Source organism: Cygnus olor, chromosome 4 (assembly GCF_009769625.2).
Source record: "Cygnus olor isolate bCygOlo1 chromosome 4, bCygOlo1.pri.v2, whole genome shotgun sequence".
Lineage (NCBI taxonomy): Eukaryota > Metazoa > Chordata > Aves > Anseriformes > Anatidae > Cygnus > Cygnus olor.
Genome location: NC_049172.1, coordinates 14,241,361 through 14,385,539, shown reverse-complemented (window position 1 = coordinate 14,385,539; position 144,179 = coordinate 14,241,361). Strand labels below are relative to the sequence as shown.

General features: G+C 41.9%; 1 protein-coding gene across 1 annotated transcript; it reads left to right on the top strand.

The window, feature by feature from the left end:
* The first annotated feature begins 53,498 nt into the window (after window positions 1–53,498).
* TECRL (trans-2,3-enoyl-CoA reductase like) lies at window positions 53,499–113,776 on the top strand. The gene is made up of 12 exons (XM_040556066.1): window positions 53,499–54,418; window positions 68,163–68,214; window positions 87,483–87,527; window positions 88,873–88,976; window positions 100,109–100,224; window positions 102,509–102,614; window positions 104,337–104,409; window positions 105,804–105,847; window positions 109,507–109,564; window positions 110,857–110,942; window positions 111,344–111,389; window positions 112,983–113,776. The coding sequence occupies exons 1-12, from the start codon at window positions 54,185–54,187 to the stop codon at window positions 113,108–113,110; spliced, it is 1,092 nt and encodes a 363-aa protein (XP_040412000.1). The 5' UTR covers window positions 53,499–54,184; the 3' UTR covers window positions 113,111–113,776.
* Window positions 113,777–144,179: the final 30,403 nt, after the last annotated feature.

Genomic DNA, 144,179 nt, shown 5'->3' with positions numbered 1-144,179 from the left:
GCATGATATGTGCTATGTGGCATGAGTGTTTGTTTAGTTTTGGTTTAAGGATCTAACTACACAGCAAGCATCTGTGAAGTTCCTTGCTCTCTCTGATGCAAACACTGTGCTCGAGGGTTGCTCTGGAGAGTGGCCAGTAGTAGGTGTCTCTGTAAGAGGGTAAGACCAAAGCAAGCTCAGAGCAGCATTTCCCAGCTACGTGCTTCAGCAACCCAAGACATAAGGCCCTTTGAAGGAGATGTGTTGATGGGGACTAGCACTCTGGAGTGGCTTTCTGTTTTGCCTGAGTTTATTCAGTCACTTTTTTGAAGCCTTGCAAGTTCCTAGCATCCATACCGCCCTATGGTGACGAGTTCCACAGACGTACTGCATATTGTACAAGAAAGCATTTCCTTATGCTTGCTTTGAACCTGCTCATCTGCTAGGTTGCTGCTCCTACAGCATCTGTTCCACACCCCTGATCAGACTGTACACTTTTTCCTGCCTGCTGTATTTCAGAGGCTGGTATGTCAGCTGAGCTCTTGCTATGCCTGGGCTCATGATATTAATATTTATTAGTGGCATTTCTGGTTGGGCTTGGCAAATTTGCTCTGAAAAGACAATATGCCAACACATCTTCCTAAAACACAGAATATGTTTAAGTGCCTTGCCCTGATCTGACAGCGTCAGCAGCATAAAGCACAAGAAAAAATGACACTGTCGGCACGACAGCCAATTGCCAGCAGTTTTAAAAGATACTGTCTACATTCATATTCCTACTTTATTGCTTTACATGCATTCATAGCCCTCCAAACTGATAAAAGGAAATGTAAGCCCTCAATGTCACAATCTATAAGCTAATCTTACCAACAAAGAACAGAAAAGGACGAGTTCAAGAGGAGCAGAACTTTTCTTTCTATTCCTACGAAGCAGCCAAGCGGTATAGCTGTGACCTTTCCTTAGCCATTTGCTCCTCTCCGCTTCTCCCTTAGTTGTGTTTCTGTGTCACTTAGCAGTCGCATACATAATGTCAAGAGGCCTCAGCCATGGAAAGCTGCAGTGAGCCATGAGCCATTCCAGCTTTAATTAGGTACACAAACTAAAGCCAGCAGTAATGTGTCTGAGGTACCACTAATATCACAATCACAAGTGCTTGCACTTAGTGAGAGCAAAACATTTCAGGAGACATAAGGAAATCTACTATGTCATAAAGAAGTAGATTTGGCTTTCACTGGTGCTGTTTCAATCGGCAGATGCCCACTCTGTTCATCAAAGACCTCAGGGTTTTCCTTTCTCCACCCTGCCTTTGCCCACCTGGCAGTTCTTGAGGTTTTCAAAAAGGTGCTGAGATGCAAACGTGACATAACTATCTGAGCAGCTCCAGCAGCGCTCTCTGCATGGGAAATACATTGGAAGAGTTTCTGGCTTTCTGAATAATTCAAATATTCATAATTGAATAATTATTCCAACAATTCTTGGAACCCTGATAATATATCAGGCTAGGCAGTAAGGCACTCAGCTAGGCCTCACTCTGCTCATAGTGAAATAGTAAGCCAAATTCAACCCATGTTCAGTTATCACAGACGATAACTGTTTTTAAAACCATGGCTCTATAGCATATCTTTTAAAGGACATTTTTAAGAGTTGCGATTGGGGTTACAAAGGAGCTTTGGGCCAGCTGCGTTCCCTGTCACCTGTCTGGCAGGCTGCTGGCCAAATGCTTTTGGAGACGCGCTCTCAGATGGCAAAGAAGGTGGTAAAGGGGAAGTGGGTAACTGAATCCATTCCCCTCAGCCTCCAGCTTCAACTAGATTAAGGTGACAAAAGCAGAAAAGTCAAGACTTAGCTCCTGGCTAGTCTGTGGTTTGGCTGCACTTCCAATGAACTCATCAGAGATGTATTCATATGAAATAGGCTCTTTGGTTTGGAACGTCACTAGCAGTTTAATCAAATTAGTTTGGCATCTTGCTGATGATAAGCTAACTCCTCAAACCCTCAAGAGGGTGAGCAGATCAGGTTACCCTCATCTCATAGGTATGTACAGCCAAATTTGCTCCTGCTCAGCTTCATTTTTTCCCAATTCATCATTCATCCCTTGTGTTTTATCTTACTGAGGTCTCTTTATCTCATCTTTGGTACTGGGTCATAATCAGATGCACATTAGGGTCAAAAAATATAAATACTGAGAAACCATTTTCTGCAAAATAATTTGGGGCTTCTACAATACTTCATGTTAGTGGAGAAAAGTACAAGAAAATATATTTTTTTCAATGTTGCAGCTGTTTTTGCCCACGGAAAAACAGCCTGAACTTCCAAGAGATGATTTGAAGGTGGACTCACACTGTGGCAGGAGGGACTGAGAATATAAATGTGTATTCTTGTTTTCCAAAACAGTTTTTCATCTTAGAAGTTTTAGGATTGAATCAGTTCTCATACTTTTGCAGAATTTTATCTTATTTTTTTTTTCAAAATGAAGCATTAATGAGGTGTGGTTTTTCTCATTTTGCTTTTGTTTTCCTGAAGAATTTTGATGTCAAGAAATCTCTACTCTGTAAACAATGATGCAAGTGAGGACTTTTGTGATTTAACTCATAGCAAAATTAATTGACAGGTGTGGCCAATACTGACACAAACCTAATGGGTCCCAGCAAAAGCAGCTGAAAAAATATCCAGAATAATCTTCACTAGTCCTTTCATAATTTTTGGTAGCCCATAGAAAATTCTTAAGCCACAGTATTTTAGAGCTCATTAAATGACACAGGGTTTATAGTTTCTGTGAAAGCCATAGACCATTTTTTAAAATCAAAATCTGAAATACCAATGAAAAATCTTATTTCAGTGTTTGTTCCTGACAGGCCTAAGTGAAAAGAATTGAAATTTCATGACTCACCGCAGATGAACTGCACAATGTTTCTTATCCACCAGCTTCAGTTCAGATTTAGCTTCTATGGTTTGACCAGACCTCCATTCCTGCAGCTGAGAAACACAGGTAACATTACAATGTTTCCCCTTCATTTTCCTGGTCAGTTTTACCTGCGAGATTTGGTCTCAGTTGTGTGTGAAGGACTTGCTTGTGTACTAAACCGACTTTTCTGTCCAGGTCTGCCCCTCTGGAATTCATCATGAGTCTTTAGTGACACACAAAGAGGATATAAGAAGTGACACAAGGGGGCTAGGCGCACAAGGTAGGAAGGAGACTCTACTGTAACTTCCTCTATACTGTGATTCAGGACACAGGAGGCTAGGTTATATATTTTTTCTTTTTAACCTTTTTTTTTTTTTCTTCCAGAAGTGAAATTTAATCACATTTAAGCCATGGCATGCAGCACATGTTTAATAATACTCTCTTGTCCAAAAGAAAGGGTTTCACTGAAAAATTAGTTTTGCATAGGAAAAATATTCCTGGTGAAGCTGCTTGTAGAAGGGAAAGTGTTTAAATGTTTTTTGTTGTTTTGTTTTTAAGCAGAAAACAAAAAATTACATGAAATGATGATTCAGCATTTGGAAACACCAAAAAAAAAAAAAAAAAAGAAAAAAAGAAAAAGGTATGTTTAGAAGCAACTGTCTCTTTATTAAGATAACAGAATTTAAGCACTTTTTTTTCTCTTCCCTTGCAGAAAGGTCACAATTTAGTCTAATTTTGGAATTTCTTCTCAGTTCACTGAACAGATACACGATATACCACCTCAGCTTTCTATATTAAAGGATCGACATCACTTACCGTTCAATGCAATCTCCAAGGCTGACCATGTCTTACCTGATCTGGCAAATTACCTGCCACTTCCCACCAATTTTCTATTAAAGCAAATCCTGATTCAGCAAGGTAATTAAAGCTTGTACTACTAAGCATGTCCCAAACATTAAGCATTTGTCAAGTTCCACTATGACCAATACTAAACTAGGGTTTCAGAGTACAACAACATCCTCTGATTTCAATATAGAAACAACTAGTCTTTAACAGGACTTCTCTTTGGTATTAGTTCAGCTCAAAAACTGAATATGGATTGGCACAGAATCAAGTAACAGAGCTGGTCCTAATCTCAGTGAGAAACCCTGTGCTTGATAAAAGGCATCAGGAGAGAATTTGCCTCAGCATTGGCTATGTAAGAGGTGCACTCTAGCGGCACAGACACTGAAATACATGTTCTGGGCTACCTCCACACCTCAGCCCCGCTGCTTGCATGCAGATCTGCAGAGATGTTTTGGGTGCCTGGCGGATTTGACAGGCTGGAAGTCACTTAGCATGCCCTCCAGCCTGAGGTCATCCCAAATGACATTCCTGTGTGTGATTAAGGCAGAAGTCTGCCCGCAGTTTCTACTGCATTACTTTTATTTATTTTTATATTTATTACTGTATTATTTTACTTGCCTCGTTGGGTCAGAGAGCAAAGACATGCACAGGCTGCACTGCAGACTGTTAAACCACCATGAAGTCTGGGCTGTCGAGATTACAAACAGCTTATTTTCTCAAGACAACGCAGCTCTGCAGACCCCACTTTTTTTAGGTCACTAAAAAGTGACCACTAGTGACCCCTGTTATCTAAAATTTTCCTAGATATTAAGTGCCTAACAGGCCCTGAACCTCCTAACATCTGTCCCAAGAGCACCTGAAATTCAAGCTAGTTAAATCAGCATTGATGCAGAGAAGTCATCAGCAGAGCCACAGCTGGAATTACTGCCTGTAACAGAGTTAAAGTGAGGCTGAAGATCAGTCCCTGTATTTGAATAACCCAAAAAGTACCTTGGATAAAGTCCAAATATCCCCTGATAGAAGAATAAACGAGAAATGAAGGGCTTCTGGGTGCCACACATAACCAGTAGACACCAGAAGGAACTCATTCGCATTAGCTTAACCTGCTCACATCAACTGCATGTCCCGAACCAAAGCCAAAGGTGATCTGAGAACATTACAGAACAAGGTTTGTGGAGGTCATTGCCCGTGCCATGTTTTTGATGCTGGTAGGCCCTCACTGTGTAGAAATGATGCACCAGGCAAGTCATGGTTGCCTCTCAGACTTATCCTTGTCATCTGCTCTGCAGAGACCTTCTGAATCTTTCCAACTACCCGTGTGTGCAGCACCAAGCACAACTGGACCATGACCTTGGTTGAAAGATCTAGGATTCACATTAGACAGCTAATGTTTGTTTATTAGCAGTACTATAGCAAGACCACATCTTGTGAGTAACATTTTAACCTGCACACTGAAAGCAGATTTTATGATACAGGCAGCACTTCAAGATACTTGCTTCAAAAAACAGTTTGAAAGCTGTTCACAAATGATTTGGGGAAAAAAAATAATGCAAAGGACCACTTCTATGACAGTCACCTGCATCTCAACTGTCAATGTGATTCTGCCACTGCTTTCTTTGCAAAACATCAAAATATCTCTTTACGGGGGAAGCATTAGCCACCTTTTTGAAATGGCATCAAGGGAATGTGTTCTTCTAACTTCAGTTACCCCAGGGAAAAGCTAAGGTTGAACTCTTCTGCTGGCATTCAAGAACCAAAGTGACCTCTATCTTCTGCTTCAGAGAAGACTCTCCTTTTGTGCTTAGTATTCCATGGTCGTGATCATTACACTTTAAAAACAAACAAACAAACAACAAAACAGATTTTTTTCCTATTACCATACAGCTGTAGATCAAACATCATCAGTCAGGTGCACAAATAAAACATTCTGAAGCAATTCTTCGTGCACCTTGTGCTGTTTGTGACTATTCAAGCTGCTGGCTTCAGGCAATAATTTGCTTATGCAGGTGCATCATGTTTTCCTGGGACTGCACAGGCTGGAAAAGTGACTTTGAATAAAGGAGAGATGAAATCCTACAGCTGTCACAGAGCTGGGCCAAAAGGTAGGGCTCTGGACTGACAGGGACTATCACCTTCCAGCCATGCCTGTAGAAAGACCTACCTTCAAATATCAGAGGAGAGTTTTCATTTCAGTAATTGATTGATACGTAGCAATGCATTCAGTAAAGGCAAAGGTGATAAAAGGGCTGAGGATATAGTTTCATGGCTGTCTTACTAATCTAAACACAGGTATTTCTCCTTTGAAGGAAGAAAAGCTGTTGAAAGAAAACAGGAGGAGAAAGAAAGGGAGAATATCAAAGATATTCCCATTTAAATAAAGCCTATTCTGCAGATGCTAGGGTGAAGGTGCATAACAATCCGTACAGCTGACATGTTTTCCTCTAATTGTCATCCTTGTTGTTCTTTTATATCAAGCTCACATGCCATGAGAAGTAGTGAGGAGAATTTCATATCTGCTAATTATTACCATGATGTTATTAATTTAGACTAAGGATAATAAGATAGGGTGTGTGCAGGAAGAATTCATTATGAAATTAATTGCTCTGACTAGGGTCAACACATAAGATAAGGTTTATAAAGCATTTCAGAAACAATTAGTTTTGAGGGCTATTTGGCTTCCTACGACATGTAAATCTGCAGCATGTAGTTTACATTTCTCCCCCTCCCCATTCATATGCTAAGTCCTCTGATAAACGCCACTTGTTCAAAAGAAAATTGAAATCAGTGGATTGAAGCAAAGCTGGATAATGAGGTATTATTGATATATTCTGTAAATGCTTCAATTATTCCTGCCTTTGGTTTTGAAATTATTTCACAGAAGCAAAAAATAAAAAATGGCTTTTTACAAAGTCAATTTTAATCTCTCCATTGCATTTGTGGTTGTTGTCTTTTCCCCTTAATAGCCATGGAAAGGACTTGATTATAGTTATCTTTCTGAATATACTGTTGCTCTTTGTAATTTCTTTCTCTTGACTCTCAAGGGCTCTCTCAGAATGGTACCCCTCAGTTATGTGAAACACCTGTTTCCAATTCATCTCCATAAATGAAACTTAACATGGCTTTGTGTCCTTGCATCTCAAATACACTTTTCTTTCACTCCTCTCAAGTCTTTAAAAAAAAAAAAACTGACAGAAGGAGCTTGCAATAATGTGCTTTACACAAGACACTGTGCATTCAGGATGTTCTTTACCACGATGTCTGAAGAACTCTGACTTCATTCCCTCCCTGAAGCAGTCGAGGTGGGCCCTCGATTTCCATGTGATCCCATTCAGTCAATCCTGACAGTGTTCACAGAGCCTATCCCAAGGATGGGCTGCTTACAGCAGGCAGACAGTTTAGCTAAGTGGCTGGTTCTGGCCCAACAGCGCTCTGATCTGTCTGCCACGACACACAGGCACGACACAGAGCAGCAGCAGTGTAGCTGCCCATTTACCACACAGTTCCCAACCATCACCTTCACCCAGCGCTCTGCCCTCCAGCACTGTATTAACAGCCTCGAGGCACCAATGCTGTGCAAAGCATCCCTGACGCTTCATTTTATTATGCTATGCCACAGTTTCTCCCTTTGTTTTTTCCACCTGATGTCACCCCACGGAATCTGCAGTACCCATTCCAGCACTTGGCAACATAAACGGGGGCGGGGGGGTTGGGGGGGGGGGGGGATGAAGCCCCAGTGCCTTCACAGAATAAAGACAAAATCACCTTTTGTGATGGATCAGCATGGGAGTGACCGATGTATCCCCATGGCACAAGGAACACCCCCAAAACTTCCCATGTCAGTGCTCTGTCCTTTGGATGGGATGGGAATTTTGGAGTGCAACAGCAATGCAGTGCACTGCAGTAGGGGATATGCCACTAAAACAACGCCCCGTATCACACCAGTCTAGGCTCTTTCATGAGTCCAGTACAATGAAAAGAAAAGAAAACATGGCTCATACAAGAGCAGGCAGCCCTGCCGCTCAATACCAAGCAATAAAAATCAACTGAATGATCAATAGGCTTTTCTGTCCACCGGGGCTTTGAAGAGTCTGCTGTCGTGCTTTCTGCTATAAATAGCACTCGACTAACTTAAAATGGTTAATCGCTGTGAAATTGTCTCCTACAGAGACAATGCACATCTGGAATAACAGTATGCAATTCAGGGTCTGCGGAGTCCCATGCCATTAAACACAGAACTTCAAATTGAGTTTTCGCCGCAAAAATGTAGCTGTCTCTTTGACATGCTCACATCAGCTCTGGTCCACTTGCTTCCCACATTGCTGACAGCAGACAAACTCCAAAGAGCTCGGGGCATGCCTTAAATCAACCACAGCGTTTGCTTGTTTAGGGATGAACATACTCTCCTGGTGGTAGAGGAAGAGTGCTGGACCACCCTCACCTCAACTTCACCTTCATACTCAGAATGAAGGCAGGATGGCATACAGGAGAGAGGGAAGAGGAAAAAATGACCAATCGACCCATTCCAGGCTATGAGGGCTCCAGTGTAAAATAAGCTGCTTTGTGATATAGAGCAGAAAATAAAGTCTTCTGTGGGGGAAGAAAAAGGAAGAAATTCATTGCAAATGTGACCGACTCCAACTGACAGCTTTGCAAGGCTGAGGATGCAATGGAGATGTACAGGAAAGTAAATGCCTCCTTTGTTATCACGGCGTTGTTCACCGCACATATTTCATCCTCGCCTGCTAAATGAAAGCAGCACTCTTGCCTGAGCTGGGGACACATACCTGAAAAGGAAAAGCTGAAGCAATAAACCAGGACAAAGGGCAAGGAGAGGGTGATGTTTTCTCTACCATGTTCAGCAAAAGCTTGGCCATGATCTCAGTTTAGAACCGATACATTCACAGGGCTAGGATAACCTGGACTAATGCTTCTAGCTCAGCTATTTATGACTCATGCTGGCAATCACCAACCCCAGAAAAGAAGACCCCCTTGTATCAGACTGCTATTTCCAAAGAATATACGCAAAAGATGGATCAGATGGTGCCATCAACCTTGCTTGAAGGGCTAATGCCACAAAGATAACGTACTTTACTTTCACAAAACGTTCACCCTGAGGAGCTGGCCATCTCAAAAGGAGGACCCATGACACAGGAGCACTATGTGGCAGCTCTACCTGGCCTAAGTTGCCTTACACTCTGTGAAGAGTCTAACAAAGGAAAGCATGCAAATGGATTTTGTCCTTCGGGGGCCTTTCAGGGCCAGTCCTTAGGACCAAATCCCACCTTTTTTACGCTTTCTCTTCAATTTTTGAAAGACTGCTGTGGAAGTCTTGCCATGAACTTGTGAAGAAAGAACAGTAGATTTGTTAGCACTATGCTATCTTTCATTATGTGGACAAGAAGGTAAGATGTGAGGGCTGGAAAAGAATCTGTAGTGCGTGATCTCAGCATTCAACCTGGGTTGCTTAAAGCTAAGCCTGGGCTGACACTGCCAGAACATGCCAAATCACTCCTGTTTCCTATCTATAAGGCCTGGGAGCTAACAGTGCTCTGCAACACCCAAATACAGTAAGAACTGTCTGTTGCTGAAACAGAATAGTATCTCATATAAAAAAAAAGCACAACTATGCACAAATGCAGATTAAAAACAACAAAAATCTGAGAAGTACCAGTGGGCATTTTCAGTCTGCTTTTGTAAGGTGCATGTAGAACCTTTTAAAGCGAGGGGTTAAGCATTTGACCTTCACTTTGAGCTTTCCCACCTCTGAAGTGTTTCCACAGACATCTAATACATGAGACAACCTGACCTTTGAAGAGTGCCCTATTGAGTTTCCAAATATTATCTAACTGTAGCACTTTATCCCTAACCTGTTCTTGGCTTCTGTTTCCCATTAGTATGATGAATCCAGAGTTTTCTCCCTGTACAGGCAAGGTCTTTGCATTTTTCCTTAAAACTTCAGGAGATCAGCACTGGAGTCTGCCTTTGCTCTCACCAGTCATTTGGCACCTGAGCTCTGACAATAGAACCACAGCAAAAGCACAAGCACTACAACAGCTTTGTCAACGAATTCCCTACTGCCCTTAGCACCCCAATCTCCCGTATCTTTTTCTAGAAAAAATGAAAGTGTAATAAGCTTATCTTTAGCATTTTAGTGATGACATGCTGGAAGACAACCCGAACACATGGGAGAGCTTTGCTTAGCTACCTCTCAACATGCTACATGGGTAGCAAAGGCCATGCCAAATTGCTCCCCTGACCTACAAACATATCCCAGCACACTGCCAGGGATTTCAGCTCTACTGAGACATTAGATCTACTGCACCTGTGTTGTTATTCACATTGAAAATGCCTGGATTATGGTTTACAATTTAAGGGAAACACCCCAAGTTACAAGAGCTGGAAGTGCTGGGCCAATGACCCCAAATGAAGAGATGATAATTTACAGCAGCCAGAGCAGCAGCTTGGCAGAACATTACTGATTTAAACCGGTGGAGGATTTCACCCGTTATCCCTGGAAGTATTCCACAAAAATACAACATTCCCTTTGGTCATCATCATCTCAAGCAATTACTGCACTAAATCCCCAAGAAAGGGTTTAGCAATATATATTTTAATCTCAAGGTGACTTACTGCCTGTTTTTCCATAACTAGAGATGAGCGGTTTACTTCAACAGCTGTTATCAGTGGTGAAAAAGAATAGGCAGTGATCAGACTTTGTAATTGAACGGAGAAGGTAATTCACACTCCAGTCATCTTGGAAATGAGACTTTTCATTAGAAAAAGGAAGAGGTCTGGAAGGAATACCTAGCTTCTGTGCACAGTGATACATAAAGTAATCTGGAGAATAGTAGGGGCTGTCTCTTCTTCCTTTGTTTTTGTTTGTTTGGGGGGAAAACAGAGCTAAATCCCAGCCAGATCTCTCTGGCACTTCCCAGTTACTTGGCTTATTTTTCATGACATCTGATTTTAGCAGAAGCACTGTGTGCTCTAGCTATAGATCAGGTGACTGTCTGAAGAAGTAGAAAGCCTCAATTTTAAACAAAAGGCTTTGATTTCGATACAGAGTCAGGAATTTCAAGGATGAGACTGAAATCAGTGGCCCACAAAGCTAGGCTTCCAAATGAATAGATGGGAAGTTGGTTCAAAGCCCAAAGATTTGATTCACAATAAATAAATAAATAAATAAATAACAGTTTTGATACCCTTTGATAAAGTTCCTAAATAAATAAAAAAAAGACCACTTACAAGTACATTTTAAGCACCACTTCTGTATATACAAAATTTTACATTTTCAAGTCACTTGGAGGGGTGATCTTCAACGCAGGAAAGGAAACTGAACTGTGTTTTTAGAAACTGGTGTGGTTTAGTTTCTTCTTCTACCTTATCTGGTTGCCATGTTTATGGCAAGAATAAATGAAGATGGATAACCTAAGGGGAAAAAAACTGCATTTCAAAAACACTTGAGCCAAACGAAAAAATAAAGTTTGTCTGAATAAGAGGTTTCTAAACTTAATATGACCTAGAAACTGCACATTCCCCTGTAGTCCCAGCAGCTCTAATTAGTTGAAGAAACTGTGCATTATACCACATAACCTTCAAATCATCTCTTTGAATTCACTCTTTGCCTCTAAATCTCAATGGTTTCCCAAGTGTTTCCTTGTCTCATTTCATAGAACTAATGAAACAACTCAATCAAGCAGCAGGTTTTCATACGTGAGCAGGTTTTGCCTGGATTCTAGACTGAAATTAGAAATAAATTACAACTCATTGCTTTGTTCCTTGAAATAAAATAAGCGTCTGTGCCATGTCCTCTTTCCGACCCATAAATGTTTTGTCAGGTTCTCCTCTTTACTCAAAAGAACATTTTCACATCTCAGGAAAAGAGTTTTGGCACGGGAATCCAAAATACTTTGTTTCTGATGCACAGCTATTTGAAAGGTGTAGCCCCTCTCCAGCTTTACCTTTGGAGATGGGGTATTTTGCTTCGGAATTTGAGTGGCATTTTTACAGTTTCTTCTGCCTTTCTCCTTGTTTCCTTCCACTCATTTTAACTATAAGTAGTAAAGTACAGTTAAAAATCACTATTTATTGGAGTTATTACCATTGCCAAGTCTTCTTCCGGGAAAGAAGCTCTGGGAATTTAATATTTTTGAAATATCAATCAGTACGATTCAGATTGTTAAGGAGACATAAGGAACCTAATTTCCTTCTAAATTTGGGATCCAGGTGGCTCAGTTAGCTACCCAGAATTGTCAGCCTCATCACTGTTTACCTTTCTCCCTTACTCACCAAGAAGTGACCCTAGTTAACAACAGAAACTAGTCATAGAGATTTGTCAGCTTTACTAATCAGTGGCTTGAGAACAGATGTTAAGTGAAAGAAAATGAAGTCTATTTGTCTATAAAAAAATAATTTAACATTGCTTCTCTAAAAAATAGTCAATTAAATGCTTTAAAACTAAGGTTTTAAAACACCACTAGGTTTTCACTAAAAAAAAAAAATCCTGCAAAACTTGTGATTTTGTATTTAAACTAAAGAATACTGGGCAAAAGATTCACTGAAAGAATGTGGTCAGCCCTAGATGCCAAGAGAACTTCTACCTTTGTCTTACTGTTACAGATGTAGGGATAAATACATAATGGGGTAAAGGAATTATATATCAGCAAAGACTTGTCTGTCTGCTTTCTGAAACAAACAAACATCTTGTAATTGATGACAAGAACTACAAGAATGCAAGCTTACTGTCTGCAGCATTATAACCAATTAGTGCCACAGCAGAACAAAGAGAACAAAGGAAAACAGAAAAGGAAGAGATGAAAAGTGCACAGAAATCTGAACTAAAGGACCAGCTAGGAATTTTCCATCAGGAGAATTCCTCAATGGAAAGCAACTTCCACAAACATCCAAATTGCATTTTTAAAGTATTTCAGCTCCACAGTGGGGGAAATTTCAATGAAGTTACGTGATTTTGCCAATTGCAGGCACACAAAGGATCTTTGTTTTAACTTGTATACTGCAGTTATTTCATTTTAAATCTGGTTTTGTCAAAATCAATTCAGTAATACATCCAAACAGGCCAGAGAATTCATGCTGCAGCCCAGGAGATACAGCTCACTTGAATCCCGCAGCTGGTGGCGCTGGGCCTTAAGTTCCCAGAAGGCTGCACTCAGGTTGATTACAACTTCATGCTCCTTTAGTTCAAGAGTATACTCATCAATTATCTCCAAGAACACGTCAGGTTATTTTAGAGAGACCAAAGAGTATTTGGCAATTCATAACTGCAATACACCTGTTTTGGATTCAAAAGTTTTCAACATTTCAAATTCTACTTTAGGGCAAAGACAAATGCTCAAAGACTTGAACGTCCCTTAGGAGAAAAACAAAAGCAAGCAAACAACAACAAAACCAACAGATTTTGCTTAACCATACCCTTAATTTGACTTTCTTGGGTAAGCTTTCCTTTTGACAACCAAATACCCATCAAATGGAAGCAAACCCAATGGTTCAGAACCAACTGAAATGCCATTCAGCTCACAGCTTTGACAGCTTCTGCTTTCCTCAATGTTCTTGGAGAAGTGTTATTCAGAGAAAGTGCAGAGGGTAAATTTGCTCCAGGTTGCATTCATTTCCTTTTCAGATTAATCAGAAATAAAGTGAAACTGACACCACCATCAATAAACCATCTATCCCTGTTACTCTGTACCATGTTCTGACTCCTCACGATGGGGGTAACAGAGCAGGTGGTTTGCTGGGCCTGTTCAGTGTCACATATGGATTATATATACTATATATAATATTATATACTTATATATTATATACTATAATATTATATACTATATATATATTATATATATACTTGCCGAGGCGATCGGCTCCGGGGCAGACGCGTTCTGCAACGGAGCGGGGGATCGGGACAGGCAGGGCTTTTTTTCCGACATCGAGGCCGCTTGAGGGAGCCTCCAGGAGCCGGCAGCCCTCGTGAGGGAGGCTGACAAGGCGTAGGCGGAGCCAGCAGCGCCCCCTCCCCAGCCGTTCAAAAGGAGCCCCTAGGGAGCACGGCGACCAGGACTGGCAAACAGGGCGTGGCGCGTCAGAAGGGCGGAGCATGGCAGTTCGCGCAGGGAGGGCGGAGAGGGCAGAGTTTCCCCCCGCCCATAAGAACAACACCTTTAATGGCTGTCAACTGCTAATTAGGCTGCAATGGTCTACACCAGGCAGAGCGCTCTCTCTAGAAAGTCTGTAACCACCCAGACTGACCGCCTGCTCAACAATGCCGCAGTTCAGGTCTCTGGGTGCAGGGAGTGTCTGAGCCTGTTGCTGCCATCTGAGGGAGGCAGAGGCTCCGTGTGTGTGAGGTGCGAGCAGGTGGATGACCTGGTCCGCCTGGTGACAGAACTCAAAGAGGAGGTGGATAGGTTGAGGGCTATCAGGGAGTGTGAGCGGGAGATAGACTGGTGGAGCGACTCCCTGCAGGGCTTGAGGGAGAGGTACCGGGGCGAGACACCCCAAATGGGGGTGGACCCCCTACCCTGTCGCTGTCGGGCAGAGGGAGGGGACCTAGGAGTTGAGGAGGAATGGAGACAGGTCCCTGCTCGACCTTGCAGGCAACGCACCCCCCCACCAGCCCCTCCTTCCCAGGTGCCCTTACATAACAGATTTGAGGCCCTGGAGCTTGAGAGGCCGATGGGTGAGGACGAGGTAGAAAGTCTACCCAGGAGGATGCCTAGGGCGAGGAAGCTGACTCCACGCCTCAAGACAGCCTCCACCAAGAAAGACAGAAGGGTGATCGTTGTAGGTGACTCCCTTCTCAGGGGAACAGAGGGCCCTATTTGTTGACCTGACCCTACCCGTAGGGAAGTCTGCTGCCTCCCTGGGGCCAGGGTCAGGGATGTTGCCAGGAAGCTTCCCAACCTGGTTCGCCCCTCTGACTAGTACCCTCTTTTGATAGTCCAGGCTGGCAGTGATGATATTGAAGAGAGAAGCCTGAAGGCTATCAAAAGGGACTTTAGGGGACTGGGACGGTTAGTGGATGGAGCGGGAGTACAGGTGGTGTTTTCATCCATCCCTGCAGTGGCAGGGAGGGGTACCGAGAGGACACGGAAAGCCCACCTGATTAACACGTGGCTCAGAGGCTGGTGCCAATACAGAAATTTTGGGTTTTTTGACCATGGGGCGCTTTACTCAGCATCCGGCCTGGTGACCGCAGACGGGTCCCTATCTCCAAGGGGAAAACGGATCCTAGCCCAGGAGCTGGCAGGGCTCGTTGAGAGGGCTTTAAACTAGGAAAGAAGGGGGACGGGGCTGAAATAAGTCTTGTTGGAGCTGAACCGGAGGGAACAATGGCAAGGCCAGGGGAGAAGGCAATGGCCTGACTGAAGTGCATCTACACTAATGCACGCAGCATGGGTAACAAACAAGAGGAGCTGGAAGCCATTGTGCAGCAGGAAGGCTATGACTTGGTTGCCATCACGGAAACGTGGTGGGACCACTCTCATGACTGGAGTGCTGCAATGCCTGGCTATAGGCTCTTCAGAAGGGACAGGCAGCACAGAAGGGGTGGTGGTGTGGCTCTCAATATTAGATAGTGTTTTGATGTTGAGGAACTTGAGGCTGGGAATGATAAGGTTGAGTCTCTTTGGGTTAGGATCAGAGGGAAAGCCAACAAGGCAAGCATCCTGGTGGGGGCCTGTTATAGACTGCCGAACCAGGATGAGGAGACGGATGAGGAGTTCTACAGGCAGCTGGCAGAAGCCGCGAAATCGTCAGCGCTTGTTCTTGTGGGGGACTTCAACTTCCCAGACATATCCTGGAAGCACAACACAGCCCAGAGAAAGCAGTCTAAGAGGTTTCTGGAGAGCGTGGAAGATAGCTTCCTGACGCAGCTGGTTAGTGAGCCTACCAGGGGAGGTGCCCCGCTAGACCTTCTGTTCACAAACAGTGACGGACTGGTGGGAGATGTGGTGGTCGAGAGCTGTCTTGGGCAGAGTGACCACGAAATGGTTCAGTTCTCTATTCTTGGCGAAGTCAGGAAGGGGACCAGTAAAACCGCTGTCTTGGACTTCCGGAGGGCTGACTTTGAGCTGTTCAGGACACTGGTTGGCAGAGTCCCTTGGGAGGAGGTTCTGAAGGGCAGAGGAGTCCAGGAAGGCTGGGCACTCTTCAAGAAGGAAATCTTAATGGCTCAGGAGCGGTCTGTCCCCACGTGCCCAAAGACGAGCCGGCATGGAACTAGACCGGCCTGGCTGAACAGAGAGTCGTGGCTCGAGCTTAGGAGAAAAAGGAGGGTTTATAATCTTTGGAAAAGAGGGCGGGCTACTCAAGAGGACTATAAGGATGTTGCGAGGCTGTGCAGGGATAAAATTAGAAAGGCCAAAGCTCATCTTGAGCTCAATCTGGCTACTGCCGTTAAAGATAACAAAAAAAGTTTTTACAAATACATCAACACAAAAAGGAGGACTAAGGAGAATCTCCATCCTTTACTGGATGCGGGGGGAAACTTAGTTACAAAAGATGAGGAAAAGGCTGAGGTACTCAATGCCTTCTTTGCCTCAGTCTTTAGCGGCAAGACCAGTTGTTCTTTGGATACCTGGTACCCTGAGCTGGTGGAAGGGGATGGGGAGCAGGATGTGGCCCTCACTATCCACCAGGAAATGGTTGGCGACCTGCTACAGGACTTGGATGTACGCAAGTCGATGGGGCCAGATGGGATCCACCCGAGGGTACTGAGAGAACTGGCGGAGGAGCTGGCCAAGCCGCTTTCCATCATTTATTGGCAGTCCTGGCTATCAGGGGAGGTCCCAGTCGACTGGCGGCTAGCAAATGTGACGCCCATCTACAAGAAGGGCCGGAGGGTAGACCCGGGGAACTATAGGCCTGTTAGTTTGACCTCAGTGCCAGGGAAGCTCATGGAGCAGATTATCTTGAATGTCGTCACGAGGCACTTGAAGGGCAACCAGGCGATCAGGCCCAGTCAGCATGGGTTTATGAAAGGTAGGTCCTGCTTGACGAACCTGATCTCCTTCTATGACCAAGTGACGCGCCTGGTGGATGAGGGGAAGGCTGTGGATGTGATCTACCTTGACTTCAGTATGGCTTTTGACACTGTTTCCCACAACATTCTCCTCAAGAAACTGGCTGCTCGCGGCTTGGACTGGCGTACGCTTCGTTGGGTTAAAAACCGGCTGGATGGCCAGGCCCAAAGAGTTGTGGTGAATGGAGCCAAATCCAGTTGGAGGCCAGTTACTAGTGGAGTCCCCCAGGGCTCAGTGCTGGGGCCGGTCCTCTTTAATATCTTTATTGATGACCTGGACGAGGGGATCGAGTGCACCCTCAGTAAATTTGCAGATGACATCAAGTTAGGAGCGTGTGTCGATCTGCCTGAGGGAAGGAAGGCTCTGCAGGAGGATCTGGATAGGCTGGACTGATGGGCTGAGGTCAACTGTATGAAGTTCAACAAGGCCAAGTGCCGGGTCCTGCACCTGGGGCGCAACAACCCCAAGCAGCGCTACAGGCTGGGAGATGAGTGGTTGGAAAGCTGCCTGGCCGAGAAGGACCTGGGAATACTGGTTGATAGGCAGCTGAATATGAGCCAGCAGTGTGCTCAGGTGGCCAAGAAGGCCAACAGCATCCTGGCTTGTATAAGAAGCAGCGTGGCCAGCAGGTTTAGGGAGGTGATTGTCCCCCTGTACTCGGCTCTGGTGAGGCCGCACCTCGAGTACTGTGTTCAGTTTTGGGCCCCTCGCTACAAGAAGGACATGGAGGTGCTCGAGAGAGTCCAGAGAAGGGCGACAAGGCTGGTGTGGGGTCTGGAGAACAAGTCTTACGAGGAGCGGCTGAGGGGGCTGGGGTTGTTTATCCTGGAGAAGAGGAGGCTCAGGGGAGACCTCATCGCTCTCTATAGGTACCTTAAAGGAGGCTGTAGAGAGGTGGGGGTTGGTCTATTCTCCCACGTGCCTGGTGACAGGACGAGGGGGAATGGGCTCAAGTTGCGCCAGGGGAGGTTTAGGTTGGATATTAGGAAGAACTTCTTTACTGAAAGGGTTGTTAGGCATTGGAATGGGCTGCCCAGGGAAGTGGTTGAGTTGCCATCCCTGGAGGTCTTTAAAAGACGTTTAGATGTAGTCCTTAGTGATATGGTTTAGTGGAGGTTTTGTTAGTGTTAGGACAGAGGTTGGACTAGATGATCTTGGAGGTCTCTTCCAACCTAGATGATTCTGTGATTCTGTGATATACCTCTTTTGCTCCAGTTGTCATTCCCTTCGTAAGAGCTGCTATTTTTCCGTATGTGAAGTTTTGCAGCTGCTTGAAAATCCTAATGGAAAATGTGCTATGTTTCTGACACTGTTTGCCTAGCTCTATCCACTCATTAAAAATAGAGACCTGACTCAAGACTTAGCTCCTGGCTAGCCTGTGGTTTGGCCGTATTTCCAATGAACACATCAGAGATGCATTCATACAAAATAGACTCTTCATTTTGCAGTGTCACTAGCAGTTTAATCAAATTAGTTTGGCACCTCACTGATAACACAAGCTGCTCCTCAAACCCTCAAGAGGGTGAGCAGATCAGGTTACCTTTATCTCCTAGGTAGGTACAGCCAAGTGTGCTCTTGCTAGGCTTTGTTTTTCCCAACTCATCATTCATCCATTTGGTTTTGTCTTACTGAGGACTCTTGCTATCACACCTTTGGTAGTGGCTCATAAGCAGATGCACATTAGGGTCTAAAAATACAAATGCTTGAGTATAAGTATATTGCCTGCAAAAACAGTCTTGGGCTTGTACAAGACTTCATGTAACTACATATTTTTTTTCTTCCTAAGTTGTAGCCACTTTTCAGTCCCAGAAAAACACATGCATGAAGAAACAGCCTGAACTTCCAGTAGACGATTTCAAGCTGCACTCTGCCTGTGGCACAAGAGACTGAGAATACAAATGTGGATTTTTGTTTTCCAAAACAGATTTTCATTCCAGTGGTTTTAAGAATTAATTGGTTTTCACAGTCACAGCTTCTGCTTTCCTCAGTGTTCCTGGAGGAGTGTTTTTTCAGAGAAAGTACGAAGGGTAAATTTGCTCCAGATTGCATTCATTTCCTTTTTGGGTTAATTAGTGACAAACCAAAACTGACAGCATCAATAAACAACCTATCCCTGTTCTGTACCACGTTCTGACTCCTCATGATAGGGGTAACTGAGCAGGTTGCTTGCTAGGCCTGTTCAGCATCACATACACGTATCATATACCTCTTTTGCTGCAGTTAGTATTCCCTTCTTAAGAGTTGTTCTTTTTCATGCACACAATCTTGCAGCTGCTTGAAAATCCCAGTAGAAAATATGTGCTCCTATGTTTCTGACTGTTTGCCTAGCAAGATATGCACTGTCACCCAGCTAGCCAGAGACCTGTCTGAGAATTTTGCCAGAAATGCAACTGATTCAAGGCCATTACCTTAAAGAATTAAAAATAGCAGACGTTATCAGTCATTTCATGTGCATTTCTAAAAAATAACCTCTCCTGGAAAGTTAGCTGTATGATGCTGAGCTGATGTTGTACCAGATGGTTAATTGTTAGACCACAAGGCATTACTGTAGGGCAATAAACTGCTCATGCAATTCCAGAGCTCACCCTTCCTTTGCTTGACACTCACACCTTTCGAGCTAACCAGAATGTTTCTTACTGTTTCACCACAGGAAAACTTCTGCAGAAACTTTTTCTAACCCATTCCAAAATGGCTCTGTACTGTGAAGCATGACCAGTTCGAGGGTACACAACACCGCAGTTTCTCTCTCACTAACTCAAAGCACTTCAGCTTTGCCTACCTGGGCTGCTGCAGGCTGGCCCTGGTGTCTTCCCCCAAGCCAGCCCTGGGAGCTAGGAGCTGTGCACTCCCCCGGCTGGGAGAGCAGGGCTCAGGCTGGCGGGCGGCGTGCACCACCTAGGGATGGCTGCAGGCTGGCACAGCTCCTCTTTCCTTCCTGCAGTGCCCCGTGCTGGGGATCTCTGGAGGAAGGAAGGAAAAACAAAGAAACCGCTTATCACAAAAACAGTGACAAGGGCTAGTGTTCTCTCCTCAGCATCACAACGTTTTAACTGGCTTTTTCTCTGACACCCTATGTAACACCGGTTTAAGGGCATCTGCATCACATTTGTATGGATAACACATGGGATTTAGAGGGCACAAGGCACTGGTACTGGCCTCACCTGGAGGAAGCAGGATGCAATGGGGAGGGCCCTGAACATTTCCATATGCATTTTTTTTCTGTAAATCCAAAGTTTTCAGACAAAAAGAAAGTCCACGAGGGTCGTTTATATTCCCCAGGAAAACAAACAAGCAAACAAACAAAAACAAACAAACAAAAAAACCACCTTCTAGTTCCAGAGGCTGGTGACATTAGCTTCAGTGGTGAAAATCAAGTGCCTAAACAGGGCTTACAGGAAAGCTGGGAGAGATTCTGTACCAGGGAGTGTAGCGATAGGACAAGGAATAATGGCTTTAAACTGAAAGAGGGTAGATTTAGGTTAGGTATAAGGAAAAATATCTTTACCATGAGGGTGCTGAGGCCCTGGCACAGGCTGCCCAGAGAAGCTGTGGATGCCCCATCCCTGTAGGTGCCCAAGGCCAGGCTGGATGGGGCTTTGGGCAACCTGGTCTGGGGGGAGGTGTCCCTGCCCGTGGCAGGGCGGTGGAACTGGAGGAGCTTTAAGGTCCCTCCCAACCCAACCCTTTCTGTGATTGTATAAACAGAGCCCCCCTGCCCAGCAGGGCATGGCTCAGCAGGTCCCAGGCCACGTCTGCTGGAGCCTCAGTGAGCTCTCAGCCCACCAAGAGCTGAGCTCACGGCCCCGCTCCCCACGGAGCACCCCCAGCCCGTTCCCTCGGCACTTTTCTCCCTGGCATGAAGTCCCAGCCACACACACTTGTCCTGCGTGCTGCCATACGCTGTCAGAGGTCATCTTTGCATCTCCTAAATACCAGAACAGGTCCAGAGTAACTCTAAAGGCCGACTCCAGATTTCATGTGTGGAAACGACAGAGTTGGGCTAAACAGTTTAATTTCAGGTCCTCACTGAAAGCCGCTAAGGACTGACCAGCAAACCCCTTAACTGTAGGGAAGGCATTATCCTTTCTCTTCTCACTAGTAAGCCAGACCATTGAGCAATGCTTCAACGAGGCCATAGGAGGAAGAATTACATCTTTGGCAAGAGGGTGCAAGGGACACAGTTTGGAGGCCAGCTACACATCCAGCCATCAGGAAGAATCTTTGTTCCTAAACATCCCCGCAACTTTGTTTTCCGAACAGAAAATGTCCTGCCAAGCTCTCTAGACAGGATGATCGGTGTTTTAGCATCATTCACAGATAACTGCAGACCAAGTACTTCTAAAACCTTTGCCTCTCAAACAGCCATGAAATAAAGAGAGGCAATCACAAAAGCTGCCATAGAACTGAACAGTTCAGTCAAGTGTCTTCACTTTCCTCCAAGTGTCTGATGATGAAATAGCAGCAAAAAAGAATTGCAAAACCGACTGTAATGGATGTCACTAATGGCAAACAGAGAAGGAACTCTCAATGGAGACAAAAAGTGGCAAAAAGGGTCATTTAAGGTTCCTTGGTTCTCTGTATAAAATATCAGTGTACTCTAGATCAGTATGGAAATTGCAGAAGGAAGACAAAAGGATGAAGCCTGGAAACCCTTGAGCATTCAAAACAATAGAACTATCCAGGCTAAGCTCATTAAAAGTAAAATTGCTCCATGCCTTGCTCTTTCTGAACATTAGTTAGTGCCATTAACTCAGTCCATCAAAATGACATGGTGCTTCACATCAGTCTAATCACAGAGCAAAACAAGAGGAGCCCAAAACGCGACTGGCTCCCAGAGGTGCTCTAGGAATGCAGATGATGGAACAGGTACAGAAACACTGCATTCAAAGTGGACTTGGTCTATGAGAGGAAGAGCAGGAAGAATGGTTTAATAATACAGCTGATGAGCAGCAGGGTAGACTCTAGAACTGTTAGCTGATTTGGTATTGCTAAGCTGGTGAGGCTGTCTGATGAGAAGATGCTGCTTCTATTTTAACTTGATGACATTTTAGGATGGGTTTAGGATGTGCATTAATGTGAAGTCAGGAAAAAAAAAAAAAGGATGTAAGTTTTCTGAAGCTTGAAAGCTGACTGGGAGGGAAGGAGGGAATTAACAGAAAGAGCAGCTGGTTTATTTTTCAGTGCCTTTTCTTTGTCTTTTCTGCAATGCACTGTGATCTGGACTATTAGAGAAAAACCAGGAGTCACCATCTCAAGCTCTGAGATGCGTTGTCATGGTTTTAGAAGTGTAAAAGTTTGTATTTCTGTGGTGTTCCTTACAATTTCTTTACGTGATACCAAGGAGCTGTTGTATCAGCCTGGAAGTTCCACACAAATTTCAAAATAATTTTCACTCTTTAGAAGTCTTAAGGAGCTTTTCAGCCTCCAATCCAATGCAGTAATTTTATTCTACAATGCAATTCAGATGAAAAAAATGAGTTCTGTGAAATATAATCCCAGCCTGTGCCTTAAAAATATCTGCTGCAATGAAGAACAATTCTGTAACATCCAAGTAATGTCTTATTAAATTCATTGAATATGTATAAACTAGATCTGTAGATATTAGCATAAGTAGCATACTTGACAAATAATTACTTAGTATGCAGTTAATTGTTCAATTATTACAAAATCAATTTGGAAATTGGAGAAGCCTTGTGAGTTACAATAATAAGACTGAAGAGAAGATAAAAGGAAAAGAGTGTAACTTAGATGAAATTTTAATTGCATTGAACTCCATCCTTTTTAATATAGTGTAGAAAGGTGGGCAATTTCCATCCTACTGCTCAGAGATATCACTTCTCTGCCATTCAGATTTCTAACCCCATTAGCCCTGATTCTCTGAACCCTTGCTTGCACGGTGGCTTGACCTGTTGCATAGGGACTGTTAGTCTCACTGAACTGTGGGGCCACTCTCCTTCAGAGAAGCTTACTTATGTGTACAAACAGGGATGCTTGAAAGCTTCTCCCTTCAATACTACATTATTGGGAAGCAGCCTTCTAAGAACTGGAGTCTTCTCCATTTTTGCAGGCTCAACATAGGGCTTGCAGTGAATATAGCTGGACCATCAGCCAGTCTCTGATGCTGCCTGTAAGACCATGTTCAGCTTTAATGACTCTCCTTTCATGCAGATGTACCAGCAGCAAACTTTAGACTGACTTCTACAGAAAGCTAGAGCTTTCTAGGCCAGCTAGGGTGTGTAGGACAGTGCATCTCACTGGGCATTACGTATTTCACACTGAGGGAAAGGTGAAAACTTTTTTTTATTTATTTTTTAAAGAAGAAAGGGAAAAGGCAGGGTGTTAGAGTAGCAGAGCTGAAGACCAGAGGGTAAACAGCTCTTTAGGAAGCAGCACTGCAGTTACTCAAGCTTGGCAAGGCAGAACTGCCAGCAGTGATGAGAGGCAGCACCTTGGAAGAGGCCAGCAAGTTCTGGTGTTCACTTTCTCTGACCACCTTAAAGCACAGCCTCTCCTTCTCACATTCTGCTTTCCAATTCCCCTTTATGTTAGCTGTGCCTTCATCCACTAGCAAGTTTCCTTTTCAAACAGCATTTCAAGTGTGAGAGAGTAACTGCAATTTTAATAAGGAACACTTTCAGATGGGAATTTATTTTTAGTGAACAGTCTATTCCTCCCTCCTCTCCTTTCTTCCCCAGGTAATTGGGTATGCACCTACTAGATTACCTTTCATTCTTTGCCATTGGCTTATGATGATATTTTCCCCGTCACTCACTTTCTTGGTAGTTAAAAAATGTTTGCCAGGATGCAATGTGTTCTACTGTTTATGATGCTAATAGTGAAACTCCCTTCCTGCCTCCCTCCCCCCCGCCATTACACAGCATGCAAATATAGTCATTTACAACATTTGCAAAGCCTAATTTTTTTCCTTGTCCATTTAACTATTAGCAGCTGCATTCATCTCTTTCACATATATTGCCATTTCCTCCCTTCCTCTGCTTTTCTCCAGCTTCATTTAAACGCTGGTAAGGACAATACAACTCCTGGACATTTCAGAACATTTCAGCATTATGAACACTCCCCCCAAGTAAATGAGCCCCCTTTATGGTCCTGTGACCTTTTTTCAGGGGAGGTTAGCTGTGGGTGAGAAGACACAGCCAGATATCACAGCTCAGCTGGCCAGGGATAACTGTATGAAATGTAAGTCTTCACAATTAGTGAGATAAAGAAACCTTGATGTTTCCTAGTTCTTTTGACAGTGAGAACAAGCTGCTTGGGGAAGGAGCTTTGTTTTGTCAGCTTTTGGAGAATACATCGTTGTGGTCCTCATTCAAACACCTACATGTTGCTAACCACAAATGACTGATACTCTCCAAACAGTTACTGGTCATATTGTTCTTACTCATACTGCTCTCTTTCCTTGGCATTCCTCTATTCTGTCATTTCAGTTGTCTGCTTTAACATGGCTGTGGTTACCCAATAAGCACACACTATTTCTCTCTTGGAGTTGCACTACATAACACAGTTACATTACCTTTTCCCATTAAGGCAGCAGGCAGTGTTGATATGTGTTAGGCATCAGGCATAATGCAAAGAAAAACTTGTTTGGGAATAGAGTTGAAGGTAACCATAAGAAAAACTCTGTGTTTGAAAGGTAGCCTTGTCCCAGATGTTTCAAGGACTCTTAGTGTTAACAAAGAAGACTTGTTATTCTTGGTGCAAGGTTGTACTAAAATGCTGGATGCTTGCTCTTCCTCAGAGTTTTTCTGTTTCATTCAGCAAATACTGGAAAGTTTTAATTAAGATAGACCAAAAAGAAATCAATGAAAATTGTACTGCATTTATCTCAGCTGCATCATACAAATGCTGTAAAAATCTTGAACAAGTGCAATTGCCAGTAGTAGTTCTGCACAGGATAATATCTGCTACTCAGCTTACCAGAACAGAAAATGCAGTGGTAACTCATAAGCACTGAGTATAAGCATGTATGTGTGTGTGTATATGTATATATATATATATATACACACACACACACACACCAGCTAAAAACTTATGTATGCCAGGCTAGTCTAAGAAGTAGCAGGTCTGCTTTATGCTGCTATTGGTCTTACCGTCCTCCACTCACCTAGGGCTGGGGAAACAGTGATTTTGTGCACTGGTGCTGACTTACTGTATGCTCAGAGGCAAACTGCCTAGGATCATATCTGTAAAGATATTCAGGGGCAGAGAACTTCTAGAACATAAACAACAGTAAAACATTTCCTCATTGATATATTAAAGTTTGAGGTGATAAAGTAGTTTGGTGATAGAAGGAGTGTAGGTCCTTAATAAATGCCTGAAAATAACCCCTTTGCATCCCTCATCCTAACTGGACATTTCTAATTTATCAGCTCCAGCATGGCTGGAAGCAATGTATGGAGAATGAAGAATCTCATGTTATGCCCATGTAGGTGAACAGGTACGTTACTAACCAGGCAGACTCACAGCACCTGCACTACCTGCAGGTCCCAGATGACAGTGGCAGTTGCCCTTCCTGGCTGAATTGACCTGCAATGAAATCAACATCCTCTGTCTGAAGAAGTCATGCTGATTATCAGTTCCTTCCAAAGGTCATTCAAAACCTGTTTTCATTTTTATAATGTGGGATATAAACCATGCTTTATAATAATTTAGGACTTGGGCAGGCTTTGAAAAAGTTAAGGTTTTATATAAGCCAGTTATAAAATCATTAAAGCCTGCAGAATTAAAAAAATTTGCCCCTGTAGCTACGTGCCTGGTATCAACAGCCACAGAGGTCTTCCTTTGTAGTGTTACAGTGGCATGTGAGTATTTGTCCCTTGTTACTTACACTTAAAAAGTGACACTTAAGGAAACACTAAGTTTCCTGTATTTAATAGTCTTAAGCTAGAGGATCAGTTCTTTGTCAAGTTTTCTTGCTGTACCACTTGATGGCACACTTGCCTAAGCACACAGCAGCCTCAAGTCAGCAGAAATCAACAAGCAAATCCCGTCCAAAGTTGTTCTACTTAATTTGTTTTGCATGATGAATGTACCTGTTTAATTGATTAAACGAATCTAACGCTGTAGTATTGAGTGGAAATAAGTAGGGCAAACAAAATAATTATGCCAAGAAAGCCCTGTATTTTGCAAATTTAATCACAGATATTGCCTGGATAATTCATTACTTTTTCATTCTTTCAGCAAGTTTGGTAACAAGCTTGCCTTTACCTTACTGAGCCCTTTCCAAGGGTTGCAGATTTTCCTTTCCTCTTTATAAAAATGTTTATAGCAGCTTTGTTCAGTGCATATGTTCATGCACTGCTCAGGGATTTCTTTTGTCCTTTTGGTTCAAAAGCAGCAAAGCAGTAAATTCCTACTGAAACTATACAAGGATACCTTCTGTTTGGCTAGAGAGAAAGTGGAAATTAATTTATATCCTCTGACCAATAAAATTATGATCCAACTTCACATCAAAGAAATATTCTCCAGGGGTTATATGAGGTTAATAAATGAGTATGATGTGTTACTACATATGCCACTTAACTCTAGGTGGTTGTAAATACATGAGTGAATACTGCGGATGGTTACAAGCCACAGATAGAAACAACTTGCTGGTCCGTTGGATTTTATGACTGTATGGAGAATGTATTAAAACATGCATTAGCTCCTTATACACAGACTTTTAATGGAAAGTGTAACTGACTGGGCTCTTAAGTTAAAAGGTTTTAGGGAATGGGGTGAAATCTGCAGAGGGTGCTTGACTGTCTTAGGAGCATCTTCTATTCAAGGGCTTGGATCAGAGATCCAGATGAGAACATTACTGGAAGCGATATAAACAACTGGGTACCAAATGACCCCTAGATTTACCAAGGCCTAAGTCCCACAAGCATTTCTGTTTTAACTTTACCTGATCCAAAATGCAGTTACTAACATAATCTTACCTGCCTGTAACTGTCTGATCCCTTGTTACTTCAGTTCTCCAGAGGGCTGAATTAGCGAGGTTAGCAAGTGCTTACCTTTGTTCTGTAACTACCCTCGTTCAACTTTTGACTCTCTCTTCTCCCACACTCATTCACTGCTCTTTCAAATACACTGATGAAAGATGGGTTAGTGGTCTAAATCAGGGTGAACAGATGTTTTTTATCCCGACCGGAACATGATATGCCTGGAACAAAGGAGGAACAGAGTGGGATCATCATAAATAAATGTCATTATCAGGTAGCACCTGAGAGTTTTTGAAGCATGTACTTTCCTGACTTCCTGTGTTACCCAGTGAATTGCATTGGCAGTGATAATTACGGCTTCAGAAAAAATAACTGCTAAACAATGATAGCAGTAAAGCCCTACAGCCTTCCTCAATTATATGAAGTGGAAATTTAGTCCTTGAGTACTACTTCTCAAACTGGCTGAGCAGTGTAAGAGCATGTTCTGTGGTGGGTTGGAGGATAGCTTGTGACAGGAGAAGCAGATTGCTTGCTTTGCTCCGTGACCATCCTCCCCATACCACATCCGAAAACTCAGTAGCCACTTCTGCCCTGTGTCTAATACTGGCACAAGAACGAAAGCAACACATTGCAAGTTGAATCTACCCTAAGACACCGTGTAAGCTGATGAATTTAGGAGAAGGTCACTATCATCTCTGTAGCCATCATTTTGCATCAGCAGCTTGTACTTTCACTGTTATTCATCTGTCTCAGCCTCAACCTCTTGATCTTTGAAGGCTATTTTGGTATTGTTAGTCTGTCCTTTCTACCTCCTTTATTTCTGCCTTTTCTCCTTATCCTTGCATACTTATGTTTGTCAACACCATCTGCACGTATCTGACATTTACAAATGGGTCTTACAAGCTTTTAGTCTTACAAAGTAGAATTTTTTGTTGCTATACACTTCTGTGTGAAAGGAAACTAGGAACATTTCCAGTAATGAAGGAAATATCTTTACACTGATTTGATCTAAACTACTGTTGTGGTTTAAGCTGGCAGGCAGCTAAGTACCACACAGCTGTTTGCTCAATCCCCCTGACCCACAGTGGACTGGGGGAGAGAATTGGGGAAAAAAAGGTAAAACTCATGGTTTGAGATAAAGACATATGATATATATAATATTATATATATATATATATATATATATATATATATATATCATAATTTCATATTATAATTATATATATAATATAGGACATATAATAGGACAGAAAAGGAAGGGAAAATAATGATGATAATAAATACATAAAAACAAGTGATGCACAATGTGATTGCTCACCACCCACCACCCTATGCCCAGCCAAGCAGCAGTTGTCCCACCCTGGCCAACCCAAAAGTCCTTGACACTGTCCTGCAACAACTAAAACTTCAGTGTGTCATCAGTATTATTTTCCTCCTAAATTCAAAACGCAGCACATACCAGCCACTATGAAAAGAATTAACTCTGTCCCACCTGAAACCAGGACAACTACACAAAGTGGAAAAAATGAAGCAAATAAGAAGCTGTGAAGTCTTTGTCATAATACTTAGTCAAACTAGGAGATTTTCTTTAGATGTGTCTAAGGGAGCATTTCTTTAGCTTTCATAAAGGAAAGGGAACTTCTTTTTTTTTTGGAAGAGAACAGCCTGCAAATTGATACAGCCTTTTAACCTTTCTGCTCTACTAACAGTACCTTAAGTAAGTAGAATGGTGTTTAGCTGAGCTTTACATAATGTAACTCTTTAAGAGGTTCTGTCTCAAAGTGATGCTTTCACTGTAGAACCTATTAAATGAAGACAACACAAAGAATAAACAAAGAAGATGAAATGAATTTAATGCACTTTCCATAGCACGGAGGCTGTCCCTAGTGGTAAGTAAGGAGTTACTTACTCTAACAACATTTTGTCAACGGACAGTATTACTTCCTTATTGACATGCAGCAGGCCTTCCATGAAGCACAGAACTGTAGGGATGGATGCTTCTCTGCTGCTCAGTGCAAAATGCAGGGTTGGGGATAATGAAGACATGACCTTACACTTTCTTTTGGGTTAGGAAATCCTTACATACTACATTATGGTCCTCATGTGAAGTACTTGGGCACAGATTTGCATAACCAAATTGTTCACAGTGCTTGGAAAAGGTATGTAACTTTGGAAAACATATAGGCACAGCACATGACTGATCTAAGAAAAATGAGTGCATTTGTGCAGAGCTTGTCCATTGAACTGAATTTGTGCAGTTCTCCCCATAAGGTGACCAAACTCCTAGCAGCGCTTTCTCCCTTTCATCATAATTTCTTGTGCCGCTTCCCTGTTACTTTTAGTGTATTTTGAACAGCACTTAACCCCAGCACTCTGACAGGCACTTTATCAGTGTAACAAAGCATCCCAAGCCTTGTGGGAAACAGAAGTAGTCGTCTGTCTGGAAGTGGCTAAGACTTACTACAGGTTGTCATGCAGAGTCAAAGGCTGGGAAAAGAGAACTTGTCAGCTTTACCTTGATAAACCCATGAGTGTGAAAGACATGCCACATGCAATTTCCATTACAGAGACCACTAGGAATCCAAAAGAAGCATGAATGAGTGGAAAGAGTCAGGCATGCGGAAAGGTATTCCGACCAGAAACACCTTGGGCAGCTTCAAGTGCTCTTCCAGCTGTACTTGTGTTCCATAGGAAGAAAGGGGATTCTCAAACTTGTCTTTAAAGGTCAAGACAAAATAATCCATTACAAAGTACATCAAGATAGCAAGATAATGTTTTCAGATCACCCTATGTTCCCTCTCTCCTCAAGTCAAAAAGAAGTTCTCTCACAGTAGGAAAGCATTTTTAGTATCATCCAGAAATATTCCAGTGCTTTTCCATTTTGCTAGGACCATCTTCCTGGTTCACTTCAGAGCAGTGTACTGCATCCTCCTTTTCTTGTCCTGATACTGGCAACTTCACCCACAGATACAAACATCCTCTCCCTTTGTGCTGGAGGAACAATATGGACTGCCAGGAGAGCTAGCTTCCAGAGATTGTTTGAGAATCTTAGCTATCCTTCCTTATAAGAGAGATCCTACTCTTTAACAGCATCTCAAATTTTGAAGTTGAGTGAGCAACTCAGGAAAAATAAATTAGTATATTAGGCCAGCGAGGGGGCTAAAGCAGTTATTGCCCCCTACGTGCACAATATCCATGTCCCACTGCTGGCCATTGGACCCTTGCAATGCAGCAGCCTTCTTGCAGCTGACATGAGTCCATCTAGGAGATGAAGGCTCATCTTCCCGAAGCTGGCTGTTTTGTGTCATCTGGGAGTGTTAGAAGCAGCAAGAAGCCATGCAGCTTGAACACGTGTTTGTCACTGGCTGAGCTGACCTGGCTAAGGAAAGAGGCTTCCTTTGGCACACGCTAAGATGTAAGCCAGGCAAGCCCTGAGCTCAGGCTTGTCTCTCAGCAATGGGGCACGTATGGGTGCTACCACAAGTTTTGAGCAGTACCTAAAATCACCAATGTAAGCGTGCACAAACACATTTTTGAACAGCCAACTGTCTCCAGAGCATGAGTGCTTGGTTTCCAGTCAGCAGCTGTGTTTTTAAAAGTAACTGCAGTTAAGGAAGGAAGCAAGTCTTTGTTACTTGCATTCACCCCCTCACACAAAGTTTCCACACCTGAAAGCTGATAACAGCACAGCATAATTCTGTAGATGTTAAGAATACTCTTTTGCTTAGGAAAAATAAAGTCTAAACTCCAGTTAGTTGAAAAAGATGTGATATTCATGTAAGACCTTTCAGACAAAATGTTTGTTCAACCATACAGTGCTAAAATAGCATCATTCAGTAGTTCAGCAGCATAGTTTGAAGAACTAAAGTGAGAGAATGGTTACTTTGGCAAGACAAGTAGAAGCAAAACCAAAACAAAACAAAACACCTGAAAGACAGTACAGTCATGGTGAAGGTCCTGTTTAACAAACTTAATTTCCTTTCATAACAGAATCACAGGATGGCCAAGGTTGGAAGGGACCTCTGAAGATCATCTAGTCCAACCCCCCTGCCGAGCAGGATCACCTAGAGCACATTGTGTAGGATGGCATCCAGGCGGGTTTTGAATATCTCCAGAGAAGGAGACTCCACAACCTCTCTGGGCAGCCTGTCCCAGTGCTCTGTCACCCTCACAGTAAAGAAGTGCCCCTCATATTCAGCCGGAACCTCCTGTGCTTCAGTTTGTGCCCATTGCCTCTTGTCCTCTTGCTGGGCACAACTGAAAAGAGACCGGCTCCATCCTCTCAACACCCTCCCCTCAGAGATTTATAAATATTGGTGAGGTCTCCCCTCAGTCTTCTCTTCTCCAGGCTAAACAGGCCCAGCTGTCTCAGCCTGTCCTCATACAACAGGTATTCCAGTCCCCAAATCATCCTTATGGCCCTCCTCTGAACTCACTCCAGGAGCTCCATGTCCCTTTGTACTGGGGAGCCCAGAATTGGACATAGTGCTCCAGGTGTGGCCTCACCAGGGCTGAGCAGAGGAGGAGGATCACCTCCCTTGACCTGCTGGCAACACTACTCCGAACGCACCCCAGGATACCGTTGGCCTTCTTGGCCACAAGGGCACATCGCTGATGCGTGGTCAGCCTGCTGTTTATAACAAGGTTACCCACCTAGTTGATCAAGGGAAGCCAGTTGATGTAATCTTTCTGGATTTCAGCAAAGATTTTGCTACTGTTTCTCACAGCATCCTTCTGGATAAAGTGTCCAGCATATAGCTAAAGAAATACATGATATAGTGGGTGAACAATTGGTTGATGGGTTGGACTCAAAGGGTCATAGCAAATGGGGTTACATCAGGCTGGCAACCAGTCACTGTAGGTCTCCATTATAGGGCTTTTTTAATGCTTTCTTAAATGACTTGGATATAGGAATTGAAGGTATACTAAATAAGTTTCTGGGTGTCACTACATTTGGAGAAGCTATTCACTCCATCAAGGGTAGAGAGGCCTTGCACAGAGATCTTGACAAATTAAAGGGCTGCGCTATCACCAACAATATGAAGTTCAACAAGAACAAGTGCTGGATTCACCTCCTGGAACAGGCAAGCCTGGCTATACATACAGACTGGAGAACAAGAGGCTGGAGAGCAGCCCCACAGAAAGGGATCTGGGGGTTCTGTTTGATGGCAAGCTAGATATGAGCCAGCAGTGTGCCCCGGCAGCCTAAAGAGCCAACTGTACCCTGGGGCGCACCAAGCACGTCATTGCTAGTTGGTCGAGGGAAGGGATTGTCCCGGTCTGCTCTGCACTGATGTTTCCTCACCTCAAGTACTGTGTGCAGTTCTGGACACCACAATTTAAGGACATAAAACTATTGGAGAGTGTCCACACTCTCCAGATGCTGAGGAGGGCTACAAAGACAGTGAAGGGTCTAAAGGGGAAGATGTATGAGAAGCAGCTGAGGCCCATGGTTTGTTCAGCCCAGAGCAGAGCAGGCTGAGGGGAGGCCTCATGGCGGCCTGCAGCTCCCTCATGAGGGGAGCGGAGGGGCAGGCACTGAGCTCTGCTCTCTGGGGGCAGCAACAGGACCCAAGGGAACAGCATGGAGCTGTGACAGGGGAAGGTCAGGCTGGGTGTTAGGGAAAGGTTCTGCACTGAGAGAATGGTCGGGCACTGGAACAGATCCCAAGAAAAATAGTCATGGCAGCAAGCCTGCTGGAGTTCAAGAAGTGTTAGGACAACACTTTCAGATGTGTGGTTTGATTTCAGGTGGTCCTTTGTGGAGTCAGGACTTGGACTTAATGATTCTTGTAGGTCCTTTCCAACTCAGGTTATTTGGTGATTCAAAGTCTGCTTATGTCAATCAGTATGAAAATGTAATTCAATTCAGTGCAACAGAAATCACTTTTTCTCTTAGGATCCAAGATAACCAAATATCACACAGACAGCTTAATTAGTTTCTGATCTTTGTACAACTTCACCTTTAAACTCTGGAAAAAACACAGTCCATGTATTTGTTCTTTATAATTCCTTTTTCCTCTGCTTTCATGCTTATAAGGAGGAGGAGGCTTGGTGTGCTTCATGGTGACAATAAAATCTTAGTCAAATTCCAGCTTGCTTTCTGAGACCAGGAGGTGGAAGCAGTGTTCCATCAGATCCTACAGACCGTCTCAGTATCCCTAAAACAAGCTAAACACAAGGAAGAACACAAAAACAGAGGTCTTCAAACCTTCCAAAAACCATTCTCCCATCAGTAGCCTTCCCTAGAGAGGAATATCAGCACATAAACAGAACAAGACCTTCATTTAAACATCTTTCTGTTCTCCAAAAACATACAGCTATCCAAATCTTTTTCAGCATCAGTGGTTTCCCTTAAAGTCCCTGCTCTGCCATCTTGCAGTCCAGGGACTGCCAGGTCCTCACATTGGGGCTAGGAGCTCTCACAAAGCAACCCAACTCTAACAGACAACACAGAAGCCCTAAGTAGTATCCCATAGCTTTATGTTGCTCTGTCTAATGCACTTCCTAGGTACATTTGTTTTTGGACTTTCACACACACACACGACCCTGCAAGGGACATTACGCCACACACACTAGAACAGGTCTTTGGGCAGGCCCTTGCCCCAGGGATGCAGAGCTTTATCCAGCCATCAGAGCACCTGGTACTTTGGAGTCAGGAGGCCAGCGGCAGGGTGCAGGAAAACCAGGGCTGCTCCACCCAGGAGGACAAGCAGGGAACACAGAGATCCACAGCGCAGGCAAGGCAGCAGCTTCACCAGTGTGGTCACGCTGCCAAGCGGAGCAGGGCTGGTAGCAGTATGAAGTCCCAGCAGCAGTCCAGAGACCATCAGGCAGGCATGCACAAATGAAACAGCTCCCACAGCAAACTCAGAAACCCAGAGAGCAAAAGGGCTGGACCCAATTTACCTGCAACACAGCTCCCAGGAAGAAGGGAAGGGCCCAGACCTCTCCAGGCTTCCATTAGGCTATAGGTGGAGCCTGCAAGTCTGTAGACCCCAGGAAAAGTTGATGAGGGTAGTTAGGGTCTTTTATCACCCTCCTGCCTTGCCAGCTGGCTCTCCTTAGGCTAAATTTGTCAGAAGGATATTACCACTGGTCCTCCACATGCCTTGAGAGACAGTGGACACTTTGGTTGTTGAAGTATTTGCTCTGTGAAAAGAGTTTTACTTGTTCTAAAAGTTGTAATCACACAGCTGTGCTCATCCCTCATCCCAGATAAAGTCTGTAGTGGTTGAGCTAAGTTGGCTTTTGCACTTGGGTCTGTGCCTCTGAGTCTGAGGGAAGGGCTATTTCTGAAACTCCTGAGCGGTCTCTTTTGCAATTTGCCCTGAAATACTCAGCTCTGTTCCTTTCCCTTGTGCACCTTGCTGGCTCTGAAGTGCTTTTGCAGGCTCAGGCGTTTGCCGTCAGCGCTGTCCTCAAAAAACAAAGCCAGGCCTCTGGGATTCACTGGTCTTTGGAACAGGCACGGTCCTGCTGTGCCTGTAACCCAACCTGAGCAGCCCCAGGTCAGGCAGGCAGTGTGGGATGGAGCAGAGATTTATTAATGATTAATGTTATGTTCTCCAGACCATAATAAGCACTTTCATAAAACCATGTTCACTGAAGGGGGATTCAGTGAGAGGGGATGGTCGCTTTAGCAGAGCTCCTTTAAGTGCAAAGTCATGATGTGATAAAATGAAAGATGGAAAAAACGTGTGGCTGTGCAATGTGCAGTGATAAAGATGATTATAACCTCAAGTTCTCTTTAAACTTACCAAGGGCAATGGGGTGAGGGCTTAGTTAATCAATGCTGAGGAATCCTTTCCTGCTATCTTTTCCATCAGTGAAAGAATGAAATCACAAATGATGAAGATGATTCATACCCAGCAAACAAAGGCATAAGAAGCTCAAAGTGCAGTTGGTTCAACGCAGCTTAATTAAAACAGGCATTGCGGGATGCTGTTGATAATGCCTTCTCAAATCTTTTTGAAGTGACTACATCCCAATTAGATAAGGTCTTGAGGTAAAACTTCTCTAAAACTGAAGGCAAAGAGCTTATTTCCATGTCACTGGCCTACCATAACATTTATGTGTGCTGTCGAAGAAACTGGAAACCCCAGCTGAGAAAGCAGCACCAGTGTTTCAGGCACTGGACCATCGACCTTAAGTTCTGTTGGGATCCCTTTGCTTTTACCACACATGTAGCTGCCTGAGGCTTTCACAGGGGTTACCTGAGTGAGAAGCTGGCTGCTGACAGAAACTGAGGCACAGTATAAAACCACAATCCACCCCCCTCCCCCCCCCCCCCCCCCCCCCAAGAAGCGCACACTTTGGAGCTTCCTTATTGACTCTTGGGTTAGTTTTGGGTTAGTTATGGGATTGCAGAGGTAAAGATGTCAAGAAAGGAGTGTATGCATATGGATGTGTATGGATTGTGGAGGGAAAGAGAAAAGCATTAAAAATATTTGGACTGGCAGGGGAAGCAAGTTGGAGTGAGACCAATCCTTTGTGGCACATCTGATTGCCTGTCATGGCAAGAATTCTTTGCATGGGTGAAAGTTGTCATCTTTGCATTCCCATTGGAATGGGTCACATGTAAAATGAAGCATCTTTCCAGGATCTTGCAGCTCTTCTCTGCTAAGATAGACAGTGCCAGCCTTGCCAACACTGACATTAAGATCATCATGCTTTGGGCTTCAAAGAGGAGAAGCTTAAACTTTCTGGTAATGAAAACTGATACTCTCACATAACCTCTCTACTCCAAGAGGCTGATCTTTCCAGGAAACCTCAAAAACCTCCAGCATTGCAAGGTTCATGCTTAAAATCTCTGCAGGTCTGATTTACTGCACAGGATGGTTTAGGAGGCAATCAGTCCTGTGGCCATGTTGGTGCATGTTACTGTGAGCAGCGGAATTAAACCAAGCAAAGCTGGGGGAAAAGAAGGGAAGATCCTGCTCAGGAAGGAAGAGTTCTCTAACAGAAAATGTACTTCATTTTCCCTGTGTTTCATGAATTGAAAAATTTGCTGGGTAGTTTCAAGCTGCAGCCCAGACCGATGTGTAGTGCAAAACACCCAGACCAGGGTGCTCAAAGCCCCATCCAGACTGGCCTTGAACAATTCCAGGGAAGGGACATTCACAGCTTCTCTAGGCAGCCTGTGCCTCACCACCCTCTGAGTGAAGATTTTCCTCCTAACATCTAATCTAAATCTACCCTCTTTTAGTTTGAAGACATTACTCCTTGTCCTATCACTACGTTCTATGAGAAAGACAAATATATTTAATCAAGGAGAAATTACAAAACTGTATGTGTAAATAAGTTACCTTTTTTTCTTTTTTTTCCCCAGTGAATTTGTTGAAAACTTACATATATACAAGACAAGAAGAAAATCTTGAAGGAGACATAGAGCTGATAGCATCTAGGATTAGACATCATTGGTTTGCAACCCATTTAGAAAAGGCAGTGCCATTCAGAGCTGCCTGTACAGAAATTCTCTGGTGCAGTCATCTCTCGAATGTTGTGCTGAGTCTGGGCCGTGTGTTATCAGTAGGCAGAGGTCAGAGCTGACAGAGAAAGAAATTGATGAGCAGATCATTGACTTGGAATGAGCGACTTGTACAGTATGAGAAGATTAAAAGTACCAAAGTGATTTATGCCATCTGAGGATCTGAGCTAGCTAGTTTAGTTTTGGCCACTGGCCAACCTAAAGGGTGAGAATGGAGCTCAGCAGTCTGCAAATAACCAAAGGCTGTTAAATACCAAGGAGGAAATGAAATGATTTAATGAAGCACACAAAGGTGTAACCAGAAGTAGTTGGACTTAATTAAGGAAGGGAAAATTGTAAATGTATCCAGAAAGATTCTTGCTAATGAAATATAATAGTCTGCAAAATCATCTTTGCCTGAGACTTTTAAAATGGGGTGTGATGGAATACAAATATCCTGCAGGTTGAGAGAGGTTTGTGTGTTTGTGGCATATGAATTTACAGTTACCATGGGGCTGAGCCAGCTGAGGGTTAGCAGTCTTGGGCTCATCACATTTAATACTTCCCTATAGTTATAGCAAATAATATGTGCATCTTAGCCAAAGAATGGTTTTATGCCATGTATTTTTGAGAATCATAAGCAAGTATCCGTATGTTTTTGATACCTTTGCTCATGTGTAACTGCTCCTTTCACTTCTGAAAAAAAGATAATATAAAAATCCAACCCCCAAAAACCCAAATACAAAACAGATAGTAACCAGTTTTCTGGTTAAAAAGTGGCAATAAGTGCGTGAAAAAAATAGGCAGGATAGCCTTTACCAAAGTTCTCAGATCAAAAGATGTTTTCAGATCTGCCTCAAAGTTCTTAGAAAATGTCTACTTTGCAGTGAAGACACTGTGAAGTGTCTGTGCTGTCCTGTCAGGAAGGAAGGCTGAGCTTGGCTGAAGCGTTTAGGCATCCCTACAGTGCAAAGAAGAGCTACAGAATTGTTACTGCTCCCTTGACATTAAAACCAGTAGCAACAGACTAGGGGAGTGACATTTCCGTTTGTGAACAAACTGTGAATAATTAGCTCAGATATTTGAGAGATTGAGATTATTCTGAATTTACTAAAATGGCCAAATCTGAATTTATTTCACAGCTCATTAGGGAGCTGTGTGTAATAAATTACCCAGCATGTTACATTCAGCTAACCTGCCAACTCCCTGGTTTATTTTATGCTCTGTGTTGCTGTATGTGAATAAGGGCCTATTCGGCCACCAATGCTTCATTGTGAAAATGACAGAGACAGTGACTTGTTAGAACCTTTTAGAACCCTTTTTTTTTTAAAAAAAAAAAAAAAGTCTAGGTTGAATTATATTATTATATTATTATTTATTTTTACTTGGCTACTCAGTCTCCATGTGCTCTGTGGTCCCACCTCGTCATCTCTAGAAAAGGTACTGTTGCTGATGTAGGGGAGAGGGGCAGAGAAGGAGTTTCTGTGTGTATTCTTTTTTTAAAAATGTGATTTGGCTTTTCAAAGTTGTTTTTTTTTTTCCCAGAATTTAAACAGCCTGGGCAATATCTTTTACTTTTTTTTTTTTTTTTTTTTTTTTTTTTCAGTTTTCTGGTTATTACCCAAAATAGGTCTCTACAGAGTAAGAAAATGTTTCATTAACTTCTGTGGTGTTTCTAGTACAAAGAATAATTTGTTACTTGAACCAGTGAAGTATATATATATGTAGAATTGTAATGTATTTATGCTTTCTATTAGCAAAATCTTTTGAAGTTGAGTTTTTATGAGATGTTTTCCTGTGGAATACTTCCATTTTCTGCTAGTGCCCTTCATCAGTGGGATTGATTTTTTATGTCCGGCTGTGTGAGGCTGTGTGGGGCAATTCCTGTTTCCTCTGACATGTTTGCGTTAAATCTGGTCTAAACACAAAAACTGTACCGATTCTGCAGATTTCCCACTTCTGTCCTGATTTCTTTAAATCAGCAAAATCCATGACTTTAATATGTGTTCTAGAGCGGCCATTGATTTTTTTCAGTGTACCCTGAGTTGTTGAAAAAAACAACAAAAAAACACACATATATTGAGTACTCTTTTCTTGTATAAAGAGCGCCCTGTGAAAGAAACACAAATTTCAAACAAATGCAAGTAGATTGGTGCTCAGATTGGCTCGTGTTCTTCCATAAAGTAAGTCACAACGTAGACTTCAATTTACAGGCTGATATTAAAGGATCAGTGGTGTTCACAGGTACATGAAAACACTACAGAGGCGTTGAGCCACCTGAATCCAGTGGCCGCATTTTTAACATCAGCCACTTCCCTCTGCTGGGACGAAGCTGGGATTTTGTGAGCTGCCATTTGGGACCTGCAGGTGCCTTGCAGCAGGCAGGAGCCATGAGCTTAACTGGAGGCAGACCGTGCCATGCCAACCCTGTACCACTTCTGAAAAAACAATTCCCTTCACCTCCACCCCAAATACATCTGCAAACTTCTGACCAATATTTTCTGACACTGACCTGAGCAGGGAATGGAGACTACCTGCTATATGCGACAGAATAGAGGTATTTCCATTTTCTCCAAATCACACAGTCTACTTTAATTGCTTTCCTGTAATAATATAGCAAGATGATGTTGGATTTGTATGAATAATTCAGGGCAGTAAAATGATAAAGTTATCAACAAAAGATGGCTTACAGTGATTATTTAATGCATTTCATAGACGTTTCAAAGACAAAAAGATACATCTGCAGGTGGAATGTGAAATATTACATTGAGAATGCATACAAATGTATTAACTCTATTACTGGGGTAGAGGAAAAATAAGAGTCAGCTGAAGATAGTGAATAAAACATTTTTATATTCCCCAAATGTATGCTCTCTTGTTCTATTAAATAATGAACAGAAGATCTTTTGAAAAATTCAGATAATCTCTTGTGCAATAGGTGCACTTTATTTTATGAAAAGGCACGGGAAGATGTAAAGAAGATACTGGGAGTCTTTTCTACTAGGCTGGTTAGTAAACGTGGCACTGCGGATTTTATGTGTAGGTTACACATTACAGGGGTTGTTAGGGCTTTACCTTAGAAATCATTCTCTGAATGCTTCTTTCTTTGTCATCTTCACTCCCTGAGCCCCCACGCATTGCATGGTGTGGGAATGGTCACCTGAGGGCAGGTTAAAAACAAAACTCGAAATGTTGCAGCTCTCAGTTTTCAGGCTGGGGCAGCATTTTGTGCTGCCTCTCCTGCCAAAGTGAGTGCTAGAACCAAAGGAACTGAGGGAAACTCAGCTTTTCAGTGCAAAACCCAGTAGCTGCTAAAGCCTCCTGATGGTTTCAGCTGTGCTAACAAAATGTGAGTGGTGGGGTGAGGAGAACCCACCTTTTCGCTGGCCCTCACCTCCCGTAGTAAAGCTGGCTTGTATGCTTTTTCCCCAGCTTGCAGCACAGGGAAGGTTGGGTACCTCCTTGTAATACTAAGCAGGGTGGCTGTGGTCTGTGCTGCTCTTGTAAGCCAGCCACCAGGAAAACAGACAAAGCAAGCAAGGTGTTTTACCCAGCAAGGGATCCTCCTGCATGCTTAATCCCTGTTTCTGCACCTTCTCCTCAAGAAAGGTATTTTTCCTGTCCGGTGTGATATAAGCATTTGGGGAAGGGAAGAACATGTGGATGCACATTTGGAGAACTGCCTGAGGCTCCTGCCAGTTTGCATATTCAACTGCTTCTGCTGTGGAGACTCCAAGGACTAAGTTGGCTCCATCACTGCTCCGGTCAGCCCAGGCAGGTGGCAGTGTGTGCACAGCCAGCCTGCTCAAAGGGGCTTGAGAGTTTACAGCTTAGATCTTGAAGGCTGTCCAAAGACCACTGCTTGTCATCTGCCACAGAGAAAAAAGGCTGTAAAGGTGCAGGCTCTGAATTGTAGGGACAAGTCCTAAGTCACTCTGAAGATCAGATCACAGTTTGCTTTCTGCAAATCATTTGTCCATGCAGTGAAATCCTCTATGTCCACCTACACTTCTGCAGTGCAAGCACCTCTGGACATCTGCCCCTGAAATAACCTTGAAGATTCCTCCTGTGTCAAGTGAATCACCTTGTTAAATAAGACCCCCCCCCCTTTTTTTTTTTTTACATTTGTCCCCATTTAAAGACATGTTAAAGAGAAATCTTTAGTGTTAGAGAAAAAAAAAAAGATCTTGATTTAATTGTCTTGTCTCTTTTTTTCCCCCATTCTATTACCCTTTACACTATTCATTTACTCTTTTACTATTAAAATAGCTATCTGATGGTGGCATTACTGAGTGAAGTGATACAGATATGCTAAGTGGAGTGTGACAGATGAATTCCATAATTTGAAAACCTGCTAGCTATGAGGTAGCAAGCACTGGCTTTTTCTGGCTTTATTGACTATTAAAGCTCCATTTTGCAGTGCATACTGTTCCAGTGACATGATTTTCCATGCAAAAAGTCTTGATTTTTTTTTCTGAAACTAAAAGGCTTCCCTTCTGAGATCAGATGGACGATGTAATTTTGGGGTCATTTATTCAGCCCTGGGAAACTTTGTTTAGTTAATAAAATGGTTTTTCATCAGCTTTCTAGAGCATATTTTTTATAGGTAAATTAAAACCTTGCTTATTAATTGCAAGGCACACAAGTGCTGTTGGCTTTCTCTCAGTGCACCCATGCCAAGGCTGTTGATGGCCAGGATGTGGCAAGGCAAAGGGAGAGATCCTGGGCTTGTACAAATCCATCTGGTCTGAGCAATCCTAATGGGAGGTCTGACCACAAATCTCTCTTAGTTCCTTCCTGTGATTGCCTTCTGCTCTAATGGCTCTGTGGAAAGGTAGAGCAGTTGTCCTCTCAATAAGCTGACAAACTTTTTAGATTGGAACAGCAAAGCGTTTTCTGTCAGAGGAGGCTTCCACTTAACGGGCTAGGAGTGCTCACAAACTCAGCTCATCTCGATTTTGGCTCAGTTCAGTTCAGCAGCAAACAGCTGAGGAGTAACTTCATTAAACGTGTGCTGTGTGGCCGGGGACCATTGCTTTGCCTAAATCCATGCTTACTGTGGAGTGTGTTACTTTAAAGAGGGAAAGCTAGGATTTCATTATGCATTTATTCTTGTGGTAAAGATAATTGTATTTGTCTCTCATACAGCAACTCTCATGGCCTTCGATATAGATGAATTAAACCTAACCTGACCATTTGCTTTGCAAACAGAATTATACACATTCATCTTTAAAAATCATCTCTCAAAATAGGCTTTTATTTTATATATGAATTTATTGCTAATAGGACTATGTGCTGAAAATGAAAGACCAGATTTTTGATCCTGGTTACCCACTAAGCAATGGAAATAGATGTGCTGAGGCTAATAGATGCATGCAGATGTTTTCATGATAAAACAAACAAACAAACATAAACAAACCTTGTCTGACTGTTAACTTTGGAATGGTGGCCTTGTCCTTTGCTTTGTGGTGGCAGGTGTGGTAACTTGTCTTAAGTCTGGGGGGATTCCTCTCATACTGGAAAGTTTTTTAGGAGCTGAAACCTTAGGTACAGTTTCTGATTGCCTACAGTTTGGGATCCTTGCATCCTTTTTCTGAGAAGTTTGCAAATCCCCAAATTTAGGCCATGAATCAACTGAAGTGTATCAGAAAGCAGAGCTTTCATTCCTCATGGATTTCTGATGTTGTACATTTAAAGGGATATTCAGAGAGCTCAACCATAGGCATGCAAATCCACATTACAAGAAAAGAGTGTTTCTTTCCCAGGACAATTAAGAGAAGATGACCAGTTTAGAGGTTTTGATTTGCCTTCTATCCACCGACTATGTAGGAAGGGTGCAGCAAGCAGTACCCTGTGCTGGATGGTGTGAGCAGACGTGTTTTATTCATTCCTAGGCTAAAAACATCTGAATGAGGGCTTTAAAAATAACTGAATTAAAAACTCTTTATCCCATAAAATGTTACTATCTTTTTTAGGTTTTGAGAGATTTAATTTTTAACTGCTTTATCATGACACTTTTACTCAAGGGCACAAACATGCTGGTGTTATTCAATCCAAACCAAGTTCCTTCTGGCTGCTCCTGTTGCTCAGCCTCCAGGTCACCTGCCTTTGAGCCCCCTGAGGGTTTCAGTTTTTGGTAAGCTCCCTCTGGCCAAACGCCCAGTCCACATGAACGCACTCACTACGATTTTCAAAATTCTGCCCAGATGGTCTTTGCCTGTGGAATAGTTACGATGCTCGATCTCCCATTTTCCTCGGGGGAGAAATACATAATTTAATTTGTGGGTTTTAGTAGTCTTACTAATGACTTTCTGCTTGTTCTGTTGTTCTAAGTAGCTACAGATGCTTTACTGGCACTTTTATATTGTCCTGTATTGTTGCTATCCGTTGTTCGATTTCAGAAGGGAGAGATGTAAACTGTACTTCAGCTTCTCTGGGACCGAGCTGACAGAGCTATTGAAAATGAGGCACATGCTGCTTCTGAAGATTTTGCCTTCTTGCATTGCATTTCTCAACAGACAGCTATAAAAAGTAGTTCCACGTGAGAAACTATCAAACCTGAAAACTTTGTCTCATGAAGTCTAAAGATTATCAAGTAGGAACTGATCAACTTTTGGCTCAGAACTTGCCCTGTAGTGATACACAGCACATTATTAAAGCAACCGCTAAATATTTTGCTGGGGAAGATGCCTGACTCCTTCTTTATCAGCATCTCAGCAGTGCTGACTTCAGACTTGGGCCTGAGGAGCCCAGCTTGTCTCCTGACCCAAGGGGCTGGCAGGTCTGTGTGGCATCCCGCTGGCGATATTCCCCTACAACACGGGATGTGCTGGGTTTGTCTGTAGGATTCCGGGGGCCTCCTCTACTCTTCGTAAAAGAACCTCTCCCTTTGTTTAGGAGTGTTTTAAAAAGGTGTGGTGCACTAGTTATCGTGTAAGAACAAAAATGATAATGTCATCAGTGCGTACTGGTAGACTGTGCAAAAGGAAGATAGAAGAATGCTGCTATTTTCCTCTTTAGACACAGATTCTTTTTTACCCTTGAGCACATCTCATATTATTCCAGTGCTACAGCTAGCTGAAAACAGAAATGTTTTCTGGGAGAAACTTTGAGAGAACCAACTTTTTTTTTTTTTTTTTCCCTATTCATTAAATTTTTATTTTTATTCTGGCTGAAGAACTAAGTGTTTAATTTTAAATTGGTGTTAGTCTGCCAAGGAAGTCCTCTGAAAGAAATATTTTGAGGCTGAGCTTGTGGTTCCCTGTAGTTAGGTAGTCCCATGCTTAGCTTAACCAAATTCATACACCAGGGGTCAGTCTGCTTTGCTGTAAATGCTGTGAATTCAAATGCTTATTAGAAACCCGAGGCCATTTTTTATTACTAAAACTGTATACATCAACAGTTCACCTTGAAGCTGGGAGCTCTGTACCAGCTAAATCTGCAAAGAAAAAAAAACACAAAGTGGACTGTGATCATGTCCCTTTACTAGTTATTTTCAGTGTCTGTTCTTAGCTGTTGTGCGTTTGCATGCAAAATCAGCTTTTGGAGAACAGAATGAAACCCCCAATTCCTTTTTATTGACAGCAGCATCAGCAAAGCAGGTTCTTTATCTGTAAAGACACTTGCAGGCACAGCCAGTTCCTCTCGGGGCTGACAGAGTGCCAAGAGCTCTGGCACAAAGACTGGTAAACCAGGTGGGCTCTCACACAGCATCTGCGGCGCTCGTATGTGGTTTGCTCTCCGTGGAAAGTCACAGCGGAAAGCAAATTGGAGCACGGTCTTTTGTACGGCAGCGATGCCCGTGGTTGTCTGCAGCTCTGGAAAGAGAAAAAGGCAGAGGATGTGAGGGTGCAGCGTGGCTCTGTCATGCATGTACAGCGAGGAGCCCTCGTTGGCTCATCCCTGCCAGTCAGTGCCGTAGAGCATCACACCAGGATTATGCCTGGTACATCTGCAGCACTACATGGCTTGCCAACTGCCTGACAACTTGAGGTGCTGGGCGTACGGAAAAAGAGCTGATGGTCAGGAAAGAAAAAGCAAAGCTGTATTTCATTGCTTTTTAGACAGGGCAAAGGGTCCCTTATTTAATAAAGTTGTATAGGATACCTAGCAAGTGGGCTGAAGGGCGTACATCCTTCCAAATGTGGGCACTTTGGTCTCCCATTGTAAGATGGCAGAGGTGAGCCAGGGTGCTCGGAGAGCTTCCTTGTTGAAAACAAATTCTGTATCTCATCAGCTTGTAGAACTAACAGTAACTGCATCAGGCTCCGCTATGTGGCTGTTGATTTTCCCTTTCCACTGGCAGATTTCTAGTCCTAGAAGATTGCAAATGTGATGCTAAATCCTCCCTCATGTTCCCTTTACATACGGGCAGCATCTTCAGCCATTTAGAGTACTCCACACAGCGGGGTGTATTGTTTCTACCCAGGGGATGTATTTTAGAGCATTTTTGAAGGTGTTTGTTTGAACTGAGTTGCTTTCTGCAGCAGGAAGGCCTGGCAAAGCATGCTGACAGTTTACAGGTAATCTGCCCGTGTTGTTTCCCAGGCTGTTAAATGCCACAGCTCTCCTTGTCACATCTGTCTGTATGACCCTGTCCCCAGAACGGTTACGGAAATTGCAAGAGTGCCTTATAGAGACAGTTGTCAGCCTAACAGCAGATTCGACTATTTTTTTTTATTTTTTTTTTTAAGCAAAGATAATTCTGACAGATGGATGTAACCACACGGTAGCTGTCCTGAAACCGCTTGCAAGCTGGTCCCAGCCATTCCTGACTAGGAGCTGTTAAACTGAAACTCGGACTCCAGAGGTGCTGAGTGACACACTGCTGTCCTAACGTGTCAAGCAACAAGTGCTGTCTTCTGGCAGCCCAAGCTCACATATCGGCTCCTGTCAAGGTTTTAAAGTCTGCTGTGGCAACCGTCTGCTTTAGCTTTGCTTGTCCTCAGAGCCAAAGTACTTATTGCTGAGTTGTCACATGCTAACTAATACAAACAGCAAGCCTCTCTCCTTCCTGATTTGCAAAAGGATGAGGGAAGTCTGTGCATCGTTAGCTTCACACAAATTAGTGCATTCTTCCCTGCCAACTTTGCTGTACAGGCAGCAATTTTTGGGGCTTTAAAATGCTTCTGTGCAAACATCGTTTGTAATAAAGAAAAGCGTGAATAAACAGGTATGTGTCAGCAATAGAAAAACAGGTGGAAAATGCTTTCTCACTATGAACACAGGTGTTTCATGAGAAGCCACAGAAGCATTTCTGGAGCTAACAGTACCGTTTTCACATGGAGCTAAAGTTTAAAGCCCTGTTCTTCTCAACTTCCACGTTCAACTTCCAAGTTCCAGGATGCTGTGTGGCGTAAGACCGTAAGGCACACTTCTTTGTGTCTGCACTTCTGTCTGGTGATTAGCAGTGGCACTGAGGGAGGCTTGGAGCTCATACAGGCAGGTCGTGGAGGGGCATTCAGCGTTGTACCTTGCATAGGGGAGGCAGCTGTCTCAGCAGGCTTTATTTCAGGTTATGTGGTGGCCCCAGGTGCTGTGAAGATGGCAGGCTTGATAGGTGGTAATCTTTAAAGGGCAATGCTGCCAAACTGCAGGCAATACCCGGGCTGTTGTCACCTACTTCTACTGCCAGCAGAACAGTCTGAACACTGTTTCCCATGCTGGACCGGGCCCTAGCCCTGCCAAGAAAGCAGTCTGATCTCAGGAGAAACATCTTTCTACATCCGATATGTACGCAACAAAAAGAGCACTAAACTGGGGGGTGGATGCTGTAGCTGTGTAGGCAGAAGAGACTAAACAGGAGGAAGAAACAGAAAAAAAACACACAGAGTAATTCAATTTGATGAGCATGTTTGCCTTTGTTTTTTAATTTTGCTGCATTTTCCAAACATTTCAAGCTTGAGAAAAACTGGCACTGGCACTGCTTGAATTAAATAAATAAAATCCTCTTTTGTTTGCTTGTCTAATTCCAAGTTTTCAGGAATTCTGCTGTTTCTCAGAATCATCCTGCTTTGAGAGAAAAATGTCACAAGAATATATATATATATATATATTTTTAGTCAATAAATATAAAAGTAAAGGACTGATCATTTTTCTTTTAGCTCAAGATTAATTTTCAGGCTGAGACTGAATATTAAAAATGTCATACTAAATGGCAACTTTTCTGAAAACTTGAAAGTTTGTGAAAGAAGGAGGTTACGCTGACAGATGTTTCAGAAACCCAATTAATGAAGCCCTGAAATGAAAAATACTAAGAACGATTTGGCTTCTTGTGTAAGAAGAAATAACACATAACATTTCAAAAAGTAATAAAAGACCAATCACCCCAAGAACTTCAGATAAAAAGTAAGATTCTAAAACAGAAGCTAGGTTTCCTTTTGCCATTGTAAACCTTTTAACATATCTATGGATAGAAAAGTCTGAAAAAAAACAAAACGAAAACATGATTATATTTTGCGCCAATTATTGAGGTTTCAGGATTTTTTTATATTCTACATTAGCAAACAAAACCTTTTGAATATTTTTTATTGCTGAAATTTTTCGAATGCTGCAGGTGTTCTAGCCAAGGCTTTTCTTCTCTCTTACTGGTCAGAAATTATTAGAGAGACCAGATTGTTCGCACCATCAAAATCTTTCCATCCAAATGAATAAATCTTTGGAATTGCTTCAGCGTGAATGCAAACTGCATATTTGAAAAACATTTTGTTTTCTTGAAACTATTCCAAGTAACTCCAACTTCACGTTGCACATAATGGTTTTACACAAAAGAAAGATGCATTTAATCTCAGCCATAAGAGCCTGGATTTGCCAGTGCTGTACTGCTGCCATTTGTGGGAAATGGCTTTGCATTATTGTATTTCTTTTCATCATCCTTATTTAGTGGCTGATCAGCTTCTGATAATGTGGTTACTTGATCTTACCCTGTGAAATTACAATCCGTTATCCAGTCAGGATGTGTTCTCCAAGGGGGATTTAAAAAACGCTGTCAGTAATATACTCAGTTGAAATTAAGTGAGGACACGAAGTAAGCTTACACTGCTGCAAAGTACAGGGTATCAGCACCTGTCCTACATTAATCCACTCAGTCTTCTCTATTTAGTCCGTGCAGTGGCACGATAGCTTGAAACTGCAATGAAATGCAAGGAAACTTGCTGTCTGTCCATGCTCTGAGGACTCTCATCAACGTAGGTGCTGCTTTGTTTCTTGCTTTGCTGCTGGGGTGCAGAGACTGGCAGGGAGCTCATCACACCACTGAGTTACAGAAGTCAAGCCAGTGGCTTTCCTTAAGGGAGCAACTGCACATTACAGTGCCCAAAGCCTGCTGTGAGACCCTGAAATGAAGTCAAACAATTGGAAGTAAGTTTCTAACCTTTGATAACTGAGGTGCCTTTTTTTTTTTTAGGTAGGTTGACAGTGGAGTAGGGGAACATCACACCAGTATTAAGACCAATGTATAGAAACACTTGTTGCCATTGAAAGGGCAAAGGCTGCTTCAGGAGATGCTAAAGGCTGTGGTGTAATGCTGTAGGGAACATACTGCAGGTAAAGGTCAGTGCAATTTTACTCGTAAGTATTTATTGAGCAAGCTTGGGTGACATTTCTTTATCTCCCCAGACTGCTTTTTAATCTTTGTCTCGAAGAAACTATTAGGGCAAAGCATATTGTCAGCATAAAACTCAAAACATGAACAGTGCTGAGTCCCCCATCTCTGACTGTCTGCTAAGTGCCAAGACCATACTTTGTTTTAAAAAAGCATCATTGTTTTTAGACCATTAGAAGCCAAGTTCTCAAAACATTCCTGTTTGTTTCTAAGTGCTACGCACTGACCCAAGTGAAAAAGAATAACAGAATGGATAAGTAAAAAAAAAAAAACAATGGAGTATTTCACAGTCACATACTTCAAATACCTAGTATTTTGGGGAAAAGACCCTCTCATGCCTCAAATAATGAATGAGTAACATCAGGAATATCAATATTTGCACTGATTTACTTGAATTACAAAAGAACTGAAAATCCTAAACTGCACAACTGTAGATGTTGATGTAGATGAATAATTTCTTATTTATTGCAATAACATTAAGAGATTGATCTAGCAGGTCACCTACAATAATTCCTTTGGGCCTCTTCGTCAGTTGGAGCATCTCTTTAGGCTTCTCCATCGCTGCAGCCCAACAGCTGTCTTTTACAATTTATACTGACTGCCATCAGATTTGAGCTCTGCATCATGCTCTGCATATTTTGGTAGGGAAGTAGGTGTGTGTTTGTGTGCGAGGGGCTGGGGGCGGAGGTTTCACTTTGTACTTCTTGCAGATAGGATTACCGTACCCGTCTGTTGGCTGTGCTTATTTCTCTCAGGTCTGTTGCGGATGTCTGTGGGGGATAAAATGAGTGCCGGGTTTGGATTTGATTTATATTGCGGATTTGCTAGTAGCTGATACCACACACATCAAAGTTTAAAGTCAGTTTTCAAAGCCAGAGTGGTAAAGCCAAGCCACTAGAGTGAGATTTTAAACAGGGAGCAAAACTCCATTGCTGTGGTCGTGAGTCATAAAAAACTCCTCCTCCTGCTGGGCTGGGACAGCACTGGAGATCTCCAGGCCCTGCTGGCAAGCTGGTCCCCGGGCTCTCCCTTCCCACAGCCTCTGAAGGATGCACTGTGAGCCGTGTGGCTTTTGGTCGTGTGATGTTTATGTTGTGCTGCTCACAGGGTCAGAAAGGTTGGCATCATCTGCTGCAGAGCCCCGCCAGTTTAGCTGAAGGGGAGGAACGTGGGGGTGTATCACTTTTGCCCCTCCCTAGCAATAAATCTAAGGTCTGGTTCAGACTTTAGAATTATTTAAAATAGCCTTAGGATTATTTTGTGTTAAAGAGTCAGTGCTACTGTGCTTTTCTTTCCTGTCCATTTCTTATTTGCTACGAGATTTAGCTTCAAAATAGAAAATTTAAGTACCAAGTGGTTGTAGCAGTGCCACTGCAGAGCTTCTTCTACGTGTCTTTGCATGTGTGTGTGTAGAATATTTTAAATTCAGTTTGAGGCTGCAAACGTAGGCACGTACAAGCAAAGAAGTCCCAGAGCTTCTTCGTGCAGGTTTTTTTTTTTTCTTCCCCCCCCAAAGAATGTAGCCTTTAATTACATGAGAAAATGGCACTTGGGAATAATGGTATCAAATTTCCTCTACAATACACTGCAATCTTAGATCTTTGTTTCTAACAGCCAGGCTTAAATGTGTAAATTCCTACTCTGCTTCAGAGGTGCTTTCTAGTTGTTATTAATGTGATATGAGTAACAGAATCAAAGAGTTGTTTAAAAGCATTATCTCCCAAAATAATTCAGTAAACCTATTCCTAAACTCACAGCCAGATGAAGCCAGGAGCCAGACAAACAAATTATCATTACTGTTTTTACAAATGTTTTTTCAAATGTTTTTTCGCATCAGGTCCTTAAATCCCTCCTTGGACAGCTGAGCAAAAAAAGCCTGCACAACTACCTTCCTACCTGGCTCTGAGCACATCAAACTCGAGATGTGGAGCAGTTCTAATGAGATCAAGCACAGTACCAGGCCTATGGGCTGCGTGGCTGCCAGAGGAAGGTGGTGAGGCCATGGGGCACGATGCGGACCACCTGGACATAGCAGTTGGGATCTCCTTTAGAAGAGGTCTTGCTGCTTGTTTGCGACACAGTTGTTCTCAGCATCTCCTTTCCCAGCAAAAGGAGTGGCAGAATCTCTAAAAATGAGGAACTAAGGTGTGTATGTGCAACCCTGTGAATCTGCTTTAAGCGGCATGTACCTATAGTACCGAATACTTGGGTCTTTGGAGTCTGTGACTTGGGCGCATTGCTCATTTCTTTGGCATCATGAAGCCAGTGGGAAGTGAATAACCTTGCTTCCACCAAGCATGCAGAGTGCACAAGATAACAAAGTGATGTGTGAGGGGCTGCTGACAAGCGCCTGGAGTGACAGAGATGGTCCTGTGCTGCTGACTTAACAGGTGACATTTTGCAGACCGAAAGGAGGTGATCAGTTCTCTGGGGAAGAAGGCGTACAAAACATGACCAAAGGTGAAAAGGTACTTCAGAGGCACCTTCAGAACCCATCTGAGATCTCATGAGATCCCTTTGTGCCAGGCTGTCTACAAAGGCACAGCTCAAGGGAGCATCACAAGAGAAGGAATATGATCTGAGAAGGGGACAGCAGAGAAACAGCAGCTCCCTAACCACACAGGACAATCAGTGTCCTAAACAGAAACTAAATGCCAAGTCCTAGCCCCCGCCCAGCACTTTGTGACCCATTTTGTCATGGCCTGCACAGCCTGACGCTTGTTTAAGATGCTGTATGAGAAGTATTGCAAAAAGCCAACTGCAGCTGTTGCTTGTGTTGTGAAAACATCAGCAGGTCAGTAAACCAGAAATAACGGCCCTGCCGCATCTGGAAAAAAAAGTGCCTTTCAGAGGGATGGCTTAACAAAATGCCTGCCCATCTGCAAAATGGCTCATGTCAGGCAACTGCCAAGTGAGAAGAGGAGGTAGAGCCACAGTATGAGAGTTACGCCCATCTGCGTGGCCCCTTGAAAATATCGGCCCCTTATATGGCAGGAAATTGTGCGCGAGTTGAAGCTGTCAGAGATGATATAATTCTTGCTGAGTGCTCTTTGACTCCTCTCAGAGTCCCAGAATGAAGCTGAGGTCAAGGAGTCAGGGTCTGTTGGCTACTAGCCCTACCAGAGCTTTCAGAAGCTGCTGTGCTAACAGCTCATACCTATGTAATGCTGATCAATAAATCTCACCATCGGGCTGATTGCTGGCTCCTCTGCACTAGGACTCTCTGTCTCCAGCATTGGGGTCTGAGGCAAGGTACATCTACTGCACTGAAAGTGAAGATGTTCCTTTTGTCCAGTAATTAATGTTTCCCTTTTGTGTGCACTTATACATAGAACAGGCTGAGTTACTTCACATCAAGCCAGGAAAACCAAACCCATTGATGACATGCAAGCAAGTGCAGTACTTCGCACATCGATGGCAAAATATCCACTGCTTTTATGCACCTCTCTTTTAGAGCTTAAGTTAACGGTGGTAACTCTACCCCTGATTATTTTTGGTAGAGTAGCTCTCACACACCTTATATGCAAGTTTTATATTTGCCTTCAGTCAGTCCCCACTCACTGTGTACAGGAACGGTGCTACAGTCTAACCCTAGATCCATAATTTAAAACAATGAAGAAAGGGCCAGTTATCTTCAGGGAAACCCTACTAGTTACTGTTAGCTAAGGACTTGGCTCTCTAAAGATTCTTTTTAATCAAAATATTAAAATAGCATATCATTAGCGTAGATTGGAATTTATTTATTTATTTATTTTTAGCATTTTCCTGGAATTGATTCAGGTTCATGACATCTTCATTGGTCAGTAATAAAATTCTGACCATTTAAATGTCTGCAGGAAATCAAAAGGTTTTTTTTTTTTTTTTTTCCTCAGAGGAAGCAGCTCAGATTTTGTCATTTTAAATAACGTTATAAATATACCCACAGTAAGGACTGCAACACCAATTCCTTATATGCACAGAAATTAGTCTTAATTATCGATATTGTTCTTTTTTGCTTTTCAATTGAAATAATTTTAGAGATATACTAATATCACAGAATCATCTAGGTTGGAAGAGACCTCCAATATTACAACTGACTGATTCATAGATTTTAAGGCTAAAAGAGGGTATTATATCAGTTCGTGTCATCACTTGTTCAGCAATTTATACCGCTTCCTTATAGTAGTCTGTTGAAATAAGTGTATCTCACACTTCAGGACAATTTAGGACCCATGCGTTCTATGATCTTACCTGTCTGTTTTTATTAAGGCCCTTACAGTCAGCCAATAATTTGTCATTCTCCACGCTCTGACCAATTTGTACCAAAATTTCTGCAAATTTGCTCTGCTTGCTATATCGGATCTATCAGGGTTGTGGTTCCTTTCGCACCTTTCTTTTAGACTCAGAGACAGGCATACTTCTTTGATCACAATATAATCTTGTACAAGTCTAATGACAACGTTTTCTTTAGATGCTGATTTGTTTTCCATCAGTGGCAAAACACTAATTGATTTCAGTATAGCCAAAATTTCATCCTTATTGATACTGGGTAACTGGTATTATACTTCTGCATCGCCATAATCAGAGCTTTCCACTAACAGAGTCAACAAAGGCATTTCAAAGGCTGCACGGCTGCATCAACAAGTAATAGGGCTTTTCTCAGACCTTAGCTACCCAAAAGTTTGCCATGTCATATGGACATGTAGCATCTTAGTTATAAGTTGGGGCCAGCCTATTTAGTCAGAACAGCTGGCTAAAGAATCATAAATAAATTAGACTACTGCTTGGTGTTGCAATGCCCAGTCCTGTCACCACTGAACTCAAGCCTGCTGATGAGTTCAGCCCTTGCTAATTTGCTGTTTCTTTCTCATATGTCTTTTCCATATGTCTATATGTAGCACACAGATTTCATGTATGCAGGCGGATCCTCCAGCACTTAAGCACATTTATAAATTGCATGTAGTATGGATTATTCCTTGATGTAGTAACAACTACACTCATGCAAATGAAGGTAAGCATATGTGACAATTTTTCCAGGAGAGAAGCTTCAGCTGGGAAATGGCCTTCCCTGGGGAGGATCCCCTCACTCTCTTTTTTAATTTCTGCAAAAACTTACCAATTATTTTTTCAGTTATTTCAAAGGACTTCTTGTCATGTGCCGCTAGAAAAGACGTGGTGACCACTAAATTTTCTGCAATAGTAGAATCAAAGGTAAGAGACTAGTTCTGATTCTACCCCCATCTCCCAGAGGGGGTGTAGTTGTATAGTCCCCTTTATCTTGTTGAAGGTTTTTTCTCCACTTAATTAAAATTTCTTGGTGTCATGAACCTATATGATTTTTGTGATTGTAGTTTTCCTGAGGTTTTGCCATATAGAAATGTATTCATACCGTACTCTATGCTTGTCTGCAGAAATCTGTGGTGGCCTTCTAATACTGTAATCCTAGGCAGCTCAGGGAAATTTAGGGAGAATCTCAGGATGCAAAAATGCTGCTATTTATCATTAAATCATATAAAAACCCCTAAAAGGAAAAATAAAGTTTAAACAAGACTTGGGAAAGCCCTTTCAGAGAATACATGTTGTTTTAATGAAATCCTTATTTATAACAATTAAGGCTATTTTTTTTTTTTCCTGCAGACTTTCATTGTGAAAAGTAGTTGCAAGGAAAGAATAAAAAAATAGAAAAATGATCAAAGCCCTGAATTAGGGTCTTTATGGTTATCATTTCTGTTACTGCAGCTGAGTTTCCCTGGTGGAGCTACGAGGAAACCTCTACACTATTCAGTAACAGCCAGTTCATGTACTAAATACAAACAGGTACAAAATCCTCTCAATATTTGCAGGCAACCCCAACGTTTTGCTGATCAGATCCTTGCATTTTGTTATTTCAAGTGCTTGGGGCCTCCATGACAAAGAGGAAATATTTTCAGAATAGATGATTTCTGACATTGCTTTACAGCTACATATTATGGGTGTGCATACACACACAATATATACATATATATATACGTACACACATGCACATACCTATACATATGCCTATCTGTGGGCACTTTTGAACAGCCGTCTGAGTTGATAACAGTGCAATTTGCCGCATTCATTTCTGATTTCTCCAGGGCTCTGGAATTTCAGGGTCAGACTTCTCACATTAGGGAATAAATATAATGTGTTGTTTCAAATGATGGTTTAAATAAAAAGGAAAAAAAAAAAGCAGCAATACAGCACATCACAATAGTTGGTTAAATATAGACATGGATTACAGAGCCATTGTTTTCACTCCTGCTAAATAAGACAGTACTCTTAAAATGGAACGACACTTGACCTTTCATGTCTCATCAGTCTGTGATTGTATTTAACTGGCGCAGGGAGGAAACATTTTCCCCCTGGAACTGTCCCCTGTTGATATGACGGTCACTACTGCTGGGTCGCACAATGCTCAGAAGGCAGAAACTCGGTGCCCCCGAACACAAGAGGGATCCTGCAGCTCATGGAGGAACTTTGTCCATGTCCCACAATAACACACGCTCTTTTTTCAACTTTTCTCAGCTTGTGCTCTCTGCTGGCCATCTCAAATCACCATCAGTGCTCAAACATTCAAAAATTACTTACTTTGAAGTGGAAATCCTTGATGTGCAAAGCAAGAAGCAGATCTGCATTGTGGACAAGGTGAGTGTATTATTCCAGCATGCTGGGGATGTGCCTAGTACATGCAGTGCCACTTCAGGGATTCTGTTTTCTCTCTGCTGTGATCTTCTTCTGTAATGGAAACACTTTCATTCCTCCCTCTGGGAGATACTCAAAACTTCTGCTCAGTCACGATCCTTGTCTGTTTTCTTCTAGGATTTTTACAAATGAACCAACACTGATTTCTTTTAGACCAGACTGTGCTTTGGACTCAAAATATGTCCTTTGCATGTCTCTTAATGTCTTAATGCTTAGATTACACTGATGATTTCAGAGCATGATACTTAAATGTCTGCTTCAGAATAGATATTAAAATGTAATACATTTGCAAAGCTTAGCATTTCTGTAATGTTATGGGTTCTTGCTGTATTTTCTATTTTTAAACAAAGTGGCTTAGCTGAGTTTTTATTTTTTTTAATGATGTGAATCATTAAAGATATAAACTACATTCAAATTGTCTAAGCAGAATGAGATGACTGGGTAGGAAAGAACTTTACAGCACAGTAAACAGCAGTTGAAAACATACCTCGTATTTACATTACAGTTTTGATTCATTGTCCCTCAGCAGAAGAGCTGGCCTCTCACATACCATTGAAAATGGGAATCCTAAGCTGTTTACATTGTAGGAATTTTCTGTAACACAGTAGAATTTTGAGACTTACTGTTTTGCAAAAAGAAAAAATAAAAAAATCCCTTATTCTCACTGGCAACAGCTGGAACTGGTGGATAAGTTTTACTTTCAATATTTAATTCAATGACTTTGAAACATTCAGGGTGGAATACTACCAGATTTCTAGTGCTCCTGGTCACTTAAAGGGTGTTTTTGCAATGTGTGCCTAGTTAAAGGCAAATGTCTGATTTGTTCATTCTTAAAAGGCCAACAATTTTTTGAGTTTTTTGAATTTAGCTAAAGGGGCAACATGTACAAAATGATCAAACAACTCTGATGATTGTCAATACCAGTTCTAATGACAGCATCTGTATTATTTGATTTACTGAGTAATATTTATACAACTATTAAAAAGGGCTGTCTAAACACTGTACTGAATGAGGCTTCAATCCATGAAAAGAGTGAGCATTTTTCTTATCTTAAACTTTTGTATAGTCTCATTAAAAATATATATACTAACAGAAACAGAATTAGGCCAAGAGTGACATTTCAGGAATCCTTCCATTATGCATGGAAGATCGGCAGTCTGTTTTAATTTTTATTCAGAATTTTATGAGCCTGAGCATTTTCTGCACCTTTCCCAAACATAGACTCTGCCTCTGTAGTGGTGGCAAAAAGAGTTATGAGTGGTGATTGCAAATTACTCTCCAGATGGAGGTAAAATACACACAGAGGAGCAATAGCAACTGTAAGCTGAAAGTGTCTGCTCAGGAAGCTACGTTCAATTTACATGGCCACGGCCAGCCCTTCTGGGCATGGACCTAATTTATGGATGTATTTATTTATTTATTTAGGCACAGTACCCAAGGGATTGGTACAAATATAGTGTAAGGCAGAGATTTCCAAGACTGCCTAAAGAATTTGTATTTGGAATGCTGATTCACCTGGGTGTCTAAGTTCCTTAATTTGCTATAATAAACCCTTTCTAAGGCAACCCTGAAAGCAATGAAGTTGAGTTCCTTACTTCAGTGAATACTTGTTAGTACTGGTGAACCTCATTTCAGTTGATTATTAGAGCAATCAAGAGACCATTTCACTGGATTATGCATAATCTTCTGCTTAATTAAATACAACATTGATACAGACCCAACTTGACACTTCTAATGCCTCTTTTCTGTTTGTCAGATAATTATGATTAGCTTAATTTCTCAGGGTTGCATGTAATTAATTCTTCTCAGGATGTATAATAGGAGAGAATAGGAGCCATATATTTTAAAATGTGTACATTTATGCTCTTATTGAATATTGTTAGTAGTTTAGAATATTATGATTTAGGAAATGTATTTGTAATATTCTCAGATCTGTCAGTCTCAGTCTGAAAGAAACAACTAAGTTAAGAAGACCCCTTTCTTTCTCCACCTAATGGAAACTCAGGCAGTGATTAGATGATTAATGAACTGATTAAATACCAGCCAATGCTTCCAGAGGTTTAGTTGCTACAAGACACTTGCATATTCATATGAATCCAGTTCAGAGTAGTAGAAGCTCTGTAAAGTCTGCAAAGTGATGATACTTCTAACTGGTTTTGGTATTTAGAAAGAAAAGTTGTCTTGTGCTCAATGCAGTGTCAGGGATTTGGAAGAGGTGTGTTCAGCTGTGTGATCTCAAGCAATCAGTTGACATCAGAAGGCTTTGGATCAGGCATAAGTAACTGTGAATTAATTCTCCAGCTGAAAAATGAGAATCACATCATCTCCTTTGGCTTTCTTACCCACCTTACACTTTGGGGAAGGATCAGCCATGTAATATAATTGAGCTGAGTGGTTAGTCTAAGGTCCTGATTGTCTTGAAGACTGGCTTAAAGGCACAGAATAAATACATATTAGACTGGTTTTAAAGCGTGTAAGACACATTCACTTCATACTGCAGGCTTTTCCAGAGTCAGGAAAGCCAGAAAAAATATTGAAAGAAAGCAGTAGAAGAGGAAAGCCCACATATTTTATCACATAGTCATCCCCTCCAGGAGCTGGGTCTTGAATACCTAATCCTGCGAAACCTGAAGTATTCACTGTCAATTCTTTCTGCACTTGTGTGCTTGTACATAAAACTATTTTTAAAACTAGCATTACTTTAATATTGTCAACCTTGCTCTGCAATGGATGTAACATTATGCATTTAGTTTGGTGCAGATGAGCTTTTCTGATGAGTTACTTAAAGAATTTAAATGAGAAACAAAAATAACATTTTTCCCCAGATTTGCTCTTGGTACTGAAATGAATTCTGAGGTGAGATGTCATGGAGAAGAGGCTTCAGATTTTGGGGGCATGGAGAGACAGGAGGAAACACAAACCTGTTTCAAATTTTTTTTTTCCCCAGTTATTCTTCAAAATGTACCCAAACTACTTCTGGCAGAGAGCAGGCACCAGCAGTGTGTAGACAGAAAGGGCTGCCCTTGGGAGATGGAAAGAGGACTCATGAAGATGTAGGAAAAGCTAATTTAAACCTGAGCTAACAGCCCCATCCATCTGTCCTTAAAAGTTAAATGCTCAGAGCAGTTACCCTAGGACCAGACTCGTGAGCAAAAGGTATCTGCACACTTACGTGATCGCAGCAGTGGCACGCAAGGCACTGAGGTTTCAAGGGTGCACATGAGCAGCCTCCTGCACTGCACGCTGCCTGCGAAACAGCAGGAATCCAGGAGCATGGGTCCATTTCATTAACAATCACAACTCTTCCTTCTGTCCCGCTCCTCAGGCAGCAGGCTTTCTCTTGATGAAATTCCCATCTGTCTGTAAAGAACAAGAGGGCATGTATTTAGTGTTGATGAATATTTTTGTTTGAAATATTTTCAATGAAAACCAGTTTGTGTAAGGATTCTGGCTCCCATTTTTACTTCCAAAAAGTTAAGAAAACAACAGAGCATGAAAAATTCATGAAGTCCTAAAAATGAAAGAAAATAATTCTTTTTGCTGTATTTTTAAACAAATAATCCACATTTTTCATCGCCAGCCACAACTTATGAAAGATACATAGCTACTCAAAAACTGTTTTACTTGTACATTATTCCAAGAGCCTGAAGTAGGTTAGTTTTAAGGTTATCGATGTGCAGTGATTTGATTTATAAATTCTGTTAAGGCAACTTGTAACTGTTTCTGTTATAGCATTCATTGGATAATATTTTTTTCTTCAAATTAACTTGTAGTAAAATGTATTTTCCTTCAAATGTAGTGCAATGTAATTAATTTTGCATGAGTTGCTTTTAAGGCAGAAAGTGTTGCACAATATTGTTTTACAGAATAAATCACCTTTGGGGAAACCAGCAGAGAAAGCTTTTTTCCCATCAAAAGTCTTGGAGCTCAGTAGTTTTGTGCTTCCCAATTTTGCCAACTAAGCTATAAGCGGAGGTGCAAACTCAGGTTTTGTCAGCTGCATGGTGGCACTCCTTTCCAAAAAAAAAACTTCTTAAGGCCTACAGAAGAGAACTTGCTTCCTAAGATGTGCAGGAAGGAGTCTCTTGTCTTGGTGTACTGCAGAGATTATAGGGTAGATTCTTTCTCCACTGTTCCTTGCACTGGTCCTCCACGCATCCTGTGCTTTCTCCCACTGGAATCTCCTCTCCACCACCTCAGGTACTTCCATATTTGATTTCTTTATATATTTCAAGCACAACACTGTCACCTCTTGCAATTTTGCCACAACTCACTTTTCTTTATCTATTTTTTAAATCACCATCTCTTGCAATCATGGAAATCCCAAAATACTTTATTTAGATTTTTAGATACACTTTACCTCTCTATTCTGACTACTGGACACCCAGAAAACTGAAACTAAATAAAAAGAACTCATGATTTACTTCTATTTTTTTCCGTTTCATGATTCATAAATTCACAACTCAGATGGCAGACTTTGGAAAGCTGAGTTACTGGTAGGAAATGCTTGTGGTTAACAGTATATACTATAGGAGCAAACTGTCTGTTTGTGAGCATAGACTTGCCATGCAATGTCTGCAGTAAAAGTGATGTGAGCATTATCATTTTTCCTAAATTAAAGGATCTCTGTGTAGGGTCTGTCCCTTTTTTACACATTTTTGTTGCACCCAGCATAATACAAGCCTATGCATCAATCCATCCATATATATACACAACTTCTTGCTATTAAATATAACACAGTATATAGAATCACGGGATGGTTTGAGTTGGAAGGGACCTTAAAGATAATCTAGTACCAAACCCCCTGGCCTTGAACGCTTTCAGGGATGGGGCATCCACAGCTTCTCTGGGCAACCTGTTCCACTCTCACCACCTTAAGAGTAAATAATTTCTTCCTAATATCTAATCTAAACCTAGCCTGTTCTAGTTTAAAGCCATTACCCCTTGTCCTATCACTGCACCCCCTGATGAAGAGTCCCTCCCCAGCTTTCCTGTAGGCCTCCTTTAGGCACTGGAACGCCACTGTAAGGTCTCCCCGGAGCCTTCTCTTCTCCAGGCTGAACAACCCCAACTCCCTCAGGCTGTCTTCATAGGAGAGGTGCTCCAGCCCTCTGAGCATCCTCGTGGCTCTTCTCTGGACTCAACCCAACGGGTCCATGGCCTTGTGCTGAGTGCTGAACGTAGGACTCATTTTGATTTCTTTGAAAAGGTTGTCTGTTTGTGCCTGAAGATGTTCACAATTTTTGTTTGTAAAGCACCTAAAATAGTAGCACCCTTGTATCTGCACACTGCAGTTTAACAATAAAATGGAGTTTCTCTTGATTTGCACTGGCATGACAACAAAATCAGATGCATGCAGAAATAATACCTGCAGTATCAGAAATCTTTTTCTCACCTGCAGGCTGCATCTCTGTCACAGAAAGTGGGTAGCCAAAAGAGCAGTCATCACCAGCTCTCTTTTGCATAGTCATATCTAGTAAATAAAAATAACTTCTCACATCATAACTTGGAGGCTATTCTTTACATACCACATTCATATAAGGGGAGCAAATGCAATTATGGAAGTATGCAATGCAACTCAGCAAAGAAACTCACTGCAGTACCAGGGCATTGCCTTTTACATCAGACTTTTCTCATTTGCTTCTTACTAGGGAAGAATAGTATTGAAGTCCTTTTCCACAAGCTAGATATTTAATTGCCTTGTATACTTTTTTTTTTTTTTTAAATCTTGTAATTTTAATATTTATAAAATATCTCGTAAATGTAATATTTTTTCTTGTGGGGAATGAGCTGAGCCTATGCATTTCCACAGCTGCCTCTTTTCATGGGCAGGATTTTTGAGATTATCATCTTTCTCATTCAAGCAGTCTCTCTTTACAGATGCCCTGCTTCTGTCTGGGGCATTTTTGGTGCCAGTGCTGCCCAAAATAATTCAGTAACCAGCTGTGTCAAAGGAGAGGGGCTTCCTCGAGAAGATCACATGTTGATACCAAGTCCCACAAATTAGGAATTCCCACAGCAATGCAGGTGAAGGAGCAGAGATGACAAACTGGCCGAATGCAGACTCATTGCTGTGTAAATCCTCTTTTTTATTTTCTTTTGGAAGGAGGCTTTTGTGGTGTCAGTGTCTTTTGCTGTATGTTTTCACCACATCCAGCTCAACAGGGAGCTGGTCCCTGCTGGTAGGCACCGCAAATAAATACATTACATTTACAAACATGTTATAAAGTCTATGCATTTTCTTGCCCATAAGAATTGAATCTTATGCCTGCTCCTACTGTTGGAGGTGCTGGTAGTAGTATTTTCTTCCTCAGTTTTTAGTTAAACATATTCAAATTCTATTGAAGCAATGCATTACATTCATTTCTTCCCACTCTACTAGAAATTCACATTGTTTTTATGTCAATATAGCTACAGAGCTACAGAGAGCTTCACATGAAAAGAGGCAACTGGATATGTTAATTTCTGTTTGTAATTACCATTCTTATTTCAGTACAGCTTTTTAGATGCAATACCTGGAGAAACGGCCTTTGGTTTATCTAGAAGAGGGAGACTGAGGAAGGAAGAAGCTGTTAACTTCAGGGCATTTCACATTTGTAAAGGGATAGTTTAAAGAATTAGAGAAGCCACTAGAGAAGACTGATGCTTCAGATGATACTAATTTTCAAAGCTTAGAAGTGCCTTTAAATGACAGGTTTTATGCATCTCTTATTTTAGTTATAAAAGTCTAAGCCTGGGCGTGGGGGGGAGATAGAGTGAAATACAATAGATAATCCAACAAAAATAAAGCTATATTCAAAGCTCAGTGAAAACAAGAGAATGAATTCTTGAGGCACCAATGGTGCTCCAGCTCTTCATGAACATTAGCCATTCTGGCAATGGAAAAAGCCAGCTATTCTACAAGAGCAGTGAACATTGCCAAAAGTACATCTGTAGAGACAGATTCCTAACCAGTGTGAAAATGTCCTCTTTCCCCACAAAGTTATGACATTTTACCCCAGCTGCACATTTGCCTTATTGCGTCAAAGGTAATTCACAGATAATTGCAAATTATGAATGTACTGGAGCAATATAAGACCATAGGGAGCTGTAGGTGTTTTATTAGTCTAATAGTTAATCAGCACAGCCCATGATGGAAATTTAGGTGTATAATGGCATCTCATATAGGCATTATTGTAGCATTAAAATACTCCTGCCCATGATTTATCAGTCCATTAGAATATGCTTCAGGTTCTTTCTGAGATCTTAGTGCTGCGATTCTTCACAAAATACCCGAGCCATGCAGTAACAGATCTATAAATATCTAACAGTATATATTAATGTTATAACATACATGTCTACATTTGAACACTTCTGCGTTTTTAGAAGTCCTTAAAATGCAAACTCTCCTTTTTAAATACATACAGCTCCAGCACTACAGGAGAACAAACTTTGGCAGTCAGAGAACCTGTACTAGAGGTACAGCAAATATCTCTTCACAGCACTTGATACTGTGAAAAGTATTTCGATTTCTCATTGCCCTGATGATATCTAATTGTTCTTATAGATCACCTTCATTTCCCATTCTTTTCTGCTTCTCAGCTTCATACTTATCCTCATGGACCACGGGGAGCTGGCTGCCTCTCCATTTTTCTGTCTGATCTCACCAACACAACTTTGGACCTATTGGCCGAACATAAATACACCTGAAAGAGAAGAAAATAGTTCAAAAGATTACTTAGCTCCTTCTTGTCTAACAAAAGCTGCTGGCTGGGTAGCACAGTGTTTCAGAGTGGGGAGGACAGGCAGAACCCAACCATCACCAATCATCTTGCCCAGTGGGAACATTAGAGGAGACAGGGAATAGGTACGGGTCAGCTGGAGAAGACTGGAGAAGACTTTGGGATCCTCACTTAGGAGGATATAAAGCTTCATGAGCCTTGCTACTTCTGGAACCACTTACCTTGCCAATATGTGTTCTGTGAATTTTCCTTTGAGTTGGTTAATCTTGTTCCCGTTTTTGTTTTCATACAGTCCCCAGTATAGTTCATGACCATCCTGTGCTAAGTATTGGTTGAGTTTCTTAGGTGCATTGCTTGATTATATACAATAGCAGTCTGCATAGGTATAAAGAAGCAAGCACAAGCCTCTACAGCCATTTGATAGAAAAGAGAAGACAAATAGAGACAGATATCATATTATAGCTGAGCAGTATGCTTAATACTGCCAGTCAAAATCCAAACAAACCCTAAGCCCCACCTTTTTCCTGAGAAGAACAAGAACTGGTCAAAATTGGTGTTTTTTTTTTTTTTTTTTTTTAAAGTGCATATCACAAATGTTGTTTTCTTTGCAAATTACAGTGAAAACAAATGAACCTTCAATTTTCAATGAGAGAATTTGTGAGAGAAAGATGGCATTACAAATTAATTTTGGGATATTTCAATCTGTCATGACACAATAAATATTTCAAGTGCAATTTGTTTTACAATTTAATAGTGCATTCATTTATTTGAATGTTATTTCCTATCAGGTGATTTTCCATAGTTTTAGAGGGTGTTATATTATTTTACACTATTATGATTGATGTGTCATAAAATAATGCACAAGTAATGAAAGTTCTGTACAGATGAGAAATAAAAAGGATTGAAAATAACACAGTGAGATGAATTTTCAGCATATTCCTGAAACAGAATTTAAAAAGAAAAAAACAACAACACAAACATTTTCTTTTTCATTTTAAAAATTTGAAGCCAATATAAATTTACACATCCAAAGTTTTGCCAGAACAATTCAATTTTCCTAGTTGAAAACTGTTGTGACAGAACTTTTCTGACTAGTTCTGTTGTTGAGCTCTCAAGGTGAGTACAGGATCTTTACTCAATTCTTTTTAACAAAAGGTTAGAAGGCATGGAGGCATGCCAATGCTGGTCAGATTTGCTCAGAAACAGTTGGACGTGGTGAACTCTGTAAATTGAGGGATGGCCTGCAAGCCCTCTATCTGCTAATAGATTGCTTTTTCTTTACTTCCTCACTCATTTTAGTAGAGGAAGAAAAAGCTCTTACCTGTGTATTACACTTTTTTTTTTTTAAAGGGAGAGGATTTATTTATTTATTTTAAGAATCCAGCTAGCCCTATAAAAACAACATAACATGTTCAGAGACAAACGTGGCTAGTATAAAGTGACATGACTGCACCTAATAAGCATGCAGTTATGTGCATTCATAGATATTTTGACCTGTGGTCATTGGGAATGTTAGTTGGATTATCTCATATGCCAGAGTTCAGGTGACAACATAAATAATCTCCAGGAGACTGCTAAGCAATATAGCTGTAATAGGCTTGGGCTAAACCATGGTTCTGAATCTCTCCAGTTTGTGGAAACACAGGTTTGAGATCAGAGCTGGCTCTTTAGTATAGAGTTTTCACTCCAGTCTGTTGAATAAAATACTGCATTTCATATAACTCCTTTGTGTAGTTGCTCACAGCACTTGCTTATATGTAGTTACTTGTCTAAATGTGGTAGGTATTTATATCCCTCTGGACATGACCAGCACGCTGGTTCACCAGGCTAACAAAAGAGCCCATTGTGTGACACGCTGAGGGAGGTTTTCACACTACCCATTTTTAATACTGTCCTTGAAATTTAACAACAAGAAAAAGTAATCGAATTTAGAAGCCAAACTCACAAAACACGGAGATCAATTAGAAGGGGTGTTTTCCTGATTAACTTTCTGTGAATGGCTGCAGATTTATAATAATACAGCATGTTCCCCAAGCAAGGACAGGGTGTCAGAGCAGTAATGATGAAGTATTTGTTGACTGCTGAATTTGAAAATGACCTGGCTTTTCCACCAGCTCGATTATCTGTTTTGGAATCAAATCGTCAGCTACAATAAGCTGGTGTGACCCTTTTGAACAAATTTACCTGGCTGCAGAGGGGGCTGTCTGCTGTTAATGAGTAGCTAGAGTCGCAGAATTTCTGAATTTCTGCAGTCACAGAAGATGCCTGTTGGAAAGCAGGTGGCTCAGCAGTGCAGTCAGACTGGCATGTCACAAAGAGGAAGAAACATTCAAAAGGAAATGTTGAATGAAGGACCACTTGTTTGCTATAACTGTATTATTCAAATTCTTATTGATATTCTTCTAACCTGTAACTGCTGAAATAATTCCTTAGTATGAGAACTGTGATGCGATTACATACAGATAACCATATTAAGTAATTCCTTGACTTACAAATGTGAAAGAGGTATGAAAGTGGAAAGCTATCTGATTAGCCTGCACTCACAAAAGGCAGTTTCAAATTCCCATAATATCTTCCACTTGGAGCTCTTCCTTCAGTCATAGCTTAAGTTTCTAATGCAGTATTTTAAATCTTAAAAAGAAATGTGATGCTTTGTGCATTGCTGCATAGAGGAAGGACAGAAATGGAAAAGATGACCCAGAAGATCCTTTCATTCCTGAATTCCTAAAATACTAAAAGTTGCCTTGAGCGGAAAAGTTAAAATATTTTTGCTATGAAGATATAGAGAAAACAGGATATGCGGTTTTAAACTCATCCTTTTCTGAATGAAAATTGTAATGAATGCAATCCATACCCGTAAAATCTGCATTTTTATTTTCTTGGTGAAGAAAAAGTAGTCTTGAACCTTAATTACAATGACAACATGTTAGGAAGCTATACTTGAAACCTGGTGTTATACTACAAGTTAAAAAGTTGGGGGCAAAACTGGCTTGACCATCAAACATAGAAGATATATGCCGACTAAGAGGTGCTTTTACAATGAAATTCATCTTGTTTTAAATAAACCAAGGGTAGGCTTTCCCTCTGTTTTCCCTTTGCATATTTGAAAAGTGCTGAATTAGAGGAAAAGGAAGGTTATAGCACTTTCATAAATAATTTAAAAGAATAAAAGAAGAATAGGACTAATAATTACAGTGAAATGTTTCAGGGTGTTTTATTCAGAGAGCACAATGGGTAATAAGAGCAGATGCCGTTCCAGTCCGTGCAGTTCTTTAGTTTGTATTGATGTACAATGAAAAGAACAAAAGATAATTAATGGTCTACGAAGAGGACACTCTTAGTAGTGAGCTGATGTCTCAGCATCCATCTTCACGTTGATCAATATTAGAATCTATAGCTTCGCCCATTGTTTTATGAGGTCTTTAAGAAAAAGGACACAGAATTATCAAGATCATAAAAAAATGTATTTCATTCTTTTGTGGCTCTAGCCTCATTATTCTGCCTGAGAAAAGACGCTGCAATTCCTCTGTGTCACAGCCCATTCTGAAGAAGGAAGGTATTTGTGTTATTTTTCTACTTGTGGTCTGTGCAGCTTGCCTCGAGTGAAGAGAACAGCCCTTGTCCAAGCCAGCTGGCCGACAACACAGATGTCCTCCTGCCCTCTTGGCTGAACGCGTGCTCCAGGCCTTCCCCGGGCACACGCAGCCAGTACAGCGTGGTGCCACCCAGAGCCGCCAGGCCATGACTGCCCAACCAGCTAGCCGGAGCTGGCACCATTGAAGCCAGATCTCGCCTCCGGCAGCTTGGATGTACTTACACACAGCAGTGCTCTTGCTAATGAGCTCTACATTGCTCATAGATGTAGTAAGGGAGCGCCGTCCCCCTCAGCTGTAGTTGTTCCAGCACCAGCTCTGGATGTGGGGGGAAGTGGTGTCTGGTGCGCACACCATGCCCTGTGGGTATGCTCACTGCAGCAGGCCGCTGTAAGCACAGATGCTGGCAGGCACGGGCAACTTTTAAACACCCAAAGCTTTTAACTTTCCCTTGGGTTATCGAGATGATCAGCTCTCCAGAGCACTGGTTAGCCTTGACTGTTCTTTACCAGAACTCAATATGGCTGATTATCTGTGGAAGGCAGGCCCCGTGGTAATGCAGCTTACTCTGTTTAGGGAGCCACATGACCCTTTCTCACACTGGAGAAGACCAGTCCCTTCCTTGAGCTGTTAACGACAGCTCTGAAAACCTCCAAGCCTGTACCATGCTAGGACATCTGACAGGGTTTGGTCTGCAGCCTTGTGAACTCTGTAGTTGTTCCTAGCTAAGAGCACTTGAATCCCTATCTGACAGATTTAGGGCTCCAGACTTCGCAGGTGTGAAATTATGAGATGTAAGAAAGCAATTTCAGATATTTTTAGAGGTTTTGAAAACAGACGAATAAAAACAACAAAAAAAAACCTTCCTTTCCTATTCAAGTCCAAAGCAGTTGTACACCTCACAAAAAAGGCACATGCAGACTATGTGAAGATGTGCTGTTCTACTGCAAGTTGTGTGGCATGACTGCAAATATGGACTTCTCTAGTGCCTAGTAAATCCCTCCTTAAGTTTGGAAAAGAAAGCACTCTCATCTGAACTCAAAGAAAGAGCTAGCAAAAATCTGAACATTGCATACCACTTTAGCACAGGTATCAATATAGAGCTTTAGATCGCTGCAATTTGTAACGTGCTATCTGCCTGTTCATACTGTCAATGGAAAAATGTTGTCTTGCTCCTAAGCATTAATGGCATATATATTGTATATTTGCATTGGATGTCAAATTATATAAGTGCAAAACTTCTTATTTGGTGTTGATTTCTAGCTTTTTTAGCCAGCAGCTAGACTTGAGGCTACAGTGCCTAAAATCTCTGGGGAAGGCAGCTTTCTGCCATCTGCTGTCTGGCTGCAGCCATGAAGTCTCTCGTTAGAGCCAAAATGGATCCCCATGGTTAAGATGCAGTTCAATTTATATTCCCCAGAAAAGAAAAAAATCCCTTATAGTTCCAGAAGGTGGTGACATTTGCTACAGCAGTGAAAATCAAGTGCCTAAACGGGGCCTACAGGAAAACTGGAATGGACTCTGTACCAGGGAGTGTAGCGATAGGACAAGGAATAATGGCTTTAAACTGAAAGAGGGTAGATTTAGGTTAGGTATAAGGAAAAATGTCTTTACCATGAGGGTGCTGAGGCACTGGCAGGGGCTGCCCAGAGAAGCTGCGGCTGTCCTATCCCTGGAAGTGTTCAAAGCCAGGCTGGATGGGGCTTTGGGCAACCTGGTCTGGGGGGAGGTGTCCCTGCCCATGGCAGGGCAGTGGAACTGGAGGAGCTTTAAGGTCCCTCCCAACCCAAACCATTCTGTGATTCTATGATCCTCAGACACTTTGAACAAAGTGTGTTAAGAAACTAATAAGCATAACAAAATAGAGCCTAAAAGACCTCTAGACTGCCACCAAACACTGTGACACCTGAATTGCTTCAGTGCACAGGAATAACAGCGTGTGGAACCAGAACAATTTCAAGCAGAAAGAACAGAACCTGCCACCTTTGCTACTGGCCCCTGAAAAAAACTGCTAAGAGACAGGTCCTAGCATGCTTGAACCTAACCTTAAAGCTAATCCTTGAAGTTGTCCCATTGGTTTGATCTTGGGGGCAATCACTGTCTCAGCAGGGCCAGCAGCTTTCCCTCTTGCCCTTGGTATTTTACTCTTCTATTGAATAAACAAAGGTGGCCCAAGTAATACATAAATCAAATGTGAACAATCCTTAATACTAACATATCAACATGTGAGAGAGGAATTTATTAATTTTCTTTGTTATTGCCTAAAGAACTTGCAGACAAATTGAATCATGTCTTCACTAGAGGAGGGTAAAAGCGACCTCATTTTGAGAAGGTAGAGAAATTAATCTGCTTGCATTTTGTTTTCTCTTTCAGGTACCTCCATCATCCACTCTTCTTGATGTGAAACACAAATTTCACAAAGCATGTAAGTACTTTGGCTAGCAGGCTGGAGACATGGTTAGAAGCCTTTCAGCATGGAGAAGTAGTCAAATTTATTTTTCATGAAATCTCACACAAAAGCTGAGGCTGGCTTGACAGCTCCAGTGCTAAATTAGAGCAGTATTCAGAGTAAGGTTCTCCTGTAGCTATCGCAGACATGAGAGGCTGGAAGGAGAGGACTGCATAATTCATCACTGCTTGCCCATAAGGGGCAATACTTTTTTATCCCGTTTTTAACATTACAGTGTCAATTCAAGACCTCAGCTGCATTCGCTCTCTCAATGTTATATTAGATAAGCTTCGATAACATTAGATTGCTTCAAGCTGGCTATAAATAGACTGTGTGGACCAAATAGTTACTGTAGCAGGGAGCTCAAGCAGAGTGATTAAATGATTTATCTGGGATCATGGAGGCAATCTGGCAGAGTTCTCAACTGACTCAGCACTGTCCAGTTCCTTAATGGTCAGGGAAACCTCCCTTTCTTCTTGCTTTTTTTGTTTTTCACATCCATGAGGACAGGAGAAAATAGTATAGGGGAGGGTAATTTTTGGCACATATGCACAGCAGATGTGGACCTTGTACATGAGACGAGCAATCATACTTGAAGATCCCTCTTTTCTTGCTGTCAGAGAACAGAACAGTTTTGTTGGATGCTTCTCTTCTGTCACCTCCTAGTCACAGGTATCCTGCTCTCACTGGGGGTGTTGGATGGAAAGGAGAGAGAAAGAACAAGACAAACTGCTGTGTGCCAAGGTTTGATGGCATTTTCATTTATCCTTTATGAATTGCTGTATCAGTATTTTGAGGAGTGGGGCTAAACGTACCTGAAAGCTACCAGATATTGTATATGTATATATGGTATGCCTTGAGTTCTGAAATGCTGTAACCGATGTTTGTAGAGAGCCCAGTTTTACGACCTTGCTTCTAGACTGGGAAATGTTTCTTCTACTCCTGCCCATGGAAGGGAAGTTGCTATTTGTGACCATTACTTGTAGCCTTGAGTGTCACGCACATGGGACATGCAGGTCTATGCAAGGCCTCTTAAATTGAACTGGGGTATTTAGTTGAGTAGAAAAAAAGATGCAACAAGAACTGAGGGTTGGAAATGAAGACCACACAAACTCAAATTAGGAATGAGGCATTTGATTCCAAGATTCAGGATGGTTTACTGTTGGAGTAGGAGTTCTAGATGATGGACTTTTCATTATTTTTACCAAAAAAAAAAAGGTCTATGCCACTAACGACTAGATGCCTTTTGCAAAGAAATGCTTTAGTCAGATGCTAATATCAAGTTCAGAGTAGGATAAGTGGAAGAAGCATTATACTTCTCTGTCCTTAGAATTTTATAAAACACCGAAGCCTAAGGCTTCTGTGACTGCACAAAGGTTCAGTTAATGAAGCAAAAGGTTGTAGACATGACTGCTCCAAAACCACTTGTTTTCAACCCCTGTAAGAGCCTGCAATATGCAAAAATCTAGAAGTCTGAAAACTCAGCACCTAAATATGTGAAGACCGAGTGCCTAAGATTTAATATTTCAATAAGGATATGTCCTCCCACCTCTTTGTGAAATGCAGTGCTTTTCTGCTCAGGCTCTCTTAAATCATTTGAGACTGGATTTATATTGATGCAGCTTAAATCAGCTGAAGATCACTGGCACAGAGGCTTATGACAATTTAATTGTAATAAGGTTTTTAATTAATTTGGGATAAAATAGTGCAAATTTGTGTATCAGCCATTTTATTGGCACCTGTTTTCATATTTAGAGGTACCTTACTCCCCAAATACATCCAGGGATTAAGTGGCGCTGTGTATGAAGGAAGATGTTAAGTAATACAACAAAGCACGACACACACCATGAACTGAACCTCTGACAGTGTGGCCCTTTACAACACTTGGAAAGGCTGGCATGTGCCTTCAAAGTTTTTCCAGTCCCCAGTTTCTTAGTTCTCAGGAGTACACTGTGTCAATGTCCTGTGTCATTTCTTCCCATTCCAGCTCATTGCTTTGATCTCTCTTTTCCAGCTCAGCCTGGATGTTGCTGTCACTTGAGGTTCCCCCTTCCTCCTTCTCCTCTGGCAAAGAACAAACCTTCCTTTTTTTCTCTTTGTGTAGTTTGGAGGATGACAGCTTACAGAATTTATATTACAGTTCTTTTAGACAAGAGCTGAGAAGCAGCTGAAGCTGATCTGTGGATGCCTTTGGTTAGTGTGCTATTTGTGCTAGTTCATGCATTCATTTCTGTCATTTCATGTGTGCCAGACTCACATGTTCCCTATAATCTCTTGCTAAAACACTCCTACGCACACGCCCTTACAGTCTCCCTGTCCTCATGCATTCTCCTTTGATCACCCATGCAATTAAGCTTTCTCCTCAGCTGGTATCTTGTCAGCCCTTCAGTGAGTGAGAGGAACCCCTGTGCAGCAATTTCACAAGCATCAACTCTGTCACTGATCAGTTTTTGCTGCCTGATTCAAGAAAAGAGGAAAAAAGACTGAATTATGAATTGCAGCAGGAGACTGCTAATCATTAAAATAAAAGAAATGGGATGCAAGTGGCACATAACATGTTACCGTTCAGTAGTTTCTAAGTCAGTCAAACATTAGTTTGGATCTGTGTTTATATGAAAGAATCTGGTCTCAGAAATCCAGGAACAAATACTGAAATATTCTATGGCTCTCACTTCAGCAAAAGTCTCCTTGTGGAAACAACCCCAGCAAAGGCTAACACCGTGTTTTCTGCGGCACTGAGTTCAGTGGGGCGATCGCTGGGGATTCGGGGATCTATGAGCTTTTAGTGGAGGTACCACCTGAGATAAACTGCCATTTCATGGGAAACAAGAGTCTTTCTCCAGACGGAAGAGCACAGTTTTGGATCAGCCCCTGGCCGCTGTAGCCACCGTCTGTGGCAGGGACTGGCAGTGCTGGGATCAGCAGGGAACTGCAGTTTGCCTGTCGCAGAGCTCCAGCCCTGGCTCTGTAGGGGCTTTCTGTAGCAGATGTTAGATCCAGGCTGCCATGCTTAATAGGAAACATCACACCTGCCCACCATGAACCCGTCTAATCCTTTCTAAACCTACTTACAGTTCTGACCTTAGCAAAATCCTCTGGGAAGGAGTTCCGCAATACGTGCTTTGCAGACAAAACCACACTGTTCACGGTGGCATCATACAAATGCCTACACTTCTGTTGCTTGTTTTCTGCCTGAAATTGGGTGGCAGCTGAGTGCTTGGGTGTTACTGACCTTCACGCTGTACCATCTAAGGCACGGTCACAGAAGCCTCAATCAAATTGGTGCTGTGCTGTAGGTGAATTTACTGCTCTTTTCCTCGTTCCTTTGGCTGGCTGGCAGAGGTAAAACCACACAAGTAACTTAGTCTATCAGAAGGAATCCTCTTGTCCCATTTTTTCAGTTGCTTATAATGAGTCAGGTACCTGGCATTTCCCCTATCTATAAGGATGATGTTTTCAATGGGGAAAGAAATACCTTGTAGACTAAACTTTGCAAGCTCTTGTCCTTGGCAATAACTCTTCACCTTTAATTTATTTTTATCTTTGCAAGATGTATTGGGCTGGTGGAGGAGGAAATCTTACAGATAGAAAATGAAAAACTGTAATAATAATGCTAATCCAAGTATCACATAACTAAAATAAAATACGTCTAGAACAGGTAGTATAGTGGAGTCGGTGATCATTAAATATTTTCAAGGTTACTGAACACAAAAGTTTCTGGAAAAGCTCTTGAAAATGGAGGAAGAACAGAAAGGAAATGAGAGCTCAGCAATAATCTAAAAAACTCTTGGATACAGCATCCTGCACAGGGAGGTAGCACAACTGTACCTACTCTCTGAAGTCAGAAGAGCGAGTTTAGGGAGGCCAGAAACTGCCCCTAAGGCAGGACCAGCAGGCAGATAAGGAAGGGCAGATGGGAGGAAGCCTGGCAATAGATGGAAGGAAAAAGGGAAGCTGAATGGAATGAAAATAACACATGCAGAGCATCCCAGCCTGCAGAGGGGAATGAAGTACTCAAGGAAAAAGGAACATAGCTTCCAGCTTTCACAATAAGATATTAACTCGTAATCATTCAGCTCCAAAACTGCAGGCCTCCCTCTCCAAGTTAGCAAACGTTACATAGAGTATATAAAAAAAAGCAATGTTAATCAAAGTAAATCATTAAGAAAGAAATTGTCAGTAGGTGGCACTCAAGAATAAACATCATAATTTCTGGACACTTTGAAACTTCAGTGGTCTGTGGTACAGTCTTACAACCGCTTCTTGCAGGTATTTCTATAGAGATCCTGAAAGCTACATCCCCTGGAAAATGACTGAAATATTTTTGCTTTGCTTTCCTCTGGAGAGAGGGCAAGGAGAAAAACAGTGCAGTTCCTACCTCATGCTGATTGGTCTTTATAGCCCAATGCAAGGAGACACCTTACCATCCTAGAGGACAAATGTAAGCAGAAGGACCATAGCACATACTCCTTTTCCAGTGGTGTGGGAGGCTTGTGCATCGTCTCCCTCCTTCCCTTCTCGAAATGACCTGTGGCTGCTGCCAGCTCTGCTCCCCCTGCAGTTGCCTGCCAGTAGTGCTGAGCTCTGCCAGCGCTGGGCAGATGGAAGGAGAGCAGCATTTTAGAAACATCAGTTCCTTGCTTGCGCCCAAAGCCCTGAAGCAGATCGTCAAAACACAGAGCTGTGGAAGCCAAGCTGGCCTGGTGAAGAGGAAGGAGGAGGATTTCTCATCGCTTAGAAATGACACAGCTAGTCTTGTGAGAGTAGCTTAAGGCATGTGAGGTACTAAAACTAATCCTTTACTGGAGGACCAGGTCCTCTTTCTTTTCTACTTCCTAAGTAGTCTGAAAAGGGTTTTCAAGTTCTGCATCTGCACCTTTCCTGTTTTTAATGACATCTGAGAACTAACAGCATGATTGCAAGAGCAAGGGCTTACAGTAAAACTCCACATTTGCCAGCCTGGTGCTAAAATGCAAGAGCTGGATGCAGCACTGTCGTTGGAAAGGATGACTATTCTTACTGCATCATATAATTTCCATCTAGAGGCTGGCCGTGATATTAAACTGCAAGGCTCAGAGAGGTGAGAAAGGATGCTGTGGGGATTAGTCATTAAGAGCAGTACCAGTGAGAACGGTGACTGCTAAGCCAGTGCCTTGCCTACCGGCTCTATGTAATCAGGAGTGTCTGATAACACGGTCTTGCTGAGAACCTGCAGTTCCTCTGATTTTTCCACACTGCCTGTTACAGCTGGATTCTCAGGTTGAAGAAAGTTAATGAAATCTGTCAATTCAGATGCCTGGAGAGACTCATGTGCCCAATGAATACACCTGCTGGGGATGCAGAGAAGCTGAATTATGCTATTTATGGCTCTCCCAAGCTGATTTCATAGTCCTTGCCTGCCAATCAACCAGGAGCCCTTCATGTGTCTCACAAACTGAAGAGACCCAAATAAGTTATATCTAGGGCACAGAGCATTCCAGAGGGATCTTTCCTCTGCCCTCTATTTGGAGACCAGGCTTTGAAAAAGCCAGCCTTTTGGAAACAGAGCCATGACCTGATCCTGGCATGAGTTGTCTTGAGCTGGATGCACTCCCCAGGCAGAAAGGCAGCTGTACAGTTCTTACCGAATCTCCAAGTCCTTCCTTCCTGTTTTTATCCTAAGCAGTTCATGCTACCCCAGAGTCACAGCTCATATATGAATGAGTTTTCAAAGGGAGAAGTAATATCTTCCCGTGCAGAACTCTTGGGCCCAGCATTACGTCTGTGTCACAGATTCACAGGACGCATTGGGTTAGCAGTCACATCCAATGATTGTTTTCAGTAATTTTTCCCTTCTCTGCATTCATAACTCAACTGGAAATTAACAATGAAGGTGAGTCGCTAGGGACGGGCAGTTATTGCAAATGGGCGCTATGAACTACAGTGATTTCATCTGGGTAAATTGCTCATTCATCTGTGTTGACTTTCTAAATGAGAATGACTAGATTAGGAGGAAACATGATGAGATTTATTTCATTTTATAATTTACTTTTCTTTTGTCTTAGCCAGACAGCAGATAGTAATAGAAGACTAGGTTACAGTGAATATAAGTATCAATCAAATGACACAGTTCTAAGGTCTTTTTACTTCTCTGTGCCTGTTGACATAACTCACTTTACTAGGAACTCGAATTTCTTGTTACTGCCAGAGCAAGGCTTATATATATTTAAACTCTTTACTTTCTGTTTTGCAACGCTAAGCATAAAGTAAGCAACGAAAATCAAATGATTGCCACAACAATCAAATGATCACTACCATATTCCTTTCCAGCTCACGATCAGATCTAATCCATGAGTAAATTGCTTCCTGGCCCTGCTGAGTGCGCATGTCCTCCAGTGACCTGATTTCTTGCCTTGGCGTGCTGATTTAGCCAGGAGGCCAGTCTGTCTGGTAGGCTTCATTTCTGATCTACGCAGCAAGAAGTTTCAGGAGGGTGACTTTCTATCAGCTTATTTGTGGCACATCCGTGCAAATCTCTCTATTCAAAATAGAAGAGTCTGGCTGTTAGCACAGATTTGCATAGCTCGAATTTATGGCTTACCTGTGAAAATAATTGAAGCATACCTTTAAGAGCTGGGAATACTTTCACTTTTATAATAGCCAGCCAGGAAATGAGGGTGGCATCACTGACTTAACATGGTTAAAAGAAAGCAGAAGCCAAACCAAGCTAACCTTGTGATTTTCATTTTCAAAGTGACTAATAATTTAGAGTTTATACCCCACTTTCAGCCTTCATCCATGCATTCTGTGTTGGAGTTACAGAAAACCACTTCTGTCTTTTTTTCCAAAGGGAAAGGCAATGCAGGGAGTGTTGCAGCTGCAGTCACAATGTGGGTTCCCAGGTAGCCCTCCAGAAAGTGGTGTGTGCTTCGCTGACAACCCGTTTTGCATCCTGAGCTCTGGGTCCTAACCTTCCATTTGAGCCCTGACCCATGTGTGTCTTGCTGATGCTGCTGAAGCCCAGAACTTGCATTAGGACATTCCTAGCTGGGGTGCTAAGTAAGCCTGGCTCCTTGCTTCCAGCTGTCTGACTAATAAGGAGAGCAAACACCAGACTAGGCACCACATTTCACTTTTGCTGAGCGCTCAAATCTCATAACTGGAGGAAGAGATACTAAATAAGTCTGAGAAGCGTCTGATCGTGTGTCCCTGGAGATTTGCTTTCTGAAACGTACATGTGGTTATAAAGAATGATTTCAGCGTGTACTGCATTAGGAAACCATGGTTGAGTTTTGGCTTACCCACCTAGTGTAAAAGCAATGCATTTAGCCCTGTATGACCTTAAGTAGGACTTCTAGGGTCAGTTATTCAAGGCATTTTGGTCTTTGAAGATAACAGCAAGAGTCAAAGGGCTGGCTGAGATTTTTAAAATTGCCTGATTCACACTGAACTGAATGTGATATCTGGGACATAGTTCTTCAAGGCTTAATTCAAAACTAGTGGGAGTCATGCTATTGACTTGGGTGTGTTTTATGCCAGACGCTTTCTCCTTTTTGAGCTTCATTTTCTCATCCATTAAATAAGAATAATTAACCTGCCTTTCATCCACCTTGCACTCTTTTGTCTGTTTTGGCTGTGATCCCTAAGAAACATTTGGGACAATGAATGACTTAAATATATGCCTAATGACCTATTGAACTGAAGACAGTGAGGTGTCTAAAACACAAAAACTAGACTATCTATTAAATGCTTGTGAAAGTAAGCTGGCCTTCAGAAAAAAAAAAAAGGTGATATTCAAACCAGAAATAGAAAAAGTGAAGATCAACTCAAAAACTTTAATGGAAATTCACATTATTTCTCTTTTTGGCACATGCTGCATCTGATGTTATTGCATTTCATTAGCAGGATTACAGATATCCTTTCAGATGAATAATATAATAAAAGAAAAGGCAATGAATCTATAGAGATGTAGCTTGAAGCAGAACTGGTCCTCTCTGCTCTCTGGGATATTGTTCCCAGCTGAGATTTACAGGACTCTAACAATGCATCACAAATGACATCCTATGTAAACAATTGGAGAACAAATGTGAGATGCTACTTAAATGCCTCATTAAGAAAAGGAAATTTCATAGCTAGATTCTTTGCTTTTCTTTCCTTTGCAGTAGATTTAATTGACAGATCTAGATGAGAAACAACAAAATTTGTTTATCAGAATTGCCTGTTATTACTTACAATGTATCTTATTACAGTGCCTATGGCTCAACTGAGAAAAGGGCAGTACAAGGCACTATAGAAGTAATCCAGGCCCTAGAGAATGTGCGTTCTCTGATAAAATAAGAATTAAAGCCTACTGAACTGTTAATAGAAGATGTCAAAGTAGTTCTTGTTCTTAAAGAGTTCCTATATCAATTTAAACTCATGTATTACATTTTTGTCTGAGCAACAGACTTCCAACCTGAACCTGGTGTTCATCACCACATTCATGTGGGCTTAAGGTTCATTCAGCAGGTCTTCATGATTGTGAAGAGAATCTCATGTCCATTAATGAGAGATGCCTATTGATTACGGTAGGGTATAGATCACTTCAGGCCTTCAAATATGCCCTGAATCTACATCAAGGTTTTCACAGAGGTCCCCATGCCTTTGGGCACCAGCGTTGGGCAGATAGCTTTGCAAAAAGACCCAGTAGTTTCTTTTGGGAGGAGCTGCATGGAATGGGTCTGCACAAAACATGCCAGAGACTTCTTGTGAAAGAGAGCCAACAGGCCCTAGGATAGCAAAAGAGGAAGCAAATCTCCTGTGATAGAATGAGAGGAACCTACCTCGTTCTTGGACAGCTTCAGGAGAGTGATGAATATAAACCAACAAGATCCATGGTTTCTCATCTGCTCAAGAGGTCACAGCAGAGGCAGCAGCTCTTGCTGCTAGGTTCAGATTTTCCCCTGGGTTTGCTTTGTGACAGTGACTTGCTTTCCATTCATTTACTCTTTCTCTTTTGATCCCAGCTTGCCTATTTATTTATTTTCCTCTTTGGGCATAGAGGGAAAGAAAGTCTAAGAACAATCAAAATAAGAAATCTTTCAAATAAAACTTGATATTTACCATTATTTCAAGTTAATGAAAGCAATGCATCAAAGACAAGAAGCTGAACAAATGATTTACAATAAAAATAATGTGATAGAGGGGAGTTCTGCCTCTTTCTAAATTGTCCCCACATTACAATGATCTTGAATATATTTGCTGCTGAAAATAATTCACCATTGAAATAATCGACATGCGAGGTATTCTAGGTCTGCAGCTCACTCATAAGCTGTGCTCATATAAAACATGGACAGGCCTTGCTTGACTCACATTGTTACTAGTGTAAGATAGGTGCCTAATTCTAAATGCTCTTTGCACACCTACCTCTGTATCCCAGTCTTTAGTTCTTTCTTTCGTTTATCCCAGCATTTAGTTCTTTCCAGCATGCAAGGGAAAAGTATTTGTCCTCTGTCACAAAGCTGAAGGAGGAAGAGCAGTTTCACAAGCTTTATGGCAGTGCTTCAGAGGCACAGAAGCCTCTGCTTAACTTAATTAAGGTGCTGGGGTGGGAGAATTAAACCAGCCCAAATAAACTTCTCTCAGGAAGGACACAGGAGCATGACAGGGCCTGTGACTCGCCTGCTGGTGTCTGATCTGCTGCCAAAGCAGGGCAGCTCTGTGCTGCCTCTTCCTCATGGCCCATGGCGAAGCTACAATTTAGCCTTCATATTAGCAAGGATTAACTTTCAGTGTGGTGAATTTACCAATGTATTTATGAGGATTTAATTTGCACAAAGGAAGAAATCATGTCAGTTCAAATGTGTTCATTTAATTGGTGATAGCATTGGTGTGGTCGTTAGATAAAAATATAAAGCACTGCTATTAGGGGTTAGTGAAGGAACGCATCCTGATTAGATTAGGAGCTGGAGAAAGAGCTATCCCCTGGACAGTCAAATATTGAAATTATACCTCATTAGCATACTTTATTAGCTAATTGACTAAGGAACGCTTTTAAAGAAACACAGCTAGGGCCTGGGGTAGGACTCTCCTCTGCCCAGTACAGAGTGAGTACACCTCTGGGGTGGAGGGATAAATGAGCTTTTGAGCCATCTTTGCCCTGTCAGCTGTGCTCGTTGAACCACCAGGTGCTTTCTGATGCTGCAACATAACAGCACGGCCCCAAGGCTGCTCCATGGCCCCACACTGTGTTCAGGCAGCAGGCACATAGTATGGGGTAAAGCAGCAGTCCTTCTGAGGCCTGGTGGAGCTCAGCAAGAATGCAGGGCGCTCAGCAGCTCATACAGGTGCTCAGCACCCCTGAGAGAGTGAGAGGAAGAGGGAGAGGCTGAGGGATGCTGTGGCTCCCTTGTCCTCACTGAATTTGAGTTTCCCACCTGAGAGAGGCAAATGGCAGGGAAGGCCTTGGTGCCACTGCCCCGTCAGTTCTGTGCCCCGTGTGTAGCTCTGTGGAGAACTGCTGCCCAAATGTGCCTGACAGGATTGCTAATTGTGGCAGTACCCAAAATAGAGCTTTCTGAAGTGAGGAGGCAATGACCTGTGTTATCAGTGCCCTGAAGCACGGCCTATCACATAATATCTTCATCATAAGGCACAGTGCTGGTTGGTTCTCTCACAAACTCGCATAGGCTGAACACGAAAGGTTCTGAAAGAAAAGTCATTCTGAAACAGGCTTTTATATCTTATTGCTCTTTTTTCTGAGACTGCAAGGATGTTCAGATACCTGTGTTAAATGCTCTGCTTTACTGCCTATGAAACCCTTAGGTGGGTTGGCCAATGCCACACCTGTAAAGGTTTTTGAGCAGTTAAGGACACAGATGGATGATAAGCGGTTTCATAAACCACCAAACATAAAGCTGCCTTTTTGAAAATCCCACGCTATTATATGAACAGGCAGATAGAGAAGGAATGGTATCTTGTAGTTCCTGAAACACATACACAGTTTGCCAAATGCATGTTCCTTAATGTGCAGTGTCTCATGTTTGGGTCACCCTTTGCATTAAGGCTTCTCTGACAGCTTGTAACGAGGAAGAAAATCCTGCTCGAGTTCTCACATCCCCCTGATACCTCAGCAATTATCTTTGTTATCCTATTCAAACTTGTACAGAGAGAAGAATCAAAGGCAAAGATAACTGCCAGAATTAAAATACTCAATCGGCATAAATTACTAAATCACTCTTTTCATTGGCATTGGCACTTCAGAGCCAGGACCCAAATGTCTGCAAATAATATCAAGCAAGCTCCGTGCTATTTTAGTGCATGGATCACAGGGCGCAGTCCTCCCTGGGGGTCCCCTGCTCAAAAAACTCCCCAAACCCATTACGCAGAGCAGATTGCAGTGGGTCCAGCCTCACCAACTGATCCCCACCGCTGCCACAGGAGCTGCAGCACGATGCCCAGGAGAGGGGAGCTGCTCGGGGCCAGGCAGTGTGTGCTGTGCTGCTGCAGGTGGGTACTCTCAGCCTGAGTGCTGCTGCAGTGCCGCAGCACTGTGCATCCAGCAGCTCCTCACCTCCTCGCTCCGATTTAAGGGCATTCGTTCCCTTATGGGAACATTGCTTCGAGCTCCATCATTGTCAGAATATCTGTTTGCTTGTTTCTCTGTATTCTGCTCTGTGGTTGTTATTAATGAAATAAAAGGTGAGCCTCATTCCCTTCCCTTGCCCACACACATTAATTTAAATGCAAATCTACACAGAAAGATCAAAATTAATTATACTTTCTGCAGCAGGCTACATGGAAAATTGAAATGCACAGGGCTGCCTTTTCTTTTTCCTTTCTATTTTATTTTATTTTATTTTATTTAAGAAACAATGTAGCAAAACTATTCAAATACATATATAAATGTTGCTTGCATGCTTGCCGGCTTTTAGTTTCTGATGCTTTTTGCTTGTCTAAATTTCCAGTTGTTTTCAGCACCAAGCTGTTTGAGATGGAAAATTGAAAGCTTAATCTGCTAGTGACAGAAATCGACCTCTAAATGACAAATAATATTCTGTTTTCCACTAATAACAATTGATCTTCATTAAGACAAGCTTTGCTGACTCTTAAGAAATTTGTCCATTATTGCCTGATCAGAATATAGCTAAAGTTTAATTTTTTTTTAGGAAAAAAACTCGCTGAGTGAGTGGCGGCGGGGGGGAGTGCTCTGTTCCTCGGTAGGTTCAGGCATTTGTAAAAGTTAGAAGTTGATGAAAATGTAGTCAGGTGAATTTGTGCTCCAGGGTGCAGTGCAGAGCCATGCAGGCTGGTGTTGCACAGCTGGACAGAGTCACAGCTGCACAGCTGCTTCCAGCTGGATGGGGCTACCCAGGTTTGTCAGATCCTGGGCGAGAAAAGTATAATTTTGACACTGTTTTTAAGGGAGTGCCCCCAGGGACTGATGTAATGTAGTACTCTGCTGTTAGAGCTGGTAGGTGTGCTCTGAAACACCTTCGGGATCAGGCCTTGTGAGGTTTTGTGAGGTGGGTGCTGAGGTAACAGCAGCTCTGAGCACAAGCAAACAGTGCAGACACATGACTTCATGTAGGAAAAATGGACGATGGTGGATTTTAAGCATCTGTCAAACGGACAGCTAAAAAGGAAGCACATGACCAGACACTTTGTCAGGCTGGGATTTACTTGCTTTGTAGGCTTTGGGAAGTGTGTTTGTTGTGCCTCTTGGCCAGATCTGTCCATAACCTCTCTGTAGCACTGTTGGTTTAGCTAAGTACTGGAGGCGTCAGTTCGCCCTGCCCACAGCTTGCTCTCCATGTGCAAGCAGTATGTTTGTAGCTAGATGCATTCATGTATTATAAAAACAGAAGAAAGAAATGGATGCTAATGATCAAATGGATTCTTTTTCAAATTTCAGGTAATTAAGAAAGCAGGTTTTTGTGTAGGCATAGCAAGTAGAGATCAAGATGCCTTTGGAAAACACGTGGCCAAATATCATCCTCAGAAAGTTAACAGGTAACTCAGGTAAGAGGAAAGAGAAGCTGAGAAAGAAAAGGGATTTATTTTTTTAGCCGTTAAAACCAACATCCCTTTCTTTCAGTGCCCTGCTGAGATTTTACCCAACAGGGCCCACTGGGTCTGCTCTTTGTACTGGCTTCCCATAAAAACACAGATCTAAGTCAAGATCTTGCTCCCTCCTAAAATACTCTGATACAGCATATCAAAGGTCCTGCTACAACGAAAAACACAGGCTAGCCAAAAGATCCTGGACGCAGCAGGTACCTTCTCAAGGACCTAGCAAGAGGTGGAAGCAGCATTTTGTTGTTCACCTGGCCCCCATAAGCTCAGTACGGTGCCAGGCAAGGACAGCTGTGTTGTACCTGTCATTTATTACAGGGCAAGTAAACACAGTAATAACTTCAGGTACTTCCTGTCTGGGTCTTGTGGCCCAGCTTTGTTTTACTGTGGCTTCTTAGGTGTGCCTTGCTTACTGCCTTCATGCGCAGGACTCACTCAAGTGCACAATGAATCCCACACCCTTTTCTTCCAAACAAAAGCAGAAGGCCACAGTTCCAAGTCAGTTCAGCATCCTGCTTGCCTGTCAGCTCCGTGAAGCAAGGGTGTGCAAACTTCAGTCCAGCAAAGGCTGTGGCTATCAGCATGGTGATATCTCTGTACCTGCTTCCTCAGAAACGTCCCTGGGAGCGCTCACACATGCCTGCTGCAGCTGAGAGAAATGATGTTTATGACCATTGTTGCTTGAGGTCACGGACTCGGAATAACTATATTTGTTCAGCATTTACTTTTCAAGGAAAGAGTCCAGCAAGTTACTTTCAAGATAATCTGTGTGTCAGTATGTCTGTCTGTCTCTATTTATTATGTACAAAAACACCATCCCCCCAGCAATGCATGAGTCTTTTTTCGCAACCTTTTATTACTGCAACACAGATACCAGATCAACAGTCTGGTTAAGGTGGCAGAGTGCATTTCAGCTGTGCTCAGTTCATACAGGAAGGTGCTGTTACCTTGCTCAGCTACTGCATGACCCTTTGCGATCATATAAGGGACATCGGTACCGCAACGTTCCCCAGAATTTCCTATACTTCTGCAAATTTAAGCAGCATGCTGCTGCTGATTGATTATAGTAATTTTGTTGTTCATATCATCCTATTCATATCACAGCAGGTATTGCTGGTAATTATTAAGCCTATTTGTTATTAGAGATGCATGGGTGGTGAAAAACAATGAGAAGCAAACAATTTAACTGATAAAATTAGCTGTTCACGGAAAGTCAATCTGATAATTATCTCCAAACTATGTCTGTCAGCTCTGCTTGGCATTTCTTAGACTCCTTACCCCCCAAGAGGAACAGCTTTTGCATGGCTGAGTTCTAAGGAATGCACCTAATTTCCCAGCAGGAGAGATCTTCATGATTTATTTATTTATTTTTGTAACCTTTGCTCTCATATAGGTTCATGTAACTTCATAAATACTACGTGACAAATAGGCATTTGAGTGTGTAATTTACTAAAGAACAGGCAATGCACTAAAATTTTTTTATGAAAAATAATAAAAATTAGTGACCCCTTCAATTTCATAATTATTGGAAAATACCTAGCACTTAGATTTCTTGGTTGTTAATTTTTCGAAACCTCCTGTCATATTTAAGCAGTGGAGCACACATTAAGGTCAATTTAAATCATGTGGATAAAGAGTAACCTTGCACGCTTTTAAAACTGTATATGGGCTTTTAAAACTGTCCTCAGCTCTTGTGACTGTCTGCTGATTCATTTACTGAAATTCTAGTAAAAATGCAGTGAAAAAAAACCAAACAGTGGGACCAACAGAGCTTGGTTTCCTGTGCATCTTTGCATGTATGGTACTGAGGCTGCCATTTTATTAAGTGTACAAGCAGTACCTCTCCTTTTATCTCCAATATTATCAGGTGGCTATTAGCTGGAGATGGCCAAATTTCAAATGGCTGTTTTTATTTATTTATTCTTATATCCTTCCTTCTAACGTGTCGGCTTGCTTAGGTTTAAATTTTTGTTTTAAATACTGCCATGTACAACAAAAAACTTGGCTAAAATTAAATATTTTTCTTCACTTTCATATTTTAAATATAAAGAGTGAAGTCAATGTTTACTTTCTTTACTTTAGTGTCACTTTCCAAGAAAATATCAACTTCTTGTGTTGAAAAAATTAAAATGCTTTAAATATTTTTACTTTTTCATAATGGATATATGTCTTTTTCTGTTTTGGACTAAAATATTCCACCAAGTTGGAACAGATTCCTGACAGAGAAGAAGGAATATGGTAAATGGCTTAAGAAGCATCATGAATTGCTTACTTATCCATAATAAAGGAAGCTTGCACTCATAGAACAAACATTTTTTGAATCACAACAGTGAAAAAAATCAAGCAATTTGTGAATATCCTTTCAGCTGAGGAATGGGGCAAGTTTTCAAGTACCCATGTACATGCATTTGGGGGTGATGGTTTTAAAGACAGAGACAAACATTCTATATCCTCAAGGATAAGTCTAAAAAGTAGAGAGAATCAAATAGGAGATGAAAAACCAGGAAGCAATTTCAATGGCTGTTTAAGCACACTGCAAGATGGGTGAAAGAAGCCACAGCTACTCCACACAAATGCTAGAAATCTAGGAAATAGGATGGAGGAATCACAAGATTGGCTAAATGCTGGCAGATTTAATATCAGCTAAACAGACCCATGGTTTGAACCATGATGGCCATTCTTATGTTCTGGCCAGCCTATGTCTGTTTTTTTTTTTTTTTTTTTTTTTTTTTTTTTAAGTTAAAACCAGTCTGGGATGTAAGTGGGCTGAAAACTTAGTTATTTTTACAACTGTCTTCCAAGCGTGAAATTCTTAGCCAAAACCATAAACCCCAAATGGGGGAACTGAGCAGCTCTGCTGATCACAAGGAGCACACAGGGAATAAATATAACCTCCCCAGTACCATGTGGAGCTCACAACTGAACTCTGATGCACTCTCAAAATATTAGTGAGTAGATGATAATAATATGTGCTTGATCTTACACTCAGCAGGAGTTACAAGATAAGCTTCAGTCACCTATGCTCTTGGATCACCATTAATCTCTACAGAAGGCACCAAAGGAGAGTGTTAATAAGAATAAACTGGGAAGTAAACCCTACTAAAAATAAATCCCTGGAAAAAAGAAAGCCTCCAGCTCCAGCAGGAAGCAAGGGGAGCTTTGCCAGATGTGGGAGTGCAGAGAGGCCTTCGAGCACCACACACAGCTGCAGCTATGTCTCCGTCTTTAATGAGTGCTTGTTTGCTCTGCCTGGAGCATGCACTTTCCATGTGCACTTGTGAACTCCTGCTGACAGTAGGTGAAGCTCATCTGCCAGCTACTGCTGGCTTGAGGTGTCAGAGAGAGCCATCGACCCCCTGTTTGGCAGGCAGCAGCAAGATTTAACGGGGGTGATGATGAGACACTGTGGTTGGCTTCTTTGCACTCTCAAAAGAAAGCTCTTCTCCTACAGGGTTGACATGAATGTGTGCTTGCCAGAGCCAGGCTGGACTGGAATGGCTTCCCAAATTTCCAGACAGAAATCCAGAGTTGTCAGAGCCCTTTGGAAAATGCTCAGTCACTAGAAGAAGGCAGGTGGCAAGGGGAGCCAGGGTCCCCTTGGCTGACCGTCACGCAGTGATGAGCAGGCAAATTGCTGAGGCCTAGAAATGTGTGGGGTTTTCTCTTTGAAAGAAGTCTCTCATCAGGCTGGGAGAACAGACCAGCCAGAGCTCTGAGAGAGATCTCCCGAGCAAAGTGGAGTCGCACTTCCCTCCAGAAAGCAAGGCTGTTTTTTGCAGGATCCCAGGGCAGCCAAGACTCCAGAACAGCCTTGCTATACTCTGCGGCCAGTAAAGACTAAAAGCGAGAAACCTTTCTGTCCAGACTAAAACTGACATATGTACAAAAAGAGATGTGTTTGCACTTTGTCCCCCCATTCCATCTGTATAACATTTCCATTTGACTTTAGCTAGTGGGCCCCTGCCAATATACAGAGCTGGGAAGAGACATCCCGACAGCTAACTCCAGGTCCCCCCAGCAAAACACACACAGCACCCCACAGATGGCCTGGAAACCAGAGACACGCAGTGGGGTAATGACAAGGCCACCGCAGACGAGCAGAAGCAAAGGCACATTCCCATCTGTCTAAATCTTTGAGTATGTTCAAAAATAATGGCGTGCTGAGGCTAGAGGACTGGAAATGTGGGATGACGTGCTTAAAACGCACAACCTCTGCTTGCCCTTGTGCAGATGAAGAGCCATACCTATAAGCACTTTGCCACAGGATCAGGTAAATTGGCTTTTATTGAAACATACTGTAAGATGAGTTGGGGGGGCTGAGGGGAAGATTCCAATTTAAAGCAGGTACATTGCATTTCAGGCTCCCAAATAACTATTGATATCTGCTGTCCTGGAGCAAATCATATCTTCCTTGACAAGTCAGACAGCTGCTCTTTCTCTATCTTCCTTTTGTTATCTTTAATAGCCATGAATTGTTTTGGTACCTTGAAAAAAAATGTTTGCGCCTTACTTGATGGATGTGTTTCACCTCCTGCTATTAGCCCTGGTTCAAGGGGTTCATCAAATGCCTGTTCTTGCCTACAAAATTCACACTTAGCCCAAGTGCTTTTGAAATGGGAGTGTCTGGGTCGGTGCCGTGCACTCTGTGTGCAGCCCCCCTTCCCCTCCAGCTGGAGGGGTGAACAAGCTCTCCTGACCATCATGGCACGTAGCATCATGGAAGCAACCTCTTGGGCTCATCTGGTCCAGGCTCCTGCTGAGATCAGGGCCAACTTCAAAGTTATCTAAGATGACTCAGGGTCTTCCCCAGTTGAGTTTATACCACCTCCAAGGAAGCAGATCCCACAGCTTCTCTGGGCAACTGTTCCCATGTTTGGTTACACTTATTATGAAGATTTTGTTCCATTTGTTTAAGGTACATGAATACTGGTATCTTAAATACAGCAATACCAACAATTGTAAGGTGGGTCTAAAGAAAACCACAGCTGTATTTGACCGGTTTCACTCGGACTTTGAACTGAAGAGACAAAGCAAATTTTCTTCAGGCTATCTGCTGTCCTAAGGCACATCAAAAGAAACAAAGACAAGCACCGTGGAAATGGCTGGGGGATGCCATAGCACAGCTGTTCCTTCCCTTTCCTCTGTCACACTTTGCTGCCCCCAAAGCTCAGTCAACAATGTTGGCTGTGTAAGTTTTCCCAAGGATGCTCCAATGCCAAGCGTGTCAGATCAGCCCAAAAACCCTTCCGCAGCAAATCTGAAGCAGGAGGAGGAGACAGTTAAAACTATGTTATGTCTCTTTACAATGCAAAGGAGGTGTGCTTACCTTGTCCCTTCAGCCAGCACAGCTACTGGGTCAGAGCCTCCTGCATACAGGCACTACACAGAGCTGAGTAAGTTAACAATTTGGATGGCCACAATCTTTTCTGCAGTCCTTCTCTGGCACTTACCCACTCGCTCTGGCACTGAGAAGCACAAATGCAGCTGGAGATCTGTACCTATTTGAACAAACTGATGGTCTCCATCTAAAATCATCAAAGGGCACCTAATAACGACCTCCAACTGCTATTGTGCATTTATAGGAGCAGCCTTTAAACTAGACCATTTTAAAAGCTGCTTCTAGGAAACATCCATAAGGTGATGAGTATCATGGAAATCATATGTGACCTAGTATTAGCTACCCAGACGCCTCTGCTTTCTGTTCACTATTTGCCTAAAAGATTACTGACTGAGCATCTGTGATTAAGAAGTAGTGCTAGCTGTGTGTCCCTAGTCAGATTTTATATTCCTAAATGGGAAAAAAAACAACCCCCTATGGACCAGACTGTACAAAAAGCATCGTTCTGGGCGTAAAGGCTACACTGACAGATTTAATATGGTGTTTTGACAATTAATAAATAGGGTCCTATTTATACTCCCCAGTAGTGTATGCACATTGTATTTTCCATGTACTAATGGAGCATTCAGCAATGAGACTGGCCCATCCAACACTGGACCTAGGAAAAGGAGTTTCTGCTTTACCTGTATGTGTTGTGCTGTGCATCCCTCCTAGCTCTATTGTATTCTCCTTGTATAGCTGAGACCCAAAGAGAGGATTATTACTTTTTTTTTTACCTCGTATTTGTATCCGTCAGCTAAAAAGAATACTAGCAAGAAGATAAATTTAGATCATCCACCATGAAATTAACAGCTGTGCTTTGTGATTTGAACAGGTCCCCAGTGGTACCCTTCCCGTGTTGGTCTGCAACTGGAACGCAGTAAGTTTTCATATGGATGTTAAAAAGACCCCTAACGTATTACTAAACCTTTGGCAAGTTATCCTCCTAATAGTATTACTCTCATGATATGTGTTAGTAGGTGAACTTTTAGTACTTTTTCATTAATTGATATAAATCATGAAGTTATTAGCTTCTTCATCAGTACAGGAGTCTAATGGTTTTCATAACCATTGGGTAAAAATGTTTCAGAATACAGCATGTGCTCGGATAATGAAGACAAAGCAGTTCTAAAGCCATTCATGGCAAAATTCACCGATGTCAGTCCCTCACTGTGATTCCAGTTGCACTCCTTGTTCGCAGCCTCATCAGAAGATACAACTGGCCACAGGAGGCAGCCTCCTTTTTTGGGCCAGCACACCAGTTCTTGCTGGACATGGCCATGGGAGCTGTAGCTGCTGCTGACCAAGTGGCATTTGTCTGTGGACATGCAGTAGGACAGAGCCCCAGAAAGTGAGATCTGAGCAGCTGGCAGAATTTGGCACTCTCCCTGACCTAAACAGTGAACAAACATACATCGAAAGGGAGATGCAATATGTAAATTAGAAAAGAGAAAGAAGTGTTGCGGCCACGGCAAAACCCCATGCCCGTGGCTGTTGGGGTTTCCTAATATCCAGCTCACTGCCTCTCTGAAAAAGAACTGTATCTTCCTATTTGATGTCTTTTCTCATTCACTCCTGGTTCATTAGGACTGGGAACACATGCCTCAGAGTGCTGTGAAAAGGAACGTAATGCTCAGATACACATGGTCTGCCTAGGTCTGATAGTTCACAAAGAAATCCTGGACTGGGGGCTTTTGCCTAAGAAGTTGCATTCACCATGATGGTGCAACCTATTGTAAAATACTCTGAGAATGCAAATACTCAGGCAAAAACTATCAAAAGGCATCAGTGACCAAGAGGCTGTATAACATTGACTTTCCCATTAGTCTTGCAAGACAGAATGAAACGTGATCTATGAAACTGTGTGATTGCATGGCATGTCTCTAATGATCTAGATGAACAGAGATAGCATCATAACAATTGCTGTGCATTGCTGCCCAGTAGCATGTCAGCCTAACGCTTTTGTTAAAAGAAGAGAAGAATAATTCCCATAGAAATGCTCTAAGCTGCTAACCTGGAGAATAAGGACCAAGTCACCAAAATAAGTCACAATATAAGTTGTGCCTTTTACACGTAAGGCATAGGCACTAGAGTGCAATGCAAATTGAAGAAAATGGTTTAACTCCTTGACTATTAACAGGGCAGCCTACACGTTATGCTGAAAGGATCCACCGTGAGGATGTGTGCTGTTCATGTCATTTGTTCTTCCCTTTTTATCCTTACAGATGGGCCCTACCTGAAGGACTCCGTTAACATTCAAAGCCTTGCAGTTTCCTCCATCATTACACTGTATTTTACAGACCTGGGTCAGCAGGTTGGTTGGACTACAGTAAGTATGTTCTTGTAACAGTAAGCATGACACCTTAACGTACACTGTGTTTTAGCATCAAACTGCTCCAACTTCCTCAGCCTGCCCTTCCCTATGTCAAATAGTGTAATTACTATATTAGCAGTCAAAGCAAAATTAAATTGGTAGTAAAACAAGTTATCACCATGCTAACTCTAACATTCTATTAAAGATTAGAAGGTGAACGTAACAATATTGCCTGAGGAAAAAAAAGATCAATTTTTAAAAACATTTTTAACTTATCCAGGGTTTATATGCCCGTGTAGAACCTGTAGCCAAATATATTCATTTGCTGCAAGGCTCCTCAGCTTTGAAATGATATTAACAAATAAATAAAATATGGATTTCTGGTAAACCTGTTTCCTACTAAAGCAGGAAAATTACTGCATGGGACTGTCCTACAGCAATGTCCTACAGTGGGTCACTATGGGTTTTATTAACTTGTATTGCTACAAGTTGCTTAATAGAATGGACATGCTATTACACGGCTCCTTTTCAATTAACCAGTACAGTCAAGGTGGGTGTTTCTGCCAGAATTGCTTCTGACTTTGGGAAGAAACAGTTTCTGGATCAGCACTATGAAGTCACGTATCCATCTGTCCCGCTCAAGGTCACATTCATTTCTTACTAGCCAGGGTAGCACGTAGCCCCCAGCAGCACAGTCTCTGGGAGGCTTTAACCCCTAAGAGTAAGAATGTGACCTATATCTATCTTTCCCAGCTCCAGTACAGGACCCAAACCTCCAGGCTTTAACAAGCAGATTACATCAGTGGAGTTGGAGCAGCTCACGCTCCGTGACCTCTACCCGTTTAGAGATCTGTGTGTTTGCCAAGGCTGAGGCTTTGTCCCACTGATTTCCATGCTGCCACACTAATTAATGCTAGTTGAGGTCTTGTGTCCCCCACACCCATCCCATCTCTGCTCTAGCATTTTAAAATATCCCTGATGGAAAAGCAATTGTGGAATTTCCTTGAAGAGCAAAAAGTGTGAGTAGTGTGGCCTCTTGTTTGCTGCAACTAAGTAATCTGCACGAGCCTTATTTATTCTCTCCTTTCCCGGTGGTTTATGTAGCCTAAGACAGTAACATAACTAAAGCTTAATATCCCATTATAAATAGTGCATTTATGACTAGGCACTGATACTGCAGGCAGTGGCATTTTTTTTACGATTTGATCTGTGTGTGCAGAAAGTTGACTCCACAAGTTTCTGAATACTCACCTTACCCCATTCTGTTCCACATTCTAAATTGTCTCTATTCTCAGTGGGAGAAATCTTCCTGGCCACATCATTTAGTTTAAACAGAGGAGAGATTTTATAGCTAGTCTACAGCAATAGAGAAAAATCATAAAAGATTGTATTTTAACAATAGCAATTAAGAATGTATTTGCACACAGGATGTACAGTTTTACTGCTATTTTTGCTATGCATAGAGCTCCCATTCAAACCCCCTTGCTGTTCCATCAGATTTATGCACACAGGGAGGGACACTTATGATTTAAAGGGTTGACATTTAAATAAACAAGGCACAGAATAAAAATATTCTTATCTCATCAGCAAAATGATAGCTGAAGTACAAAGGGCCACATTCAGTTCTGCAATCTAAAAATAGGCATAGGAGCATATGGAGATGTGCTGTTGCTCCAAGGAATGATGCATTGGGCATGGATCTTGCTGGGGGAAAACTAAGCACAGAGGTCTGTCTGCTGGGGCTTTTCACCTCACTGGGATCATACCTGAGATGCCTACTTGAGGATCAAGGACACCAAGTCCTTCAGTCTTGGGGATTTAAGCACAGAAGAGGAGCTCATGTTTTTTAAAAGGTAGGGGCTAGGGGAAAGGACTACCCACTTGCACCTCCCGGGAGCAGTACCCTCTTGCAGGCATGTTGTAAAAGAAAAGGCAATGCTGTTGTCTGTTCCCAAGTGAACACAGTTTGGGTCCCTAAGTCTAGGAGCATACATCTCTGAGTCAGGAAGCCTCACTTTCTCTTGTGGGGCATGCATGGTCTCTGATTTACAGTCCTTGTCAGACATCACCTTGATGACTCAAGGGCCTGTTGTCTCCTGTTGCCTACTCTCTTAAGTGTTGCCACTTGGTAGGATGCTTCCTTCTCAGCCGCTGCCTTCTGAAAACATGGTTGCACAGTGGCTGTGCAAATAGGTTTGGTTTGTGCTGTGAAAGGCCAGACATCCCCTGGGCTCAGGTTGCACCCCAGCCCTGACGGGCTACCCAGATGCCAACAAGTTCCAGTGGCTGAGTTGCTCTGAGGAAGAGAGGAAAGACAAAGTGGTGTGAAGGATTTACGGTTGTCCTCCGCTGGAGCAACTAAGCTCTGACTCTCTCGATAATGAAGCCCTTTCCTGGGATAACGTGGGTATAAATCCAGCCTCACTTGGCTCTTTTAGAAGGATTCAGACCCTCAAGGTGCATCTCTAGAAAGCTATTTAGGGAGAAAACAAAAACTTTCCTTGCATCATAGATGTTGTTAGAACTGTCCCTTTCGTCTGTCTTCTTTTTAATAAAACAAATATTAGCAGAAACACCTAATTTGCTTCTGCACAAGCTTTATCAATTCCCTTACTCTGGGAATTGATACAGTATCAATGATATAGCTGGGTGGCATAATTGAGGTTTGCTGACTGATCTGCAGAGAGATGAATGAGAGCTGAGTGTACGGATCTCTTCTGTACGCTCCCTGCAAAGCCTGCACCCCCAGAGGTGTTTGAAATTCCCACCACTGTGGTGATGGCTTCTTATTTTAGATTTCTGTCCAATATGGGGCCTAAGCATGTTTGACAGAGACCTTTTTTTATATACTGTGGTGTAGCATGTGACTTTTGAAACATGGTTGGCATTTTACCGCTACAAACGCGTAGAGCTACTGTAGTCAAAAGGAAAAAGAAAGCCATTCTTCCTGCCGAAATTCAGACTGGTGTTAAAGCTTTCCCTGTTTGAACAGTGATTGCAGCTTCTGATTTATCAGCTTCTGTTGTCTAGTTGCTATCCAGGCAGGCTACCAGAAGGATCAAAATAGAACTGCGAAAACAACACGGAGCTGTGAAAAATATATTATGCCTCCAAGTCTGTGAATTTTTTAAGAAAGATTAATACTGAAACGCAGTGCTTCAGTAAATATTTTTTGTAACCGAGTTAAAATTAGGGATTGCTTAAATACTTTGACTCTTGGGAGCCTTAAAATACTGAGGCTGGCAGCAAAACTGCTCCATTTGCTTATCCTAGTTCCTTAGGTTGTACATTTTTTTGCTTTGTGTTTGCACAGCCCTCCCCCTCCTGCCCCCCACTTGCATGCACAGTTACCATTTCAGAAGACTTCTGCTACTATAAACCATACAGCTGGCTGAAAAAAAAAAAGAAAAGAAAAAAAAGGGAACCATATTTAGTAGGTTTAAGATTGTATTTCACATATTTTTAATGAGGTGTGCCTGTTTTCTTGGGGGTAAAGGCAGTGCTCCAGGCAGCGTGGTCCTCTACTTTTACTCACATAGTAAAAAAATTTTTTTTTTGCCCCGTCGGTGTGGATTGGTGATAAATAGGGGAGGAGTAGTTTGCTGTGACCATGGCTGAGAGCAAGGAGTTGGTCTTGTGAATGTGGAGTAATCTCATGAAGTCTGTGGGATGAAGGGATATGAAGCAATTTATGAGTATCAGTGGGTTTGAAAAAGAGGTTGCCAAACTACTGTAGACTCCTTTTCTTAGCCTCCTCTACACCAAAATCAGCTCTGAGCTTCTGGTGGGGAAGCTTAGGATGCTTTCCCTAACTCAGCAACAGGAGAAGAGAATTTGGTAAAAGTTTATATCCTCCTCATGGGATTTAATAAGCAGTACAGACAATTAAAATTTAAGAAAAAAGACAGGATCTGAGGAATTTGGAGGAGTGGGAGGGCTGGGAGTCCCAGCAAACTAGTGGGTCAGTGTGAAGAAGACAAATGTAAGAATACTCATATGATTATTGCTTTGGAAGGAATTTGGGATCAAGGTAGGAGAAAGAGCTGAGGATCTGCAGCGTGTATAGGTAGAGAACGTATTTCTCACTGGAAACATTAGAGCTTGTATATTTTGGGGCCAATTCACATACTGTTGTGGGACAGGACCCTTCCAACTGAGTAATACTTTCATAGAAGTGTGGGGTGCCTGAAAGACTTGGCAACAATGCCCAAGAAACAGAACATGTGACTCTGTGTAAATCCTTCAGCAGTTTAAGAATGACTGCAGCATAAACTGCCAAAGAAATTTCCCAAAACTTTTTTGATTGCTTAAACTCTTGGATCAATAGAGAATTTGATCACAGACGATCTCCAGGAAAAAAAAAAAAAAAAAAGTCATTATTTCCTCTACAGCCACTTTTCCAACTATAATTATTTGTAACACAAAGCACCTCCGGTTTACAGCTAACAGTTTGTACTTGGCAGAGATTTCTGCTTGAACACACAATATTGCACACGGTGAGAGTCGCTCTGCCTTGGTACAGCTGGCCAAGTCTTGAGCTGATCAGAGTCAGACGCTGCGAAACACTGTAACCTTTCACAAAGACAAACTACATACATAAGATCGGTCTTATTTTTCATTTAATTAAGTCTAATAGTTTGCAACCTCCAGGGTTATCAGGAGAGAACAGCTTGCATTTGGCTGATTTCTTGCCATAGTTTTATATTATTTATGCCTTTCCTTGGGCCACATACACTTTTGGCTCTTTGTTACTGCCCAGTGGCAGCGTGAAATGAGCTGATAAGGCAAGAGGAGACCTCTCTTTTGCTGAGGCTGCCCAACTGGCTGATTGGGATTGCTCAGCCTCTGTTTCTAGTAAGGCAAACAGCACTGCAATTTTATCTCCTGGTCTCGGCAACAAATGCCACCAGCTCACGATGAACCATGCCAGAATATCCATCCTTCAGGTGCCAAAGGGAGCTAGGAAGCTACTAGGAAAACTAAATCTAAGAGAAACGAATGTTTTAGCTGCTGTTGAGCAGAGCACTGGCTGCATAACCCATGTATCGCTGTTCACAGTAATACCCTGGAGTTTTTACTGCTTAAAGTCCAAAGTGAAGGTAGAGAGACTTCAATAAGCATAAACAGAGCAAGCTGGTTTATTTTTTTTTCAGTTATACACACCTTGAACCAATTCTGCTACTCAAGGAGCAAAGGGATACTCAGTGTATGGTGCTGATAAGTATAGACCCTGTCCTGGGTGCATGCAGAAAAACAAGGGACATTGACAATTTGTCAATCTTTACACATATTTGTGTGAAGCTTTAGGCCTTCTAAAATGTAGAAGTCTGGCAAAATTATTGTGGATGGAGAAGTTTGGTCCAACCTTACACTGTGGGTAAAGTGAACACAAAGAGGAGAGTGACCCAGACTTTTTAAAGTGAGGTTCTTTGCTCACCTTGTGTGGTGACCTTGACTGAATGTATCTCCTGTTCCAGTTCTGTGGCAAGAAAATGACAGTATTTCCCTCCTTTACAAAGTGCTTTGAGGCTTCGAGATGAAAAGCGCTGTGGAAGAGCTGGGTGAGGTTATTAGTAATAGCCAGGTGTTTAAAAGCACCATTTCATTTAGGTGTTTACATAGCAGATGATGGATACACATTTTCAGGCAGATTATAGAGCAGATCTCAAAACGCTGTTGAAGCCTTGTAAAGACTTGGCAGAAAGTTTGAATTCATACTGGTCTGTGGTTACAAACAGAACTTGAGTGCCTCACTGAGTATATATAGGTACAAATATACATAACATGCATGTATACATGTGTTTAAAAAGAGCATTTGTTAGCTTCCATTTTAAGGAAGAAACGTGCAAAGCCACATGCTCTCAGGGAAGAATTTTGTGCGGAGTATTAAGCAGTCTTGTGCCCTGCTGGATGTTTCAGACAGACTTAGGAGAAGACGTGATTTCCCCTGCCTCTTGCCCCAGAGGAAGCACAGGCCTGGCTCAGGAAGAAGCAGCATCTATCACTGTTCACTCCCCAGCTCCTAAGTCAGCTGCAATTTGCCTGTAAAACCCTACAACAAATCCATCCTGTATCTGATATTTGCAGTAAATACTGCAGTGCAGCCTTAAATACTCCTAAATACTGAGTCACTGTAAAATCTGCCTGGACAAGGAGAGTTTCAGGTGCCTCTGTTTGCACCATTCAGATCCTGTAGAATGGGTCGTCCAGTTCCATGAAAACTGGATGAAAAATCATTGAATTTTCAAGAAGCCCTTAAGAATTTTACTACCTGATGCAAAACTGCTGCTGTCGAGGATTTCTGCAGACAGGAAAATACAACACTTTTTAAAAGGTGAAGATTTAAAGATGCTGCTAAAACGATGTCATTATCATCCCCAGGTAACTATACGACCTTTAATGAGGTACCAGAGCACATGAAGTAGAAATTAGTCCAGAAATAATAAAGTTCTTTAATGATCATTAGCTCAAGCATACTTTGGGCTGGGATTGTAAAAAGAGTCTAAGAGAGTTTAGATGTTAAGTTTATTCAGCTGCCTGTTTCTTGTGGGTTTCTCAGAAATCCCAGCTGCTGTGTGTACACTCTCCTATGGTAATGGCCTGTCTGGTATCAGGAGATCCTCCTCCTAATGTGGCACGTACTGTCTCAGTCTGACCCTGGCTCAGACCTGCATCTAATGCCTTTGTCTCACATTTATCAGAGAAACTTGGCTCCGTCTGTTAGATAATTTATATCCTGCAGCTGTTTTTCCATCAAAGTTACCCAGGACACACGTGAACTCTTTTTTTGTATCTCCTGCTGTGCTCAGAGCTTCAGGCAGCGTCCCCAAGTCCTTGTCCTGGCTGCAGGTATTGCCCTTACATCACAGCCAACGCTTCCCCTGCTTGAACCCAGACATCCCATTGGCAGTGGGAGAGAAACCATTGCAACCAGCACTGATCAGCTGGGAAACTGCCCCTACATGGCATGGAAAGAGCTGCGGGAAGGGATCAGCGTGGACAAGGCTGTACGGCCTTTCCTCAGCTCCACTCTGCAGCTTGTCATAAATGAGATAATGCGAGACTATGCCAAAAGGGAACATGATACGAGCTTGGGTGCGTCGTATGGTATTACAAAAAGGGCATGTTGTAAACATTACAGAGAGGAATTAGCTGATGCCCTCATGTGAAGATTGCTAATCTGTGGGCTGTTCATTTATAAAGGTTCTCCTGGACTTTTTTCAGGCTCCTTCCAGTCCATCCCCTCTATTTATAGCTTCCTTTTGCCCTTTTCTGCCTTTTCCCAAGCAGTACCCACAGTCCTATGAACTCACATCAGAAATCCTTCCATCGCCTGCAGTGGTCCTGTTGGGATGGTGTCAGGCACTGTGCCAGCTGCCCCTACCAGCCAGGAAATTCACCTTGCATTCCCTCTGCGTTACAGAGAACAAAACACTTCAAACACCTCCTTTCACCTCTGCTGCATTCAGCTCTCCCTAAATAGATCCTTTGCCTCATCAGGTCTGGGATTATAATTCTTGACCTGGCTGTTACTTAGTTTAGCTAGGTGTTACTGGCATAATAACCTGAACAAAGGATTAAAAAAAAAATTAAATTAAATTAAAAAAAAAGAGGCCTTTGAAAACTCTAGGGAAGCAGGTACCATCCTGCTTATACAGGATGAGATACTTTGCTGTCTGGAAATGAGTTATTTTGTATTGCTTTCCCAGTTCTCTCATCAACTCTAGGAGACAAGCAGGCTGGAGGCTCCTGTTAGCTTTCTTTCACCATATTTCAATTGTTTATTAATAGATGCTTCCAGTTTAGGTATTACTGAATCAGGTTCCCAAGGTCCTGAAAACTAAGGTGGTTACGAAATTTGGGTTCAGCACCCTGTATGGAGCTCATGCCTGGGAGAGTCTTGATTCAAGAACAGCACTTTATCTGTGCCACTGAGAATAAGAGGCAACTAGAGTATGTAAAGCCAGACACTTGAAAAGAGAGAAGGAAGATAAGAGAAACGGACACTGTGCATGGTATGAAATATGAAATACAGAGTGTGCAGATGTGGGGAAAAAAAAGGCCAGTCTCCTGTTCTATTTCTTCAGGGGGTTAATGATGAATTAAATTCTGTTGAGCTATGTAATAGAGATGTAATGCTCCGCCAGGAAAAGATCTTTGTGTTTATTATGGACTACCATATCTGGCTGCACCAAATATATCAAAATAATCTAGGCAGGCCCATGAGATGATAAAGAAAAAGTAATTTTCTTCCGAATATTGGCTGTTTTGGCAATTTCTGCAGAGCATACTTGCTGTATGTCTTAAATCATCCTTTTTTTGTCTTTTTTTTTTTTTTTTTTTCCAGAAACCACAAGTTACAATGTTACCATTTTCTTCTTTTTATTGTTTAAAATTTAATATTTTTTTCAGGATTTGTCAGCAAAAACTAGTATCTTAGTAATTTTGCAGGGTTTTGAGCATCTCTGAGAATAATAGCTTGACTGATCCTTAATGTACAACTAACAACATGCAAGCCCAGTTATGAAAATACTAGGTAGGCTTAGTTTCATCTATTTATTGAAAATCAATAGAAAAAGAATAGAACTTGTCTTTGTTTGCCTTTGGTTAGAACTGATTGCAATTTTGTGTTAATTTAAGACCACTTTCCCTTCCACCTGTTTGAACTTGGGGGCTTTGTAGCAGAGTTTCTCTGGAACTCACTTCTCACTTCTGGTGAATTTACAATCACTAGGGCAGAGAAGGAGAGCAGAAGTTGCAGCATGGGAGATGGAACAGAGGGAAACAGACCAAAACTCACCCAAAGTGTCAAAAAGAAAATACTCCACTGCAGAAAACTGAAACTCATCTTCTAAAATTGAGCGCTACCAATCTTAGCTACACGCCAGCAACGTGATGCAGTCATGACAAAGGCAAATACAGTCCTGCCTACTAGACAATACCTACTTTGATTGCAAATCTCAGCGTGCATGCCTCTGCACGGGTGATTAGTGCTTTGTGTGAGATGTGACGGGCACACAGACGAGGCAGGATGCTGTCTCTGGCCTGCAAAGCACCTCGAGCATGCTGATGCTGCTCAGCTCCACAAAACTCCAGCCTGGGACCTGCTGTTGGTGCTGTCAGCATGGCAGCTGCTTCTCTGGGTTGCTTGAGGGGAGGCCCTACATCCCCCTTCCTATATCAAAATCACCTTATCCGGCCACCTGGATTCAGCTGCCTGTAGCTTTGGCTGGATTTATTTATTTATTTTTAATAAATGCTGAAGCTCTCCTCTTCCTTTCAGCACCTGAAATCAGACAGGGGGTGAGGAGGGGACACTTGGGGCAATGACAAGTAACCACAACCTGGTGCTAAGTCCTGCCAGTCTTTTCCTGGCAGCTTTGTTGTGTGCTCATGCTAAGCAGACAATGAAAGCTGGCAGCTATGGGCATATTTTGTGGTGCATCCCATGGCTGAGGGAAAAAGCTACACTGAAGCAAGCAGTTCACTGACCTGTCCAGAGCATATTATCTATACATCTCTTTCCTGTACTATCATTGCCTATATTTAATGCACTAGGTTCTAATGGCAGAGGCAGTTTCTTGGTGTTTGCAGAATGCCTAGCACAATAAGCTCACAAACTGTCAGGAATAGACCAGTACAACTGTTACTGACACAAAAATCTGATAATTCTGTGGCTGTGGTGTGTTCCACAGCAATGTGGGTTCTCAGACACTCCTTGCTCACATGTTTCCATGCACACAGACATGTTACTGCTCTTGGGCTCATGCAGAATCTAAATTCCATTTTTTCCACAAAAGTCGTGGTGTCATATGGAAAAAAGAATGTGACATTTCTCCTCTAAACAACACTCAAGTTTTTTACTTTTGGAGACAGTCTTGCTATTAAAGGCTGATATTTCTGAAGCTTCCCCCTGCAGTAGGGGAAAAGAAATGGTACTAGGGGTCTCAAAGCAAGGAAACCTACGTGTAGAGTATTTGTGCTGGAAAAACTTTCTGTTTCAAAGCTCTTCTGAAGAGAGGTAAGAGGAACAGCTGAGGGTCAGAGTGCGGGCCAAATACTGTTTTTGAGAAAGGTAGTCTAAATTCAGTGTTGCTTCCTTAAGCCATGGGTACTTACCTGTTACAATTAATTCTACAGCAGTGCAAATGGCCACCTTAAAGCCAAACAGCCCATTAGTTAAAAACCTTAAGCAATACTATGCACTTGAGTTGTGATTTACCAGTTACTGGCCCTCATAAACATGTAGGACTGTACTTTTTATACTGCTATTTCATTACAGCAGAGACGGATGATCAAATCCAGACCTCACGTCATCCTAATCATGCTTTACTTCCTCTAGCTTTTTTAGCTTAACGATGTGCCATGACAAAAGGCGATAGGACTGTAGCAAACCAAAGCCAAAACATAAACCTTAAAGTGGTCCCCCTTCCCTCCCCTGCTTCTTCTCTCCTCTCAGCTTTGGAGGCTACCTGAGGTTGCAGAGGAGAGATGAAATCATTGCTTTCTGTTCTACAGACTGACTTTACTTGTCCAGTTTGCCCACTATAGGATGCTTCTAGGGATGCCTGCATAGGGGAATCCCTTTTCAACAGCAAACAGAGGCTCAGAACACTGTATACCAGGCAGGCTGGCCCTGCTCTTCTACCCACTGCCAAATTTCAAGCCATGATCCCTCCCTTCCAGATGACTCTGTTAGCAACCAGGATTCGAAGCTATGTTTCCTTCTGTTGTGCTTGGTTGGCTTTAGACCAGTGCATTGCATAATTGCAAAAAACACTGGCACAATGCAAGCTGCCTTCAGCTTTTGGGCATTCGTTTTAAACGGTATTTAGATTCAAAATAGGGATCTTATGGCACAGTCAGAAGTATAAAGAGGAGATAACTGTGATTTTGACCATCTTTCACAAAACCTTCATGATTGGGTTAATGTTCTGCACAGAAACCTTTCTCATTTGCTAGATGGATTTTACTCCATTGCTAAAGAGACAGCAGAAAAACACCTATATGTCATTTAAGTTCTCAAAATGAAGCTAAAATGACATTTGAAGGATGAATGGGTGTTGTGGATGGGGTTATTCTTTTTCTCATGCCTTTATTGGCACCATTTCCCACTCTGATTCAGCTATTTTCTTTTTCATTTCTAGTTTTTTCTAACAGAGTACACCGGGCCTCTTCTAATATATCTGCTCTTTTACATTCGCCTCTCAACTATTTATGATCAAGTGGAAAGTACGAAGAACTTCCGCCACCCAGTGGTTCAGTAAGTGACACTTGTGTGAGCTGTGTCCTCGAGGACAGGGAGCCAGAGGGGTGGTGGCTGGCTTTCCAGGGCAGGGTCCTGGAAACTGGTCCCAAAGTCAGTGTTCAGAATTTCGGATGGTTCCCGTCGATAGCAAATTGGAGTTTTAGCAGAACTCGTAAGCCTGGCTGAAAATACAATTCCAGTTGCATCACTGCACCTGCTCACAATGCAGTATTTGCCCCAAATTGTTTGCATTCTAGACACGCAGCCTGAACAGAAGGTAAAATAATGAACGTGGGGTAGTAACCCAAAGTCAGGCTTGACAGAGAGGAGAGGACAAGACTTCAGGTGTCCCACTCTCTTCAGGTGTCTCTTCACAGTGCCTTCCCACTCACACGATGGGGAGCGTCAGCCCTCCTGCCAGCTCTCACCTAGGTACTCACCTTAGTTTTGAAACTAAGCTCTTCAAAGAGTAATCGTTCTCCAAGGCCATGTGCTACATATTTGAATTCTGAGAGTTTTAAGAAATGAAATTTAAGCAACAAACAAAAGTAAGAGCTTAGCCACTTCTATGGAAGAGTGAAAAGCACATGTTGTATCTAGCTCTACAGAAAAAAAAAGACAGAGGAGCTCACACAGAAGCACAAAGCTGACAATTTTGCTTCTCTCCATCACTTTAAGAGTACCACTAACAAGAAAAACAAAACACCTCAGCTATGATACAATAGTTGCTGACCACAAAGAAATGAAGCCTGGTTAGTCTGTTAGAACTGAAGAGCGTACCAAAAAGAAACGAAGAGATGACAGCTGACCAAGATAACTTTTTAGGACCTCTGACAGTCCGTGCCATTCCCGAGCCTTTTGCAAGACTCTTGAAGAAACAAAGCAGATCTGGTTATGTGAGTGATCAAGAACTGCTGCAGATGAGAAAGTGGCAAGCAGCAAAATGCTGTAACTGCCTCGGAGGCTCCTGGCTTTGCTGCCACCAGCCGTGACCCTTCCACAGGATGGTGGTTTGTGCACCAGGCTGGGAATTTTTCACATTTAAGGAACGTATCTTCAGTCTGATTGTCCCCATTCTGGGGGTGTTAGTGGAGAGACATTAAGGGAGTTAGTGGAGCTGGGAACGAGAACACAGAATAGATGAATTCAAATCCGGAGTTGCAAGACGCTTGCCTTCCTTCTTTTGCTCACACACTTAAAAGGAGAGAGTTTTTGGAGGCACAGAAAAGTCAGAAATACTTTTACCTTCTTTTAAATGGGTAAGGGGTGTGTGGACTCCTTCCAGTGACTGCTCCTTAATGGGTTCATCATCAGCCAAATCGGTTATAAAATTTCCAACAAAGCTGGAAGTTTGCTCTAGCCTTTGGTTAAGTTGTTAATCATTTGAAATTTTCTTAGTTCAAATCTCTCTGGTTTAATTACTTTGAAATTGTTTAATCTTTGACTCTGGCTACCATACAAGATGCATAAGAGAAGTATTTGAGATTTCACGTGCTGAAAGCCACTTTTCATTTATGCCTTGTAATTGGTTTGCAGTGAGGCAGGCTCTGGTAGCATGGTAAATGTAACCAAGATAAAATGCCACCAGGAATCACTCTTGACATTTGTTTTTGAAACTCAATCTCTATGAGCCGCAACTCATTTTCTGAAGCAAATCAGCAGTGCCTGTTATTGTTTCATAATCTTCCTCAAAAGAGAATCAGTATAATAATTCCTGCAACAATTACCTCATTTCTTTGTAACGGGGAACAAAAAAGCCATCAGAATGGATTAACTTTGCAACAAAATTTCATTTTGTGTCCACAAGGAAATGAAATACAAACTACCTCCATGTAGATACTGGAGTTGGCAAAGGACAAGGAAACCATTCAGAAGCAATTCAGAATGTTTTTAAATGTCAGCCACGTCCTACAGGAGCATTAAGGTAGCCTTAAAACATGGGAGACGTCTTTTGGAAAAGCACGGCAGACGTCTGCTTGTATACACAGCTGTCCTGTTTTAATGTCCTGTCAGGGCTGTGTATCACACTCAGAGCTTTAGGAGCTCTTTTTGATTCAAGGCTAGTAAAAATAAGCTGCTTCCCTACAACATGAAAGCAACTTTGTATAACACTGAAAATGATTCTATTAATCTTTGGTTCCAGATGCTTCAATTAAGACAAAATCTTAAATCCCACAGTTTCACTGTGACTCTGCAGTTTTGGAATATTAGTCCTTATTCTTTTTGTGACATTAAACTGTTAAGTAATAAAAATCAATCTTTTGCTTACCTTCATTTCCTTTTTTTTCCCCCCCTCCAGCTTGGCCTGCTTCTGCCATTGTTTACACTACATCAGACATCTTCTGGAGACGTTATTTGTTCACAAGTTTTCTGGAGGGCACACTCCTCTGAAAAATATGATAAAGGTGACTGTGCTTATTATTTTGGCAAGAGAGAATATCCTCATGTTGAAGCAGTCCTTGGAAGAAGATAGGAAAATAAAAAATAATTTATTTTCTAGCTCCAGCGATTACGATTAGTCAAAATATAAATATGAGAAAAATCTCAGGGTCATATCCCCAAGGACATGAATTGAAATCAATGTCCATTTTAGCTCCTGCATGTCAGTGTCCACTTTGACTCATCCACCCAAGGGGCTGATCGTCATGTCCAGGATATTTTTCAGACTGAATGCTATTTTATTATGAGATGTGCTGCTGCAATAACTAGCAATGCTGACAGAAATCACAGTCCACTTTCTTGGTGCAATATGAATGCAGTGCAAGAGACAGCTGTTGCATTAGGAAGTTAAAAACTAATTACAAGTACAAGTATAAATATATATATATATTTCTCATTCTGTAGATGGAAGCCTTGGTAAGGAAGATACATAAAGTCTTCTGTCTCCCAAAAGCCTTCCAAATTTCAGCCATGTGTTATTATAAGCTCTCCTTCCTTTCATTTCACTTACTGAAACTCAGTCATTTTGCATCGCCCCACTCCCCGTCCCTGAAGAGCCTCTCTTGCAAAGTTTTGCAAGACATTTAACATTTTTGTGAAGAAGATAAACATACATTCAGGATATCTCCATTCCAGAGTCAGAAAGGAGCTAAGAAGATATGCACAACTAGAGATGCTGTGTTACAATACACGTTTTTGAAAAATGAAGAGGAATATAAGCTACAGCACCTATATGGCTTAGGAGCCAGAGTGCCATTTCTAAAGTGATCCATGCATGTGGGAGTTAAAGACCCGCAGTTACTGTTGTCCCCTCACATCTGTGGCACATGCACCAGAATTTCATTGCATAGAAAGATTGAGAAGAGAAAGTCTGACTTGCTGCCCTACTTTGGGATGGGACTGTAGCCAGTGCCAGCACACTACCTGAGAAGGTATAAAGTGTGGGACCTTTAACTTTGACACATAGAAAGGCTTTATCCAGCCTCCATGGTCATTTCAGTTGGCTGGCTGGTGAGTTTGGGCTTTTTCCTTGTACGGAGGATGGGAGCAGTGACCCTTAAGAAGGGCAGGAACACAATGAAATTATCTCTGCTTGAGCTTTTCCAAGCCCATGGCTTTGGTCACCGAGCAAAGGTAGCTGGGGTGCTGGCTTTTCACAAATGGATGGAACCGGGCTGAATCTATGGTGGTAGCAGTACATAGCTCAAAGGCACCGAGGGCCTTTTTTCACCAAGTTTAAACCAGGCCTATTTGGATGTGTCCTTTATTATCTCAGCAGCTTTAGCGTTCTGTTTGGCTAGCTCTATCTTGCCTGGAAATACTGAATTTAAGGTATTGTCACAGCTCAACTGTTTTAACCAGCCCCAGGCTTTTAATAGTTCAACTCAGAGAAATGTGCCCTTCAGTGCTGGAATCAAATAATAAGAAGAAAACAAATGTCAGTCCCTACAACAGGAATGAAAAACATTCAACAATGAAAAATCTGCACTGTGCATCCTTTTTTACTTACTTATTTATTTTTAGTGGTTTCATAACATCTTAAAAGGTCTATATTCTGTAACTCACAAAGCCACTGCAAAGTCTTTGAGTAGTCATCTGGGTTTTGCACTTATGAGAATTTATAGTTGCAGTTCATACTTGCTTTGCATCCTTTCCAACAAAAAAAAAGTATCTTTTGTCCATACCAGGGCTGCGCCTTTTACTGGGGATTCACTTCTTGGATCGCATACTACATCAACCATCCGCGATATACGCCACCATGTATGTATAAGTAGAGTGCAAAATTAACCTTTGTTTTACGTAGTTTTTGGTGTGCAACCTTAAGTCCCCCAAAATCAGTAGATGTTTTGGCCCTCACATCAGATGATATGACTAACCTGGACAGAGACTGGCTTTTGCTCCCTGTCAGAAGGAAGGTTGGTGTGCAGGTGACACTCCTCTTGGGTCACGGATAGTTAATGTGCAATGCAGTAATGCTGCAAACAAGGTTGAAACCTTCTGAGACACCATTTTTATCAGTCTGGACCATTCCATCAATAGGCACAGCTTCTTTATTTATAGAGAAAACTCTTTGCTCAAGATGCAGCTTGAAGCCAGAAGCTGTGTTTATTCCTTTAACTTCTAATTGCCTGCCACTGCCTTAAAATGACAATTATATAATGGGTCAACGCTGGAGATCACCAGCCCTCTGGCACAGTTAGCTGGATAGAGTTATTTTGGATGTAGGAGAAGGTGACCTCCACAGCCACATCTGAAGATGGTTATTTTGGCGACAGGTAAGGAAAGGCGAGCAGATAGTTACAGAAGGGAATGCAGGAGTGGTAAATTAGACCAGGCTGACAAAGGGCCCATGAAGAACATCTGCTTAGCAGCTACATACTCAGCTGTTGACATGTGCTGCCCATTCTGGGCAGGAGCTTTAGCATATGCCCTTGGCAAACAGATCCATGCACCAGCCAGAGAAAAAAAACGTTCGCAAAAGTAAAGGCTGGATGAGGCTTGGTCAGTGAAGTGAGGGATGTACATATGGCTTATGGCCCTCAGCCATGACCATGGTTTACAGGAAAACTGTAACTTTGGAGATGAACATGGTACTGCCCTAGAGTGGTCTAGGGATGACAGCAAAAAGGAGATGGCAGGTGAAGGGCAGGTAAAAATTGCGAAGGATAAATACACCTCTTGCATGGTGAGACTGTGAAGCAGATACAGTAAAGCCTCACTACTCAAAAAAATAATGGTTAGCTTATGTCTTGGGTTCTCTGCTCAAGGAGATAGAAGGGCCTGTGGATAAAACAGAAGGATAAAGGTGTAACTGCCAGCCTGGTTCTCCCACTGATGTTCACTTCGTCCCTCCCCTTGCCTTTCCAAGGATTATAACCACCAACTGTTTTGACAAAGTACTTGGATGAGTGAAGCTGACAAATGATAGGAAAAGTTAGGTGAAAACCACCTTGAGATCAGTAGTGAAAAGACTGGCATTTCTAGAGTGCCTTTGCTATTTGCATTGTCTTCATATTGCGTGATAATATCCACTCCTTCTTGCAGAGCCTGTCAGGAAAGAAGTATTTCTGCTCCTCAGCACTAGATTAATTTCACCCATAGCAAACCATATGCATACTGTAAAATGCAATTTATCATTTCATTCTATTTTCTAGCATTTGGCCATAGACAAGTGTCTCTTGCTGCCCTTGGTTTTCTGGTAAGTACAAAAAAATATATATATATTAATGATTGTGCAATAGGAACAACTCATGATTTAGCAAAATGCAGTAATGCTGCTATGCGTGTGTGTATATATGTCCACTCTCCCAGTCCTGTGTCATTTGACTGGATTTAGTGATAATCTACCAAGGTTTCTGGGCCAGGAAGTCTCCTCGTATTACTTGCCTATACAGAGCTTAATGTAATGCACTGCATCTGAGAGCTGTGAGAACTACATCAGGATTATTACTACTCACAACTGTGCAAAACAATAATATTTACACAGACTGGAACTCAAAAGGTTCTAAGACAGAGGAACTTTACACTAAGTAGACTTTCCAACTCTGTACCCTGAATAATTTAGCCTCGGCAGATATTAAAAACAATTAAAAATCCCTGTCAAAATGGGTGAAGCCAAGGGAAGCACAGGTGATGAAGGATTTTTGGTGGCATTTGTTTTTCAGACTGCTTGACTTTGTCTTTGTGTAGATAGAGTGAGATATACCACTCTTGGTGTTTGGATAGCCTTCCATTGTGGGCTGCTATGGCAGGCAGAAATAATGGGTGAGAGCGTTTTGGTCTCATCTGAAAACAGAGCGATGCCATGGACAGTTGGGGTGGCTTTTAAAGGCGATGTCTTTTTGGGAAGTCTTTGTAAGAAACAATTCACCTGGATCATTCTAAGGATGTATTTCAAGCAGGCTATTCAACACAGGTAGAAAAAAAAAAGCCTCCTGAGAGATTTAAAACTTTGCAAACTAGATGGAGAGTCAAAATAGTCTTTGCTGGGAAGAGAGGAAAATGCATAGTTGTACCCACAGGTGACTGCTAAACTTGATGTTTCAATGAACATAACTATATACGAGGACAGAGGCTCAGTAAGATAAGAAATTCTGACATGAAAATGTGTATTCTCTTCCATCCTCTGTTGGCATTGCAGTTGGAAATGCTGAGTATTAACTTACCCAAGCAAGCATGGGTAACTGAAGCAGCCAGCCTCTTTGAAAATCAGTTGCAGATCAATTTCCAGAAATACAACAGTAAGAGAAGAAAGTAATATATCTTGTCCTTCAGACAAACACTATTCTGAAAAGCACTCAAACAGCTCCTGTGCGAAATTTAAATGCTTCCGTAAATCAGAACCCTTAAAGATCACAGTTTTGGCAGTGCTCATCTCTGGGGTTGGCCATGCAGTCCTCAGCTTTTCCTGCCCAAATAAGGCACAGCAAAGACATGCAAAATCCTCATACGAAGAGGCTTACTTCATGAGGCTGTGCAGCTGGAAGCAACAGTCCCATAGTGTGGTGCCAGGAGGCTGTGGTGGGCAGTGGTGCACCCAGAGCCTGACTGCGCCCTTTCGAAGCTCAGGGATTACTTGAAACCAAGCAAACTAGTTGCCAGCAAAACTAGCCCTTGACAAGATCTCTGCAAAGGAGCAGACACCCTTTTTAAATGAAACATCCTTGTGACATGCTCTGCTCTAACTTTTATGGCAAAGGATGCCATCAAGGCAAGCCAAGAGTCCTGTTGAGGATGTTTGCTGCACAATACAGCCGTCCTCTTGAGCTCCGCATCAGAAGATCTGCGGTCTGAATTCCTACAGCTCTTTAGAGGAATTCATACCCAAGGAAACTCAAAACTTTTCTCTTTCAGACCTCGTGCTGGCAGATTCTCTGACAACTTAAAACAGCAACATACAAAAGAAAATGATTTGAAGCTGTTTTCACAAGATTCTTAAACATATGAATAAAATATTTGTAAGACTTATTTTTTCTCTAAGACTTGTCTTTAGTACATATCCTGATTTAAGTGTATGCAACCATAGCTGCTGTAAACAACAGTACAGAGTAATTTGAAGAGTGTCACCAGGCCCTTCTGAAAGATTTTCCTATTTAGAGAAATTGCTCAAAGCTGTGCAGGGATGGTTATCTTACAGGGTACACGTGGAATGCAAAGAGGAGAAACAGGATGTAGGCTTCAACAGTTCAGCCTCATAAAGATGCTAAGGCTTCTGTCTGCACTTCTCCACTGCCCCACTTTTTATATTTCTGAGACACTAAAGACTGGCTTACGTTTAGCAGTACTTCTCAATTTAGAGCATTACCAGCCACATTTCTAAAGAGTGACATAAGAGCTACTTACTAGCTGAATGCAGCTGCAGAGCCAAAGGTAAGCCAAAGAGAATCCCAGCAGAAATGCCCTTTCCCTGCTTTAACTTACAATCGATTATGGAATTACTACGTGTTATCTATAGTGTATAAATCTGTTTTTCTCCACAGTGATATAGGTAGCACACCTTTCAATCTGTACAGTGTTTCACAAAAACACTTTAAACTTTTAACCTTTTTTTTTTTTTTTGAAGCAATTGTAAACAGAAACAATCATGTTCCTAGTTTGTAATCAGAAGTACCTAAATTAAATGTACTTCTAATGCTGTGGCTAAAATTACAGCTCCTGATATAATGTTTTATAGTAGAACTTCCTTTTCTGCCTATTTAATGTTTCACATCTGGTGTTTATGATAGATGACAGCTAGGTAGTTGTAATTTAAAAAATAAAAGGACTGCAGGATTTGACCCATGACTACCTATCCATGCAGAATAACAGCTTTGCTAGTAGGAAAACTGATTTCAACTTTCCTAACAAAAAACATAGATATCTCTCTGCCAAAAAGGGGAAAATTCTTCAGCAATGCTATCTGCAATGTTCTTTCAGATAATGGCACATTTCAATACAAAACGAACTTATGTATTTCTTTCAGTTAGCTTTCATTGAAGTTTGTTATGGCTGCCTTTTTCATAATTGGCTTAAAAAATCATATTTCACTTGTTTTCTGTATTAATTTTGTGACTTTACACTTTTAACGTCTCTAGGTTTTAGCAGTCTTCCTCATTATTCTAATTCCTTGATTTTTGCCAGCTTAAAAAAATTAAGTGATAAACAATACACGAAAACATTACTTTTTAACACTGCATTTTTTCAGTGTGAGAGAAGAAATCAGTCTTCAAACCCAGAACTGAATAAAAAAGTTCAGTCCAAGACTGAAATGTGTACTAGCATTTTGTTTTTCTTCATAAAACAAGGGAAAAATGAAAAATACAAAATGAGGTTGTTCTACTGATAGGTTTTCTTTTCCAGGCAAACCTGAAGCCACCTTGTTCTACATGCTATGTAATCAAACAGGGAGACCTGGTGCCTCTTCTAAAGATTTTAACCATCTAAATATTAAATATCAAGTGTGAGAATTTGGTTAGGCTGGAAATGGCATAAGCAGAGAGTAGCAGAACAAGGAATAATGTTGGCTCCCTTTACTTTTAAATTCCTGATTATTATCCATTAAATGAATTTTTTCAGAGTGGTTCAGAGAACCATTATGTGTTTATTCAGCCAGTTTTTTCTTCCTCCATGATTTACCTAACTACTGGTTTCCAGACTCTCACCCCAGGTTCTGCCCATGGCACTCCCTCACTGGGCACTTGTGTGTTGGACAAAGGGCACAGCATGCATTTCCCATAGTGTGGCTGTGGAAGTCCTTCCAGAGTATATTTTGGAGACAGAGACAAAGCTGTAGGGGAGAGGGGGGGACTCTGGTTATGCACTGTAATGCAGCTAGCATTTTAGGCATACAACTGAAAAGATGTTTTTAATGTCTTGCAGATGTGTGAAGCTGGAAATCACTTTATCAACGTAGCGTTAGCTCACCAAAATCACTCAGGTCTGTTTCATATTTGTCTATTTAAGACTGAAGTGTGCTTAACCTATCCATCTTCTGCTGGTATATAATAATTTATGTATCTATGAGCATGGAATAAAGAAAGATTAAGTAGGTACCTTGCCATCGGTATGATGTGCTCAAAATAAATGTGGTGACAAGGAAATATTAACAACACTTGTTGTTGTTCTAAAACTTGTAGCAAATTTATCTTAATTATACACACCTACAATTTAAGTGTGAATTTAAGCATGGAATTCCTCTAAAGCATCCTGTTGACAACAGAGAATTCAATTTTAAATCAGTTTCAAAATTTTAAAAGTGAAATTGCTGAGGTTTAGATATACCCATCTCACGCACAGATACACATCCACATATGTACAAACACACGATAAAATCATGAATACTTACACAGACATCTATCTAAGTGTGCATATGTATGCTTTTAAAGGCTGTTTCAGGCATGTTTTTTTTTCAGGATCTTTTATACCTTGCGAATAAAACCTATATATACTGGATATACTAGAAAATAAAATATATTTTCAGGTAATAATAGTGTAATTTCTCACAATAGCATCCTATTCAAGAAAATACTTCACCATGGTACAATCAACTTCATACACTGAAGTCAGTTTCTTCTGTTCCAGAAAGCTTTTGATGTACTGTGGTTAGGCAGGTGCTTATGTTGTTTATTGCAAGGAGTCTAAAGCAGTTTAAAAGCAGCAAAATCATTTTTTTAAGCATTCTCAGTGCCTACAAGTATTAAAGACAGAACCGTTGCCAGAACTCAAAAAGTGAAATGTTGCAATTTATATAAGCGTTATCAGTGGCTGTATTGAGTAGTGCTGTTAGCTCTGGAGTTGTTTTCCTGTTCTGCTCAGGAATGAAGGATGAGGATGCAAGAGGGGACAGGTTCATGGTCATGAGTCAGGCTGAATAAGATACATCTGCATCCTTTATATCCCAGAAGAGTGCCCTTAGCACTCTCCTGCTGGCTAGTCCACATTAAACTACTCATTTCTCTCTTCCTCTGAACAAAGGTCTTATGCTTTGGACATGCCAAACTTTTCCTGTACAAATGGATACATGGCTTGCTAAGCAGTGTTCTCACTGGGATAAATGCAGCTTTGCTGTCTCAAAGATTTCACAAAATTTCCAGACTATAACTATACTCTGGAAGCATTGACCAAAGTGACCCTTGTCACATAGTTAGCTTGTTATAGGGCCTTGTTCCCCTCCCTGTAATAAAACCACGGGCTTGTCTTTTTCTTTTTTCTTTTCCCTCTTTTATAAAGGAAGTAAAGCCTGTTTTCCAAGTCCAACCTACAACCCCTTCACATGGCTCTTCTTGCTGGTATCCTGTCCCAACTATACATACGAGGTACATGACTTTCTCCTGTTTCTTTGCTAAGGGCGGGTTGTTAGGTTGTGTAAAACTTTCAGCTGTGCCCACAGCAAATCTGCAGCTCCTCCACACATCTCCCTATACATCAAGCATTACATTTTTTGTTTCAGAGTCTCCTGCTCCCACAAATGTTTCTCCACCAGCCCTTCTCTTCCCTCACATCTATAGCATGACTTCTAAATATATTCTCCTCCATTACAGAGTCCCCAGCAACCAAATGATTTACCCCCCATCTCTTCACCCTCACACAGGATGCTGGGTGGCCCCTTTCTAGCTGTTTTTCTTCTCTCTCTAGTGCAAAGTGTTAGGCTCTTCTTGTGAAGATTTTCCCTTTTGTTTTGTGTATACAATTAACAATGCCTCTTCCTTTGCGACAGGTTGGCTCTTGGATCAGTTTCACGGTGATGACACAAACACTGCCAGGTAAGTTTGAAATAAAGCAGAGATAGCTCTGAAATTGTTGTTTGTGGAGGTGAATTCTGTAAAATTAAAATGTGCCCCAAATTTACAGCACATGAAATACTGTCATCAAATCTCCCCTGTGACATGACTGTACGAACCTTCAAAGTGCTACCCTCAGAAAGTTGTGGGGAGCATGAACACTACTGAAACACCCCCAGTCAGCTTCTTTGGATCTAAACCTGCTGGGTTTTTTTGTTTGTTTGTTTTGTTTTTTTTTGTGAAGTATTATTGTTTCTTCACTTTTCACAGTGAAAATTAACTTTGAAATTTAATTAAAAAATATATATTTTTCATTTATAGTCAAACATGATACAGGGAACTTTATTTTCACTGTAAACCTGGAATGATACTTCTAATAGGAAGAGCTAAAAAGACATACTGAGTAGTTCCAATGAGTAAAGACACACACAGGTGTCAGGATTTCACCATTTGCTTTTATCAGGCACCCAGTTCCTAACATCAACCTGCTTAGCAGTGTTTGCAGATCTTGCTCAGTGTTTTCCTGAATCCTTAGAGCCCTAAATACCCATACAAATATGGTCCCTGGGACTGAACTCCCCGGGACTGAGCTCCCCAGAACATTCACTTTTTAATTATCTCTCCATTCCAAAACAGAAAACAATAAAAACTACTTGCAAAAAGTAGCCCCACATGGTTTACAAATGAAAAAGAAAGGGATTTCAGAAGCGGCTTAAACTCCATCATGACAAAATAAAAATAAAACTTTTAATTTTGTTTGAAAGATAAAACATTTTTGTGCTACAGGTCCAGGTATGGAAATGATCTGAAAGTTCAGGGACATTGTAGGGCTGCATTCCTGGGGGCAGAGAACAGCAAAGGATGCTGTGTGCACATCCTTTCAGTGACTGTCCCAAACATAACTTGGCCAGATGCCAGATGAATCTGATCCCCCAGCTCATTTTAAGGGAGAAAAAGGGTACTGAATTTGAAAAAAAAAAAAAAAAAAAAAAAAAAAAAGGCAAAACATTGTATACCTCTCAGCCTGAAAGGAGGGGAACCTAAGAGACCTCTTACTGAGCCTTGATGACCACAGCAGGGGCCCATGCATCTACACTGAGGCTTTTGTGAGACCTCACTGCTGGGCAGCTTAATCTGCGGCTGTCTGCTTGCTCCAGGGTCCAGCTGTACAACAAAACATTACAGCACAGCTCCCTGTTGCAGTTGGAAGCTGAAGGTAAAAATGAAGAAGTGTTATAGGCCAGAAGCAAATCAGAGAAATAGTCGTGTGTGGTCATGGAGAATTCTGTGCCGCGACTGCACGAGGCCCAAGGAGGCCGTGATTTATGACGAGGCCAGAGGTGTTTCAGGGTGTCTCTAGAAGATGTGAACATCTTCTGCATGCATTCTGACATGGCAGCTGTGAGCCCCAGGACACGTTATCACAGCCACTGCAAGGCTGAGAACGAGGGCAGGGTTAACTTGTCTCTGCCCACAGAAGAGACTGCAGACTTTTCCCTAAACCCTCCTGTGTTCACAGAAACAAGCGCTGAAAGAAAACACGATCCTTTTTTTTTTTCCCTTTTTTCTTGATAGTCGGCATTTTTGCTTTCCTGATGGTCATCCAGATGTCTCTCTGGGCCCAAAAGAAACACAAGCTGTACCTGAAGAAATTTTATCCAGAGGTGCGGAGAAAAGCAGCTATGATTCCTATCATCTTCTGAGCCCTTCACAGGAGTTGAAGCCTAAGTGTACAGCTCAATAACTAATGCAGAGTAAATGAGCCATTGAATTCAGTAACCAAAGAGGACAAACTACTGGATATCTTTTTCAGAAAAATAACAGATCAAAAAGAAGAGGTTTTAATTAAGTGGAAAAAAAATAGTTCTTGAATTCTTCTTTCCCTCTAAAAGATTTTTAATTAATTTTCTGCAATGGAGCTAATTGGGAGATGATGAGAAAATTGTTTATGTTGAATATTAGGCTAGATATTTAGCAGGTGTAAATGGGCACAGATACTGCTGGAATACACCTCAACTGCATGCATTCAGATCTGGTGATTTTAAGGTTTGGTGTTAGATGTTGACCAGATGCATGGATTTTTGCATCTATTAAACTGCACAGAAACAGCATGTCCTGCCTCAACTCCTCTAAAGCATCACATCAAAGGATGACTTGCTAAGCTGCTAAAACAGTTTAGACTTCTTTTACAACTTTTTTTTTCTGTCTTTGTTTTTTATTTGATTCTGATAGCAAATTGTTCAATACAAATTGGCTTAAAATGATTCACTGCAGAGATGTCTGGTTTTCTTTTATTTTCAGGTAGGCAGATCAGCCCCGCAGTCCCAGGAGGGGACTGTTTGTGAGCTGCTTCCCAACTTGCTACTAATTTGCTGCATGACCTTGGGTACATCATTTAAGTCCATACCCTCTTTCTCACATTAAACAGTTCTGGAAATAGCAGAAGACTTTCTGGACTAACAAGCATGTTAAGATCTTCTTGTTCAGTGCCCGACTGCATCTGGACACTGTTCACTTTAACTTGTATCAAGCACTGCGAAACCCTTGGGCACAAGATGAACCAGATTACAGCTTGTTATCAAAAAGGAGAGGGATTCTGACAAAATTTCAGTCCCTATCTGAACTGTCATAGATGGACACTGCTGAATGGCTTCTGCTCCACTTCAATTTGGTCAGTAAGTTCTCACTGCTACTTTACTTTCCAGGACATTATTTTCTAGGGGATCCCCTGGATTTGTTATTCAAGTCCTGAAAACTGTTTAGCTCCATTTGCAAATCAGTGCATCCTTGCCATGCAGAAGCACAATTGTAGTTAGAAACAGCAAGAGAATGAGAACTGTTTAAGCATGCATTTATGGCCTAACTCTGTATATCTTAATTCTAGTTTCATTCTACTACCATTGCACATTTATCAAGGTCTTTTGGCTCCCTTAGGCCTGTGAAAAAGTTTGCCTGAAAACCTTTAATTGTTAGAGAAATACCAAAATACAGACGCAAAGTAGGCAGTCTGTCTCCTAGAGGCACTGTTATCTTAGCACCAGCCCAAGTGTTCTAACAAAGTTCATTTGCCCCCAAAACTGTGTTTATGTTCCTCTTCTAATGTCTAATCTAGAGTCTCACAACTTGCCTATTAGCAAGAATAACTCATTTTCATCTTGGTAAATAAATCACTTTCCATATTTTTTTAACTTTTAAGCTAATAACATCTAATTTTATTTTATTTTTATTCCTCTCAATGGAAAACCCAAGTTACAGTGAACACCCAGTTGTCTAACTCAGACTACTAATAAAGATCTGTTTCAGAAAAAGTATTTTCTGTACTCTTTAGTCACTTATACCTAACAGAAATATTTTGAAACTTTTTTTCCAACCAGTGTTAGACATGTGAGTCATGAGAATGTTGTCTCTTTTTGTTTTTAACTCCAGTTACTGGGATTCTTTTAATTTCAGGTTAATTAAATGTCTCATTTTAGCAGTCTTGAAGTTTGAATAGTTCATGAGGGAGGGTAACTTGATAAAATTACACATTTATCTAGTAGTCTCTTGGTTGAGATTATTGCAGCTTTAAGTCTGTTCAAGGCACGCTACCAGAGTGATTCCAATTGCTAGGAGCCCAGTTCCTCTTCAACAATTAGTTTAGGCCAAGTAAGTACTTCAGGAATTGTTTACCTCTCTGATTTTTAGTAGGTCATTCGGTATGTGAGGATAGGGGAAGAAGGGTGTTGGCTCCCTAACTGAATGACTGAAGTTTTAAAATCAGGGTAGGAGCAAATACTAGGTAAGAACAAACGAAGATATACTACAACAGGCTGTCTCAGAAAAAATAAATAAATATGGCAGATATTTTGGGATTCGCTGATGTGATCTTGACTAGCTAAAATTGCTCTAAATTGTGTTAAGTCACTTCACAAATAGCAATAAATCCAACTTCCTGCACATTCATGGATCTTTCTCTATTACTCTACCTTCTGTGATTTTCAGGGCAAGTTCTGTGTGATTAGAACAGATAACTTATCTCCCTGTATTTGCCAGTAATTTTAGCCACAAGCATCATGTATATTCTGAAACAAAACAATTATCTCCACACAAGCATTTTCTTGGGAAAGTTTGTCATGACTACTAATTACTTGGGAAAAAAAGAGTCCTTATCGAGCTCAAAATACTGATATTTTCTTGTATTAAGGGCTAATGAGTAAATAAATGGTTAACTGAAAGCACGTTTGGCAATATTCTCTCTTAAGCACAGACCTAACTTTTTCAGAGTCATCAGTAGGAGGAGGACATGGGCAGGGTCACCTGAGTGCCAGAATACCATCATGTTTCAAGGTCAAAGGGAATGAGCCAACATGCAATGTGACCCATTGCTCAGGTAGTTGCACCCTACTTTGGCCACTTAATACAGAGTTAGTTAGTCAACAGACATTGTGAAGGATGTCACCAACACAGCACTCTGCATGCACTGGCGTACATGGCAAAATAATCAGGAAAACGTGAACGAAATTTTTCAGTCCTGCTTCCCTGTGGGGGCCATGAAATCTACGACTTGCAACAAACAAAGCAATTCTTTCCCTTTGAGCTCACTCCCTTTTTTTTTTTTTCACCTGGAAAGGTGATGGACTGTAGGGCAGTGAACCCACAGCCCTGTGGTGCTCAGGATGTTCCTTACCCTTGCCTTTTGCTCCAGTGACCAGCCTGAGCTTCCTTGATGCTGCTGCCAGCCCCCATCTTAGACGCAACATAATGATGTTTGTCACAAGAAGCAGGAGGCTGAGCAATGTATAGCAGAAGAATCAAGTGGTCAAAGTTGGAGTGAGACAGATTCTGGTTAGATGCAGGGAGCCAGCACAACTACTGGCACAGGTAGGGCCTGTATCTGCTGGGGCAATTCCTGCTCAACACTCTTCAGAAGCTAGGCCATCCAAGCCAAAAGACCACAAATACGGCAAGGTACAGAGACATGAGCCTACTAGACAACAGTTCTGGTGGGGACAGTGTGAAAATAATCAGCTGAAGTCCCACGGAGTCCTTCCTGGCCTGCCCAGTAAGGCTGGTGTGAACACTACTGCTCAAAGTACTGCTTTCTCTCCCATCGGTGGAGACTCCTCACACCCAGCAGCTTGCTGCTGGTTTTCTGCTGTGATCCTCCAGATGGGTAAGTCTCATCTTTCTCAAAGTCTAATTTCAAGACTTTCAAATGGGGTAGCCTAAAGTTGGGCCTTTGGTTTCACAGATCTACATTTTTGTGGCCTGCTCTTGCCATGAAATGCCGACCTTGACAAGAGCAGGCACCAGCTCAGGCTCTCTGGTGGTGCAGTGAGGCATTGTGATGGGGAACCGAAGTGGCAGATGCTCCTGTACACAGCTTGGCAGCCTGCATTTGGATGCCCAGTTTGAAAAGGCCCTTAAGACCCAGCCATATGCTTGTCTTATAAGACAGTTAACACATCTTCCCAGTTGACAGGACTGAAGATTGTCTCACTGATTTCATCTTTCCATAGAACACTGAAAGCAGGAGAAGTGAATAGGCAGATGGTCATCCTTTTTTAAACATGCTATTATCATCAAAATATCTTGTACTTTCCATTGTTTTGTATAAAGACAGTGACTCTAAATTGGCTTTTATCACACTAGGAACTGAGATAAAGCAACCTGATAGCAAAGTAGTTCTCTGAAAGAGAGCCTGCAGTGATAGCTAAATATAATAAAATAAAAATCACTGGATGTGAAGACTTCTAAAGTACACTATAAGAGGGAGAAAGCTATAGGAAAGCAAGAGACTATTTATCTATTTATAGTTTTAACAAGTGCTGCTGAACTAAAAATTAATTCAAACCATAAAGAGTTTTTCAGCAAGCTAATATTTTCCACATGATGCTTTATTGGCTTCCCTTTTCTGTATTTTCCTAGGCACAAGTTTTGTCTCCAAGCTATATTCTCTGTCATTAACATTCATGAAAGCTTTTAGAGAAATGTACTGTATGCCAGTTCCAGCGTTCCACAGATAAACGTAAATGAAGTGTTGCATTGTCACTGCACAGTGACAAGTATCTACATGAATAATATTTTACTACGAAAAGCCTGGTTTATCACAGGTGAGTGTATAAAGGCTGCTGTATAGCTACAATTAAAGGCAGTTTTCATAACACACGGCCTTAGCATCATGGAATAAATTTTTTTTCTAACGTTCTCTGCAGACATAGTGTTCAGCTATGTATGCAACTTGTACATGTAACTCTTTCTGCAGGTATTGGAACCAAGAGTAGAGCTGCCCTGGGCCTTTATCATGGCACTGGTGGCTGGCTATTTATTTGCCTAGCCCACCAGAGACTGGCTTTTACTCTGGCGCTGCCCTGTGAGGATGGCTCTGAGAAAACATTTTCTTGTCCGTCTGGACAAGAAGTGACCCACATGCGGGGTCTCAGTCACTGTGCGACTGAAATACTCTGCACTGAATTGCCTTGCAACATAATGGTAAATCTAAAACCTCTTTTGTCAAGTGAAAAGACAAGCTAACGGTTCCTGAAGTATGTGCATTTGGATTAAAAAAACCTACCACATATTAACACCTTCACAATACCTAGAGTTCTAACATATATCTGCTTTTATCCAACTTCTGAAGCATTTGAAGGCTGAGTAACCAAGCAAGAGGAAATTATTTATAGATAAAAGAAATATGATAAGAGTATTCAGCAATGCTAATGAATTCCTTATTTAAAAAAGCAAACTTCACATCTTTTGTTGAAGAATTCTGATCATTAGCCAGCTTCCTCCTAATACATTACATTATTCCTGGGAAAAAGTAACATAGCTCTACCCGTGATCCCTTCTGCTGTTCCAAATACTCTGCCATTCTCAACAAGGAAGGCTTTTCTTTTAAAATTACAGCTCTCACCATCTGGGGGCTCTTTCTTTTAAAGCACTACAGGGCAGGCTCAGAAGAAAACAGACCCCATCAAGCATTCTTTTGCTCTTACTCATACTGAAAAGCCGATGAGTTTTCAGTTGACTGGTGGAGCACCATGACACTGAGTTACAAAATAAACAAATACTTAAAAAAGTGTCCCTCTCCTGAAGACGAGAAAAGAAAAAAAAATTTTTTTTTTTCTAGGACATAATATGAAGCCATTTCCGAGGTTCAAGGGCATCCTTGCAGAATGAAACATTGATTAGAGAGCTGGAAGGACTAGAATGTGGCTGCAGTGTGCTTTTAGGGATTAACAGATATGTCTTTTTGGAGAGAAATTTCACTCTTTCTGACAACAGAGCTTGACAGAAATGGATTAAAGATGACATCTCCAATATTGCATCTAATGAAAAACAAAGTACCTGTTCTGAAACCAACAGTGAATACTGTCACATAAGAACACTGTATTCTTCCACCCTCTGGTTTATGTCATCTCTTTGCAGAATGTGCTTTTTGTTTGGACTAGTATGGCTTTCATTCTAACTCTTACTATTTATCTATTAGAGCTTTGAGATATGCAGTAATGTCAAAGGAAAACCAGCTCCTGATTTCAAAAGGCTACAGATAAAATATCTATGTTACCTATTTCAGCCCTGCTGCCCCACACACCCTAACTTCCGAATGACTCTCCTACACATTTCCTTTGCTCCTAACCTCTGCAGCTGTTCATGGCCTTCTCCCTGCAAAACACAAGAATAATTCTTCCAGGTCTAACTAATCAAGTTTGTAACAGCATCTTACTATTAAACCATAAATCTGTGAAATAAAAGCTGCAACATAATCTCACATACGTTTGAAATGTTTTCTTATGTAGAGAGCCCTAGCAGGTAAAAGGAAAAGATATTGCAGTAGTACAGACACAAGGACAAAATGAATAGGACCGTAGTAATCTGAGAGCTGTAGTTTCCCCAAGGGCTAAGTGCCTTGGACATCTGTCCCAGGAGTGGGAAGCACAGATACAATAAAGATTTACTGCAATGTAATAAAGGCAGTGCTGATCTTGCTTACAGACCTGAAATTAACTTTAGAAGACATAGTACCCTGAGAACACTTAAACAAACAGGTAATCTATTTTGATAACATGCAAATATTTGTTGGAAACTGTACCTCAAATATTCTTGCACTTCGTTTGGAAACGCCAATTTTACAATAATTTTCACTCATGCACTATGAGCACACCATGGACTTGCACAGAGTACTGCAAGTTACACAGGGAATTACTGATAATGACTAAACAAAAGCATGCTGTTTTATTATGTGCAGTTATTCGTCTTCATTTTTGTCAGGGAAATAAAGTGCTATTCCTACCAGAGAAGCTGGTGAAATTTCTTGCACTTATGAACTGCGACACCAAACCCTCAGGGCAGCCACACGACTGTGCCAGAGAGCTTGAGCTTGTAGAGGGAATTCAGGAGTCATTCATAAGTAGGAGATGACAGCTCTCCACAACCACCCTGCTCCTGTGCTGATGGGTCTGAGTCCCTGATGAAGCAAAGCCCATTTCAGCCACTGCTGCTCCTTTTCAGAGCTGCTCTACCCAGGGGCTGTGGCCCCAGCCAGATATTTCAGCACCCAAGTTCTCTTTAAGCAGCTCAAGGGCTGGGATGCCACAAGCCTACCGCATCTCTGCTAGAAGATGTGCCGTGGACTCCAGGCCAAGGTGCTGAAGCCAGATGCAAGATGGGTTTAACTCTCTCGGTAAGCCTGCCAAACAGCTAATGCAGTTTGTCATCCTTGAAGAAGTCACCGATGTTAGTTTCTCATCCCTCAAGCAACTCGTGGTATGTGCCAGCCGGTGGTTCGCTGACTGGCTCTCAGTGGCACAGGGCTGCCCAGACCGACAGAAACAAGCACAGCAGCCACTGCCTGCAAATGCTTTGAAAAATGACTTTTTACTGGCATGCAGTTTGTGTAAGGGCACTAAATCTAGGCACGTGCAACAGGAGGCAACCTTGCCTACTGCAGTTCTGTAGCCTTGGGACTGCAGATGCATATGTCATCCAAAGGGCATATTTAAAGCAAGCAAAAAAAAAAGGAAATGCCTCGTGTAATCACAACGTCGTGTTGCAATTATATGTGAATAATGCGTTATAAAACACGCTGACAAGATCCCCACTTCTCAGCAGCCCTTTGAGCAGTCATTTTTTTTTCAGATACCATTGAGCAAATAGAAATAAAATCAAATCCTTCAGCATCCACAAACATATGGTTGACACACACAATCAATACGCAGTTACAAAGAGAGAAAAACTGCAGGAGTTTTCTTATTGGAGATATGGAGGGGGGAGAAACTCCCACCCCCCACTTGGAGCAGAGAAAATAAAATTGATTCATTGGTTACAGTGCAAAGAGATGAGCATCTCCAGCAAGAATTAAGGACACAAACAAGGTCACGACAAAATTTTCAAGCGGCAGCAGGCAGGATTGGCCGAACTGCCTTCCATTTTAACTGCAATTGTCGATAAAATAGGCACATTATGAGGCAGGCTGAAGGATGGTCAAAAGGTTAAGCCCGGCGAGCTGGTAGAGAAAACAGACAAAACCACCCTCTGACACAATAAACCTTTGCAGACGGGGCTTCTGCTGCTGCTGTCCTGATGGGGAGAAGGGCAGAGAGCTGAGGGCAGGCAGATGTCCTAACACCTTGATCTCAGGCAGTGATCTGCAGAGTCCCAAAAGCAGTCTGTGCACAGGTTCTCACCAGGTCTGGGCTGCTTCTCTGGCACTTTTGGGCAGGCTCAGTCTACTGCTGTCCTTGTTGGAGAATCCCTGGTTATCTTGCTGAAGGAAAGTCAACTTCTAAGCTGAAGTAGCAGCCGCCAGTCTACTGCAGCCCCAGGTTCAGTCCCTTACCCTGATTCAGAGCAGAGCGATTCAGGCCCCGTGAGCCTGCAGCAGGCAATGAAACCAACAAAGGTTAGAGGGAGCAAAAATCATGCCTGTTATTTCTACTGCTTACCTAGAGCTGCCAGTGAATTTCCCTGCAAGATTTTCTCTCCATTTCAATTTCTTTCAACCCCAGAGGAGATGCTGCATGCCTTTATGTTGCAGCAAAACACTCTACAGCCACAAGAAGTGAAAGCCATCTGTTCTTTGAAAGTGTTTCAGACAGTTTTTTTTTTTTACTATTTTTTCTAATTAATATAACTAATCTTTCAGCTTGCTTGCATTTCACAGACAGATGAAATACTACGTATTTCAGCGTAAGCTGTGAGAGAAATAGTTCAACCAATCCAAAATGACTGTTTTTTTTTTCCTTCTGATTTTTGATTTACAGAAAGTGTCGAATATTTATGTTTTCACCAGAAACCAAAATTTACCGATTCCCAGTGGGGACCTCGCTTTCCAAATCTCCCTTTTAAGACCCAGTTGCTCGCAGTGCTTCTTTCCCTCAAACCAAGCATCACTTCATTGCTAATTCCTGTAAATTATGAGTGTGAGGGACAGCATCCCCATGCTTTCAGAGAGAGAACCAGCCAGGCTGAATCCTGCAAGCTGGAAAACGTACAGGTTGATTTCCCCAGCAGAGAAAACCTCTGACCACTGTGCACATGGGAGTCTCTGACACAGCTTGAACTGAGAGTGAACCGAGTCTGATGTATCAGACCATGGAAAAGTCAAAGCAGCAGCAGGAGTCAGCATGCTGCCAAGGGGGAAATGTGTAGTTGGAAAGCTCTGACACTCCATTTAACAAATGGAGCATGGGCTAAGAGTACAAAGGAAAGATGACTGTATCATAACCAAGGCTTAACATGCACCCAAATTTTTGCTGTGAGAATGGGCTACCCTTACATTCAAGGTAGGCAAGAGGCCAGCATCCAAGTTGTTCCATCCATGAGACGTGGAGGAGAAACGGGCGAGGAGAAGGCTGCCTCTCTCCTTACCCCCTAGCTGAAGTAATGAGTTTGCTGCTGGCATGGACGCACTGTTTGGGGACCGGGAAGGAAACTGATGGTGCAGAAGCTCTCTGAGACTAGCTGGCTCCCAAAGATAACCAGGCAGTGCCCTGTGCCTTGCTCATGCTTCCAGCCCCCAGATGTTTCCCCATCTTTGAGCCTGCCTGGCTCAAAGCAGCCTTGGGGCAAGAAGGGAAAAAGTCACCAGAGACTGAGGTGTCCCTACCATGGGCTCTTGGCAAGCCTTCTTGCCCTCGGCGAGCTGATATCCTTGAAGCTCTGCCCTGTCCCCCACATCCCCCTGCCCTCGATGGTGCCATAGTACATTTCTGCAAAACAAAAGCTGTCCACGGTTGCAGATGGCTGTTGTAATCTCCCTGACTGACATAAATAAAATAGATGGATGCAAGCAGACTAATGATCTACTCTAGGAGGCTTGGTTATGATGCACTGAAAAGAACAGCTGGTTGTCAGCAACATATTTACCAGGAATTTAAAAGACAACAACAGCCATATAATCCAGAGGATTTAATGACAGAGTGGAATGAATACTGAATAAATGCTCCTTTTGATAAACTCACAAACATTTGGGGGATGCAACAGTGATTTATATTCTTATGGGAGAAATAAACAAATTAAGGATTTCACAGCCTTGTGGAGACTGGATTTTGTAAATGTGAATTTCAGTGTACTTTCAGATTAACCTTTTCTCTCTTGGTATTAGAGGGAAACAAAACGTGGAATTTTCAACTTGCAAGAAGCTCCAGATTTTTGGTGCACAGTTGGCTTGTTATTCTGCCCTCTCTAAATCAAATTAGAAAAAAACTGTTGCACATTCAAAATGTTCTGTGGAGCAGGATTTCAAGCTTGATCTATACTGAAACCATCAAATTACCATATCAAAATTTTAACTTTCTGGGTGTCAAAATGTTTGAGCAAAAAGTTGGATTTTCATAGTGTTAAAATGTTTCCTTGCTACACGGTAAAAATCACTGCGATTCCCAGGATGGAGTGCAACAGCTGCATTTAAAAATGTCTGTTATCGTCTGAACTAATACAAATAGACAGCACTGCTGATGGGTGAAACGAAACTCTTCAAAACAAAGCTCTCTGTCTGAATTCAGCTTTTGACAATCTTCCTACAGAGCTTTCAGACATTGACGAAAGAGCATTTTCCAATAAAAACCATTCTGGAAAATGACTTCGGCCAACTCCGAGGAACATGCTGAATAACTGAAGGTACAAAGAGCACAAGGCTCTGGCCATGCTGTCTCTCCAGCATTGGACCTCCTGCACCTTGTCTACCTTATATTTCTGTACTCTCCAAAGACAGGGTGACAGGCAGCATGGCACGGCTGATGTTCAGCCATTTGGACACAGCCTCTCCTGGCTGACACAGCAGCAGGGAATGCACCGAGTGGGACTGGTTCTGAGCTCCTTAAGCCCAAGCATGCAGAAGTTGCTCCCTCTGTATGTGCCCTCCAAGTAGCATGAGACCAGGGTGAAACACTTTGCCAAGTCAGCAGCTCAGGGTGATGCGTTGTGAATCACGGTTCGGCAGAGAAGAGGGCTCAGAAGTGAGAGATCTCTCTCCTGTCCCATCTTGTGGGTGCTGGCAGGATTTAAAGGACATCCCACTTGGATCCCCTAACTACAATACAACAAATGAGACATTGCTGAGCTTCCGGGAGCACTCTCAGACATGACCAACAGGCAGAGGATCCTGCTGGTTACTGGCACCACCTTTATCCTACTTCTTACCCCAAGCGGGGGTTGCAGCCTTCTGCTGATGTTCTTCCTGAAATGCAGCTCTGTTCGTCCTGCCTCACTGCGTGGTACAAGCCATCAGCTGTGAACACACTGGTGTTATTACTGTGCTGTCAATGCTATCGTTGTGCTGGCACTAGTTACTCTGTACTGAGGCTAACTCCTTCCAGAGATGCTATTAATCTGCCTGACGTGAATCTTCAGAGGTTTCTGAGCACTACCCTGAGCCAAATCACAGGCACATGCTCATCGAGCCCTGCACAAACCGATGGGCCAAGACTTCTGCAGCCCTCAGTACCTGACATTCAAAACTGAGAGGACTATTAAAACTGTTCCACTGCCCACGGTGTTCAGCTGTGCGAAAAGGCTGTTATTTTAGCATTGGCAAAAAGTTCAGGAAATCAGCAGAGGAATATTGCTGCAAGTTTGCTGGAGTGCCTACTGCTCTTTCTGTTGGCTGTTGGAAGCAGCAGCGATCCGTATTTCCTACCAGATATTTCCCGCAGCCAGTTCACAGCCTCCCCGTGTTTCCCATACCTTCCTTGCTCCTCATTAGTTGTTGCATTAACACCTAAAGCAAAGGTCGAGACATCACTGTGCTAGATGCTGTATGCAAAAACAAAAAGGAAAACAATCCCTACTCCCATCTGAGCATGAAGGGATGCAAGGGCAATAAGTCTTGAGTTATGGAGGATGATGTGGCAAGGAAAAATCCTTCTAGATTTTCATTAGCGAACTCATTTGAGATAAACTGGATGAACGATAATTTCTTGGAGGGGAAACGAACTTCAAACTGTTAAGCCTGTGCTGCCGAAAGCAAAAGATAAGCGTGACCTCTGCTTTTAATGTATTTGTCTTTCCATATCCACTCATAGACAGTCAACCCAGCCTATTAGCACCATTGGTCTAACACTAAAAGTCAATTTGATTTAACTGCAGTTGCTGGCGCTGCAAACTGCCTGGCTATCACTCAGCTAGAAAAGAGACATTAGCTCAGGTGCTGCCTAAGATCTAGCTGCTCTCTTGCCATTATAAGGTGCCTGGGATCCTGCTTTAATTCAATCCAGGGTTGTCAAAAGCATATGGGATCAAATGAAAATGCCAAATTTAAAATACAAATAACCATTGAAGGTAGATTTTTAACTGCTAACACTCTATCATTAAGCCAAAGTTGATGCCTTTTACAGCAACATTAAAGCAAGTGTTATTAAAAGAAAATGAGGCATTTATCAATAAACATTTTTAGTGTTATTGAAAGTCTCAGAATTAACACTCTTGCGATATTTTGACTAAAACAAGCTCTTTCAAAAGCTCTTTCTAGCACATTAACATCTCGTTAAACTTTGAGGATGTTTCAGATCTTCCTTCACTAGTAAAGGAACAAATTAAATTCCAATAAGAATGATACAAAACTATAAGTGCATGCATTTGCTGTTGCTTACATGCTTCGAAATAAAAACACTCAGAATAGAAAGATCAGCCTTTTTGCCAGAAAGTATAGAAATTAACTTTCATGGTCCCAAAAGGAAATACGAGCTAAATTCTGCTATCCCCAGCCATTACTGAAGAATTTTGGATGATATTAATTACCCATTACCTTTTATAGGGCTTCAGTGAGAATGCTCCCGCTGAGAATTACAGGACTGTCTCCAGCATTGTAAGGTTAGAACAAGCTGCTAGTGCATATCACAGACAGGCATACATTTATTGTGAGAGCATTTTTAAATATTTGATTGCAGGACAAAACTTCTGAGAACTGACCTGAGTTGTCTGAAGAGCCCTTAAAAATGTATTCCTCTGTTCTTCTCCAAATACCTATATAGTATCTTGCACGTGCAGATGTCTCAGGGCAGAAATAAGTATGGGAAACTCCATCGACTGCACACCATGCCGAGAAGTACAGAAAATCTTATTTGAATCATGGTATAGAAGTAAGAGGGACCTAGAGGCCCCTGAATGAATTAGTCTGCTTAGTTAAGATGTATAAAATACATTTTGCTATTTAAGATTTTCCCTGCATGGACAGACATAAGGATTTTGCTCCCAAATCCTGGTGCCATGGCCCCACCTGTTTGCCTCTTTACTGCCTCCCCTCTGCCTCCCTGCCCAAATCCTTGTGTTTTCCACCCTCTTTAACACAACATATCTGGACAGAACTGCCTCAAAAAACATTACATTTCTACAGCATGCTGCAAGGGGACTTCCTTACCATGGACAGACAAATAAAAATGTGTGCCTAGCTCTAGCCACTCACTTGAAGTCTACGTGTAGCGAGGCTGCGAGTGCCCTTCCAGTTGGCTTGTGTACAGGGCAAGAGGGCATAAGGTACTACAGTAATAAAGCCAAATGCTTTAAGTTTAAAAGACTCTGATAAAACTTGTGCTCAAACACAGAGTGAGCAGGCTCTATCCTGTCTCTACAAGTGCCACCCCTTTCAGTTGAAGGTCTGGCTTTGATTATGTTCATCAGAGAACTAATTGAGCTTGGTCAGTTTGGTCTTTTGAGCCTTTTCTTATGGATTAACTTTTATTAGAGCTAACACAGAGGACATGAGGAAGGCTGGAAAGGACATGGAGATGATAAGCCTAGTATGTGAGAGGAATAATAGTTGTATAACATATTTGTGAAGACAAAATTGGGTTCTAGAAAGAAATATGATACAGCCATGTACATTTTAATGCCCTACAGGGGCACATACCTGCATACCTGCACAGCTTTAGAAATCTTTCTTATGCTGTCTTTCTTTCTCTACTGTTCATTTCTGTAACTGTATTTCTAGCTTTTCTAGGCTGTTTGTGACAAAACAACGAGATTGGAAAGTGACCGCAGGAGGATCTACTCTTGCCCCACGGGAACAAGACATTATTGTTAACTAAAGGCTCTACATGTCTTTCCACAGAACAAAATGGCCTCAAGAAGAAAACTGGTATCCATAGGATATTAAAAATGTGTCTGTACTGGTATTTATGTGAAGAAAAAAAGACAAAAAGAGCCCAGCAATAATAAAGGCTGTGCAGAGGTAGGATGACTTATTAAAGCTACCGTTAAAAGGAAACTTGTGTTATTGGATATAGGCTTTGAAATTATGGCACAGGACTAAGTCATACAGAAAAGTAACAAGTTACAGTTCCTGACAATTTTCTGCTATTTTTCTTAAAATAATAATACTAATATGGAGAAGGGAAAAAAAAAAGAGCAATTAGAATATTTTATCTTTTAAATTTATTTTGGAGAGCATACATTCTGTAAATGCCTTAGCTCATATTGAGTAATGATAAGCAAGCTAGAAAGCATTTCATGTTTCCTAAAATTTAAAGGAGGTCTTGTATCTTTCTCTTTCCAATGATCATCCTATGCTACAATTGCCTTCCTTTTGGCTGTCTAAACAATAATCTTTTGAAGAAAAAGAACGTGCTTATGAGACACAGGAAGAAAGTATCTTATTTAATGCACAGTAGCCAGAATTCAAAGGCAAAATAAAAGAAATTGAAGGTGCTCCCTGGACACACCTCCCAGGGTCCCTCCCTGGACATACCATTTTTGCTCGCTGGCATGCGAAGAGGGCTACTGGCCAGGAAATACGTGGCTAGTGTGAGGCTCAGAGGTAGGTGCTGGGGCATGTACATTCACTTCTGAAGGCTGATGCAAAATAGGTCGCTTCCGTGAGAGGAGAGCATTAATTCCCGTACAAGACAACTTGGGGAGACCCCAGCTGCAATTCAGGGGACATTTCTTGACAGCCCCGTGCAAAAAACATAAACCTAGCAGGGCATAGGTGAAGGATGATCAAAGGAATAATGAGCTTGTTTCTCGAGAGTGAACTAAGGGTGTTTGTGTTATTTAGCTTAGCAAAGCGAAGACCAAGAGAGATCTGATTGGGCTCTATAAATACAGTGGGGTAAGCTTCAGGGAGCCAAAGAGCAATTTAAACTAAAGAACAATGTTGGCACAAGAACAGATGAACATTAATTGGCATGAATAAATTTTGGCTGGAAACCTGAGGGTGATTTCTAGCTATCTGAGGAGTGAGTTCCTGGAACAGCCTTCTAGTGGTGGGTAGAAAGAACAAAAATAAAGAAAACAAACCAAAGCAAAACAAAAAACAAACGAAAGGCAAATATCAGGGAGATATAAGGTAGAGGCTGACGCATGCCTGGCTAGAATGAGACAGCATGGCCATCTGTGATTGCAGCAGACAGAATTCAAGTGATCCTTTCCTGCCCTAGTTTTCCATGATGGCTTCCTTGGTGGGATTATCGTTTGCAAAAAGAACTCTGCTTTGTGGTCTGGGATCTTGCTGACAATTTCAAAGAAGTGTAAATGTTTCCTAGGAGTGCAGAAGCTTGTCCTGGAGATACAAAGCCTCTGGATTTTGGATCAAATCACAGGCTCCCATGCAGTACGAGTATGCACACCACAGTGATAACCTCCCGCAGCCCCATATGAATCATGTACAGTTAAATCTCTGCACAGAACAAGCCACTGGTCCTAAGATGCTAATGCCATGAACAGAAATGCACAGCAGGAGGGACAGCTCTTTATTCTTTAATTAACTCATACATTTCTTCAGCCATATCGTACATCAAGCCTGGCCATAAAAATGGCAATTTTATAGTGTGTAAAAAAGAATGAAATGATTCAGAAAGATTGAAGATCCTTTTATAGCGAATGTATATGCCTGTCGGAGCACAGCAGATTCCAAACAGATACATTACTGTCATCCATAAAACTACTTTGATAACTTATTTACTGTAACTTTGGGTGACATTGTCACAGATTCATGGTTTTGTAATATCCATAGGTGCTTCAGGTCATCACACTGTTCTTGAAGGGATTTTTCTGTCAGATGTGTGATGTTGGTATATAGTGAGTTGCCATTGCAATTGCTTGATGCCCACTGTTTTGTCTACATATTGTTAGGATGCAAAATGGATGGATGAATGACAGAATAATCTGGGCAATTCAAGGCAAATCTAATCAGAATATTTAATTTCCTGCCTAAACTTTTTACCCCCAAACCCTGCAAGACAAGATATAAATGTAACGTAAATGCAACTAGTTAAAAAAAAAAAAAAAAGATAAAATTTAAAATTAAGATAGGAATAAGAACTTAAATGCTGTAATCTCCAAAGAGAACCAGCAATCAAAGTCTAATATCCTCATATTGTGCCAGATAATGAAACATTAAGCTGAAGATAATAAGATTTCTTTCCACTGGATAGTCTTCAGCATAGTTAAACTTGCGAATGAACAGCTGAAGTGTTTTACATAAGCAAAAGGTTAGATGTCAAGGATTCTGAGGGGTGAAGGAAAAAAAAAACAGGTCATTTACTACAAGGTAAGTAGAACTCACTTATCACTCATTCACTTTTAAAATTGTGCCGTAATTAAATGCCCTTTAAGACAGACAGCTTCACCATTTTATGCACTGATGGGCACGGAGGATGCAGTGGACATTTTCACCTAGCTCCCCTAAGGGAATGAAGCCTAATTGTGCTGCACGTATGTGTACATCAATGCCTTTGTCCTCCTCAGTAAATTCAAAGATTTGCACATTTCTATTAAATATGACAAAAAGGCAGACATCTCAAATGCAGTAAATTTCACAGCACTGGGAAAGCTAAGAGAGATGCATGCTAGCAGAGTATCCCACTGAAGGAACAGATAGGTCACCCAAATCAGCCTCCGAGAAGCTAACACAGCACAAGAAGTCACAGGAAGCCAAGCCAAATTCATTCCACTGCCAATGGAGTTGCCAGCTTTGTAATGTGCTGCTGAGGTGCAGTAACACTGGTAAAATAATTACTGCCCTGTCTATGGTACTGGACTTGGATGGTTATTCACCACAAGGGTTTTTTATCTTTAGAGATGCGAAGAGGGGATGAGTCCACTGTGCCTGCTATGGAGCGTGAAGAAGGAACTGAGCTCTGTGCTCTAGGTAGAAGCACAAAAAAGAAATGAGTATTTCAGCTGGGATGTTACAAACGCCCTATGGGGCTGAGACAAGTACGTCTCAGGGAAACACGGATACCTGCCTCCTTGAACGTTACCTGTAAATCCAAGACTTAATCATCTCAGTAAAAACTATTAAAATGCAGCAGTGGAGTTGCATACATTGAATTGAAATGTCCCTGCAGTGGGTTTCAGCCTCAGGGTCTGACAGGAGCAGGGCCTTACAGAAGAACGTAACATCTTCAGGCCATTGTCAGTGCAGAGGCTTGCATGCTACGGGTTACGTCTGAGACAGTGCATAGAACAGCTATCAAGAGGTTTGTCTTCTGCCAGCCTCTTCCCTGCTCTTCCTTTCTGATGGATGTCTGTTCACTTTTAGAAAACCTGAATAGATGTTTTGCCAATTTTCAAAAATGACTTGAAACAACCCTTCACTAATGCCCTAACACCATGCTCCGTACAACAGCAGACTGCCATACAGCAAATGAAAAGAGAACAACCTCCCATACTATTTTCAAGTTGCATTGAATTACTAACATAATGCAATAAACAGAGTTTTCCCAAGGAATAGTTTTGAATAGATGGTTTCTTTTACACTGTACTCCCTTAACTATCACAAATATTCACAGCACTTCTCTGCTTCATCCCACATTACAAAATCTCATCAGTATATCTCTCACCTTCACTCCATTTTTTGTATGAACCTTTTTGTAGGCAAATTATGGAGAAGCGAGGGCATGGTCATACATCTGACATCAAGGTCAGGGACACTGAATGGGGCACCAAGATTGCAGGATGGGATTGCCAACAGAAATAACCTAGTACCACAGACAAATAATATGCTATTCATGTATTAGCATAAAACAGACTTTTTTTTTTATCTTCTGCTAAACTTTGGGTGAGGTAGAATCTCACAGAAGTAATATTCCTTAACGCATTTGCAAAATCGCTGTGGAAAATGTGCACAGAGATCGCGAACTGACACTCAGCATTGAACTACCTTTCCAGCAAAGGCAAAGCCAGGCTCTCCTGGGAGCATGTTTGGTCTTTGCAAAACAACGAATATGTTAGGGTTTTTTCTCTCTTTCTAAAATAAACCACAGTAATGCACAAAGAAGGTGGCAGATGGTTGCTTCCTAATCTGCACATGAAATATCTTTCAATTACAGAATTTGTTGCTTAATGTCTCAAAGTCCGTATTAATTATACACACTAACAGAGGGGCAGTGCTGAAAATGACTGGATCTGGTTGTGAGGCTGAACAGTCTTCAATGTGGAGTTTAATTGTTTTCCCCATAAAGCAGGTGAAAAGCTCAGACAAAGAAATTTTGCCAGATGGCAACTGATAACACAACATCTTGTGCTGCTTTTTCTGCTGCAAACTGCCAGGGGAAAAGCAGTCCACAGAGTCTCCCATGGGTTCGAGGATTTGGGATTTTTTTTTTTACAAGAATAGGGTACAATTCACGCTTGCTTTTGAGGTGACAACACCGTCGATTAAGTACCTTGTGAAACTTCCAGAAAAGCTATAGGTGTTATTTGAATGCCCTATAGGCCTTGTCCTGATCTTCTGCCAGGGTTAAGCACTTAATAGCTTGATATTAATCACTGAACTGCGAGAAAATATATTTGTGATATACACGGAGAGGAATCAGATTAATTACCCACCCACATCCTTGTGAAGCTGCAAGCTTGTAATAGAGAAACCAGCTATTTTTTTTGACGCTAAAAGGAAGAAAAATGCCATGGCAACTTCTCTGTGCTATTTAATCACATTTACTGAAATTTTATTAGGTGCTTTTGAAGTAAAATGGCAGGAAATAATCTATAAAAAATAATGTGCTTTTAAATACAAAGACCTTAAATGTGAGTACAAAAAGGAAACCAAATCTCTAATTTAGTGGAACCAGTATGATTAAAAATAATTACATTTGTAAAGTGAACATTTGGAGAAAAAATGATTAATGTGCTTAGTAATAACATCCATCTAATTTGTATAATGAGCATTTTCATTTAAAGCCATGTTTCCATTCAAAATATGAGGAGATTAAAAAGAAATAACTCAGAGTCGTTAGCATCATCTATCCGTATTTACATCAGCATCCTGATTCTGAGCATGGCATGGCTTAATGGCTCTGTTTGCCATTCATTCTTTACAAAAAACCAAAAGCGACAACTTCTAATTAAATTTTTTTTAATTTATAAACTCACATACATGCCATGAAACATTAATTGTGGCAAATCAAAAGAAATACTAGACATTTAAATACTGATTGCTCGCCATGTCAGCAAAAACACAAAAGTTAGTCATCTATGTGGATATAAATTAATATTCATTAGAGCTCTATTAACTTTCCCTGATACCAACCTTGCAAAATATTATTTTGCCTGTGTGTGGTTATAACTTTGGATTTTTCACTTTATTTTTCACTCCATGCCAGACTGCCCCTTCTCTCTCTTTCTACAAAGGGCTTTGTCATTATTTTCACTGTAAGCAAGCAGGGGATAATACTGGATAATGAACTACATCCCTCAGGTGATGTGATGGTGTGTGCCTGCACCCACGTCCCATCATGTTGGTGCTCTGCAAGCATCTCACACCAAAGACAACTGTGACTCTGCCTCAAAGCTGGGTAATAAACCTGGTCCTGAAGTCTTTGGCATTTCGCTATCCTTGGCCCTCTTTCAGATTATCAGGTTTCTACAAGCTTTGTGAGCAGCCTGAAAACACCTTACGCTGGCAAGATGCCTGAATTGAAATGGCATTTAAAGATCCACAGCACCTAGGAAGCCCACAGGTGGTTGGGGAAAACGCCACCCAGCTCTGACACTGCAGAGGGACTCGGAGCCTCCTTGCTTTCCTGCTGAAGCCCAAGATGTGCTGCACGCAGCACAGGACTCTTGGAGGTACAGCACCCCAGGGAGCTCATTCACTGATGGCCACCACACGCACACCTCACTTCTCTCTCTGCTGCAGATAGAGTCAGAAGTGTCTGAAAGAGTTTTCTAGGAAAGAAGTCACTTAAATGCACTGAAGTTTGCCCTCGTGAATTCTTAGTGCTTTATTAGTTCCCGTGAGCTGCTTGAGTGAATAACCAATGATAGACACAAATGCAAACTCCAAATTTATCCAAGTCTGGTGCCAGAGACCAGGCACAGGTCAGCTCCTGCTGTAACTTTTTTATTTGTAACAATTCTCTATAATCCAACTATTCTTACCAAAGTGTATCTGCGTGATCTAGTTCATTGCATTTCAGTTCAAATTCAAGAGAAGTTTCACAGGAAAACCAAACCTGCATTACATTACTTCTCTAATGCAGCAGTTAGTTAGAATAACTCCAATCCCCATGCACTCCCTAAAGGTTTTGCGGCAAAATATGTTTTCCATTCACTGGCTAAAGGGATGGAGGGGAAAAGAAAACAGTTCACATTCACTACAAATCACTATACAGCACCAAAAATGAGGAATCTGTTCGCAGTTCTCATTTTTCAAGGAGACTTCAACGGGAATTAAAAAAAAAAAAAAAAAGAGAGAAAAGGTACTCCCCGCAAACTTCCTCTAGATGTGCCACGTTCTATTTTCTCAACGTTTAATAACACTTTCAAACTTATTAAACGAGACAAGGACATTTGAATTTCTCCTGTGTCTCTAGCCTTGTCTGTGCCAGGGAAGTTTAAGTGGTTTTTATGTTGGCTGACTGAGCTGGTTATAGCTGCCTGCGCTCCTGACGCTGAAAGAGCAAACGCGTACGAGAGAGTTGCAAAAACATAATCTGATAGTTTATGTGTTAGATGCCCAAGGTCAAGGGTGCAAATCCCTTAGTCTAAGTGGTGCATCAATTGAAAATTAATGGGGCCGTTAAATGTTAAGAGGAGCTTTAGTCACGTTATTGTGCTCAGTGCTGGGGCACAGGGGTGAGATGCTGTGGAGGGCAAAGCGGATGATCTAATGCATCCGCCTGGCCTTAAAATTTATGAAAATGAATAACGCCTGAACTTAAACTCTCATTTTGTTGTAAAAGTGCCTTCTCCAGTTTGAATCAAGTTGTGTGGAAAACGTTGCTAAATTTATCTGAAATAAGAAGCCCCAGTGCAATGATTCAACCGTACCTTACTAAGACAAACTCAATAAATTCCTCATGTAAGCAAATGAGTTAAATCTTCCCCTTTAAGAGTTGCTTTTGCAGTTGGGGGTCTCTGCAGCAGAGAGCTGCCTGGCTCTGCGACATCCAGTTTGACCAGCTGAGGGCTCTGGCAGATGCACTGGGGACATGCCACTGCCATCCTCCTTCTCAAGGGATGGGGAGAGGTGTCTGGTGATCCTTGCTGCAAGGACGTAACCCTGGGGAGAGGCAGGAGGGGCAGCATATATCTCCAGCCACCACGTGCCCCTGAGACCCTACAGGGTGACAGGGACAGATCCACCACTTGTGACAGCAGAGCTGCTGGGACAAGCACCCTCCCCTGCCAAAAAAGCACTGCTTTCAACTCAGCTTATTTCTATGATCCTTTTGGTAGCATAACCCAAGAGCTGCTTGCAAGCAGCTCTCCTGCCTCACCTGAGGAGCAGCATCCTTTAGACACACTGCTAGATACACAGGGTGCCTGCCACCACAGTACCCGCTAAGGTTTTTTTCTCCTCTTCCCATTATCCTTTCACAAGGAGAAAGAAAAATAAAAAAAATAAAAAATCCAGCCCCCCAGACCTTAGTTTCTGGACCTGTTTTGCAAGCATTGTTCCCTTTAAGAAAAAAAGGTCGGTGGGGATACAAAATAAACTGTCATTTCTAAGGCAAGACAACCGAAGAAGCTGTCACAACCATTATTCAGCTAATCAGGGATAACGTCAACGACCTCATTCTGTCAGAAAGTATGCACGGCAGTGACCTCTTCCTTTATCAGGAGCAATGGGATACGACAGCACAGCCATTATTTCTGTGTAGATAAGGAGCCATCCCCTGTTGCTCCCCTGACGAGTGATGCATGCCCATGGCTTTTTCCAGTGCCTCCCATTTCTCACATTTGGCACGCTTTGGTTCTGATATTAATAATTTATACGACTGTCCTGGTGATAATCTACAGGTATCCCTCCTTAATGAGAATTAATGGCTGATGGTGGGGTATGGTGATGATCTGGGGAGTCCTGGCAGCCCTGTTTAGTTAGGAAAAAAGCAATGGTAAGCGTGCTTGGCTGGGAACCCCACATGCAAGGGAGCCCAACAGCCCTGCTGTGCAAACTCCACAGCTAATTGGTAGTGGCTTACGGCTTTATTGCTCCAGTTCACAGTCCCTGACCTGCGTTTCCAAAGTGATTAATAGGCGCTTTAAGCCATTTTAATAAATTTGCAAGGACCGCTCTAATTTTACAGACTTATGATCTGCATAAAGGCAGGCTGAAGATCAATATCAAATAATCTGCATTGGCCCTGTAATTCCTGCATGAGCACAAGCAGTTGCTTTAGAGAGATGTCATGGGAAGAGATGGGTCATCTACCCCAACTTGAGGTTACTCATTCCTTCCCTGTTCAACGTTTCCACTTTATTGATAGACTCTCTCTGGCCAACTTCATTTTCCAGCCAATTATTTTCATGATTTTTTGTGGAGATTTTGAGTATCAAAAATCCCAACTACAGTTCCCCTAACTCTGAAGTCTTTCTGTGGTTCCTGTTGGTGAGAAGCTGAGTGGCAAAGTCATCATGTGAAATCAGCAAGGCCCAGAATTTGGGAAAATGAATTCAAAATTAGCATTTTCTTTCAATTTTTTTTTTTTAAATAGTGGACAGGAAAGTAACTGAAAACTTAAAGGCACGTGCAAAGAATCCCTTCACAATTTTCACACTGAATTTCTTAAAACCGCTCTCATTAAAAAATTTTTCCTGCCAAGTGCTGTTTGCTTATGCCTTCAAACTGCCTGCACTGATGACGAATAACTTTCCTGCAAGGTATTTGCAGGTGTCTTGCCACTGCCACAGACAGCAATTTCATAAAACATGAGAAAAAGAAATATGGAGAGCCTGGGGAGTGAATTCACCAATTGGGCCTCTATACTCGCTGCAAATGACTGTATAATATCTCAGGAGAAATGCTTTCAGCACACAGGTTTGTAAAGCACCTTTGTGGGCCTATTATAATGATTTGTCACAGGTAGGTTTTTGCAGGCTGGATATTCAAACTACACGAGTTAAGTTAGCTCGCAATAAGCATAGGTGTGCCTCAAAAAAACAGGTTTCTAGACCATGAATGCTTTCTGCTCTTCTCTGAACCTTTCATAGCTCCCAAACATCCTTGGACACACCATTCATGTAACAGCTTCAGTAACTCTGTATGTGGAAACAACACAAGTTCTCTCAATCTCTGGCTACACCCTACTTTCAGAAGACTGCTTCTTGCATTTGAACTCAACAGGTCCCAAGGAACTCACTGACAACTTCTCTTGAGGTGCTCAGCTCCTCTGCTGAGACTCCATTCTCTGAGATACTCAACACCACCCAGTGAGTTCCTACTATAACAGGCATTCCTAGATGTGTGGTCTTGTGTTGACTATACTAAAGACTGCATGTAGTTCAAATGAAGCAATGACACCACACAGTCTCACCTGCTTCTTATAACTTCATTATCCTTTTTGGTATTTTTCACTCTACAACTGTTATTTTTATTTTTTTTCTCCCTCCAGCTAAGGCTGGACAGTTTCTTCAAGACCACAGGAACAGATCATGTAGACGACTTGGTCCAAATAGATTAATCCAAACAGATTCCTGGGATACCCATCAGTTACATAACCGTTATGTTGCTAACTCTCTGTTTACTAATGCATTTGGGGAACTATCGATAAACACATTTGCAATCGGTTCAATAACAGAGATGTGACATGAATGAGACAGACATCAGCGTTTTGCAGAAATCTGCAGTTATGCTGATATGAGGTATAATGATGGTCAAGCTCAGTGCCAAGGACAGACTCACTCTTCTTCCCAATGCTTTCACCCCAAGCTCCAAAGCTCTCTGAAGTGGGAGAGCCAAGATCATGCTGTGCTAGCTGTGACCAGGCAAGGAACAGCTCAACTCACTGTGTTTTGAACTGCACCTCTGCTCAAATCAACAGCGTGAACAACAATGACAACCACAGGACTTCACACGTGTGCCCGCTTTCAAGCCTGCACCCACAGACACAGCTTTCTGGTGTGCTTTTGCCTTCCCCAGGCCTTCTCTTCCCTCCAGTGCCTGCCACACTAGGTTGGGCAGCACACAGGTGTTTGCCTTTGTTTGTGTTTCTAAGAGGCCTTATAGATTGCAGATGCTCACCTCACACATTTGCAGATTAGTCCCAAAAAATCCTCTCCAGAGAAAGGATGAACTGTCAGTCACTTGTGAAATGGACACTGCAGGTTCAGTCTCATCCACCCGCGCTCTTGCTGATCTTTATATGAAATGTCTGCTGAACAAGCTACACAAACAAAATTAAGCACTGCTTGAAGGACCATGAAAGAACCAGAAAAAAACTAAGTCACTACAGGCAACAAAATCAGTTTCTTTCACATGAATTGTAAAGCCCTGCTCTACTGTGCAGTAACAACAGGTTGCTACTTACTCACACTTCAACACTGAACAGGATCTGAGGATACTTATTTCACAAGGCTAGAGGTAAAAAACAGAATGGTGAATACATGAGCTGTGTGTGTTGCTAGCACAATTTGCTTTGAGTGGTGGCTGAGACAAGTAGTAGGTGTAGTTATGGCAATCACAGCACCTGCTGACCTGAAGATCTGTGAAGAGGTCAAATACCTGGAGAGTGCTTCTTTGGTTGTTGCACCATTGGTGCAACTTCAGTTTGGTCACCTCTTTCTGGAAATTTGGGCTTGTTAGGCAAAGACAGGAGGTGCCAGGCTGGAGAGAGGCACACACAGACCTGCCAATGCACAGGCTGACCCCACGCAGCACAGCGATTCCCCAGCTCAGTAGAAATGAGACAGGTCTGGAACTGGCAGCAGAGCTGCATCCTGCAAAGGAGGACCTGCAAGCTGAAGGACATGCTTTTCAAGATGAAATGAACTGTCCCTGCGGGGTGCTGTGAAGTATTATAATTGTACTTGGAGCTTTGGCAGGCTTTGTAATACGGTCTGTTGGGTATACACATGCTTGGGGTAGGCACAAATACTCTCCATGGAACATCAAGGGGTAGATGGAGGGATGGATGGGCACACAGGCGAGAAACCTGTCTGGAGGCTGAGTACTTGTTTGCACAGCGCACATTTATAGACCTAATGCTACTGATTTTACTGCCGACCTTAAAACTGAGAAGTTGCACAGTTCACTTGGAATACCAAGTATGTACCACCAAAAGCCATGTGGAGTAAATCCTGAAGAAATGAATTAAAAATGCAGTTAATTTTCCCATGTTTTAGAGGTAGATTTCACTTGCCATCCAGATTCCCATAGAGACTCATTTGAGAGAACTAATGAAACATTAATGCCTGCAAAAGATTTTTAAGAGTGGTACTTTAGGAAATATTTGGCTTTGATAAAGGGTTTGACTGTGTGATAACCCCAGAGCCTGCAGTTATAGTACAATATTTATAAATGGAAGAGACATTTACAGCCTCATAAAAGCTTCTGTTTATTGTTATCAAATTGCAGCATTGCACTGAAACATTAGTGTGTGGGTTAACCTGTTTCTTGTAGCATTGCAATGAGAACAGATTAAGTAGCTGAACAGGCATAACGGGCAAAAAAAACCCCAACAAACTAGAAAAAGCCAAATGATAGCAATAGCATGGGACAACAGAAGAAAATAGCCTAAACTGCTACCAAACCTGCAGCCTGCCTTTGGCTCTTGAGATATTCAGCACAAGAGCGGAAGCTTGGCAATGAGCTGTGCTAGATGTCTTTGAAGATTTCAAACTATCAGATAGGTTTTGGCTAGGAATCCACTGCCTCGAAAATGCAGCAAACTCCACCGCGGGACAATGCAAGGAGAATGTGTCTGTGAAAACTTTTGTTTCCCCTGTTCCTCCTGATTAAGTAGCACATTTGACATAGATCAGCAGCCTCTGATGGCACAACCGCTGGTGAATCAGAAATAGTGTGATACTTTATTTTCCTCTGTGATGGATGTATACCCATGGCAGTCTCTGAACAAATGTATTTCAATTTAAAACATTACGAGTTCATAAAAGAATGCAAAACCAACACTGATGCTTTTATTGTCAAATCAGCTCAGCGTATAACCTCTCTCCTTCAAGCAAAGTCTTGAGCAAATAGACCTTGCAATGTGATGTGAAGGTTAATGAGCATAGTTCTCGCCTGGCTAAAACTGGCAGAAAAAAAGCTACAGTGGCTGCTTTCTCCTTTGAGATCCCCAAAGTGGCTTGTGGAAGTTGTATTTCCTTGCCCTGGTTGTGCCCCAGGCTCTTCATGGGAGCCGCACCTTCCCTAAAGCACTGTGGCTGTGCTGGTGGCAGGCTCTGCTCCACAGCTCAGTTATGTCTATTTTAGCACAGCATCTCTGTGAAAATATCAGTTCTTCGGGGGGCCCTGTCCAGGAGATGGAAAGGGCTGGAGGTTACCAGGATAATGCACACCTTAACCTCTTCTTAAATTAGCTTGCTAGGTAGTTATACAGCTCCCTAAAATTTCAAATATTGAAAGTGACCCAAAATGGACATTTCAGTTCTCCTGGTGCATTTTTTTAATAATCTAACAGGAATCAGATTTTCTGAAGTAGCTTTTGGATACCAATTTCCTGGCTAGCTTTTTGAATTCCTAAGAAACCACTCTTCCTAAATCCAATAACTATCTTGGAAAGCTTCGTTTTGTTTTTTTTTAATACCCACTGAGAATGAAAATCTGGTGCTTTGTACTTCGGTCATCTTTTTTTTTTGCTCCAACCTGTTAGGCACAACATCAGTGAGACGTGATAAAGATCGTCAAAGGCTTTTCAGTGCATGGATCTCATACAGGGCTTTTAGTGGAGGCAACACAGAGGCTGTTGAGGACTTTGTGTTCCACGTTCAGCACTTTGGATTACAAACAGCAGTGAGCTCTACAGACCAGGGGTGCAACACACTGCACAAGTGCTCCTCATGGGTATGCATGTAAGGAGCTGAGCAAAGTCATTGTAGAAAAATGTGTGCCTCAAACTCTCACGCAGTCTAACAGCAAGAAAATAATAAAGTGGGAAGTTGTTAAAAAACATGCTCTTAGTTGAATTAATTCACATTTCTTTACCAAAGGACAAAGGTTCTAGGAACACTGTGAATACAATTGACTATCTAAAGCTAAGTGTTGGGCTGCGTGTTCCACAGTGGGTTAAACCTAGCTAAAACAGAAGGGCTTACATGCTGCTCTTCATTTACAGCAGAGGAGACAGCAATCCTCAAGTCATGTCCATGCACAAATACAACTGTACCTGGTCAGGAAACTCCTAATCTATAGGAACACCCCCACCAGCATACTACATCGGGTCCCACCATGGATATGGATGTTCAGAATGAGCTCTCAGATTTACAAGATCACAGGAAATAAGGCTGGAAGAAAATCCAAGAAATTGTCTATCCTGCTTCCTTCCCATCCATCTTACAATCCTCCCTGAACTATGAAATGTTTGTGTCTCATTCTTCTTGTCTTCATATTGAAGTCTTAGTATCTTTACTTCCCTTTCTTTGGGATCTAAGAACTTCACACAAACCATTGAGGAGAAAGAGAAAAAAAAAAAAGAGAAAAGAAACCACGTAAGGTTCTTCTGACAATGGTAATGCAGATGCATAAATCTTAACTGCTTTTTCAATTTGTGTACTGCATCCCATCAGATGTGCTACCTGCTGAAACCAGCATGATAGCTACACATTTAAAATTGGTTCTTAATCGAAGACCTTTGAGTTTTGAGACTATAAACTTGCGTGTTCAAACTTCGTGACATTTATACCAAGGCACCATGATTACTTGAATTTATTTTTCATTATCAGTAAAAAAAGACTTCAATACATTATGTTACGATTAATTTGAATGCGAGTCCCTGAAACAGGAGAAAAACAAGAACACTCCTACTCTGAAGTTTTAGCACTAAGCAGGTTTTCTTTTTTTCTGTTTGTTTGTTTGTCATGGAAAAATATCCTATTTCTTCTACAGCTTACTTGGCAACCTTAGGAAGATGGGCATGAAGCTTTTAATGTCTTTGTCCATTTAAAAGCTTATCTGATCACCTCAAAAAACAACAACAAAAAAACATCAACCCCAAACCCCAAAGGGCTAGGTTCTAATTATTGCATTTCCTAGTGGCTAAAACATTATACAGCAAATGTTTTACTAATGTCACCCTACCCCTCCATTTCAATGCTGATTTGACATTTGGCTCAAAACTGTCTGCAACGAAGACAAAACATGTAAAAATCCACTTCCAATTGTAAGTACAGTTTCCATGTATTGTAGAGCACAACCTGACCACACACGGAGTGTGCCCAGAGATGCTTGCTTCCACTTCCAGCTGCTCATTTGATGCTAGCTCACCTGTGTGTACCCAACAGCTGTCATGGGAGCAGATACATCGCCAGCTGTATTGACTCTATTGCACTCTGTAGATTCTCTCCCTTGGCAGCTCAGGGGTTGCCTTCCCAGCTAGAAAACAGTTATCTCCCCAGCATCGTGCATATACCATCCTTGCAGCTCCATCATTCAGTGATCATCATCACTGAGAGCAGGAAAAGCGTGGACACACAACAACATTGCACAAACCATCTAAGCCTACAGCCCCAAATTAACTGATTTCCCTCTCAAATCTCAAGTTTTAGGCAGGCTGGTTTCCTCCCTTTCCTGACATCCGCTGTGTTGTGAAGCAACTGAGCCTACCTGCCAGTCAGAGACTCTTTCCAGCAGGGATCATTTTGCTAAGCAAAAGGATTTTACTCCCAAAACATTTCTCTGTTCATATGCGAGAGCTTCTCCTTTTGCTTAACATCATGGCAGCACGTCCCTTTGACAAAAACAGTATGATATCGCTGCTGAATAAAATGCTTGCAACTGAACAAAGTGTCCTTGTGTTCCTACCAGAGGAGGAAATGGGGATGCAGGACCTTACGTGCCTTACAGGTTCAGAAGAACAATGGCCTCCAAAAAATACCTGTGTAGACCAGGAAACTGCAGCATGGCTCTTGCTTCCACTGGGGAAGTGACAGGAGCAGTGACACGAAGGTGGCACACCTGACAGCCAGCTCCATCACCTCTCGTGTCAGCAGCCATCGGTACCACCAGCCTTGTGCCACATACATCAGCAGCACACACAGGGAAAACTTTGCTAGCAGTAGGGTGAGTTGAGGCCATGTCGAGACAAAGAAGGGAGATGAAAACACGATGGGACTGCAACAGGCTCCACCCCACAAATTCCTCCAGCAGGAGCTGGCAAATAATCACTGCAAATTACAGCTGCCAGCCCAGACCATAATTAATGCGCAGCCTCAGCCAGAAGACCATCTTAAGGGAGAACATGGTCTACTTAGTTCACTTACCCATTGTAAAAGGAACTTTATTTTTAGGGATCACTGCTAACGGCAGACAGTTTCTTGGGGGCCATCAGGACTTAAGCAGATGTGGGAGCAGATGGCAGGACAATAATGCTTTTTTGGATGATTGACTAATACCTTTTGCCAAATGCCAGTAGTAATAAACATATTTTGCCCATCTTAGATCGAGTGACAATTTTCATCCCCGGAGGTGGCAGGAGTTGAGTCTTACTTTTCGTTGTGTGTTTGCAAGCAACAAGAAGCACCTATGAACTGTACTCCACAATGCCTTCACCTTCTTTCCCTCCACCTAAGAAACTGCAGTTCTCTATCTATTTTGAAAAGGTAATACAAATGTTTAATCAGTTTTGTCATGTCTTGACTCTGCTGAAAGCAGGATGACATATATACCAAAGCAAGGGAGTAAAATCTGTCCAGCAGAAGGAAAAATTTATGGCCGCAATTTTGCAGAAGGGTCCCTATGATGCAGTAAACTGCAAGAATGAAGCATGAAGAGTTTATTAAAGCCATAAGAATCCTGAGATGAGATTACAGCCTTTATACTCTGCCACGCTTAAAATTTGATAACGCATGTCTCTCCCCCCCTCTCCCTCCCCCTGCCAGCACTCCTGGAAAGGCGGAGAGGGGAAAAAACTCCACAGCAGATTGATTCTGATTTCACATGTAGCGTTCTCATTAATTTTCAAGGCATCAAGACACGCAGATCAAAGTGGCAGAAGATGCTGACATCAGCTTTCATATCTGAGAGCTTATCACTCCCTGATGATAAAATTGTAGGATTATCAAGGAGTGTATCTGCAAGTCTATAGCTACTGTAAAAAGCACTGTGACATATAAATGCACAATGTGACACCATTACTGTATCATCTTTACTGGAACACTTAGCAAAACATTTCCAGTGTCACCAAATGACAGCCGTGCCTTTGATTGTATTTCTCAGTTTTGTAGCCTTGGAAATTGTAATTTGGGGGGCAGCATGTTTTCTCTGGCTGTCCCCAGCTCTGCCGTGACCATCTGCCATGGAAAATGTGCCATGGAAGATCTGGACCAGCGTGGCCAAGGAATACTTTGCCTTTATCCAACATGCTGATGGAGATAGCATCACTGTGACAGCAAATGATTCCATAACACCGCCATTAGAAATGCTTATTTTGTAATTTTTTTTAAACTTAGTTTTACTCCTACACAAAAGCTCAGGAGTAAAGGCCACGGTGTCCTCTGGAGTTTAAACAAGCTATACCCTTTTGTTTGCTTGTTTTGTTAGGAAACAGGACAAGTCAGGGAAACCAACTTTCCTTAGTTTTCCCTCGCAGAGGGTCGATACAGTTCTAAGAGCTCTTAGGACATTAAGAAAATGGAAAAACGATTTCCCAACAGTGACAGAGCCTAACACCCCTGGTACTTAGCCTCTGACAAAAGAGAGAGGTTGCAAATTCTGTGTTAGGCGGTGATAGCACACTTACCAACCACTTTTCTTCCCTCTGCTATGTCCCACCACGCAGCAATGCAGGTTTAGTGATGAGTTCACCAGAGGAATACAGGGAAAAGGCTATCCGATTGAGCTCAGACATGTAGCTAGACATCTCACCAGAAGCCTGTCTGGTTGTATTGCCCTAAGTAAGCTTTGGCAAAAACAAAGCTGTAACATTTCTCAGAGCCTTTTCTCCCCACTCTGGGAAT

Excerpts from the sequence above, each read along its gene's own strand:
- TECRL (XM_040556066.1), top strand. The coding sequence starts at position 54,185 with ATGCTCAGAAGGCAGAAACTCGGTGCCCCCGAACACAAGAGGGATCCT. Across the intron at positions 87,528-88,872 it reads TGGTCTGCAACTGGAACGCA|ATGGGCCCTACCTGAAGGAC; the intron begins GTAAGTTTTCAT and ends TTATCCTTACAG. Across the intron at positions 104,410-105,803 it reads TCCGCGATATACGCCACCAT|CATTTGGCCATAGACAAGTG; the intron begins GTATGTATAAGT and ends TCTATTTTCTAG.